The 144179-nt window shown below is 41.0% G+C and overlaps 2 protein-coding genes across 7 annotated transcripts; one reads left to right on the plus strand and one right to left on the minus strand.

The window, feature by feature from the left end:
* Nucleotides 1-3510: 3510 nt before the first annotated feature.
* On the minus strand, nucleotides 3511-43593 carry LOC126262529 (josephin-1). 6 transcript variants are annotated; one of them, XM_049959223.1, is made up of 6 exons: nucleotides 43241-43593; nucleotides 29041-29105; nucleotides 17863-17970; nucleotides 15888-16105; nucleotides 5992-6172; nucleotides 3511-4174 (listed from the first exon to the last, which is right to left on the minus strand). In XM_049959223.1, the coding sequence occupies exons 3-6, from the start codon at nucleotides 17968-17970 to the stop codon at nucleotides 3938-3940; spliced, it is 744 nt and encodes a 247-aa protein (XP_049815180.1). In that variant the 5' UTR covers nucleotides 29041-29105; nucleotides 43241-43593; the 3' UTR covers nucleotides 3511-3937. The 6 variants fall into 6 exon arrangements, with proteins under 6 accessions (XP_049815180.1, XP_049815188.1, XP_049815162.1 ...); XM_049959231.1 differs by lacking the exon at nucleotides 43241-43593 and adding an exon at nucleotides 43116-43230; XM_049959205.1 differs by lacking the exon at nucleotides 29041-29105.
* Nucleotides 43592-90821, plus strand: LOC126262519 (syntenin-1-like). Its single transcript, XM_049959193.1, has 7 exons — nucleotides 43592-43768; nucleotides 61159-61219; nucleotides 61527-61727; nucleotides 61827-61940; nucleotides 63669-63904; nucleotides 75028-75291; nucleotides 89450-90821. The coding sequence occupies exons 2-7, from the start codon at nucleotides 61169-61171 to the stop codon at nucleotides 89502-89504; spliced, it is 921 nt and encodes a 306-aa protein (XP_049815150.1). The 5' UTR covers nucleotides 43592-43768; nucleotides 61159-61168; the 3' UTR covers nucleotides 89505-90821.
* The last annotated feature ends 53358 nt before the right edge of the window (nucleotides 90822-144179 follow it).

Raw genomic sequence — 144179 nt, forward strand, 5'->3', positions numbered from 1 at the left:
GTTTTTTTTTCTCAATTGCTGAAATTTTAGTTCGCAGCTTTAAAAACTATGCACTTGTTATGATATACAGATCTCATATGAAAGGCACTAAAATGATTGAACTGCACTACTAGCAGCAAGTGTTAGAAATGGGGTTCACATTAGACGGCTCACTAAGACAGGTTTTACTGAGTAGCAGATGAAAATATTCTGTACATGTGAGCCTTGCAACCACTTGACATCATTAAAATTTCCTTTGCCAAAGGAAATTTAATTTTTCGATCCAAATTTGGTGGCATTTAAATAAGCAAAAGCAACCACTCATTTACAATTATGCCTTCAGCTTATGGTTGGGAACTAATAACTTTCTGGAATGCAGGCTGATAATGTTACGCATCAGTTTAAGGAGTTTTTTTGCACTAACCAGAATACAAGAAGAAATGTCCATGAACAAACTAAAGAAAAGTGGACTGGATCTTCACTGAATCACACTTTTAAGCTCATCTGGGGATGAGGAGTTTCCTTTGGTATGATTTACTTCCATACTTCCTCATGGGAACGCATTATTGCAACAGAACATTAGAAAGAAAAATACTAATTGATCAAAGGCACATTGCTATTATTTCTTCTGGAGGGATACAAAATGTTTAAATAATGGAACAATTGATACAGGCAGTCAAAAACTGCTCATTCTCGATATATGGATTCATGGGAAAAGGAGAAAGGAGAAAAAAGAGAACAATAGGAAAATATAGAGCATCAAAAAGAGATCTGCTGAAGAAATTAAACTTCTTACAATGGAAAAGTTAAAATTATTAGCAGAAACTGAAAGGGAAGAGAGACTTATTGAAGAAAAAATACAAGATCTTAAAAAGCAGTGTTATGTAAAACTTTCTTCCTTAGAGTTTTGTATATTTCAGACTTTGCAGAATTTTTTGTAATTTCAAAATAGAATTATAGTTTTTCTTTAAGCTGGGAAGATTGTATACACATAATATAGTTATATGTGTGTTAATGTGACTAGTATATTGCTCCATTGAATATTTGTTTGAGTAACAGTAAAATATAAGAAACTTCACTTTCCGTATCACCAAATGAATCAATTTATTAAATACTAGTTCACAACAAAACTTCCAGAAAGTGAGTAAATTCTGGATTTGCATTAAATTGTAGGTATTTTGCCAGTAATACATCATTAGTTAAACTTAAAATTTATATGTACATCATTATCTCACCGTTTGCACACAATGAATAAAAAAGTGATATTTTCAATTTTTATCACAATTTCTGATGTTCAAACCAGTTAATTTAATCTTATTTTAGGTATTGATTTAAAATGTGAGTGCTTCATATCTGGAACATTCCTTGTCTCATAAGTTATGCTTTATTCAGTGTACTGAAGTTCATTTCATCATTTGGTGGTACAACGAAATATCAGTCTGCCCAAGTATGTTAGGTATTTTCAGTTATGCATTAACATACAAAATCAGCAATCATTAAAAAGAAAAGAAAATGAAAATATCGAATATTTAAAGCAAGCTCAACATTCAGTTTCAATCCCTAAAAGGACTATTTGGGCAAAATATAATAAAATTCTGGAAAAGTTCTGGAGAAACAAAAAAAAAGAAAATTTTAAAGTGGCTACCCTGGTCTATTGTGATCAACCTCATCAGCTGATGACAAAATTATGCCTCATATGTTCCACATGGACTATACAACAGAACTAAGTATGGCCTTTTGGAAGCAGCTAGGAAGGCCTTGTCGATATAGACGATAGTCCATAATTGCTACTACAAGGTGAATTTGACACATAGGCATCCAGTACGAACAACAGTACAAACACTCCAATAGTCTGATGTAGACGGTGAGCAAAGGACCACCTGGAACGCACTCTGCATCGATAGCATCAGGCTCTTTGTACCAATCAATGGAGGATTATACAACACCAGATGATTGTTATACAAGACTGTGAAAGTGACCAGGTGCCAATGCATGTCCTAGGCAAGGATCAAGCAGTGATGTCAGACAGTCATGTTTTGGGCTGGTATCATGTATGAATGTCAGATGCCTCTCATCGCTACCGAGGCTAATTTGAGGGCTGTGAAGTATATGGATGGGATATTCTAACTTATTGTCAGCTCTCAAGGCAGCATTTCAGCAACTGGTCAGTCTTCCAAGACGAAAATGCATGCACGTGCGGATGCGCCGACGCACACAGGACGCACGCCATGCGCAGGCCTGCGCCCACACGCACCGCATGCTGTGGTGCATGGACACGGAGCCGTGGTGTGAACGCAACCCTAATACACTCGGCTTGAGAACACCATGACGCCAGGTTGTTATACAATTATACATCCATCAAGTGAATACCTTCCCCCAGCAAGCACTAATCAACTTAATGGAATGGCTTGTGGTAACTGCCGATATTAATTTGACTGAACATGCTTATGACTAGTTAAAAGCTGCATTGGTTGATATAGAAAACCATCTCACTCACTGGATAACCTCAAGAGGGCTGTCTTTGAAGAATAGGATGGAAGATCCAAGCACATTCAAGGCACGAGAGGGAGCAACATGGTATTAAATGTAACTCAGCAGCGGATTTTAATTTCACAGATCAGCACTTTCAAAAAGAATGCCTCTATTTAAGTTAGTGTGTGTTTTCGTTTCATAGTATTGTTAGTCTTTTAGTTCTGTAATGTTTATCCTTTTATTTCTTTTTTTCCTTGTATTTAAGCTCACACATGTTTGAAAGATACAGACAGAAAAAAAACCTTTTTTTGAGCAGTTCAATGAAAGGTCTACTAAAAATATGAGGAATATATTTGCAGTGATTTGTTCCAATAACAAGTTGATTTTGCTCAAAAAGCCTCGTAAAACCTGAGAAAATGAATGCAAATACAGAGTTAAAGTCAACAGTAGGAACTGTATTTGTGTATGCTGCCGAATGGGAGAAAGTTGCAAGATTATTAGTGTGAAGAAATGCCTGTGTTTGCATACTGCATTCAAATTACCTGTATTAATATTAGTTTTCTTGTTTTGATTAATAATTAATTGTTTTAATTATTTTTTGTTTTAATTTAATACAAGGAAGGTATCTATAATCTCACAAAATACGATAACCTCTATCATCACAGCTCTCCTGGTACATTACAACTGTGTGAGCACTAGGACAACTTTTAACATCTACCTTACCTAGCTAACATTCTATCGCGTGTACTATCACTGTGCGCCTGACAGACAAAACATAAAACTTCACATGTCAGCATGCTTCAACAATGCGCCATTTGAGTTTCTAGTTAAGGACACACATTCCATTAAATGAAATTCCAGACTGGTTTTAAAATCCACAACAGCAAGCGGCGAATAAGGTAATAGAAATTATCATCAAAAGACCTGCACCATCAGTTTCCTCTTGTAGTTTGGAACTTGGGTATTTAAACACAGAAAATGCAATTTAGTAATCTCATCAGTTTAATGATATAAATTACAAGATTACTAGAAGTGATTCAATAAATATCTCTTTACTGATTTATTAATTAAATTAATGGCACTTTTTCTGATAAACTATTTCAACTCATATAAAAATTTCTGCAGTCTCACTAAACAAACTATTCACAAACAAAACTTAGAAAAACAAAATAAATATAACTTTAACAAAATTCAACATGTTAATACTGTGATGCCCTGAAGTTTCAATATAAATCTGAGGCATGTTGTAACTGCTAAAACAAACTTAATACCATACCCCACATACTTTTAACCACCATTCTACAACACCCAGTAATAAAAAGATAAAACACATTTGACCAAATTGTACTATGTTCACTCAACCAGCACTTCCATGAGAAAAATTGTGTAATGTTACACTTCTGAACATGAGAACAACAGCAAATATATATTTATCTCTACTCTCAATGAACATCAATGAGACGTTAAGAACCAAACAGTCTTAATGCTATCTCAGTTGTGAAGAGTTAACAGTGTGCATTTCTGAAGTTCTCAACACACAGTTCGCACTTCCATCACTTGCTGATGTGCCAACACCATTTTCACAAATTGAACTGTTTGTCTGACTATTGTCATTGTTCACTTGCCAACTCTGATTTTGTTCCACTTCTGCAACAACCACCACAAAGAGTTCCTTTTCTTTACACTCCAGCTGTTGCTGCAAGTACAGCAATATTTCTGGTGCCTGTTACAAACACAAATGAGAACATCTTAAATAAGATTTGATTCAAAAGGTTGCAGAAAAGAACAAAGCAAAATACATGTTGAAGGAGGGGGAAAAAGTAGTAATTTTCAACTGAAAACAGGTGAGAAATAAAAACTGAAAACTACACCTCACAGTCACACTGATAAATTTGCTTATGCGTTCTTTGTACTATATACTCCAACAAAACAATATTGTGAAGGAAAAAAAATCTTTACCCTATAGGGTGTTTTAAGAAGAAGTGATCTATTGTGGCTGTACTGAAGCAACAGTATTGGCAATTATCTCAGTGCGTTTAGAAGAAATCAAATAAAATCTAAATCTTTAATAATGCACAAAAAGTTCTGGTTGAGAATAACGAATTATTTTAGGAATAAAGAAACAACTCACCAAAAGACAGAAGCACTGCACTATCGACAGATACAAGAACAAAATGTACAGAGCTTTGCGTTGCTAGCTTTCAGAATGAAATTCCCTTCTTGAGCTGAGGGGGGGAAAAAAAAAATTAAAAAAAAATAAAAAAAAATAAAAAAAATTAACACACCCACACCCACCCACCCACCCACACACACACACACACACACACACACACACACACACACACACACACACACACCTGCGCACCTGTCTCCCTGTATTGTGCTCATTTGACTGCCAGCTCTTTCATGGTCAGCGAGTGTACACACACTCACTCTCATGCATATGCCACTCACAGTGGGCCAAGGAAGAGCTGGCAGTCGAATGCGCACAATACAGGGAGACATGTGTGTGCATGTGAGTGAGCGTGTGTATATATGTGTGTTTGAGGCATGTTTCTCCTACAGCTTGAGAAAGGAAAATCTAAATCCAGAGAGACAAATCATGACTCTGACATCAGTATCTCAGCTACTGAAAATCCATAATGTTTTGTGGGTTAGAACTGTATGACTTGAGCTTCCATTTGGATAGTTTCCAGATTTGCTATTGAGTGTATTTCAATAAATTTCCAAAATACAGTAGTAAATACAGCTTACTCAAGGCCACTGGGGGGGGGGGATATATATCCAAAGAGATTGCTTGGTTGCATGATTAATGGTAGCCAATATAATGTAACTGGCGATAATTCTTTTCTAATCACGTCTTGCTGAAGGTTCTTACTGTTGGCTCTCCACTCCAAGTCCGGCTTATGAAACTTCAACTACAATAGGCTGGATAAATAAATTTTCATATAATATGTAAGTGTATTACAAAAAGATACATTGATCTTTCAGTGAGCAAGCAGCTAACAATTTTAAAACTCTTACTGAAAGAACCAAATCAACAACCTCAATGAAAGCAAAAAGTGTAAATTTATCTACCATACTCTTGTCATCAAATGACACTTGGCTATGAAATGTATTACTGGTATTAAACATCAGAAGACTAATAAAAACTGTAAATGAATTTAATGTCTTTAATACAGAAATGACCTCATATGGAAAGGGAGCTCTGACACAATTCATGAAAATTTGAAAGGCTGGGCAAAATTATCAGTGCATTACAGGAACAGAACAATAAATTCTTGTTCGCATTGTACTTAGAGGTCTCACTTTTGATAGTCAATATATAGCAGAATAATTAAGATTTAAACAAAAATATGACGCCATTTGGAATTCTCTGGTGGAAAAGAAGCATTGGTTGTGAAGAAGATGAATGGATACAAGCTTTTCTTTATGATACAACTGTAAAGTGAGCAGGGAAAAAACACATTGCAAATATTTACTGACTACAAAAAAGGAATGTAGGAGGCATGTAATAGGCAATTTCTATTTTCTTAATACCTTTCCAATAAGCTGAGGACACTCAAGTTTAGAATCCAAGTTGTAGTAGCTTCCTTGTATCTCTCTTATAGCCACCCAGTGACGGCGACGGAGTGGGAGTAACACAAATCCCAGTTTGTAGTCACTTGGCACATTTAGTATAAAACCAAGAATGTTATGAAGATTTAAACACTTAGGATCCCTGGGAAAAAAAAGAAAATTGTCACATATAATGATACTTCCCTAAATACACATTACACTATCCATACAAAAAAAAATGGCTCTGAGCACTATGGGACTTGACTGCTGAGGTCATCAGTCCCCTAGAACTTAGAACTCCTTAAACCTAACTAACCTAAGGACATCACACACATCCATGCCCGAGGCAGGATTCGAACCTGCGACCGTAGCGGTCGCGCGGTTCCAGACTGTAGTGCCTAGAATCGCTCGGCCACTATCCATACAGTTTTGCACATTTGTGATATGCAGATGACAGCAATAAATACTTATTTTTACTTGACATTATAGCGTATCACCATTAAACTTTATGAAAATGATAGTTCCTTCCTTTAACAACACTTTCAACAATAGTGATGTTCACTTTATTTCATTTTTAATCAAATTCCAGACAGATACATGAAAAGGGACTGAAATCAGACTTCGATGTTCTGGCGTAACGACAAGCGCTGGCACAAAGATCAAGAACGAAACACAAGAGAAGGTTGTGACATGACATCAACTAATAGTATGCTGACAAGGGCCGCACCACGACAGGAGCAGCCTGAATCCGAAGAGAATATAAGCACTGCTCCTGCCAGCCTCGGTCAGACAGTGGAAGAATGGATAGCAGATCTGTACTGGAAGACGCGCACTAGAAGAGCCGTGATTTGTGATCCATATGACCTTTTGTGATTAAAGTGCATGAAATTTTGTATATAGCAAGGGACATTAATTATTTGCATGTTATCAATTGCTTGCCACCCAAAAAGTTAGGTATTGTCAATCCACCTTATTGTAATAAAAACATTAATATGATCTGCTTGAATAGTTGCTGGACACCATATCAAACATGGCAATGTATGTAGGTGAAAGACTGCCACCTCTTTTTTAAAGGAATATGTATCGATTCCATACATGAATACAGAACATTTTATATGTATGTTTCTTTCATACCTGCTGGATGAAACAACTTAACCTTGTGAGCACTTCAGTTTATTTTTATCAATTTTTCCTCATTTCCCTAAGGCAAAAACAACAATGCTGAAAAGACTGAATACTATGAAACAATATATTTATAGTAGATGCCTAATGATGGACACTTCGTGCTGATTTCTCTTTTTCCCCTGCATTCACTTTCTTTGTACACACTCACTCGGTATAGGGTTTTCTATACATGTTTTCTTTAATGTTTTGGAGCATAGGTTGCAGTACCTGTAAATAATTGCTATTCCAACCTCCACGTTCAACAGACTGAATAATTCACTGGAGCTAAATGATACTTTATGCAATAGTATCACTTTCTACCTCCCCCCACCCTTTTCTTTCTTTTCTACTCAGAGATCCCTTAATGTATTAACTCTGAAAACAACTCATGCCAGTAAAAATTCTCTTTCAAACAGTTAGAAATGTTGACTTGTTTTAACTGGGCATACAGGGGGGGGGGCATTGCGAGACGGGCATGGGGGCGAGCCGGACAGGCATAGGGGGGGGGGTGCAAGACGGGAATGGGGAGGGGTTCAGAGAGGGCGGGAGAACAGAGGAGGGGAGAAGAGACGGAGGGAGGGAGGGAGGGAGGGTGAAGAGAGGGAGGGAGGGAGGAGAGAGGGAGGGAGGGAGGAGAGAGGGAGGTGGAACTGAAAAGGAGAGGTGGAGAGGGGAAGCAATGGAGCGAGAGATGGGGTGGGCGGGCCGAGAGGGGCAAGAGATGGGGTGGGCGGGCCGAGAGGGGCAAGAGATGGGGTGGGCGGGCCGAGAGGGGCAAGAGATGGGGTGGGCGGGCCGAGAGGGGCAAGAGATGGGGTGGGCGGGCCGAGAGGGGCAAGAGATGGGGTGGGCGGGCCGAGAGGGGCAAGAGATGGGGTGGGCGGGCCGAGAGGGGCAAGAGATGGGGTGGGCGGGCCGAGAGGGGCAAGAGATGGGGTGGGCGGGCCGAGAGGGGCAAGAGATGGGGTGGGCGGGCCGAGAGGGGCAAGAGATGGGGTGGGCGGGCCGAGAGGGGCAAGAGATGGGGTGGGCGGGCCGAGAGGGGCAAGAGATGGGGTGGGCGGGCCGAGAGGGGCAAGAGATGGGGTGGGCGGGCCGAGAGGGGCAAGAGATGGGGTGGGCGGGCCGAGAGGGGCAAGAGATGGGGTGGGCGGGCCGAGAGGGGCAAGAGATGGGGTGGGCGGGCCGAGAGGGGCAAGAGATGGGGTGGGCGGGCCGAGAGGGGCAAGAGATGGGGTGGGCGGGCCGAGAGGGGCAAGAGATGGGGTGGGCGGGCCGAGAGGGGCAAGAGATGGGGTGGGCGGGCCGAGAGGGGCAAGAGATGGGGTGGGCGGGCCGAGAGGGGCAAGAGATGGGGTGGGCGGGCCGAGAGGGGCAAGAGATGGGGTGGGCGGGCCGAGAGGGGCAAGAGATGGGGTGGGCGGGCCGAGAGGGGCAAGAGATGGGGTGGGCGGGCCGAGAGGGGCAAGAGATGGGGTGGGCGGGCCGAGAGGGGGAAGCGATGGGGGGGATATGGGAAGGCGGAGAGGGGGAAGCGATGGGGGGGATATGGGAAGGCGGAGAGGGGGAAGCGATGGGGGGGATATGGGAAGGCGGAGAGGGGGAAGCGATGGGGGGGATATGGGAAGGCGGAGAGGGGGAAGCGATGGGGGGGGATATGGGAAGGCGGAGAGGGGGAAGCGATGGGGGGGGATATGGGAAGGCGGAGAGGGGGAAGCGATGGGGGGGGATATGGGAAGGCGGAGAGGGGGAAGCGATGGGGGGGGATATGGGAAGGCGGAGAGGGGGAAGCGATGGGGGGGGATATGGGAAGGCGGAGAGGGGGAAGCGATGGGGGGGGATATGGGAAGGCGGAGAGGGGGAAGCGATGGGGGGGGATATGGGAAGGCGGAGAGGGGGAAGCGATGGGGGGGAGATGGGAAGGGAGAGGGGGGAAGCGATGGGGGGGGGTGATGGGAAGGGAGAGAGGGGGACGGGAGATAGGGGGAAGCGATGGGGGGGTGATGGGAAGGGGGAGAGGGGGAAGCGATGGGGGGGGTGATGGGAAGGGAGAGAGGGGGAAGCGATGGGGGGTGATGGGAAGGGAGAGAGGGGGAAGCGATGGGGGGTGATGGGAAGGGAGAGAGGGGGAAGCGATGGGGGGAGATGTGAAGGGAGAGAGGGGGAAGCGATGGGGGGGAGATGGGAAGGGAGACAGGGGGGAAGTGACTGGGGGGAGATGGGAAGGGAGACGGGGAAGCGATGGGGGGAGATGGGAAGGGAGACAGGGGGAAGTGATGGGGGGAGATGGGAAGGGAGACGGGGGAAGCGATGGGGGGGCCGGATTTGGGGAGGCAGAGAGTGGGAAGCGATGGGAAGGGAGATGGAATGGCAGAGAGAGGGAAGCAATGGGGGGGGGGGGCGGATTTGGGGAGGCAGAGAGTGGGAAGGGAGATGGAATGGCGGAGAGAGGGAAGCGATGGGGGAGAAAGATGAGATGCTGGAGGGGTGGAGGAGGTGGGGGGTTGGGAAGAGAGATGAGATGGCAGAGGGGAGGAGGGGGGAGAATAGCATATGGGCCTCATACCATGAGAGACTGTGAAAATATCCAGGCTTCAGTCCTGTGCAATAGTGAATATTCTGGTGATCACAAGCTTTAGATTCTCCTCTCCTTGTTAGGCAATTACTAATGATCAACATTTCTTCCGTCATTAAGATAAAAATTGGCTACTTCGATGCTGAATGGGCAGTAATCACAATGCATATTATTGAGCAGATTTTGTTGTTTCTCCCTCATCCTATCTTGTCATCCTTTGTGTTCTGACTGACTTCTTATACTTACTACATGTTATTTTGTTTTCTTATTCCAGTCCTTTCCTCCCTTGTTTAAAATTTTTCAGTCTTCCGGCTTTGTCAAATTAAAGTAAAAAGTAGTTTTTGATGATTACCTCCAATTTTCAATTTGAAATGTCACAAAGATCAGCAACACTTTATACAGGGTGTTAGAAAAAGGTACGGCTAAACTTTCAGGAAACATTCCTCACACACAAATAAAGAAAAGATGTTATGTGGACATGTGTCCGGAAACACTTAAGGGGAGCCGAAGGTGCCTATGCTGCTCATGTTAAAATCACTAAGTTTGAGGAACATTTATGAATAAACTACCAAATAGAAAATTTTGAATTTTTTTTCTACATGTAGAGTGGTTTAGTATTGCAGTTATGACAGAGGGATTTTGGAGTATCTTTTCTAGTTTCCTTCCAATTATTTTTTTTATTAATGATCCAAACTTTTTTACAAATAATTGCTTTATAATTAAACTGAAATGAAACTACTGAACATATTGCCAAATGGCTGTGTTACAATGTAAGTTTGACCACTAGGAGTGCTGTATAAAAATTTCATCTCTCTAGCTTGAGTGGATTTTGAGAAAATGTTCCTTATATTCGAAAAATTCTAATTTACGGGAAATGGCTATCAAAGTTTCTCAATACATTCCTGCACTATAGGATGGATTATCAGGGTTTTCTTCTTCATCCTCCAAAAGCTTCCTCTTCTGTCTTCTTTTCTGGCCTGTTGTTCCATCATACTTCATATGCCTTTCTCTTCTTTCTGCTCCTCTTATCCTTTCTCTGTCAATATTTCTTAGTGCTCGTACAGTGTTCACCCCAGCTGTAAATCCTAATGCCTTCAGAACTTCACACTTCACACTGTTCCCTTGGTTGTAGGTTGCTATTCCATCATAAATGCCAAAGTGCAGTGTTTTTATGCTTACAAACACCCTTTTAGGAATCACTTTCCAAATCAAATTGTTTACGCTCTCATTAGGATTCTGCGTCTTTCTGTGTAGACATTTGTGTAACGATTCTGGCTGTGCTAAGTCATGAAAAATTGGTTTTATTGCATTTATCACAGCTGCTGGCAAACCATGTTTGTGATCATAGTCCTTTTTTGCATTATATTTGCACCAGGAATCTTTTGGGCACAGGCTGTGTTGAGGGTATTCATTGGAAGAGGTAGTATGAAGGAACAATGCCCACACTGCTTTTCACATGTCACTAACATTACTAGTATTTTGCTTTATAGCATACCCATAGTATCTCTGTAGACGTTCAATCACCTCATCAGTAAGCCTGCCTCTCCCTCCTATTGTCTTTCCATCACTGAGCTTACTTGAACCCAAAGTTTGTTTGAGCCTTCGAAGCCGTGCACCCATACGCTTTTGCACATGCCCAATGCATTCCAACTTTTCAACTACAAATTCATTTCCATATGGTTTCAGTTCCTCTAAAGTCTTGAAACCTTTGGAGTCACCATTCCCAAGGTAGTAGTTGTACCTAACGTTGTATCTGGGAACTGAACGTTCAAAAATTTGTTTCACTCCATCCACTTCCATTGCTCCACTTGATCCACTAAAATTTGCCTCACAGGTTCCACTGTGCTCTCCTTTGATTTTATTTTTGCACCTACAATGTTTTGATAATATTGCAACATCTATCACTTTTGCACTATCACCACACAAGTAGCAGTTACAACCCCATTCAGGGATTTATGACCCCTCTTTTGCCAGGAACCATCTAATGCCACTACCAAATCCCTAGAACCACCGTTCATTTCTACAGATTCCTCCGCTGCTTCCTTCATGGTTTTCAAAGCCACATCTTCAACAGAGGATCCTACCAGTTCACAGTAGTACCCAAATTTGCTTGGAGACGATGGCAAGTTCATAATACCACAAAGCAGTTTACCAGCAGCAGACCCTTTTCCAACGGATCGAAGACCATACACAAGTCGAACATTCACATCAAACACTCTAGATCGTCCATTTTCACCAAAGAGACTGGCATTTGAATTGTAGAAAGTCACTTGATACTTGCAACACGCACAGATTATCTTCATCTCACAAGCTAAACCAAAGTGCTTTGTTATCTCTAGTCCCACTCCTACACTTGAACACATTTTGCACAGAACGCTTTCTTTCAGCACAGAAGATAATAATTCAATATTCAGTACTTCTTTAATATCATCACTGTCACTAACATATTCATGAAATCTGTCACTTCCACCAGTCAGCTTCTTGCTAGAAGATGTCACAGGGCTATGGCCGGCCATGTGTTGCTTAGCAGAAGAACGCACTGATTCAGTAATTGTAGTATCGCAACTTGGTATTAGTGTTAATTTTCTTTTCCCTACGTTCTTCCTCTTCTTATATACACGGTTTCTAAAACGTGGCATCGTAACCAGAACAACGCTTTACACAAGAAGTATAATACTACCAATAACAGGCGCAACACTGAACTAATTCGATACGGTAAACAGCAAAGAAACGATGTTCCGCACTCTAAGCGCTTCATTTGTCACAGTAAACAATGTAGCCAACCCTTGCACACTTGCTGTATGCGTAACATAAGGCGCTGTATGCGTAACAGGCCGAGAAAATCCCAAGCAGTTCGCCAGGAAGTCACGAGAGGGTGTTAGATGCATTCAGCGACCACCCATTTCCTCTGCAGGCGTGGGGGGAAATGGTAATAACTCCACTTCTAGGGCGAGTAGAACAATAATTCAAAGTTTACATTAAAGAGGAATGTTCCAATTAATTTTCGGTAGTCAAAAAAAAGATTGTAATTTTTTGGATTCGATTACCTCCGGCTCCCCTTAATTTCCATGTTAGAGCTCATTTTAGTTTCGTCAGTATGTACTGTACTTCCCATTTGATGTATGGATTAGCACGAGGCAATAGCCGTGGCGCGGTACGTTTGTATCGAGACAGATTTCCAGAACGAAGATGTCCCAACAGGAAGACGGTCAAAGCAATTGATCGGCGTCTTAGGGAGCACGGAACATTCCAGCCTATGACTCGCGACTGTTCAAGACCTAGAACGACGAGGACACCTGCAATGGACGAGGTAAAATTGTAAATTTTCACAACCAACATGTGTGGGCTGACGAGAATCCGCACGCAACTGTGCATCACGTCATCAACACAGATTTTCTGTGAACGTTTGGGCAGGCATTGTTGATGATGTCTTGATTGGGCCCCATGTTCTTCCACCTACGCTCAATGGAGCATGGTATCATGATTTCATACGGGATACTCTACCTGTGCTGCTAGAACATGTGCCTTTACAAGTATGACACAACATGTGGTTCATGCACGATGGAGCTCCTGCACATTTTAGTCGAAGTGTTCGTACGTTTCTCAACAACAGATTCGGTGTCCGATGGATTGGTAGAGACGGACCAATTCCATGGCCTCCACACTCTCATGACCTCAACCCTCTTGACTTTCATTTATGGGGGCATTTGAAAGCTCTTGTCTACGCAACCCCGGTACCAAATGTAGAGACTTCGTGCTCATATTGTGGACGGCTGTGATACAATACGCCATTCTCCAGGGCTGCATCAGCGCATCAGGGATTCCATGCAACGGAGGGTGGATGCATGTATCCTCGCTAACGGAGGACATTTTGAACATTTCCTCTAACAAAGTGTTTGAAGTCACGCTGGTACGTTCTGTTGCTGTGTGTTTCCATTCCATGATTAATGTGATTTGAAGAGAAGTAATAAAATGAGCTCTAAAAAGGAAAGTAAACGTTTCCGGACACATGTCCACATAACATATTTTCTTTCTTTGTGTGTGTGAGGAATGTTTCCTAAAAGTTTGGCCGTACCTTTTTGTAACACCCTGTATAATGTTGTCACCATGAGAAACTTAGTTATCATTTTCCTTTCCTCTTTCATCGGATAAAGGTACTTCTATTTCCAAAAGCAAATTTTTGTGTCTGTGTGATCATGGTACTGTTGCCATTTACCAACAAGAAAATCTGACTGATGAATTAATTCCCCCGACACAGTTTAAAGTGAGAATTACAAAGATATCCTTGCTTTTTAAAATGTCCTAATTTCTTCACTTCACTTCACTTCCTTTCCGTAAGGATATCTCACAGATCTCACAAGTAATTTGGGGATGCTAACTATCTTAGCTGGATGAGGTAGAGTACCAATTATACCTCTCAGAAGAGAGGATTATGGAAACTACAGAGAAAGTAAACAAGGATGGAAACACTGAGATCTGAATCTCTTCACTTCTGAGTAACTGTCCAAATTTTATCATTGCAAGCTAGTCCTACACTACCACTAACTATAACTGGTTGTTAGCATACTTTACATAAGCTGCCTGCAGTGGCTGCTTCTATCTACACAGACAGTGGCCAGTATTTTACATCTAGTTCTGGCAATAGACACATCCAAAAGTGAAAAATGTAATCTTAACTTTTGGAATTATTATTTTCTTCTTCAAGGGGGAAAGACAAATAGGCTGGATAATATTTGAAAGGAGGGGTGGATCACTCATACTCCAAGATGAGAAGGGCACCACCAGTTGCAAGGATGAAGGGGAACAATAAAAGGGACCCTGCCTTAGGGAGTAGAAGGTCAAACAAAGTATATTGGTAAGCACTAGCTTCCATCCAGAGATGATAAAAGGAAAGAGAAAGACAGATTGAAATTGAAATCCATCTCCATGCCCACACTCAATCCTCGAGTGTATAGCCTGACCATTTGTCAGAGAGTTTAATAAGGTTTGTTCCTAGTTTCTTATTTCTGTCTGGTGAGGGCACATTTAAAAACTTCACACCAAAATGTAGGAAACACACTAAAACCTAAACAAGCTTATAAAGTCTGCATGGGAGTATTCTAGTGTCCTGTACTGTGGTTGGGTGAATCACAGTCCAGATGAAAATGATCACTATTACTAGCAACAAATGCCACAGAATAGTGTGTGTAAGAATTCCAAGATATTTTTCAATATGAATGAATAGTTATATTATTTTAGTTGCATTACCACATAGAAGAACTTTCTAAGAGAAAACAGAGTTGAAGTATGCATCAAATTAATGCTTAAAGCTACTTTTAAGTATGAAACATGGTAAACTGAACTTTATTAGTTTGTCCACATATTGAAATAATTTCATATTGCTATCCAACAAACCCTCAAGGAATTTTGCACACCATGTTTCACTTAGTATGTGACTGCCAATGAATCTTTCTGGCATAAATAGGTCACTTATTTGTTTGAAATAGCACAACACAAATCTTTCTGAGGTTTAAGTCTTAAACTGCTTGCTCTGAACTAGTCACAGGACTGCTCACTATCACCTTGCTGTGTCTGGAACCATTGCATTTGGGCTCTAGACCAGTATGCTTGCGCCATCAGTGTAAACAAATCCCACCCCTTTAAGAGGAATGCTACTAATGTCATGACATTTTCGTTTTTGAAGTCATTTTCATGCTCCACACAATCAAAGGTGGTGTTAGCAGGACAACACACGTCAGCACAATAATATTTGTTGTCTCGTTCTCCAAGGACTTTATTTGTGAAGAATCTTTTCTGACAGCCAAACTGTGAAAAGCAATACTGTAAAAAATGTGTCAGTGTTCTACAGTAGCCAATTTTCTCAAAAGTCTCTCTCTTGAAAAAGTGAAGGTTGGAAATGCAGCAAAACCTAGTTGTCAAAAATCTAATGGAAATGTCAGAAAGTGAAGTATTTAGTTATAAGAAGGTCATCATAGTTTCTGAACACATACATACTAATGGCAAACAGTTTAGTAGTAAACTACCACTAATCTAGAGAAGAAAAGGAAAAAAAGAGTTATCCTCATAAAAAAAATGACTAACTATTGTACATTTCATTCTATTAATTGTAATTAATCATTATTCAGTTTAAATTACTTACTTCCTCTTGTCAAACCAGATTGCTTCACAGCCTTTCTTTTGAAGTGCTGCCATTATTACATTTATGTCATAATTCCCAAGTCCAAGGAATGACTTGTGAGGATTTATCCAGTCATTAGGAGACAAAGAGTAACAAATAGTGTCTAATTCAGCTTTGCTGAATGCATTGCATTCTTGGAAGAGATTGTTGAGGGCGTGTAAAGCACACATTTCTTTAACCTGGAATAAGGAATCATCTTTTCACAACAATAAGTTTAATATATTAGATGCATGCTATTTCTAAAAACTATACTAATTTAATGAAAAGGATAGTTGTTACTCACCATATAGCGGAGAGGCAGAGTCACAGATACACACAACAAAAAGGACTGTCTGAAAGTGAGCTTTCTGCCAACAAGGCCTTTTTTCGAAATTAGACAAAGGAGACACACACACACACACACACACACACACACACACACACACACACACACACACAGATATGGGAGGTCAATAGGTACCGTTTCAGATATATCTATGTTTAGTTTGAAAAAGTATGAAGTGGGGAGTGACTCACTTGCTTGTGAATACAGTTTCATTTAATAATATCTCTGGATCAACAAGGGGTTGTCATCTACTGTAAGCATATTCGCAAGATAAAATATGGCAGAAACAAGATTTTTTTTTCCTTTTTTAATTTGAAAATCCATGTATGTGTACCATTATATCAAGTAAAATAATCCTCAAATATTTTAAATACAATTCATTCATGAGATCCATCCTACAGTTTCTTTGCTGCAAGTGTGTTTTAGTAGCATAAGTGCAACTTCTCTTATTATTCACTAAATTTTGTTTATTACAATCTTGGGTTTTGTTCATTATAAAATAACATTCACTGCTGTCAGTCACATTTTGTCTTTATTTTCTGCATGAAATATTTTGGGAAATAATTCATATTATCAAGTGTGATTCTCATATATTATGAGATTTCTCAGGTGTGATGTTTGCGATGTGTGGGCTGCTGCATTATTATGTAACTATAGCATTTTTTCTTGTCATCTTAAGTAGAAATTTACATACTTCACAGTATACATTAAAACCAGAAACAGAGGTAAGCAAATGATCACAAAGGGCAAATGTTGGTAGATACATCAACTGTACGATGATACTAGCAACATACGAATAGTTTGTAAGTCAGTGGTGACGTTGCTGGGGCTGGAGTGGTGAATTTTGCACTTTCACTGCCAAGTTCAATATTCCTGTAAAACTGACAGAATCTTGGAAAGGCGTTTCCTGTAGGAATGTGTCTTATGATTTTTCCTGTGCTTTTATGTCATCTGTGTGAGCTCTGAATTTGTTGATTTTGCACTTATGACATTGGTGGGGATTTGCTTACTCCCTTCCTCTCTGCCTTGCTGAACAACATCAAACCTTGTGGAAAGAAGTACAGAAGTTTTTCGGTTTATTCAAGTAAGGTTTGATCTATACGTGTTTCATTGTGAAAGCATGAGTACTCTGAAATCTGATGTTTTTAATGTGTTTTCTAATAGTCTGTCGTTCCAGCAGTATGGTGTCAGACTCGTCAGAATGTTGACAATATTTTTTGTGTGGTACATAGTTCTGGTTTCAGCTAGCATGACACTGGGCATCACAGTAACACATTAAATGTGATGCCCACTCACCTTCTACAAGCAATACATTTTCACCCTGGTGGTTGGATCAACAATTGGTATCGCATCTTTGAAACCTCTATGAACAGATTCTTAAATACATGAGTTCCTAGACCTGGATTTTGACTTGTGATAAATCCTTCAATTAATGTATCTCAACTGAATGTGCACCACCTAGTTTTGCATATGAGTGAAACAAAGCCTATATGATAGGTCAGCTAGGTTTTCAAACGTCAATGAATCCTATCAGTAGTGCAATTGGAGGACAGGCTGCAGCCCATAATGGAACTACTGCATTAGCTGAAGGAGATTTCATGAAACACCTACCTGTTTCTCATGGTAAATACCACCATTCATAGCCACACCAATACGATTGTCTGTAGGATTCCAGCAGCTTTCAAAATCTAGTGTCTTCAAGCATAATACAGATTGCATCTGAAAAAATTATATCATCATGAGCATACACCAAGATTCTGTCCTGATATGTAACAGAACTAAATGATGCACTAATTTAAAAAGAAGAATGACAGTATTAGTAATTAATACCAACAGATTTAAGTAACTATTATAATGAACAGCATATTTAAATACACAAGTCCCCACAATTCATTGGTTGTGAAATGCCATTGAATGAACAATGAATACATTCTCCATCTACATAAATGAAAAGTTTAAATGGAACCAACAAGATGATTATCAAATATGAAAGAGAACTGTATTTTCTTTGTCTTTGTGCACCTGTTTGCACCAGGGGAAATGTGTCTTGCAGAAATTATTAACACACTCTCAGACATTAAAAATATATCCAATGCAAAGATGTGTGTCAATATTTCTAAAAGTTATGTAACTAAATATGTATTACTACTGAAGGGAATATGATCTTTTTACAAAAATAATACTGAAATCTTCTTACAAAGCAAAACTTATTATTATTAATCTTCATTATTATTATTTTCTTTTGTCAAGGTTGAAAATGCAGATTTTCTGTGTATAAATTAGTATGATAGTTTGGAAAAGTTTGGCAATAAACATAAGTAATGTTCATGCTATAGTAATGGAAATGCTAGGATAGAAATAATGAACAAAATTGAGTAGAGGTATACAATCAAGTGCAGATGAATGTGGTTGGGGATCTCTCTCTCTTTCTCTCTCTCTCTCTCTCTCTCTCTCTCTCTCTCTCTCTCTCTCTCTCTTTCAAAACAAATTTTAATTTACTATGAATACTCATATTTTACTGTGATTAATAATTAAAAACAGAAATATATTATTTTTATTGAAACTGATTCAATATTTGTTAACATTTCAATTTGCTTATAAATAAAGAATGCAAATAAATACACGGTGGGCATAAAGTCCGGGAACATTTTCAATTATTTATTGCACATGAACCGAACATTGTACAGATATCATACATATGTCATTTTGAAGAGAAACCCTGAGGGTCCACCCCCCCCCCCAACACACACACACACACACACACACACACACACACACACACACACACACACACACACACACATATATATATACCGCCACAGCGTAGTTTGTTAACTTGCCGATAGTCAGCGCTAGTCGCAAACATGGAGAGTTCAGGTGCAGAGTGAGCTTTCTGTGTTTTGAAGTTTGACAAAAACAAATGTGCTACAGCTGTTCAATGGATGTTTAGAACCAAGTACGGTCTATAAACTTTCAGAGTTTCTCTTCAAAATGCAGTATGTATGACATCTGTACAATGTTTAGTTTTTGTGCAATAAATAATTGAAATTGTTTCCGGGCTTTATGTACACCCTGTATAGAAGAAGCTGAACCTGTCAAAAATTGAATAAACAATCTCACAATTACAAGTCTACAATGCAGCTATGAATGGCCCTGTTAAAACACTCTGAATATTTTATACTTAAAACATACTTCGGAATCTTCAAAGCTGATTTATTAGAGTATTTTTGCACAGTGCATCATACTACTTTAGGACACTGATGTCTGGGCATTGCCTTTCAATTCCTATAAGTATAAACAAAATTGGTTTTAATGAGAATCAATGAAACTGAGCAGGATGCATCCCAATATCCAATCAAGACATTCAGGTTTTGTTCCTGTTAAATACTCATAAAATAAAAATCCAGACTGATTAGTTTATGAGGACAAATATCAATGGCTGCTCGTCAGTCAGCAATGTGAGAAGGCAACTGTATGTTACCCTCTAGACTAAATATATTATGAAGTAACCAAAGGCTGAATTAGTATTAAACAACAATATTGATGTATGGAATACTTTTGGTACAAAGTATTTCAAATACAAGCTTCTGAAAAGTCCAGAACAGAATGTCCCTACTACCACGTGATCAGCATGTAAGTGACTTGTGTTGTCACAGGCTTCGATATTTACCACCACTATGGCCAAAATTTAGCACTTAACTTGCATCATGAAACTCTCTGGGACCTTGGAGTCCAGTGTACCAAGGGTAGTGTAATCACAGTCCTTGCTGACATGTGTGAGACTCTGGGACAACAATATTCTGGACTCAGAGAAAAATATTAGCCATCCAAGAATCAAAAAACTCGTGCCTAGATCATGGGCACATGGTATGGTTGGTTTGTGAGATTGAAGGGACCAGACTGTGATGGTCATCGGTCCCTTTTTCCAGAAATGCAAACACACACACACACACACACACACACACACACACACACACAATAAAAACGACAACAGACGACACAGGACAAGAAAGACTCAGACAGAGATCAGACAAAACGAATTAAAATCACACAGAGTGTGACAGCGGTTGGCCGACCATAGAGACAAAAAAGCAAAAGCCAACCACCAAGAAACACACTAAAACTCAGTCTAAAATCATAGGCCAAAGGCCAGACTCAAAACAAAAAAACATAACAAACACTCAGATTAAGTGATAAAAAACCCCTGCCCGAATAAAACGCAAAACTAAGCCTGCCATGGCAGTGTCATTTGTTAAAAGGGCAGGGAGCGTGTCAGGCAGCGCAAACGTCTGCCTGCGCACAGCTAAAAAGGGACACTCCAATAAAATGTGGACCACAGATAAAACGGACCCGCAGAGGCATAGAGGTGGGTCCTCACGGCGCAATAAGTGGCCATGCATCATCCGTGTGTGCCCAATGCGCAGCCGGCAGAGGACAACAGACTACTTGCGAGACAACCGCAAGGAGGAGCGCCACACACCAGTAGCCTCCTTGATGGCCCGAAGTTTGTTTGGTGAAGGCAGGGTGCGCCATTCAGTGTCCCAAAGCTCAAAAACTTTGCGGCGTAAGACAGCTCGCAAATCAGTCTCCGGGAGGCCAAGGTCCAGAGATGGTTTACTGGTGGCCTGTTTGGCCAGGCGGTCAACAAGTTCATTGCCTGTTATCCCAACATGGCCAGGGTCCACACAAACATCACAGAGGGGCCGCAACGGGCAAGAGTATGGAGGAACTCCTGGATAGCCATCACCAGACGAGAGCGAGGGAAACACTGGTCGATAGCTTGTAAACCGCTACAGATAACGAAGGACTCACCTGAGCTGGAGCGGATATACTCTAGGGCACGAAAGATGGCGATCAGCTCGACAGTGAAAACGCTGCAGCCAGCCGGCAATGAATGTTGTTTGCAATGGTCCCCTAGAGTGGAGCATAACCGACACGACCAGCAACCATCGAACCGTCAGAGCCCTGATACGTGGCAAGGATGGAAAGAAAGCGACGGCAGAAGGCCTTCGGAGGGACTGAGTCCTTTGGGCCCTGTGCCAATTCGAGCCGAAGGCAAGCGCAGGGCACACATCACAGGGGTGTACGCAGAGGGGCCCGGAAAGTAGGTGGAAGAGGGAAAACCCCAAGAGAAGCTCTCTGACGCGGACCGCGATCGTACAACCTGACCGGGGCCGACGTTCTGGGAGATGGACGACCTACTGAGGGAACAGGAGATGATAATTAGGATGTCCGGGCAAGCTACAAACATGTGTAGCATAAGCGGCCAGTAAACGTTGGCGCCGTAACCGCAGTGGAGGGACACCTGCCTCCACAAGTATGCTGTCCACAAGGCTAGTCTGGAAAGCTCCAGTGGCAAGTCAGATCCCGCTGTGAAGGATTGGGTCCAGCACCCGCAACGCAGATGGGGATGCTGAACCATAAGCCAGGCTCCTATAATCCAGACGAGACTGGATTAATGCCTAGTAGAGCCGTAAGAGGGTAGATCGGTCAGTGCCGCAGCTGGTATGGCTCAAGCATCGCAGAGCATTAAGATGCCGCCAACACATCTGTTTAAGCTGCCGAATATGTGGGAGCCAAGTCAATCGGGCATCAAAAACACCCCGTGTTGCTGCCGAATGACCCTCCTCTCCTAAGAACACTCATTTAACATGCTGCTACTGTGCAACCACAACCGGAAGTTGCGCAATCCTTATCAGCAAGTTTGATTTTCCAGCAACACGAGCTAAGTAATATATAGGAACGCGCTCAGCCAGCGAAAAACTCTAAGTCCAACAACAAGAGTAAAGTTCGCTGGCAAGATAAAGCCACGGCTCAGGGTGAACTGTTCATCGCCGGCAGAAATGCATAACGCAGGCCTTGGCAGCCGAAAACTGGAAGCCATGCACTACAGCCCAAGACTGCGCCTTGCTGATAGCGCCCTGCAGCTGACGTTCAGCTGCTGCAATGCCAGTTGAGCTATAGTTGAGGCAGAAGTCGTCAGCATACAAGGAAGCTGAGACAGACGTTCCCACCACTGCAGTGAGCCCATTAATTGCAATTAAAAACAGTCAGACACTTAAGACAGATCCCTGTGGTACTCCATTCTCCTGAACTCTGGGGAACTATGGGAGGCTGTGACTTGCATGCGGAAGTTACGACACAACAGAAAATTTCGTATGAAAATCGGCAGCGAACCCTGAAGACCCCAACCATGAAGTGGAGAGAGGATGTGATGGTGCCATGTCATATCGTACGCCTTCCACATGTCAAAAAAGACAGCGATGAGGTGCTGACGGCGGGCAAAGGCCGTACGGATGGCTGAATCCAGGATCACCAGATTGTCGGCGGCAGAGTGGCCTTTACGGAACCCACCCTGAGAAGGAGCCAGAAGGCCCCGAGACTCGAGTACCGAACTCAATCGCTGGCTCAACATGCGTTCGAGCAACTTGCAAGAAACGTTGGTGAGGCTAATGGGGCGGTAGCTGTCCACCTCCAATGGGGTCTTGCCAGGTTTCAAAACGGGGATAACAATGCTTTCCCGCCGTTGCGACGGAAACTCACCCTCGAACCAGATACAGTTGTAAAGGTCGAGGAGGCGTCGCTGGCAGTCCACTGTAAGGTGTTTCAGCATCTGACAGTGGATGTGATCTGGCCCAGGAGCTGTATCAGGGCAAGCAGCTAGGGCACTGTGGAATTCCCACTCACTGAATGGAACATTGTAGTATTCAGGATGGCGGGTGTGAAATGAAAGGCTCCGACGTTCCAACCGCTCTTTAATGGAGCGGAAGGCCTGTTGGTAATTCAAAAAAGTGTAACTCAGAGCAAAATGCTCTGCCAAGCAGTTTGCAATTACATCAGAGTCAGTACAAACTGCTCCATGCAGTGAGAGCACAGGGACGCTGACACGGGTCCGATATCCATAGAGGCGCCTAATCTTGGCCCAAACCTGCGATGGAGAGATATGGAAGCCAATGGTGGAGGCATACCGTTCCCAGCATGCCTGCTTGTGTTGGCGAATGATGTGGCGGGCCCGCACATGGAGCCGTTTAAAGGCGATGAGGTTTTCTAATGAGGGATGTCGCTTGTGACGCTGGAGTGCCCGCCTGCAATCTTTGATCGCCTCGGCGATCGCAGGCGGCCACCAAGGCACAGACATGCGCCGAAGGGACCCAGAAGAATGGGGAATGGCACATTCTGTGGCAGTAATGATGCCAGTGGTGACGGAGTGAACCACCCATCAATGCCGGCATTAGAAAGAGGCTCAAATGAGACAACGGAGGAGAACAAGACCCAGTCAGCCTTATTCATAGCCCATCTGCAGGTGCACCCAGAAGAGTTACGCTGGGGCAGTGACAGAAAGATCGGAAAGTGGTCACTACCGCACAAGTCATCGTGCACCCTCCATTGGACAGACGGTAAGAGGCTAAGGCTGCAGATCGAAAGGTCGATTGCTGAGTACATGCCATGCGCCACACTGAAATGTGTGAAGGCACCATCATTTAAAAGGGAAAGGTCGAGCTGTGCCACTACATGCTCAATGATGGCTCCTCGGCCTGTTGCCACTGATCCACCCCACAGAGGGTTATGGGCAATGAAGTCGCCCAGTAACAGAAAAGAGGGCAGCAATTGGGCTATCAGCGCAGTCAGGACATGCTGTGGGACATCACAATCAGGTGGAAGGTACAGACTGCAGACAGTAACAGCCTGTGGCGTCCATACCCGAACAGCGACAGCCTCTAAAGGTGTTTGTAGAGGAACAGACTCGCTGTGAAGGGAGTGAAGGATGTAGATGCAGACACCATTCATAAACTGCCTGGTTCCTATAATAACCCTGATAGCCACGGAGGGCAGGGGTTCGCATTGCTGGAAACCAAGTTTCTTGAAGAGCAATGCAGAGGAAAGGGTGAAGGCTGAGAAGTTGTCTGAGGTCAGCAAGATGGTGGAAGGAACCGCTGCAGTTCCACTGGAGGATGATATTGTCTATGGCTGAGAAAGGCGTGAAGGGACTGGGGAGGCAGATTACGCCACTGGGTCACCTGCTGCCACTGACTGAGCAGCTGTGCAAGTGTTATCCATTGTGTCTGAGGGACTGGTGAGATCCAGGTCCTCAGCGGACGTCAGGATCTCCACCTCATCCTCAGACGTAGAGCTCGAAGGTTGCGGTGGGGTGGGTGCCACCGCAAATTCCTTGGCCTTGGAGGTCTTCCTCTTGGACTTCTCTCACTGCGTCTTGGGTTTCATCGGCTGGGAGGGCTTTACCGATTCAGTCTCTTGGACGGAGGAGGATCGCGAAGCCCTATGACCAGCTGCTTGTGGGCACTTATGCCACTGTCGGGCGTCATCCTTCCCGAATGGGGAAACCTGGGAATGGAGGGAGCCAAGGGACCCCTTGCGAGCAAGAGTATCCAAAGATGTTGGATGGTTCTCTGGCTTAGAAGCGGGGACGGACTTCCCCAATTGGTGGTGGTGGTGGTGGTGGGGGGGGGGGGGGTGTTGCTCCCGAGGTAGGTGGCGCAGGAGCAACAGGGGGGATAGTGCCCCTCGTGGGCAAGGGGGCATGTGGAGTTGTACGGCTCCGTGATTTGGCTGGAATATGCTGAACTGATGGGGCTAACACGGTTGTCGTTGCAACGGCATAGGAGGAAGTCATTCGCACAGGATGTAGTCGTTCATATTTCCTCTTAGCCTCAGTATAGGTCAGTCAGTCCAGGGTCTTATATTCCATGATTTTGCGCTCTTTCTGTAAGATCCTGCAGTCTGGCGAGCAAGGTGAATGATGCTCTCCGCAGTTGACACAGATGGGAGGCGGGGCACATGGAGTATTGGGATGTGATGGGCGTCCGCAATCTCGACAAGTGAGGCTGGAAGTACAGTGGGAAGACATATGGCCGAACTTCCAGCACTTAAAGCACCGCATCGGGGGAGGGATATAGGGCTTGACGTCACAACGGTAGACCATCACCTTGACCTTCTCCGGTACTTTATCACCCTCGAAGGCCAAGATGAAGGCACCGGTAGCAATCTGATTATCCTTTGGACCCCGATGAACGCGCTGGACGAAATGTACACCTCGGCGCTCTAAGTTGGCACGCAGCTCGTCATCAGACTGCAAAAGAAGGTCCCTACGGTAAATAATACCCTGGACTATATTTAAACTCTTATGGGGCGTGATCGTAACGGCAACATTCCACAACTTGTCACAAGCAAGTAACTGTTGTGACTGGGCAGAGGATGCCGTTTTTATCAGTACTGACCCAGAGCGCATTTTGGACAAGCCCTCCACCTCCCCAAACTTGTCCTCTAAATGCTCTACGAAAAACTGAGGCTTTGTGGACATGAAAGACTCCCAATCAGCTCCCGTACAAACTAGGAACCGGGGCGAATAACTGTTACTGCCATCCTGAGACTTACGCTCCTCCCACGGTGTGGCCAGGGAGGGGAACGTTTTCGGATCATACTTCTGTGCGTTAAATTGAGCGCGAGAACGCTTTGAGACTGCTGGTGGCTGGCCACCAGCGAGAGATGATGTACCACGCTTCATTGTGGGTCATCTGCCCTGATGCCACCAACTCCGACCAAGGGCCCTCCCCACGGGCGCCACCCAGCCTCAGCAAGAGCCACCTGGCAGGATGGCCATTGCTGGGAGTCCAGATACCCCGGGAGGATAGGCATCTACTCCTTGGCATACGTGGGGAGTTAACGGTGCAGGCATCAGCAGAGGGATCCCTGTGTTGTCAGGGGGCTACAACCAACAGGGTACAATGGCGGCCCCACCACAACAGACTGGCTGCCGTGCTGGATATTTGGTGACATGTAGTCCATGGTCGTCGTCAGTGCAGAAAGCGACACTGCACATGGCATGTGGAAAATGCACGCAGGAACGTATCCATGCCCAAGAGGTGGAGAGCGGGCAGGACTGCAATGCAACCAAGAATAAGCTGGCAAAAGGTCTCAACGCAAGATGGACACAATGCACCAAGTAAGACGCCCTTCCCCAATCGGCTCGCTCTTTGGAAGAATTTTGAGATATGGAGATCAAACCCGACAGGGGACCATCACATAAGGGCCAAAACTTTTGAGACTTCTTTTAGTCACCTCTTACGACAGGCAGGAATACCGCAGGCCTATTCTTACCCCTGAACCCGCAGGGGGGTGGGCACATGGTATGCCAACGCTTTTATACACACAGACTGCCTAAATAGACTAAGGGCTTACTTAAAAAAAAGAAAAAAACCTACTTTACATTTATGGCTGACAAATTGCGCAACTGTGGGATTCTAAGACTGATTAGTGGACTCAGAAAAAGGAGCTGAATAAGATCAAATGGGAATAGAGCAGGGGGTAAATTCAGGTTTAAGCTGTAGTGTCAACAAGTAAGGAGATACTGTATCATAACTTTTCCCAGCACTCATAAAGGAAGTTTTCAGATCCTGAAAGTGGTAAAACAAAGAAGAAATTACTGTTAATGAAATATATCTGAGTTTTGCTGATGACATTGTACTGTCCACACTAGTGCTCATAAACTTCAACAACTAAGAACTTTAGTAGAGCATGTCTGAAAGTAGGAATAAAAAGCAATTATAACACAATTAAAATATTGTGCTGTCAACACATCAATAAATATGAGGGGTGTTCAATAACTGATGCAACTCACTTCTTTTTCTTGGTCAATTTCAGTTGAAAAAAATGAGGAGTTTGTTAGGGCATATCTTGGAATATGTCCGCTTCAGACCATGTAGTTTCACGATAATAATTGATGGCCATAAAAGTAGCCTTCAAAATGGTGTCTGCAATGGAGATGTGTTCCACACCAAGAGCTGTCATTGAGTTTCTTTAGGTGGAAAACCAGAGTATCGCAGATTTTCATAGGTGCTTGCAGAATGTCTACTGAGACTGGGCAGTAAACAAAAGCACAGTGAGTCATTGGGCGAAGCATCTGCATCATTGCAACACGGTCACGCAAACCTGTCCTACCTACCACGTGCTGGCTGGCCAAACACAGCTGTGACTCCTGCAATGCTGGAACATATGGACACACTCGTCTGAGGTGACTGACAGATTACAAACGTCTCTTTATTCAGTGGGACGTCTCTGTTGGAGTGCAGACACACTCATCAACCGAGTGGGCTCCTCGTCTTCTGACTTCCATCGGCTTGGCCCAATGAAGGATACACTCCATGAGAAGCAGTACATGTATTATGGGCAGGTTACTGATGAAGCAAGATGTTGCCTCCAATGTCTACCAGTAGAGTAGTACCATGTGGCCTCGAAAAATAGGGTTTTGTAGCCAAAAGGATAGGGAATAACATGGAGTATTGGAATCCTGAATAAAACCAACCTGCTTTCAGGGTAAAAATTTGTTGCATTACTTATTGAATACTCCTTATAACAATAGTAGAAACTACAAACAAAGTCACAGTACTCGTTGATGAGTTTTTTTGTACATAGGACAACTGAAGGCAGCAACTGCATGGACAGAAAAAGAAAAATAGAAGAGTAAAAATGGCATGAAATGCTACTGGCATACTCAACAGTTATTTCCAAATCAAGGTTCAGAAGAGCTTTAAATAGAAAGTTTACAGTCAGTGTGTTTATAAATTTTGTCTTGCATTAATGAGACATGGACTTTTCACAGAAAAATCATTCAAAAACAGAGGAGTGGTTGGCAAACATGGGAAATATGTATGTTGGAAATTACTATGAGAGACAGGAAAACAGACTTTTACCTCTGTATTCTACAAATCACTTAAGTTTGTGGCATAGGGTACTTCCTAATGTGGCTTGTATTAAGGTTTCTTCCCCATTTCATTCACATATTAAGCGCAGGAAGAATTATTACTTAAGTGCCTTTGTGCACACTGTAATTGGCATGATCTTACCTTTGCGGCCTGTATGGGAGCAACATGCACAGTAGTTGTAATATATTCCTAGATTCATCAATTAATATTGTTTCTTGAAACCCTGTAAAAAGGTGTTCAAAGGATTGTTAGCACCTATTTTCAAGTGTCTTCAGTTCAGGTTTTCAGCACCACAGTAAATCTCTCCTGTAGATCAAGTAAATACATAATCATTTGTGCAATTCTTCTCTGTACATGCCTCAATACCCCTTTTCGTTCTCTATGATGAGGATTCCCTACACTTGAGTAATATTCTAGGGTGGCACGAGTGTTTCACGTGTGTCTCCTTTGTGGACTACTACATTTTTCTCAGTATCTTACCAGTAAAGCAAAATCTACCACCTACTTTACCTAACCTATGTTGTCTTTCCATTTCAAAACACTACATATTGTTACAGCAATATATTTGTTTGTGACTCACTGATATTGTAATCCAAGGATACTACATTCCTGCATGTCGTGAGTTCAAAATTTTACATTTCTGAACATTTATGGCAAGTTGCCAATCTTTGCACTATGGAAAATGGAATTAATTAACTGACTAACATACTACTAACTAATCGCGTCTGTGAAAAGATCTATGCGCGAAGCACATAACTATATCTCAGCAAAATATTTTTCTGTGGTCCCACAAAAAATCTAAAACTACGTAAAATTGCTAAGTGAGTCTAACCCTTCAATCCAGTCACTCATTGACTAGTCTGACGTGGCAGTTTTTAACTTCACATTTAACAAATCATTCATGCAGGAGAATAGTACAAACATACTATCGTTTGACCATCATACAGACTCTAGTAACGGGGGCCTTAGTAATAGCCACCCCTGGTATAGAAAACAACTGAAATAGTTGAAAGAAAATAAGTCACCAGGTCTCAATGGAATCCCAATTTGTTTTACAAAGAGTACTTACAATATTGGCCCCTTACTCAGCCTGCATTTGTCGTGATCTCTCACCCAGCGCAAAGTCCCAAGCAACTGGAAAAAAGTGCAAGTGACTCCTGTACATAAAAGTAAAAGAATGGACCCACAAAATTACAGACTAATATCCTTAACATCAGTCTACTGCAGAATTCTTGAACTTGTTCTCTGCTCAAACATAATAAATTTACTCGAGATAGAAAAGCTTCTGTCAATGGTACAACATGGTTTTAGAAAGCATAGTTTCTGCGAAGCCTAGATTGCCCTATTGTCACACGATATCACGCAAACTACTGGAAATTTCCATATCCCTGGATTTTTGAAAAGCATTTGGTATATGCCCCACTGTAGACTTTTGCCGAAGGTACAAGTATATGGAATACGTTCCCAGGTATATGAGTGACTGAAAGACGTCTTAAGTAAAAGAACCCAGTATGTTGTCCATGATGGTGAGTGTTCATCAGAGAGTGTATGTCTGGATCTGATGGGTGCCTAACAGTGACGTCATCGGCACCCTTACACTTATGAAAACAAACGAATGTGGAGATGAACTAAACGTGTTGTACAGGTACATGCATGCTCTCAAAATGACCACACAGTCACTCTGTATCACATGCACTCCCATATGCACTAAAACCTATTAGGAGGGAAGAGAGCTAATCAATAAATCAAAGCACAGAGAAAACAAAACACAGAAGAACTAAAAGAAAAGCACAGGGAAATGTGACTGGCTGATTACTTACAAAAAACTAGGGTGAGCCAGCCACCCTTTGACACATTAATAACATCTCCCTAAATCTTGTTAAAAATGTTGGACAAATCACAAAACTTTAAAACCCTAACTACATTTGTTTGACCATTACATAAAATAGGTGGCAGATCCACTGGCAAATCCGCCACAGTCCGCTGGTCGATAAATAAAATGCATTCCAATAATATGTGGCACACCGTGATCTGCCCGCCACAAGTACAACACAATGGAGGGTCCTCTCGCCAGAGTAAGAATCCATGTGTCATAGGGCTGTGGCCTATGCGAAAATGAGTAAGAAGGACCTCGTCTTGATGTGGCTGGAAGGAAGTACTCCATGGCCGAGTTGTGGGCTTGATGACTTGGAGCTTGTTATCGGTCATTGCCAGTCACTCGCCTTCCCATCAAGACATGACTTTGTACCTCAACAGCAATCCGATAGCATGAGGGGGATAGCACACCGAAATAGCAGAGGATCATGACACATCTCCTTGGCTGCTTGATTTGCCCTTTCATTTCTCACAATTCTAATGTGCCCAGGGGGTACAAACGTTGGAGAGAGTGAAGGGTACTCACAGAATCTTAGCAGACGAGAAGTCTAACACCGGGAGAACAACTCATCTGCTCCAGTGCTAGCAAGATCGCATATAATTCTGCGTCGAAGACTGTAAATTCTGGAAGCAATCTGACCTTGACGAAACAATCTGGGAAAATGACAGAGCAACCAAGAGTGTTCCCCTAATTAGACCCCATCTGTAAAAACAGCTACTTGGTCATGGTACTCAGATAAAATATCAGAGAATATCACATTAAAAATGGAAGCACACAATCTAAAATCACTCTGCACCTCTCGAGTAACCTCTCCGAAGACATCACGATTGGCGAATGATTCCAATCCAGGTAGCAAAGCGTTCTCACATCTGATGATAGCTAGTGTGAACCATCCACTTCCAGTATTCCCTGTGCCAGCTTCCAAACTGAAATTCACTCGATATCCTCGGAAAAATATGGGTCCATTCAATATAACAGTTAGTGCGGTTCCATTTGTACCAAGTTTATTTTCGAGGCTTATTATGTGTTTGTAGACAGGCATGCAGTGGCGGCGTTGACAATACATACGTCGACAAGGCATAGTGCTTCAGTGCTGTTGCAGATGGAGCTCACAGCGGAATGATTCCGCTGGCCTGCACTGCCCGCTTATATAGCAAGCGAACGACCTTGGTTACGTAAGCGCTCCGATAAGGGACTTAGACTCTGCAGGCACCAGCAGGCGAGCATTATCCCGGACGCGCATACTGTGTGTTCTAGGTATGCGCATACGCTGGTGCGCCAGCCTGGCGCCGAGCCAAGCGGGTTGCGTAACCAGCAGGCTAAGCGACGAGCGGGCAGTGCGGCACTATGCTTTGTTAATTTTTTCAATCTGTTGCATCCTTGAGCCCCCGGTTCAAGATGTACCCCTGGATCTGGGGCCATATTGGCTCCACACAGAGTGACTCCAGCACACGCTTATCATGGATCCCAAACAGCATCGTGGCTCGTGGATGGTTGGAAAACAGGTGTTCGAGAGGTGGACAAGCAACAGTACAGTGTGCGGGTGAAGTTGGAGTTGCAAGGAACTTACATGCCTGATGCACCATGAGGAGTTGGCGCCGAATGGTAAGTGGCGGCTCCCCCACCTCAGCACAGATGCTGATGCTAGGTATGGGACTGGTTCCGATAAGCACCCGTGGCCAGCCAAATCCTCTCATGATGGACAGCGTCAATGATCCACAAGTAATAGGGCCTCGTTGGCCCACACACCGTGCAACCATAGTCCAGCCGCGAACGCACAAAAGCCCAATAAAACTGAAGGGGATGCACCCTGTCCACTCCCCAAGACCTGTGGCTAAGGCACTTGATGATGTTCAGTGCCTGTAGGGTTCTGGATTTTCAGTTCTCTCAGGTGTAGTAACCATGGCAATTGGGAGGCCCAGAAACCACGCTATGTTCCTAAAATGTATGATGGTGTCCCCCATACTCAAGGCAGGCAAATTAAAAAGACAACGACAACGATTAAAATGAAAACACACACACACACACACACACACACACACACACACACACACACACACACACACACACACACACACTTATCTGCAGAAAACTGGAATCCCAACTTGGCAGCCCACTCTGCTAACCTTCGCACTGTAGGTTGCAACTGACAGCTCACTGTTGCAACACTGGAAGAGGAACAGAAAACATCAAAATCATCTACAAATAAGGAGCACAGTACAGGACTCCTTACCATAGATGTGGTACTGTTGATGGCTATGGCAGAGAAGGTAACACTTAAAACACTGCCCTGAGGAACACCATTCTCCTTGTCAAATCGATCAGACAGTGTGTCACCAACTCAGGTCCTAAAAATCTGCTGACACAGGAAAGACCACATGAAGATGGGGAGATGGCTATGAAAGCCCCATTGATGCAGTTGTGCGAGAATACAATCTCCTTGTAGTATTGTATGCCTTACTTGTATTGAAGATTAAGCCAATACAGTGTTGCTCACAGAGGAAAGCCTGCTGAATAGCTGCCACTAGGAGGGTCAGATTGTCGACAATGGATTGAAATCTTCGGAGTCCATACTGAGAGTGGCTAAGGATTTGTCTGGTCTCTAACACCCAGACCTAACCACGGTTAACCAATCACTCCAGGATCTTCCCTACACAGCTCGTTAAGGAGACACTGGGATATGTGCAGTCCTTTCCTGGTTTGAGGAGAGGGTTAAGAATTGCCTCCCTCCACGAGTTGGGGAAGTTGCCTGTATGCCATATTAGATTAAAACATTCGAGGAGGATTTCCTTCGATACTGCTGACAAATGTTGAAGCATGCAGTACCGGATTTGGATGTGACTGGGTGCAGTGTCACAAATCTCAGTCAGTGCCAATTCGAGCTCCCACATGGAGAAAGGGGAGTTGTAGGCTTCAGAACTGTTGGACCTGAAGTCCAACTTTTTCCCCTCTACAGTCGCACGATAGTGACGAAACACCGGATCCTGGCTTACATTGGCAGTAGTTTGTGCAAAATGTTCATCCAGTGCCTGAGCAATGTCTCTGGGTGGTGTTTGGAGGCACTACTGCTATCGGTAAACGGCTGCGTTTACCGGAAATCCTCTGGATGGCTTCCCATACTTTTCTAGAAGAAGTGGGGCGATTGATAAGAGTCCAGAAATACTTGCCATGACCTTTTCTTACTCTCCCAAATGACACATCGAGCCTTGGCCCTAGCGACTCTAAAGGCTCTACAGTTGTCTGCAGTCAGTTGGCATTTAAAATGTCTAAGATCTGCACGCCTTTCCCGGATTGCAGAAAGGCACTCATCTGTCCACTCAGGTACTCATAACCTCCTAAGATGATCTGAGGACTGTGAGATGGAGATGTCAGCAGCACGATGGATCACTAGTGTGATGTTGTCCACCCATCCTTGGATGCTGTCACAGTGTTCGAACACTGACCCAGTAGCAGTACAGAAATGTGTGCGAGTACCCGTGTTGAGGATGCACAGCTCGTGTGACCTCAATAGGCCCTCCAAAACCCGACACCGAGGGCAAGTATTGGTCGAGACCCACAGGACATGATGAGCATTGAAGTCTCCCAGGAGAAGGAATGGTCGCAGGAGTTGTGCAATAAGATTCGTGAGAGCCTCGGAGTGTAGTGCATCGTGTGGAGGTAAATACAGTGAGCAAATAGTGATCCTCCGACACACATGAACTTGAACTGCAACTGCTTGCAGGTCAGTAGCCAAGGGGAGGGCAGAGGAGTGTTAGTGACAAACACTGTGGCACCTCTCTTGGCCCTTTTGGTCATCCTTTCGGTATAGCGTATATCCCTGTAGCTCAGGGACATCTTTAAAATGTGTTTCTTGTAAACAAAAGCACAAGGGATGTGCCTGTGCTAGGAGTTTCAGTTCCTCCACATGAACCCTGAAACCATTCATGTTCCACTGTAGCATGGAAGCCATGTCATTGGTGTGGATTTAATTTACCCCTATCCTTGGCCCGGGGAGGTGAAGAACTTTAAGAGCAATGGTGAGTGGAGGGGCTGCCTGGATCCAAGGCATCTAACTCCATGATATTCTCATCAGTCAGATGGGAAAGAATGATGTTTGATGGCGCTTGGGACAGTTTTTGACCCGAACATTGTGAGCCTTCCCCTGCACCCTGTACCTTTGAGGATAAGGGGAAAGAGGGAACTGAGAGACACACTGCTTTTCTTGTACCTTCTGGATTCTTGCTGCAGAACTGTTGTTGGTCTTTCTTGGTGCAGCTGCCTGGATTACTTTGTTCTTACTCTTTTTCCCTTGATATGTACACGTGAAAGTACAAGTGCTTGTGGTGGATACAAGCACACTAGGCGTTGTCTGTGTAGAAGCATCCGCCTTGAGAATAGGTCTCTGTGCCATGGAAGAATATGAGGTGGCAAAGACAGGGGGTTTCATGGCCTTATATTCTTTTTTGGCTTCGGCATAGGTGATCCGCGAAAACAGGGCAGAGTCAGCTCCAGACTGGGTGGTTCCCAAAGCAATTGATGCAGATTGCCAGAGACAGGCAGTCGGTCTCAGCTTCATGAGCAGCTTTTCCACAGTTCCCACACATCAGTTCCAGTTCCAGTTCCAGTTCCAGTTCTCTCAGGTGTAGTAACCATGGCAATTGGGAGGCCCAGAAACCACACTATGTTTCTAAAATGTATGATGGTGTCCCTCATATTCAAGGCCGGCAAATTAAAAAGACAACGACAACGATTAAAATGAAAACACACACACACACACACACACACACACACACACACATCTGCAGAAAACTGGAATCCCAACTTGGCAGCCTACTCCGCTAACCTTCGCACTGTAGGTTGCAACTGACAGCTCACTGTTGCAACAACTCATTGGTTGCAACAACTCATGGTTGTATGGCAGAAACGCTGGCATTTATAGCACTGCATAGGATTAGAAATGTAAGGCCGAACATTAAGTCGAACGAACCCCGCCATAAAATGTTCAGGTAGTGTCGGAGAATTGAATGTGACAATGAAAGTGGCAGTCTTTTCAATTGCTCCATTATTCCTGCATGTTCATTGCTTCACATCGACTATTTCCTGGGGTGCCTGTTCTTGCTTCAGTTCTGCTAAGTCCATGTCCACGATATCTCGGGATGTGACAATGCTCTCACTGGAGTTGAGAGAGGTGTGCATCTCAATAATGATATCATAGTAATCCAGTTTCTGCAATTTGTTAAGAAGATCTACCTGCTTTGACCTGTTAGTTTCGACCAACATTAAGCCATTACACAATCGTTTTACAGATTTTAATGTTCCAGCAAGATCTTATTGATATAAAAGGGGGACATTTTTTCAAATGTCCCCTCCTTCCTCTTGATCACTACAAACACATTGTTATTCATGACTCCATGAGCCCTATTACTGCAGTCCAAATTATTCTTCCTATCAGGACGACTAGCCTCTCTCATTCTTTCGGATGAATGGGTGTGAATACTCTCAGGAGGTACACCCTTCCCGCTGGGAGGAGAAGATGATGATTTCGAGAGTTCCACCTCGGCCCCACGAGCAGCTAGGGAAATAAGAGTCTACTCAGACAGAGCCCCATAACCCTGAGTAAGCCCTATACAATTGAGGTGCAGCAGGTTCCTCAGAGGTTGCCTGCTAATGACTGTTCCACCTCAACAGCCATGCATCCCATCAGCACACAGCACACCTTGAGACTGAGGTTTTTTTTATAGAGGTTTATCCCGTCCTCACAATCCAGGTGGTCAAGCCAAGATCCCTGTTCCCTGAGACACACAATGTTCCACTGCCGCACAACACAGTGGTTGCTGAAGCATGCCCAGAGTTTACGGTGGCAGGGGATCGGCGGTGCTTACCAGTCCCCAGCTCAGGAACCCCAGGGTCACCAAGCCCGTACCCAGCAAATCAATGCTGTGCCCCTGAGGATATGTTCATCAGAGACAAGAGTATCTTCAGGAGTGCCTAGGGAAGTGTGATAGGACCAGTCTTATTCTCTGTATGCATAAATTATCTCATCAACAGGGTGGACAGCAATCTGCGATTGTTTGATGATGATGCTGTGGTGTACAGGAAGGTGTGAAAGTTGAGTGACTTTAGGAGGGTACAAGAAAAGTAGATAAAATTTGTAGTTGGTGTGGCGAATGGCAGCTAGCTCTAAAAGTGAAAATGCACGTTACTGCACATAAGTAGGAAAAACAAACCTATGTTCAAATACAGCATTAGAAATGTGCTGCTTGACAGTCACGATGATTAACTATCTAAGCATAATGTTGCGGAACAATATGAAATGGAATGAGCATGTGAGGATTGTGGTAGAGAAGGAGAATGGTCAGCTTCAGTTTACTGGAAAAATTTTAGGGAAGTGTGGTTCGTCTTTACAGGTGATCACATATAGAACACTAGTGCGACCTGTTCTTGAGTACTGCCCGAGTGTTTGGGATCCACATCAGGTAAGACTGAAGGAAGACATGAAAGCAATTCAGAGGCAGGCTGCTAGATTTGTTACTGGTAGGTTCAAACAACTTGCAAGTACTATGGGAATGCTTTGGGAACTCAAATGGAAATCCTTGAGGGAAGGCAATTCCATTTCAAGGATCACTATTGAGAAAATGTAGAGAACTAGTATCTGAAGCTGATTGCAGAATGATTCTAGTGCTGCCAACATATACAGACCACAAAGATAAAAGAAATTAGAGCTTGTATGGACGACTACAGTCAGTCATTTTTCCCTCACTCCATTTGCAGGAAAGGAAATGACTAGAAATGGTACAGGGTACCCTTTGTCATTCTCCATACAGTGCCTTGCGAAGTACGTATGTAGAAACAGATGTAAATTAATTAACTAATAACTAACTTATCAAGATCTGATTGAATACCTGAGCAGCCTTTTTCAGATTGTACATCATTATAGATAACTGCTTCATTTGTGAATAGTATCAGGTTACTACTAACACTGCCTGCCGAGTCATTAAGACACCACATGAAGAGCAATAATCCCAACACACTTCTCCAGGTCAAGCCTGTAATTGCTACTACATCTGTCAGATAACAACTAGCTGTGTCATCAATAACAGGAAATTCTCAATCCAATCACAAAGTTTGTTGTTTCATTAATATGCATTGGTGTGGGGCTGAATCAAGAGCTTTTCAGAATTTTAAGAAATACTGCCTCCATCTGACAGCCTTGATCCATCACTTTTAGGATATTATATGAGGAAAGCAAGAGATTGGTTTCACATGGCTGAAACTTGGTGGTTGGCACGGAGGTGGTCACTCTGTTCGAGACATCTCATTACATCTGACCACAGAGTATGTTATATGAGTCTACAACAGATTTCCACCAAACACATTGTACATTACTTCTTCCACACGTCTTGTAGATAGGAGGTGACATGTGCTTCCTTTCAACTACTGAGCCAAGTTCTTTGTTCAAGATCTCTGAAGTATATTCTCATTAGAAGAGTAGCTAACTCAGATGAAAATTCTGTATAGAATATAATAGGGATTCAATGGGTCCTGGGAGTTTGTTCAGTTTTAGTGATTTCAGCTCTTCCTTAATGCCACTGACATTAACTAATATCTATATCATTCATCCTTGCAATAGTACAAGAACTGGACAGTACTCCGGGAGTTTCCTTTGTAAAGGAACATTTGAAAACTGTGTGCAGATTTTCTGCTTTTTCTTTGTTACAGTCAATTCCAGCTCATGTATTTTCTACGAGTGTCAGGACACTAACTTTGCTGCCATTGATAACCTTTACACATCACCAGAATCTCTTACTGAGCGAGGTAGTGCAGTGGTTAGCAATCCGGATTCACATTCGGGAGGACGAAGGTTCAATCTTGCGTCCAGCAATCCTGATTTAGGTTTTCTGTGATTTCCCTAAATCGCTTCAGGCAAATGCCGGTGTGGTTCCTTTGAAAGGGCACGGCCGATTTCCTTCCCTAATCCTATGAGACCGATGACCTTGCAGTTTGGTCTCCTCCACAGATCTCCTCCTCCCCCCCCCCCCCCCCCCACGCCACAAATATCTTTGGGTTTTATGAAAGATGTTTTGATAAGATACTGCTACAGTTGGCACTGAAAGCTTCATGCAGTGCCCTTTTGACAGCCAAATACATTTTCCTTAACATCTCTCTATCTACAATCCTATGTTTTGTTTTACATCTCTTGTACACAATTCAATGTGTCTTTATGCCTTTTTTTATCCATCCAATGGTAGATCAATTATTCTTCTGAATAATAAAGCATCTACATTTTTCCATTCTTCATTGAGATATAACACAGTTACTTGTTTTAGTTTCCCTTTGTAGGCTGGTTATCACTGTTGCTACAGCTGTTCCGAGGTAAATGATACCGCTTCTTCTGAACTACTGGTTCTAAGTAGTTTGAGAGAAAACATTAAGAAGTGCTCCGCAAGAGGTCTTGTCACACTTACCTCTTACAAAACTGTAATTTAACAGTTCTGATAACAACATAGTTGAATGACATAATGGATTATAAATAAAATGAAATGGAAGTGGGTGGAAAGTATGGTAGATACACTAAGGAATTTCTTTGCTAGGTTTCAAGAAATAAGTAAAGAGCAAGAACACAACCTAAGAGCAGATGGGTAGATGACAGGAAGCATGAGTAAGCAACATTAACATGTATAAGTGAAATATCTGACAAACCTGATATTGCCCAGGTATTAATTTTACCAGTTTTCTATTAGAACAAGAAATGAACTGTGTTTGTAATGTAATACCCAAAAAATTTCATTTCCATGTATTCAAGAAAACATCATTCAAATTGTAAAATAGTTGTACAAAGAAATATAAATAATGTACAAATGTATAACTACAGCCGCTTTGCATGTCTACAATTCAATTTTGTAAACGTCTCTATGGCAGTGCCTTTTCATACCTTTAAACAAAGCTATTGTTTTCCCCTGCAGCTGTTTGTACTTCCCAGTTGAAAGCTGTCAAAAACGCCGACAGGCATCAGGGATTTCCTTAAGCTGAACTGACTGTACGTGTGTCTTAGTAGTACAGAATACATGTATTAAAACTTCCAAGTGTGATGTGACAGTTTTTCACACATCTAATAGTTTATGAGGTCTTATCTCCTGAACTACGATAGGTACGTTGTTTGGTTGGTTTGGGGTATAAAGGGCCCAAACTACAGGGTCATCAGTCCCTTTTTCCTGACACAAGCAAGGCTCAAGGTACAAAAACACCCAACACCACACCAAAAAAGAAAACGAATGGAATGAACAAAAATGGGGAAAACATACACTACAAGGAAAAGTAGGAGAAGGTATTAAAACCATAGAGCAGATGGTCTGGGCTGGCTGATCACAATAATAAAAGAGGACGAGCCAGCCACTCTGCAACACATTAAAATATCCACCCCAAAAAGACAAGGTGAGATGAACACAAGTAGGGAAAAGATGACCACCAAGACAAACAAATGCAAAGAAAGTGCAACAGAGTTAAAATGGAGAGAGGTTGATGACTTCGGAAAGAAGACTAAATGCCCACCCTTAGATGGTATGTGAAAAAAAACCATATTCAAACTGAATCTGCACTTGAGGCATTGTCAACCAACACTGAAGGTAGGGTGCAGGGAAGGTTAAAAGTCCGCCGCAGAGCGTCTAAAAGTGGGCAATCCAGTACGAAGTGGACGACAGTCATATGTGAGCCACAGTGACACTGAGGTGGGTCCTCATGAAGCAGGAGGTAGCCATGTGTTAGCCACGTATGGCCAGTGTGGAGACGGCAGAGAACCACAGAGTCCCTGCGAGAGGCCTGCATGGAAGTCTTCCACACATTCGTAGTCTCCTTAAGGGCACGCAGTTTGTTGTCTGTACTGAGATTATGCCATTCCGTCTCCCAAAGCTGAAAAACCTTGTAGCATAATAATTATCGCAGGTCAGTTACAGGGATGCCGATCTCCAGAAGAGGTTTCCATGTAGCCTGTTTGGCCAGCCTGTCGGCAAGTTCATTTCCTGGGATTCCGATGTGGCCTGGGTCCACACAAACACCACAGAACAACTGGACCATTCCTGGGCATAGATTGACTCCTGGATGGTTGCTGCCAAAGGATGGCGGGGGTAGCACTGGTTGGTAGCTTGTAGGCTGCTCAAGGAGTCAGTACAGAGGAGAAACGACTCACCAGGGCATGAGCGGATGCACTCAAGAGCACGAGAAATGGCCACCAGCTCTGCAGTGAAAACACTGCAGCCATCTGGCAAGGAGTGCTGTTCAATATGTCCTCCATGAACATACATGAAGCCAACGTGACCATCAGCCATCGAGCCATCAGTGTAAACCACTTCATGGTCCCGGTACATGTCAAGAAGTGACAGCGGGCAGCCGCGGGGTTAACTGAGTCCTTAGGACCATGTGAAAGGTCCAGGCGAAGCTTCGGCCCAGGTGTACACCATGGCTGTGTACGTGTATGGATCTCAAGTATAGGTGGTAAAGGGAAGGACTCCAGTCTGGAGAGAAGGGATTGCACACCAACCACAATCGTGAGCCCTGACCTGAGCCGCCGATGCAGGAGTTGAACTGCTGCAGGTGGGAAAAGGAGACAGTAATTCGCATGCTCAGGAGAACTACGAATGTGTGCAATGTAACTGGCGAGCAGTTGTGCATGTCAGATCTGCAGTGGAGGGACTCCGGCCTCCACCAGGACACTGGTCACCGGACTTGTTCTAAAAGCTCCCGTGGCTAGGCGAACGTGACAGTGGTGTACTGGGTCGAGGAAACACAATGCTGAGGGCGCCGCAGAATCGTAAACCAGACTCCAATAATCAAGGTGGGAATGAACAAGGGCTCTGTACAGCGGCAGCAGCGTACATCGATCTGCACCCCAGTTGGTGTTGCTCACGCAGCAGAGAGCATTGCAGTGCTGCCAGCACTCTCATGTAAGCTGATGAAGGTGAGGTAGCCAAGTCAATCGGGCATCGAAAACCAGTCCTAATAATCAAAACGTCCCCACTACAGTGAGTGGATTGTCATTAAGATAAAGTACAGGTTCCAGATGAACAGTACGACGCCAACAGAAGTGCACGACACATGACTTTGTGGCTGAAAACTGGAATATGTGGGCTCGAGCTCATGATTGTGCCTTGTGAATGGCTCCCTGTAGGCGCAGTTCGGCAGCACCAGTACTGGAGGAGCAATACGAAATGCAGAAGTCACCTGCATACAGAGCAGGGGAGATCAACGGCCCTACAGCTGCTACTAGGCCGTAGATGGGCACTAAAAATAGAGATACACTCAATACGGAACCCTACAGAATGCCATTCTCCTGAATAAGGGGGGGGGGGGGGTACTATGGGAGGAACCAACTTGGACACGGAAAGTACGGAGCAACAGGAAGTTTCGGATAAAAATTGGGAGCGGGCCCCACAGACCCCACTCATACAATGTGGCAAGGATATGATGTCGCCGGTTCATGTCGTATGCAAAGCAAAAGACAGCAACCAGATGTTGGCATCTGGAAAAGGCTGTTCAGATGGCAGACTTGAGGGACACAAGATTATCAGTGGTAGAGCGGCCTTGGCAGATGCCGCCCTGACATGGAGCTACAAAGACAAGACTAGATTACTTACACTCTGCACACACACACACACATCTAAGCAGTCATTCTACATGTGCTTCCATCACAAATCAAACAGGTGGGAACTCTTAACAGATGCTTCTGTTTGAAGAACCCTTCGCCACACACTTCACAGTGATTTGCAGATTATGAAATTATATGTAGAGTTAGTGTGACTAATTTAAATTTTATGAAGTCATTTCATTTCTGAGGAGTAGTAGACAAGATATACCCGAGTAGAAATAATGCAGGGAAGTATTGTTTGTACCTGGACTATCGTTTGGATTGGAAGATGTGGTTAATTATGAAACAAAAAGTTGAGGATGGGGCACACAACAATTACTTAGGCCTACAGCAGGCACTTCACCATGGGTTCTCAGCATAATTGGATAAGTTAGTAGTTGTTCTGAGAATGGGCAGAAAAAATGGTTCAAATGGCTCTGAGCACTATGGGACTCAACTGCTGTGGTCATCAGTCCCCTAGAACTTAGAACTACTTAAACCTAACTAACGTAAGGACAGCACACAACACCCAGCCATCACGAGGCAGAGAAAATCCCTGACCCCGCCGGGAATCGAACCCGGGAACCCGGGCGTGGGAAGCGAGAACGCTACCGCACGACCACGAGATGCGGGCAGAATGGGCAGATACTACAGCAAGATTGAAGCACATTATGTACCTGTCAGGCAACTGCAATGTCAAATACTATACTAACATAGCATCCATACTAAAAACATGGTATTTACAAACTAAATACACGTATAAAAATAGTTGAAGAACTCCAGGAAAGGAGGAAACGATGTTATTGCCGGACTGTACATTTGGCTCATTATTCGCATACAGCACTTTGCAGTCTGATAACAAACCTGTGCCACAGAAAATGTTTCCATGGAATCCTATAGTTCAGTTGTTTACATAAGCATGATGAGTTTTTTTATGATTATCATATTTGAATCACCTCACATAAATGACACTTGTGAATTCTACAAAACCTAGACGTGACTGTTCTTAAATACATAATTCAGTGGATCTTTTGACAGTCAGCTTCATCAGTTGTTAAACTTGCACCGGTACCTATAATAATGTGGTTATATAGAAATTCTTGCAGTTTGTTAACATATTTGACTGTGTTTAAGGTACACTACTGCTCGCTTCAGTTCCATTGTTATACTAATGGACATCTCGTGAATTCAGTACAAAAGAAAAATAAAAAAAATAAAAAAACACAGAAATGTTAATTTTGTTTGTGATTAGGACTAGGCCTAATTTATTCTGACAGGGATACAGTAGAACTTGCAATTAATGTACATTCCCGTCATGAAAGACTGATTTCGTTACTTTAGTGATATGGACTGCGATCTCGGAATATAATGACAAGATATGTCGTGTTACCAGTCCTTCCAAGTAATAGCGTGCATAAATAAACCAGTCACATTATACTCATAATTTACAGGTAGTAGTTTCACGTATCACGTAAGATTTGTTTGGACGTGACAAGCAATTGTCCCGTGGCAACTACTGATATGAGTTTACTGTGGCGAAAAACGTGACACTATGTAATTGCAAAACTTTATGAAAGTAGTGGCTGCTCTAGAACTCGTAAACACTTCCTTGCACCCCCAACAGGTAAAACGAAGTAAACAAATCAATCAGTTAAAACAAGAGACCACTAACTTCAATTCCAAAGCAGGCACTTCTACAGGAAAAATCGAGGAATGGATCTCCCTGCGTAGAGCGTCAACAGACAAACATGTTAATAACTTACAAGATGAATTACAACACTCTCAGAGGCGACTTACTTTAACTACCTCCATAACTTCGGTTTTTCAACATTGTCGCCAACACCTAAACCACTCGTTATATGAGTAGTGCGGAAATGTATCGTAGTAATCATAATGCTCTGTAATTATTAAACCAGCTAACACGACAGAGTGAAGAACTCTCCATAAATATGTAAATTGCCAAATTGCGCATGGCAGAATATCTGTATGAGAGTTCAGCGAACAGTTCACGATTGGTCACAGAGTATTAATAAAACTCTGCATGTTTCTATTTAGCCCATCACTTAAATTACGCGTGAATATTATGTTGTACAAGCAGCTATGTATTTCTCAGTATAAATTCTTGCTCTTTTTGTGATTCATAGTACATCCTTCCTTGTTATCATATGACGGTGCGTCACGCGTTTGGAGCTACTTCCTGCTGTTGGCAGCAAACAGCGAATATTGTGTTGAGTGCTGCTGAATAGCTGTCAAGAGCTCAACGAAGTTAAGCTTTAAGTAAACTGTCGTGGAAAGTACATTCTTACATCTCTAATTACGATTAAGGTAAGTTATGCTTATGAGTATTCATCCTTTATTGTTATTCAAGATCAGAAAAAGTTGTCGTTGTTCGTTACTTATCACTTTGTTGTTAATTGCACTCGCCTATAGAATACAATTTCTGAATTGACATCAGAGATTTGTGTTTATTTCTCGATAATGCAGGGAATAGCGAAAGTCGCGGTGTCACCACTCTTTCTTTGAATCTTGAGTGTAACTAGGACTTTTGTTCGTAGTAATATTAATTTATTGCGTATGTTACATAAGTGTATGGTCTACAGTTTTGGGTCATTCCAGATCAATGTACGTCAAGATTGAGTTTTATATCGTGGCTGTTGTTTACCGTTGTATCGTCTCGCCAATAAGTGCCTAGGCGTGACATGAGGAAATTAGTCTTTTAATTAGACTAATTAGCAAGAATGAGGAAGGTCATTGTCGAGTAGGAGGTACTCGAATAATTGTCGGAAAAGTCTCTTGAAATATTTGAAGTTGTTCTGGATACCAGCTTGTAGCTCCACCAGATTCTGTCGTGTTTTACGGACTTGCGATCAAGTGGTGGGACATTCCCTGGGAAATCACTACCCACTCGTATATAGAGATACAATAAGAGAGATTAGAAATGTTAATGGAAGCGATCCGGTTCAAAGTTCGCTAGAGAAAAAAAAAGCGTATCAATACATTGATCAGGCTATTATTGTTGCATTGTTGTAAAATCAGTCTCCCATTGATTGTGCGTTATGAATGTCTGTTGCTGGTTACAGACAGTTCTTATTTCTGATCTGATGTGTAGTAGTAGAGTGTACTTTTAATAGCACAGTGAAATTTGCAGAAAACTGTCACTAAGTTCAGCATCATCAGAGTAGAGCGCCTTCACACAGGAGTGCCCCATGGATCAGTTCTGGACCCCGTACCTCTTATTTGTGTTAACGACATACATCTTTGTACAGAATATTGTAAATTCGCTGTCTTTGCTCTTGACACGATGGTACATATTTATAATTCATTAGACAAACCTGAGCTGTAAGTTAATAAAGTTTTTACAGGGAAATTGTGAACATGTTTAACATAAATGCTCTTTCTGTTAAATATAGTAAAACAAGTTTGATTTAGTTTTATAGGTCTGTGACCTCTAAAGATGAAGGAAACAGGAAAAACTAGGAGCAGACATCTAGGATTGATATTTCAAAACTCCTGTGCTGAAATGTGGATAGCAATCTAAAACAGTCAAACCACATCCTGGAAAATATCAAATTAGCTTGTTGTGGTTATTTTCGTACAATTATGATGTATGAAATCATGTTTTGAAGAAATTAGCTACTGGTTAAAGAGGTGCTTTATGCACAGAAAAGAGGCATAAGAATTATGAGCAGAGTCCACTTCAAAGTCTTATGCAGAAGTCTTATTAAGGAACACAAAAGCCTTGCATTCACTGCACAATTTATATTCTTCATGATGTTTTTCACAAGGAAAAAAGGCTTATTTTAAATCAGATAGTGCACCTCATAATCACAATATTAGGAGAAAGGATTATACACTATGGGAATACAGACATGGGTATGGCACAGGATGAGGTCAGTTTCAGTGGATGTAAGAGTATTAATGCCCTTTCACCTCAAATTATTTAGTGGATGATGAGCTCTTTAGGGCCATTTTACACTAGTGTACAGTTCCGTGAGCCACAATGTCTGTAGTATAAACACATGGATACATTCCCAGATCCTTATTTGTGTACATGTTACTTTCTTAAGTGTAAACACATTTAAATACTTATATTTTTGTGTAATAGAACCTAGCTTGTAGTTATCCTAGTATAAAATAGTTTTACTATTTGCGTAATACCATACAATATAACCACAACAAACTTGTAAAACTGACATGTTCCACATTCTATGATATGTTCATAATATGGATCTTCAGAACATGAAATAAATAAAAGAAAACAAAACACTATGCATGGAAGCAGAACCACTTGCTGTCTGGTAGGTGTCATTGATCAGGCATTCTCCTATCCCTAAGACTTATTTCAGAGTACCCTAACTAAGAATGGAGCTAAATATGTCACTGTCCACAGTTGCATCGTCAATACACTAAATACAAAACAATTAGCAATGTTAAGTTTGTCATATTTGATTAGTTGTAAATTCTTTTGCTATGGATGGTGATGGAAAAATTGCCAGTTTATTGAAATCTCTTCCGTTTTTTAGCTTCGAGCAATCAAAATGAGTTGTTGGTGTTGTCTTTTTTGTGTTTTGGATGTTCCTTAATATTGATGCCCTACTTGGGCTGACAATTGAATTTTAAGAAAGTAGATGTAACTTATGTGTGCAATGAAATATATATTGTGCCAAATTGTTCATATATTGCACTCTCTCCTCCTGTTGGCCCTCCATGTTAATGTCTAGCTGTCCTGAGACATCTCATTACGACTATAAACAGTGTGTGTGTCATGTTGAGATGGACAGTGTTGCTAATTGGTTATAAATAGGTAACCATCATACGTAACATACTGATCGCATTTTATGAAATTTCTTACTGTTCCTATCAATCTGATGTAAGTGTAACCAAATAGGCCTACAAATAGAAAATATTTAGGCTCGTACACCAGGTAGAAACACTGCCCTTCCATGAGTACACAATCTGACAAACATTAATTTGCTCTGTGAAAGGAACATCTAAATGAATGAGATTAAGGCACTGTATCATTTAAGCCATCTTAGAGCTGCATTTCATTGAAGAGGAGGGGTTTGGCACTTGTTAATTCCTTACAAGCTAATGCTATAGGCAGTGCAGCATTTTTTCATGAATAGCTCCGAGGGAGGAAATTTGCACCGGATCATTTGATCAGAAAAGGATATGAGCTGCTGAATAATGTTAAAGTTGGGTGATTGTGCTGTCCACATCACATATTTCAATTCTCACAATTATTTTTAAAATGCTCCCTGAGGAAACTTAGAAAGTCTGGATTGGAACTTTGCCATTTTGGAAATTAGATTCCATTTTATGATTAATATCTGTAGCATTGGAGTTACACAGTTACTTACATGTTCATTCAATCTCTGAGCACAATGCAATCTTGAGTTTAGTAGAATGAACAGTGGATCATCACAACAGAAAAGCCATGTCATCAAAGAGCAACATACATGTTTAATGTTAGAAAGGAGGCTTCATGTTTTATATGTGTTAGCATTAAAATCATAGCTAACACTTGGTTCAAGAATCATGAAAGAAGGTTGTATACATGGAAGAAGCCTGGAGATACTGACAGGTTTCAGATAGAATCTAATGGTAAGACAGAGATTTAGGAACCAGGGGAAGATCAGTTTGGATTCCATAGAAATGTTGGGACACGTGAGGCGATACTGACCCTACGACTTATCTTAGAAGCTAGATTAAGGAAAGGCAAACCTACATTTCTAGCATTTGCAGACTTAGATAAAGCTTTTGACATTTCCAGGGGCAGATGTGGATTCGGACCACAATCTATTGGTTATGACTTGTAGATTAAAACTGAAGAAACTGCAAAAAAGTGGGAATTTAAGGAGATGGGACCTGGATAAACTGACTAAACCAGAGGTTGTACAGAGTTTCAGGGAGAGCATAAGGGAACAATTGACAGGAATGGGGGAAAGAAATACAGTAGAAGATGAATGGGTAGCTTTGAGGGATGAAGTAGTGAAGGCAGCAGAGGATCAAGTAGGTAAAATGACGAGGGCTAGTAGAAATCCTTGGGTGACAGAAGAAATACTGAATTTAATTGATGAAAGGAGAAAATATAAAAATGCTGTAAATGAAGCAGGCAAAAAGGAATACAAACATCTTAAAAATGAGATCGACAGGAAGTGCAAAATGGCTAATCAGGCATGGCTAGAGGACAAATGTAAGGATGTAGAGGCTTATCTCAGTAGGGGTAAGATAGATACAGCCTACAGGAAAATTAAAGAGACCTTCAGAGAAAAGAGAACCACATGTATGAATATCAAAAGCTCAGATGGAAACCCAGTTCTAAGCAAAGAAGGGAAAGCAGAAAGGTGGAAGTAGTATATAGAGGGTCTATACAAGGGCGATGTACTTGAGGACAATATTATGGAAATGGAAGAGGATGAAGATGAAATGGGAGATATAATACTGCGTGAAGAGTTTGACAGAGCACTGAAAGGCCTGAGTCGAAACAAGGCCCCGGGAGTAGACCACATTCCATTAGAACTACTGACAGCCTTGGGAGAGGCAGTCCTGACGAAACTCTACCATCTGGTGAGCAAGATGTATGGGACAGGCCAAATACCCTTAGACTTCAAGAAGAATATAATAATTCCAATCCCAAAGAAAGCTGGTGTTGACAAATGTGAAAATTACCGAACTATCAGTTTAATAAGTCACGACTGCAAAATACTAACGTGGATTCTTTACAGACGAATGGAAAAACTAGTAGAAGCCGACCTCGGGGAAGATCAGTTTGGATTCCATAGAAATGTTGGGACACGTGAGGCGATACTGACCCTACGACTTATCTTAGAACCTAGATTAAGGAAAGGCAAACCTACATTTCTAGCATTTGCAGACTTAGATAAAGCTTTTGACAATGTTGACTGGAATACGCTCTTTCAAATTCTGAAGGTGGCAGGGGTAAAATACAGGGAGCGAAAGGTTATTTACAATTTATACAGAAACCAGATGGCAGTTATAAGTGTCGAGGGACATGAAAGGGAGGCAGTGGTTGGGAAGGGAGTGAGACAGCGTTGTAGTCTCTCCCCGATGTTATTCAATCTGTATATTGAGCAAGCAGTGAAGGAAACAAAAGAAAAATTCGGAGTAGGTATTAAAATCAATGGAGAAGAAATAAAAACTTTGAGATTCGCCGATGACATTGTAATTCTGTCAGAGACAGCAAAGGACTTGGAAGAGCAGTTGAATGGAATGGATAGTGTCTTGAAAGGAGGGTATAAGGTGAACATCAACAAAAGCAAAACGAGGATAATGGAATGTAGTCGAATTAAATCGGGTGATGCTCAGGGAATTAGATTAGGAAATGAGACACTTAAAGTAGTAAAGGAATTTTGCTATTTGGGGAGAAAAATAACTGATGATGGTCGAAGTCGAGAGGATATAAAATGTAGACTGGCAATGGCAAGGAAAGCGTTTGTGAAGAAGAGAAATTTGTTAACATCGAGTATAGATTTAAGTGTCAGGAAGTCATTTCTGAAAGTATTTGTATGGAGTGTAGCCATGTATGGAAGTAAAACATGGACGATAAATAGTTTGGACAAGAAGAGAATAGAAGCTTTTGAAATGTGGTGCTACAGAAGAATGCTGAAGATTAGATGGGTAGATCACATAACTAATGAGGAGGTATTGAACAGAATTGGGGAGAAGAGGAGTTTGTGGCACAACTTTACCAGAAGACGGGATCGGTTGGTAGGACATGTTCTGAGGCATCAAGGGATCGCCAATTTAGTACTGGAGGGCAGCGTGGAGCGTAAAAATTGTAGAGGGAGACCAAGAGATGAATACACTAAGCAGATTCAGAAGGATGTAGGTTGCAGTAGGTACTGGGAGATGAAGCAGCTTGCACAGGATAGAGTAGCATGGAGAGTTGCATCAAACCAGTCTCAGGACTGAAGACCACAGCAACAACAGCAGCGTTAAAATAAATTTGCTCCAACTAATTGTGTTCTAACCATCTAAATTTCATCAAAGTCAATGATATGAATATAATATGTGGATGTGTGGTTGGATATGGGTGTGTGTGCGAGTGTATACCTGTCCTTTTTTCCCCCTAAGGTAAGTCTTTCCGCTCCTGGGATTGGAATGACTCCTTACCCTCTCCCTTAAAACCCACATCCTTTCATCTTTCCCTCTCCTTCCCTCTTTCCTGATGAAGCAACCGTAGGTTGCGAAAGCTACAATTTTGTGTGTATGATTGTGTTTGTTTGTGTGTCTATCGACCTGCCAGCGCTTTCGTATGGTAAGTCACATCATCTTTGTTTTTACATATATTTCATCGAAGTCAGGTAGATGAACATCACATAATATGTCTGACCTGTTTTGTATACGCGTATGTACTTCACTCTATACCATTCTGTAGACCCCTTCCTTCACTATATGGACAGTTTTAACACAGGAATAACTAATGTTAATTCATCGCAAAAATGCTCCAATATATGGGTGTTCCCTTCCTTTCTGTGAGTTTAAAATTAAGTGAAATGGTGCAGTACATAAGGCACTGGATTTACATTCTACAAAAAATGGAAGGAAGAAAGAGAGAAATAACAGTATTAATCATTAGAAATAATTGTTTTTAACATCCCATCAATGAGGATCATCAGAGACAGAGCACAAGTTCGGATTGGACACAGTAGGAAAGGAAATTGCCATATTTCACTGAAAGGAATCTACCAGAGTCTTAACAAATGACACCATGGGAAACCTAAATCTGGAAGAGAATTTGAACCCTCTTTCTCAAAAAAACCACAGAGCCACCTTGCTTCCCAACTCCAGAAGAGTTGAGTCAGGTTTAGTTTTTTCATAGATTCCAAAAGTTTAATATTCATTATGCTTGACACAAACAAAACACTGTCTCACACAAATCAAATATTCTCCACCAACACTCAACAGGTCACAACTCTTTTACCAGCCACCATGCTGCTTGTTTCTGTCAAAGCCACCTCATTCTACACAAGCATCCCCAATACCGGTGGCCTTGCCACCACTGGACACTATATTTCCCAACTCTTCACTCACACCATACCTGTAACAACCTTCCTGATCACCATGACTAACTATGTCCTCACCCACAATTACTTCTCCTTTCAAGACATCACCTACAACCAAATGTGCAGCACAGCTGGGGGCACCTGCATGGCATCATCCTTTCCAACCTTTTTCTGGGCCATCTAGAGTAACCCTATGTAGCCTCCCAGAATCCCAAACACCTCACCAAGTTCAGATTCATTGATGGCATTTTTATTGCAGCATTATAAAATACCTATCTTGCATATTACTCCTCTTATGCATTCACACTTTTTTGCCAATGCATCTACAGTTTTTTTTAAAACTGTATGACAAACTTTTTACCAAAGTGTCTGACAAACATTTTTACCAAAATGTCTGAGACTGTCATTTTCTACCAGGTCCTCTTAATTTGCAGAAATTGTCCTGGCAATTTTTATCCTTACCCAAAATCAGGTCCAGTTGAATGGAATGGATGTTCATTTCTAGTAATGTTGTACTGACTGACTTAATTTCTAGCCATTAATTGCCAGTGTGTAAGGAGAGATGTCATAGAGCAAATGTCTCAGAGAATTAGGAGAAGTGATGAATATACTTTAGAAAATCTTAATTCCTGGTTCCATCAAAATGGACTAAAACTGAATGTAACTAGGTAATGCAATTTGAAATTAAATCATCAGAATACAGAGTCGTAAAAGTAAATTTCAAAGCTCAGGAAATGTCAAGATCTTAAGTCTAAACTTGACAAAAATTTAAATTTGAAGTTACATTTAGACTGCTTAGAAAGTAAATTAAATAGCATAGCATTTGTAAAGTAAATTTTATCAGATGCCACAAACATGGACACCAGAAAAATAATTTATCTGACCTGTTACTTTGAATTGGATTTTTGCTACAATCTTCTGGAGGAATTCACAAATGTTGTGAGGCTCCTAGAATTGCAAAGAAAATAGTTACAAACATGTGCATTGCCAACAGGTATTTTGTTGTTAAAAAAGTCTTGGTTCACCAAAGAGATTACTTGCAGAAGTGCCCGTGTTGCATTGCATGCCGGTATTGGAAATACCTATGCAGGGTTAAATCTGACTTTGGCACAGAAAGGGGTAAATTATGCTGCCACAAAAGTCTTTGGTCACCTACCAAACAGCATCAAAAGCCTGACAGATAGCCAACCAACATTTAAAAATAAATTAAAAGAATTTCTAGATGACAACTCCTTCTACTCATTGGCTGAATTTTTAGATATAAATTAAGGGAGGGGAAAAAAACCAACTTAAACATTAGTGTCATGCAATATTTTGTGTAATGTAATATCTTGTGCAGACATCTTTTATTAACCTGACACGTTCCACATCATTACGAAGTGTCGTATTCATGATCTATGGAACAAGTATTAATCTAATCTAATCTACTTGTGTTATAAAAAGTGGTAGCAGAATTTGCTGAATCACAAGTCAGTGTTATGAAAAGGGAGATTTTTGCTACTCATCATTTAGTGGAGATGTTGAGTCACTGACAGACACTGTAAAAAGAATGCTAAATTTTCTGTTGTGCCTGTCTGCGACTCAGCGTTTCTGCTATATGGTGAGTAGCAGTCTCTCATTTTCATAATATTGCTATTATTCTGTAAAGGATTTTCCATAGTTTGAATCATAAGTCAGTTGTTGGTAGCCAGTTAGAATGCTCATTCATAATTTTCTGTGGATAGTAAATAAAGTTTACTGGTACTTTGTTCTATTAGGTTAGAATTTAACCACTTCATTGGAATTTTCGGTAAAATCTGAAATAAGACATACAAGTAGGTTACTGCAATGGTGATCATACATCTCGGGCTACGCTACACATCAGTCTATTACAGCAGCCATATTTTCATGTTGAGATTCTATGACTTTTGTCAGCTTACTAGCAAATTGTCACATTCTAACCTAGCCTAGATCTCGAGCTATGCTTCCGGTCAGTCTGTCAGTACATCCAGCTTCCTTCCATTCACATTCGCTGGCTTCCCTAACTTACAGCGAGACTGTCACATACCAACCTAACCTAGGACTTGGGCTTTGCTACAAGTCAGTCTGTCAAAACAACTAGATTTTTTTCTCATTTGTGTTAAAAACAAGTGTAATCAATTTGCATCGTATCCTGAAAGAGATCACTGGCTACCAAATACTATCATTGAATTGGCTATAACCAAAGTCAGAATTGCCACCATCAATACACAACACACGGTCTATGAACAACGAAAGTTTATTTTTATTTATCAGTAGTAAGTATTGTACAGCTGTATCACAGTAATGTGTATAAAATAGTATAACATTTTTGTATTTCTCTCAAAATTTTCTACTGTAAATCTCGACATGTCCCGTATATAACAAATCAAATGATTTCAAAATTGTACCAAATGAAATGAATAAATTGCATATCAGTCAGTTGTTTTGTGTCCAATTTTAGGGATATGTTTATTCATGAGACTCTGCTTTGGCTTCAAACCCGAGATTGTGTTTGAACAGACAAGGATTGTGACTCTCACTTCAAACTGCTGTGACCTTGTAATTAGGGGAGCTGTTGAAATTAAACTGTGTGACAGCAGTGTTGAGGCAATGATAAGTCTGTCATTTAAGTGCTTGTAACGTTTTTCATTGTTCTGTTTCCACAAGTTTTTATCAATATACAAATTATGAGATGATGATGATGATGATGATGATGATGATGTCATTAATACAGTCAAGTAGTCACACTTTGTTCAGTAGATGCTAATTAACATTAGATGTTCACTGTATACTTGACTAAGTTGCACGGTACTCCCCAGAAACAGCACACCTTCTGTGATACTGATGCCAACATATGCATCTACATTTATACTCTTCAAACCACCATAAGGTACATGGCCAACCCAATAAATTCACTAGGCCTATTTATTTACATTAGTGATCACCACCGCCGCCACGTTTATGTTAATCCTGGGAACTTTGTTATTATAGTGCACAGATCTGTACATATTCTGTTTCCTTTATTGTGAAGTAATAATAATATTCCTTGTTGTTTCGTTTGTGTGTTCAGTACTCATCACTTTCCAGCATGGTAGAATCATTTGTTGTTTTAGGTGATAGCCCAGTCTTAGATATTGTTATGATGATTTTCCTATTTTATGTTTCAAAATAGGGCGTAGAAGTTAGAATTTTTCAATCCACGATTAGTGTGCATTCTTTTATTTAATATTAAGCAGCTAGCTTGTGCAGTATACCTGTAACAATGCTTCTAATTGGCTAGCATGTTTTGTTCATGAAAGTCTAAGAATTTATCTATGGAATCAGCCCTCAGAAATTTTACAAACTCTTCTTTTAATGTTGAGGCTTTAACTCCGTAGAATAGAGTAGACAGGTAAAAGTCTAGATCGTGGCCAGTGGCATACTTACATGTTTCATGCAGCATTATTGCCAGCACTAGCCATGAGGTATAAAGGGAAGGAGCCTATGCCGCCATTGTGAAAGCAGCGGACAGACAATGTTTCAAAGGAATACTGTCATGTCCCCATGTCAATATATCACAATCTCAGAAATCTTAACACATTCAGAAAACATAAGCAAAGAAGAGTATTTTGACAACCAAGATTATTAATGTAATTTTGAGCTGTGCTGTAGGGTCCCATCCTACCCACGACCTCATTGTGACCTATTCGGAGGAAGCACATGTGACTAAAACTGTTGTAATGCAACCTGACCCAAGCCATGGGTTAAGCTACAGATCAGTATATCACCACAACCAGGTACTCACGACCAGGCTGTCATATTCCAACCTAACCACAACCTAGTAATTCATGATGCACTCAGAAAAAAATCAAATATTTGTAACAATGCAGATTATGAATATAATTTTTGATCATTTCACATGCGCTGCTTTTAAGTCCCAAGGCTATCACACATTCGTAATTGATGTCATATTCAGAAAAGGTCAAATATTTGTGACAACGGTGAAAAAGAGAATGGTGTCTCTTTCAGGCTGGATATCCATTGCTTCTTTCCTCACTTCTCATTGGCTACATGAATATATCATACTAGTGGCTACGCAAAACTGATGCGTTGTGACCTATGAGCAGTAGAGAAACACCACTATGACTGCTGCTGGCTTGGGTCTAGACTTCAGCCAAGTAGACCATACATGTGCTCTCTCTCTCTCTCTCTCTCTCTCTCTCTCTCTCTCTCTCTCTCTCTCTCTCTCTCTCTCTCTCTCTCTGTGTGCGGGCGGGCGTAGGCGTGGGCGTCGGCGTGTGCGTGCGTGTGTCAATTCGACACACTTCAGTTTCACCATTTCTCTGCCTTCCAAATGAATTGAGTGCAACAGTACACCAATGGATAACATCTTACTAAACGAAACTTACTAGGGGTGACCCAAGGAAGGGATTCTCCAAACTAACAAAAGGAAACTAACAGTCATAACAACACTTTGGTTCATTGCCAGTAAGACATCAAACAAAATGATGTACCTACTAATATCAGGCATATAAACATTTAAAAAGTGGACAATGGATAGCAAATACGAATTATTGTTTTGGCACAGGTGTGTGGACTCAATTAAACTACATTACATATACAGCCAGTGACTGCGAAAAGGCTAGCGATTTGCAGAAGTATCCCTGGAAAAGCAAGAATGAACACCAATTCTTTTGCTAAAGTGCTTGATGGGTGCAACTAGCTGGCTGTGAATGTAAAATTTGGGCATTGAAACTCTGATGAAAATTAAGTAGCTTTGCTTCCCACTCGCCTTGGTGGCCGCATTGACAGCTGCAGTAATAGCAGCTGGAATTTCTTAGTCCAGCTTGGCCTCTGTACTTTGCTCTAAGTTGGAGACACCTGTCTCTGCAGATATCTTCTAAGGCTGCTTAAAGTGAAGGGCATTGTCGACGGCGTGCCTGAAGCAAGTCTATTCTTCGATATCTCTGCCACAAGTGTCTCCTTCAATGTCCCTGCAACAAATTTTCTCTGACATTCCTCTATGACACTTAGCTGGTTCTACCAGCATCAGAATCTCACTGGGTAACTGCAACAGACATTGCACATTCTGATTAATAATAATTTTTATACACAATTTCATACTCTTGGAGATTTTGTCAGGGTTAAACGATAATGATGTGGCATGGGAAAGAAGGCAGAAAATATGTCCCACAGCATTACAGATTTCAAGCCATGACCAATCAAAAGCCTTGCGTGTAGGCATGCATTGGACATCTTGCTTTCTGCCAAAATAGTTATTGTGAGCGAGTCGCACTTACCCGGATTTTTCCTGCACAGCAGCTTCCACAGTCTGGAGTCTCACTCAAAATGTAACTCTGATCTGAATTTGCTTTTATCCTTAGTTAGGATTCACATACCGTACTTTCTTTCACTCCTGGCAATGATTTGTTCAGATGCCCAATGGGCTTGCTACTCTTTGGCGGGTTTGTGCTTGGCTACAACGGGACCCCAGACTGTGTAACAGCTTTTCCCTTCCATGCTGCTTGTCTGTCCTCTTGCTATTCTTTTTCCCCTTCCTTGGGGAACATGTCTGGGGTGTTTTTGGGAGTGTTTCAGCATTGTCTGTCACTGACATAACAACAGTCTCACCACTGTTTTTTGTTCCCTTTTCCTTTCTTTGTTTCCCTTCTCCTCTCTTTCCTCCACTTTGGCATTTGAGGTTCCTTTTTTCTTCTTCTCCCTTCCTGTGCACTCTTGAAGGCCGGCCCACACGTCTGACACGTAACAGATGACTGGGTAACGCATAATTCCCAGCCCCGGGTCAACAGGTAGTGTTCGCACGTATCTCCTGGTACAGGCCAGGCCCAGGGAGGGGTGATTGCCTTAGCTACAACCTTCCCAAATTGCCAATCGGTCCCTCTGTCAGGTGTTCAGGAGGTGTGACCCGAGGTGTGAACAATCACCTAAGGTGGGTGTGCCCCCTTGTGAAGAGAGCCTCCCAGTTGGACAGAGCGTGCCATCAGAGAGACTGGCAATTATGGGGATTTTCTTGCAATGAGCCAATCATCTTCACAATCAGCGTCTACGAAACATAAACAGAATGAGGCCAACAATTCAAAGACACTTCCAGCTGCACCATCCTTACTTCTGGTGTCACGTGCTGAAGACAGTCAGTCCTTCGCCACAGTAAATCCATTTCTTATTCAGAAAGGTGTTGATGCAGTTGCCGGCCCTGTGAAATCCTGCTCTCATGTATGGAATGGCACTTTGCTTTTGGAGACTACTTCTGATTCTCAAGCACAACAACTGCTTGCCACCTTGCTTCTCCATGGCAATCCTGTTCGTATCTGGGGCCATAGAACTCTGAATTCTTCCCATGGTGTTATTTACATTACGCTGCTCAACGGTCTGACTGGGGCCGAAATCCAGTCTTACCTCTCTGATCAGAGTGTCATTGCCATCCATCGGATGATGAGAAAGGTAGATCCCTCCTTAGTGCCCACCCGCACTCTTTTTCTTACCTTTGATACAGTGGTGCTTCCGTCCAAGATGAAAGCAGGCTATGAAATTATCACAGTCCGACATACATTCTGAACCCAATGTGCTGCTACCAGTGTCATCGATTCAACCACAGTAGAATCTCTTGTTGACACCCAGCCAAATGTGTAACCTCTGGTAGGGATGCACACGAGGGCAATTGTTCGCTGCCTCCTCCCCGCTGTATCAACTGCAATGGCGGCCACGCCGCCTCCTCTCGGGATTGTCCCGTGTATCTTGATGAGTGGGCTGTCGAGGAGATCTGGGTAAAGGAAAAAGTGCTTTACCCAGTCGCTCACAAGTTATTGGCTGGTCGCAAACCCTGCCGGAAAGGACAGAAGGAGTGCTCCCATGAAGACTTCATATGTCCCTTCAGCCAAAAACCACCTGAAGTCTTCCTCTAACAGGAAAGGCTCAAAGACGGTGTTGCCACGTAATACCTTGGTCTGGCCAGCCTCTGTGTTGCTGGTGCGCACCTCCAACCGTTTTTCTGCATTGGACTCCACAGACCGACAGCACAAGCAAGCCGATGCTTCTGTGGACCCCATGAAGCAGGATCCTCCTGCTTCTGTGCCCTTTAGCAGCTGCTGAGGTGACACCCCTTCATCTCTTCCTGATCATGACTCTCCTCCAATGGACCGTTCATGGCCTTCAATCCCACAAAGAGGATTTATGGTTGCTTTTAGCATCGCAGTGTTCTCTTGTACTCTGCCTTGAGCAAACAAAATTGCCACCTCACGACTGCTTTGAGCTTTCACATTTCTTCCCAGTTCATTTTGACCTTCCCCTTGAGGTCAGCATTCCATCTTATGGGGTCATCATGCTGCTGATACGGGATGACGTTCATAGTCAACCCATCTCCCAGACTACCCATCTTCAAGCTGTTGCAGTTCCCCATTTTCTTCCTCACCTGACTTCTTCCCTCTGTACCATTTGTGTCCTTCCGTCATTTGATGTTACCAGGGCAGACTTCCTTCATCTTATTGGGCAGCTACTTCCCCCCATTTCTGCTACTCGGTGACTTAAATGCGCATCATCCCCTTTGGGGTTCTCCCAGAACCTATCAGAGAGGTGCCTTCTTGGCTGATATTCTTAATTAACTCAACCTCTTCTGCCTTAACACTGGAGCACCCATATTCCTTTCTGACTCTTCACACACCTATTCCCATTTGGATCTATCCTTCTGCACTGCCAAGTTTGCCCATTGGGTCTGTTCTTTCTGACACATACTCGAACGACCATTTCCCATGTGCTATCCATTTGCTGACTCCTACCCCACCTGCATGCACACCCAAATCGCAGCTTACTAAGGCTGACTGGCGGCTTTACTCCCTCTTGACAACCTTCAAAGAACAGGATTTCCCCAGTTATGACGACCATGTGGAATACCTCACAAATGTTATCCTTATGCTGCAGAACATTCCATTCCTCGCACTTTGTCTTTATACCACACTTTGTCCCAGTTCCTTGGTAGACTGAGGCATGCCGTGATGCAGTTCGCGCACGGAGGCATGCTCTTTGCAGTTTTAACCATCATCCTATGACAGCAAATTGCATTCATTGTAAACAGATGCATGCGAAATGTCGTCATGTTCTTTGGGAAAGCAAAAAAGCTTGCTGGATTTCATTCACCAGTCCTTTTAACAGTTCCTCCCCTTCCTCTGTCGTGTGGACCAACTTCTGACAGCTGTCTGGGACCAAGACCCATTCGCCAATTTCCGGCCTGAAAGTAGCAGGTGATATTACCGTGGATGCTATTGCTATCTCCAACACTTTGGGCCACTAATTTGTGGAAAGTTCGAGCTCTTCCCACTATCACCCTGCCTTCCTCCATCAGAAGCGAGTGGAGGAGGCTCGGGTGATACCCTTTTCTCAGAATCGTGAGTGCTACAATGGCACCTTTACTATGAGGAAGCTAGATCATCCTAATCTTCCGCCCCAGGGCCAGACGCCATCAACATTCAGATGTTGCAGCACCTCTCTCTTGTGGGCAAGCACTTTCTGCTTATACAACCGCATCTGGGCAGAGGGCACATTTCCCGGATGTTGGTGTGAAGCCACCGTCATGCCCATACCTAAGCCCGGTAAGTACAAAAACCTTCCTTCTAGCTACCACCCCATCTCTCTCACCAGTTGCATTTGTGAGGTAATGGAACCTATGATTCGTGCCCAGCTGGTATGGTGGCTCGAGTCTTGCAATTTACTAACGACTACATAGTGTGGATTTCGAGTGCAGTGTTCTGCAGTTGACCATCTCATTACTTTGTCCATCTGTGCCATGAATGGTTTTCTATGGAAATCCCAGACTGTGGCTGTGTTTTTCAATTTGGAAAAGACCTACGACACCTTACATGGGACTTACACGTGGGGCTTCCATGGCCGCCTGCCCTTTCTCCTTCAGGAAATTTTAAAAGACACGAGCTTTCAATATGTGTATGGGTCCTGCCTTGTCGGACACCTTTATCCAGGATAACTATGTGCCTCAGGGTTCCATCCTGAGCGTCATCCTCTTTGCTATCGCCATTAACCCTATAATGGCCTGTCTCCTGCTGGGCATCTCCGGCTTCCTTTTTGTTGACGATTTTGCCATTTATTGCTGTTCTCCATGGACATGTCTCACTGAGCGGCATCTTCAGCGATGCCTTGATCGTCTTTACTCCTGCAGCATCAACAGTGGCATTCGTTTTTCCACTGCCAAATCCGTCTCTATGAATTTCTGGTGGCGCAAATGGTTCCTACGAGCATCTTTACATCTTGGGCCTGTTGCCCTTCCATTTGTTAAAACTATGAAGTTCCTGGGGCTCATGCTCAATAGGAAATTCTCTTGGTCCTCCCATGTGTCTTAACTGGCAGCCCACTGTACGCGGAAGTACCTTTTTGTACACTGATGGCTCTTGGACTGACCATGGTGTCTGGTGTGCCTTCGTCATTGGCACCCATGTCTTTAGATATTGGCTTCTGTCTCAGTGCTCAGTATTTACAGCCGAGCTCTTTGCCCTGTATCAGGCCACGGAGTACATTTGGCAACACAAACTTTTCAATTGTGTCCTCTGCTCAGACTCTCTCAGCACCCTTCAAATTCTATGTGCGCTGCACACTGTCCATCGCTTAGTGCAATGGGTCCAGGAAAACTGTCACTTGCTTACTCTTGGTGGAGCCACTGTGCCAGGAAACAAGGCTGCAGCCCTCGTACCTCAGCCCACTAGTTTATATATTCCCTCCAATGATCTCTGTGTTGCCGTCTGTCAGGAGGTGGTATCCCATTGGCATCACCATTGGTCCTCCCTTCAAGGGAAAGAGTTCAGGATTATTAAGCCTCTCCCAGCATCTAGGACAACTTCCTCTTGACCCTCCTGCCGGGAAGAAGTCATTTTAACTGGGTTGCGTATTGGGCACTGCCTTTTTAGCCATCTACGTTTGATAAGTGGCACTCCCCCACCACTTTGTACACATTGTGCCCAAGTTTTAACTGGCCGCCACTTCCTGATGGAATGTCCTTTTTTTACTGTTTATTGGCATCTTACCCATCATCTTTGCCTCTCCCGCTTGGGTTTGCCGGCTGAATTACCGGCCGTTTTAGCAAATGAAGCGCGGGCTGTTGACCACATTTTACTTTAACCGTCAAAGCAATATGGCAAAGGTGAAGGCGATTTAATTTTTGGTTTTGGACCTCTGTTTCTGTATGGTGCCTTTAGTAACCCTTTCTCCATATCCCTGTTTTTAGCTGTCTTCTCTTATGTCAATTGGGGTTGATGTTTAGTAATTTTTTTAACTCCTCTCTGTTTTTGTGTTCTATAGCTTTGACGTGGGCGCGTATGACACCAGTTGTTTTTGTGCCCTAAAACAAAACAAACAAACAATGATGTGTTAGTGTGAGGAATGCTACAATGCATTGTATTACAGAGTGCATGTTTAACTGTAGGTTCCCTTACGACTGCATTGAGAAATCAGTTCAGAATTTCAAGGAAGGCAAAGGCATACTGCCTACAATAGGTCTTTGCCTTGTAAAGCACAGTGGCATTCAAACCAACCTTCAGAGTGAGGACAGCTTTATCTTTTTTATGTCAGTATAAGGGTTCATTAGACCAGTGTAGTATGTGATGCCCATGATGTCTGACGGATATTTTTGCATTTTGTGAAACTAGTTCTATGATATAAGATTAATCAACATGACTCTCACTTTTCCAGGGTGCCCAAAATGTCTTTGTATCCATCACTTGAGGATATGAAAGTCGATCAGATGGCAAGGGTGAGTGACAGTGAAAATATGTTAATATTAGCAGTTTAGCTAGTACATACTTGTACAGATAGAAGTGTTAAATGTATTTTTGTTGCCGGCCGAAGTGGCCGTGCGGTTAAAGGCGCTGCAGTCTGGAACCGCAAGACCGCTACGGTCGCAGGTTCGAATCCTGCCTCGGGCATGGATGTTTGTGATGTCCTTAGGTTAGTTAGGTTTAACTAGTTCTAAGTTCTAGGGGACTAATGACCTCAGAAGTTGAGTCCCATAGTGCTCAGAGCCATTTTTTTGTATTTTTGCATCAAACGGCTTGTTTCAGGCCCAGTATCAAGCCGTAACAGAATACGCTCCACCGCCACCAGCTACCACTATGCCCTTGCCATACAGTGTGTCCCCATCTGCACCTGCTTCTTTCGGCACCACACTGTATCCAACATTAAATGAATTCATGGGATTGGAATTGTCACAAGAAGTAATTGCACAAAATATGCCTGAATATGCTGTTGCTGTACCTCCACCGGTAATTAAAATTTATCTTGTTGTGTTGACTGTAACACATGATATGTGACCACCCGGAATATTATGTGCTTATTCACCCCCCCCCCCTTTTTTTTTTAAGAGAGAAGTAGCTGTTCCATCTGCAACAGGAGGTCCTCTTTCTGGTATGATTGCGCCACTATCAGGTCAGTCGTTGGGTTTAAAAAGAGCACAGGTCACCCATGGAGTTAGGGAGGTATGTAACAACAATTTTTATCTTTTCTGATTGTAATATGTATGCTTGTGTACAACATGAGGCACACAATGTATAAATGATTGTTTTCTTCTTCAGTTGCCTTAAATCATTAACAGCTTTTTGAAGATTCTTGTCCCATATTGGATTGTCATTTAAATTTTGGATTGTAATTATTTGAGCTGCTAGTAAAGGATAGCATGTGAAGAAAAGAGAACTTTTATTGTGATTGTAATATGTTGGTGTCACTGAATCAGAGGAAGTGGTAATTATTCTGTTATTGCATTTATTTTAAGCTCCAGAACACACAGTTGTTGAACATTACCTCAGACCAACATATTGTCCTCAAATATATGTGTAAATGTTTGATATTGTCTGACTAATTTCGAGTTTAAATGGGAAACTGAACACATGAACAATCAAACAGAACTGTCCACCTCGAGGACACCTAGAATATGTTTGCTGAGTATGCTTTACATCTTGCATCAAGAAACTTGAGTGTCTGCTATACTTTGTAGTCCAATTTGGATTCTGCCACCAAGCACTGGTTAGTTTCCCTAAACACCAGAGACAGAATCTTGCTCTCTAACATATCCTCCTGTCTTGATACTCTCCTTAACTAAACCTTCATTAAACAATCCCCCTGGCAGAATTTCGTTATTTATTCAATTATTTATTTATTTTTGCATTCATTCTGTCGCTTCTCTCATCTTGGAACTAAAGCTAGCACAGTGCTTATTAGTGTTCCCTACTACCTCACTCTGGCATCTTACCCATCATCTTAGCCTTTCCTTGTTGTTCCCCAAAACCTAGAATCTGAGTGAATTCCCCTATAACACCCTCAACACCCAACCAAAACTTCTTTTTCCCCTGAAGAATGAACGTAATAGATTCCAAAAACTGGGATGGGTATTTCATACTTGGTTTCTGTTGATAGTACATATTAGAAATGATGCTTTCTGAAGGTGATTAGTGCCAGGCAGTCTATGTTCTTGTAATTTTTAATTGTATTTTAATAATTTTTTTCTGTTATTACGTGCAGCTATAAGCGGCATTGATTATATTTCAAGAATATAAAACTTCATTTTCTCAAACCAGACATAAAGCTTTGTTTTTCAGACTTTCAAGTTTAAGATGAATGTAGTTCTGTCCATTGTACACTGTATTAAAACATACAATGAGTGTCACCAGACACTATTAATTGCATCCTTTTAATATGAGACCTTTAAGTAAGATTCCTACTCACCAGATAGTGGAGATGCTGAGTCGCAGAAAGGCACAACAAAAATACTGCCAGAATGTTAGCTTTCGGCCAACAAGGCCTTTGTCAAAAATAGACTGCCCCCCACCCGCTCCCTCTCTCTCTCTCTCTCTCTCTCTCTCTCTCCCACACACACACACTCACTCACTCACTCACTCACTCACTCACTCACTTCGCTCACACATGACCACAGTCTCTGGCTGTGTGTGTGTGTGTCTATTTTTGACAAAGGCGTACTTGGCCGAAAGCTAATGTTCCAACAGTCTTTTTGTTCTGCCTTTCTGCAACTCAGCATCTCCACAATATGGTGAGTAGGAACTATTCTTTTCATTGTTACATTCCATCCTGGATTTTCCATTGTTTGATTAAATAGGATTCCAAAATGTAAAGTGCAATACTCAATCTCATTGTGTCTAGCTTTAATTTTATTTTGTGCAGCAGATTCTAGATTTTCTTTTTCTATCCTACAGCTTACATTGTGCAAGGATTCAGCAGGAAAAGTGGGAGTCCGTGTTAAGGCAATTGATAAAGGAGTTTTTGTGTGCCTAGTAACGAAAGGCTCTCCTGCAGCACTTGCTGGACTTAGATTTGGTGATCAGATTTTGCAGATAAATGGTACAATTGTTGCAGGATTTTCAATGGATCAAGTCCATGATCTGTTCCGCAAAAGCCCAGTTAATGGCATATCTGTTGTTGTAAGAGATAGGTAAGTGAGTAATGCGTTATTTTACAAAAAGTCTTCTTCTTTAATGTATACTGTCTTTTGACATGTATCAGCAGGACTGTCTCCACTTTAGTGTGTTCTGAGCATCTCCATTAATCCTTTTCCATTTTCATGTTGTGCAGCATTACAACTCATCTTCTTCTGCTCCTCTCTCTCCTGTACAAACTTATCCTCTTGCTGACAATTTCTTCCCAGTCTAGATTTCCTCAGTCTAATAATTTTCAATGGTTTTTGTTTCTCTCTTATTATTAGAAGTCCTTAATTTGTCATTGTCACTCCATTCAAGTTTTAGAATTTTTTGTGTAAGACCACATATCAAAACCATTCACATTTTTTCCTTTTTATTTTTTAGTTTGCTGCTATAGAATACTACACTCCAAGCAAAACATGGGATGGAATTTATCCCTTAATTCCCTCAGAATTCTGTTTGCTGCCGGCTGTTCTACACTTGTCCTCATTCCACACTCCTTTTTTCCCATTTTTATGATACTCTCCATCATAAATTGTATTTCTTGCTTTTAGCCAATATTGCTTGACCATCTGCATGCTTAATTATCTTTATCCTTCCACCTTTTACTGTCATGCCTCTGTCAATCCTATTTGCACACTATTTCTTACGGTTTCCTTTCCTTGTGATAAGTGTACAGAACTGTTGCACTTACAGCCACATTTGTACTATTTCTTTGCAATTCACAATTAAGTGTCTAGCAGAGGGTCCATTGCACAACCTGAAAGCTATTTCTCTACCATTCCCCTCTCGAATGGTGTGCGGGAAAAACAAACACTTAAATTTTTGCCTGTGTGCTCTGATTTCTCTTATTTTGTTATGATTATTATTTCTGTGTATGTAGGTGGCTGCCAACAAAATATTTTCGCATTTGGAGGAGAAAGTTGAAAATTGAAATTTCATGAGAAGACCATACCACAATGAAAAATGCCAATGTTTTAATGATTTACACCCCAATTCAAGTATAATATCTCTGGCACTCTCTCCCCTATTTTGCAATACAAAAAATGAGCTGCCCTTCTCAGAACTTTTTTGACTTGCCCTGTCAATCCTATCTGATGCGGATGCCGCCCCATGCAAGAGTATTCCATAAGAGATTGGATAATAGGGTGTATATGACCCGGGACAACTGGGAGATACAGGAAAGACCTGGGAATTTTTTCACCCGGGAGAAACGTGGTAATTTTTTAGAATTCTGGGAATTTTTCATTGTTTTAGTTTTAATTTAATTTTTTATAAATTTGACTGGTAAGAATCAATACTCTAACAATTTCTATTTCTGTATCCCGCTACTGCAGAATAATACTGCAGCAACAAAAGATGAACGAGAGAATAAAACTTAATTTGCAAAGTAAGTGCGCCACATAAATACACACAGAGCTCATACAAGCATCCGCCAACAGCAAAATGTGTGAAAGGCTTTAGGAAAACTATGCAATGCTCCTTAACAACAAATTACCTCCAATGAGTGTGATGTCACACAAGTGTTTACATTAGATTCATTTGAGCAGTTACAAGTGATTCATTTCAGCCGTTACGAGCGGGCTCATGCCCATGTGCAGTTGAGTCGCGTATGAGTAGTACCTTCTCCCGCCTGTGGCTACAGAAATGTCTCTGTTGGCTGTGTAAGCAGCAAACCAGGTATCTGAACTGGGTGGCAATTTCGTGGCGGGGAGGGGGGGGGGCGGAGCAAATTCATATACTTGAGGAAAAAAATAGTGCCTAGCATCTAGTGCATGTTGGTCTTTCGATTATTTAGATGGTTTCGAAATGCATCCCTATTGGTTTTTAAACACATTCCAAGTTGATTTCTGAATGAATTATAAATTGATATTGGAATGCGAGCATAGTGTACGTGATGTCTCTGCCAGGGAAATGCATCTAGAAACAAACTTTCCTGCAGACAAAAGGGGACGGGGCTATACAAGCGGAGCGGAATAAAGCCGAATGGGTGAATGCCAACTGCTGTTTGTTTATGTGATTATTGGGTATACGAATGATCAGTGTTGTTATAATTAATATTTAAGTCCATAGATTCAGACTACCAGAGTGTAAATAAATGACTAACAGGAATAACGGGTAAGAAAGATCATGTATTATCTTCCCGGTGTATGGAAGAAAATGAAATTTTGACAGAAAATTTTTGACCAGATCGCTATCTAGAAAGGGCAAGTTGTACAGTCCCTGGCTAGCAGCCACTTAAGTTCTATTCTGGGAGTAGCACGGAAAACGCGTAGTATGAACACATAATAACTTACAACTGGAGAATAATTGCTGGATAACTAAATCGGTGATTCTGTCAGGTTGGTTGGTTTGTGGGATTGAAGGGAGCAGACTGCGACAGTCATCAGTCCCATTCTGTCAGAGTTAGTAGAGTTAACGAGAGAATGAGTTTTGTCAGTGATAGGAATAGTTACATAATTAGTGATGAGAAGATGGTTTGTTAGAACAAGGAAGGAGAAGAAACGGGGACATCACACAAATTATGGAAGAATATGACGATTCCACATTTATACAAAAATTTCATACTACTACTTTTCAATCTCATGCTTGAGAAACTGGAGCATATGAATGAAATGTGAAACTATTTCCTAACATAAACCTTTTTGCTTGTAATAGGCCAAATAGGCATTTCATATTGGTACTTCGCGAATTAAATTCTGTCGTATTATAAAAATGACCATTATTACCAAAACATTCTCACTTATTTGGTGTGGGTTACAATTGCTGCAATATTAGAAAGGCCTATTTTCTTTTATCTAGTAGACAGTGACAAAATAGACATAATCAAATTGAGAAACCACACCGGTCTTGGGTACTATTTGTATTAACAGCTTTTACAGTATTAGACAACGACATTTCGATTTTTCATGTAGCAAAACGTTAGATGAATTTTGATGAGGTAATAGATTCTTTCGCAGCATGGAAAGCACGCCATGTAAAGCTATAGCAAGATCAGATAGAAAAAATGCTAGGAGCTAAGGACTGAATAAATGTGTTGCTTATCTCTTGTCTCTACTGGTTTTATGTATCAATACGAGAGAAGGAAAGTTGCTACTCACCATATAGCGGGGATGCTGAGTCGCAGTAAGCAAAATAAAAAGATTCACACAATCATAGCTTTCGGCCATTAAGGCCTTTGTCAGCAGTACACACACACACACACACACACACACACGTCTGCAGTCTCAGAGAGCTGCAACTACACTGCGAGCAGCAGCACCAGTGCATATTTAGAGGACTGCTCGTCACTGCAGGTGTGATGACCACAGGTGTCTAGGCTGTATGGAAGGGTCATCTTGGATGGAACGGGTGTCAGCTGTCAGCAACTCCCAAATTCAACCATGCAGGACTAGTTAAAGACCTTCTCTCCTTCTCCCGGTCCCTACGGTGGAAACACTTTTTCGCCACCAATCCTACCAATCAGACTCAACCAAAGACCAATATTGAACCTTGCCTAAATCAGTTCACCCCTCCATCCAACCATGAATCCACCCCCATTGCCTCCAAACCACCCCCTGTTAACTTTCCAGAATTTCTTATTCTTGAACCTTACCTCACCATGATTCCCCAAATCCCTCAACATGCATACTAACTTTACATCCCCAGAAAAAAACGCAGTCCACCATCTAAAAACTGATCCCGATCTTATAATCCTACCTACAGACAAAGGCTCCACCACCGTTGTTTGGAACAGCAAGGATTACGTGGCAGAAGGACTCCGTCAGCTGTCAGAAACTTCCACCTACAAACCATGCCACAGTCATCCCATTCCAGCAATCCAGCAGGATCTCCAGTCACTACTCAAATCCTTAGGCCCGTCCCAGAACCTCTCCCCAGAGTCCATCTCTCTACTTACCCCTACCACTCCCCTCACTCCCACCTTCTACTTGCTTTCTAAAGTCCATAAACCCAACCACCCAGGACACCCCATTGTGGCTGGTTACTGTGCCCCCACTGAGAGAATCTCTGTTCTTGTAGACCAACACCTTCGACCTATTACCCGGAACCTATCCTTCTATATAAAAGATACCAACCATTTCCTCGACTGACTCTCCACAGTTCCTTTCCCTTTAGCGCACGGTGCCCTGCTCGTCACTATTGATGCCACCTCCCTGTACACTAACATTCCTAATGCCCATGGCCTTGCTGCTATCGAACTCTACCTTTCCAGACGCCCTATGGATTCCAGACCAACAACCTCCTTCCTAGTCCCCATGACCAACTATATCCTCACCCACAATTACTTCTCCTTTGAAGGCATTACCTACAAACAAATCCTTGGTACAGCTGTGGGCACCTGCATGGCACCATCCAATGCTAACCTATTCATGGGCCATCTAGAGGAATCCTTCCTAAAAACCCAGGATCCTAAACCCCTCACCTGGTTCAGATTCATTGATGACATCTTTGCTATCTGGATTGAAGGTGAGGACACGTTATTCACATTCCTCCAGAACCTCAACAACTTCTCCATTTGCTTCACCTGGTCGTACTCAACCCATCAAGCCACCTTCCTAGATGTTGACTTCCACCTCAGAGAAGGCTACATAAATACCTCCAACCAAATCAAACCTACTAACCACCAGCAATACCTCCACTTCGACAGCTGCCACCCGTTCCATACCAAGAAGTCCCTTCCGTACAGCCTAGTCACCCATGGTCGTCGCATCTGCAGTGATGAGCAGTCCTTCTCTAAATATACCGAGGGTCTCACTGAAGCCTTCACTGACCGTAATTATCCTCCCACCCTTGTACAAAAACAAATCTCCCATGCCTTATCTTTCCAGTTTCCCACCACCTGTCAAAGTTCCACAGTCTGACCACAGAGGAGCATTCCCCTTGTAACTCAGTACCATCAGGGACTGGAGCAACTGAATTACATTCTCTGCCAGGGTTTCGATTACCTCTCGTCGTGCCCTAAAATGAGAAATATCCTACCCACTATCCTTCCCACCCCTCCTACTGTGGTATTCCACCGTCCACCGAACCTACACAATGTACTCGTCCATCCTTACACAACCCCTGCTCCCAATCCCTTACCTCATGGCTCATACCCCTGTAATAGACATAGATGCAAGACCTGTCCCATACATCCTCCTACCACCACCCACTCCAGTCCGGTCACTAACATCATCTATCCCATCAAAGGTAGGGCTACCTCTGAAACCAGCCATGTGATTTACAAGCTGAGCTACAACCACTATGCTGCATTTTATGTAGGCATGACAACCAACAAGCTCTCTGTCCGCATGAATGGCCACCGACAAACTGTGGCCAAAAAACAAGTGGACCACCCTGTTGCTGAACACGCTGCCAGACATGATACCCCTCATCTCAATGATTGCTTCACAGCCTGTGCCATATGGATCCTTCCCACCAACACCAGCTTTTCTGAAATGCGCAGCTGAGCACTTTCCCTGCAATATATCCTATGTTCCTGTAACCCTTCTGGCCTCAACCTTCGTTAGTCACTGTCCTCACCCATCCAGCACCCTCCCTGTTCCCATTCCATCACTACACAGCCGTCATTTCACCGCCACACCCAGTCTTTTAATTTCTTTTTATTTTTATTTCTCTCCTTTCTGCTACTTACCCCCTTCCCGCTCCACACCTTCTCTCCTGCCCTCCGTGTAAACTGCAACACTTCACTGTCCGTCACTCCCACCATACTATCCCTCCCCCTCCCCACCCCAGCCTCCACCTTACCCCCACCCGGTCGCCACTCCCATCATGCACTGGTGCTGCTGCTTGCAGTGTAGTTGCAGCTCTCTGAGACTGCAGACGTGGGTGCAAGTTGCACCTGTGTGTGTGTGTGTGTGTGTGTGTGTGTGTGTCCTTAATGGCCGAAAGCTATGATTGTGTGAATCTTTTTATAGTGCCTATTGTGACTCAGCATCTCCACTATATGCAGCAACTTTCCTTCTCTGGTATTGTTACATTCCATGCTGGATTTTCCATTGTCTGGTTTTATGTACCCTATGTTTAATTTTATGTCACACAAAACAGGCAGTTATTAGCTAATAGGCAATAGAGTGTCCAAATTTTCTGAAGGGTTCTTGCTCTTCTGGTTACAAATAACCCCATCCGGTATTAATTGCAAGGGATTTTTTAAAAAATAAGAGGGGCAGGATGTCAGACCGGCCAACTGGGAGCAGGAGAGACGCCACAGGGCGTTTTAATTTCCGCTATCCTGAATATAGTTTGATGGTATCCATTAGAAAATATACACATTAGAGTTCCACAGTGCGAAATACAGTGACGTGGTAGAAGAATGCTGTGTGAAGAGGCGTGGCACTGCACTTTGGCACACTTAAGACCAAATAACACTTCTTAACACATCCTCAGTTATATGTTTTATGCATCAGACTCTTCAGAAAGATATGTGCTACAAAATGAACATATTTTTGAAAAGTCTTTTTTTCTTCTTTTATAATTTTTGACCTCCTATCCTAAACGCTCTAGGGACGCGGGCGGAGGGGTCGGACGCCCTTCATCTAGTATTGCCCCGGTTGAAATAGATCAGGGACTGTTGCGCAGAGCGGTCTGAGTTATAGTGGGGGGGCGGGGGGTAGTCTCCACATAATCCGTGTTTACATTTAGTGATTTTTCTGTTCCCTCTTCGTTTACTGCTCATGTCAATTGAAAAAAAAAAGGTGATTTCTGTGACTGGGAGCTATTGAGATGAATTAAAATACATTCACATAATTACAGATGGCTAAAATATGTTATTAGTTTCAGATTTTATTTTATTTACACCTTTCTGACAATCAAGCATTAATCACCTTGCAGAACAATGAAGTTATTTTTGTCCCTTTGCTAAAGAAATTCGACTTTTATTTATCTTTTCTGCTGAGGCAGCCAGTTTATTTGAAATGAAGTGTTTAATTCCACACTATTGGCTAGTCTCAACTGTTCAGTGCATTTCAAGTGCACGTTTTCATCTTCTAGCGCATCCTCTGATGTCTTATTTCTTTTATGACATAACTTTAGACATTTTAATATTTTACACATAGGAACATATGGGCTTCCTACGTCATCGTAGCTGCGCAAGCGTGGTGGTGCCTATTATCTTGCGCTCTCTGGCAACTGCTGGAACAAATCTATTTCTAACAGATCGTGGGAAAATATTGCAAATTGTGGTTTGAAAAGCGTTATTTTTTAAGTAAATTTCCTTTTACGTGAGATGAACTATATGCGAGAATGTACGATGAATTTCTTAAATTGCAGAGCGTTTGACTCTCATTTAAAAGTCAACTCTTTGATGACAAGCCATTCAGAAGAATTTCGAACCCAGAAGATCAGAGATTTATGTCAGTATTAAATATTTTACTGGCACATTTGTGTGATGTATCTTCAAGTGTAAAACACGCAAAAAAGCTCAACATTATATGTGAAAGCTTAGCTTCTCTTGTAGCTTATTAATCTTAGAGACAAATATTATATATGAAAGCTTTGCTTTCTTGTAGCAACACTATGTATGTTAATTTAAACCATGGACTTTTCCTATTTGTATGTTTGTGCTACTCAACAGTTGCTATTGACTGACTACATCACTTGTCCTATGCTCTGACTATCTGGTGTTACCGGCTGGCGAGATATCGTGACATGAACTATGACTGGCTTTCAAAAGCGGATCGCAGTCTCGATTTCAATGCTCCGGAAAGTAACATGCGGATTTCCCCACCCCCACCCCCTCCCCACCTGTGTTGCGTTTTCTAAAGTGCCGGGAAATTATAAGCCGATGTATAAAACCATAACCATTCAAGTGATTGACAGATTTTGCAGTTCCGAGGGAAAGTATACTGTCACTTAACACGGAAAAAGTGTATTTTCGCCTGGGAGAAAGTATATTTTTAACCGGGAGACCTGGAAATTTTTTTTTTTTTTCCTTGTCCACGTATACACCCTGGATAAGCATAGCGTAGGCAGTCCCTTTAGTAGACCTATTGCATTTTCCAAGTGTTCTGACAATAAATCACAGTCTTTGGTTCTCTTTGTCCATAATATTATCTATGTTACCATTCCAAGTTAAGTTACTCGTAATTGCAATCCCTAAGTATTTAGTTGAATTCACGTCCTTCAGAATTGTGTGATCCATCTTGTAACAGAAATGTAGCGGATTTCTTTTAGTATTCATGTGGATAACTTCACAATTTTTGTTATTTAGAGACAGTTGCCTCTTTTCACACCATTCGGATAACTTGTCTAAATCATTGTGCAATTGGTTTTAATTATCCCGTAACTTTATAAGATGATAAATGACAGCATCACCTGCAAACAGTCAAAGAAGGCTGCTCAGATTATCTCCTAAATTGTTTATGTAGATCAGGAATGCAGAGGCCTATAACACTTCCTTGGGGAATGTCAGATATTACTTCTGTTTTACTCGGTGACTTTCCATCAGTTACTACTGTGACCTTTCTGATGGGAACTCGCAAATCCAGTCTCAGACTGAGACGATACATAGGCACACAATTTGATTATAAGTCGCTTGTCAGGAATGGTGTTACAAGTCTTCTGGAAATTTAAAAATGTGGAATCAATTTGACATACCCTGTTCGTAGCACTCATTTCTTCATGAGATTAAATAGCTAGTTGTGTTTCACAAGAATGATTTTTTTCTGAATTCACGTTGGCTATTTGCCAATAAATCGTTTTCATTAAGGTAATTCATAATGTTCGAACACAGTATATTGTGCAGTGGCGGGTAGGAATTATTCACTTCGGTTATTTAGTTTTTAAGTTGAAATGTAGTTATTGGTTGGTAGTCTTATGCAGTTTTTGGATACCACAGCCTTCTACAAGGGCTGAAAAACGTTTCTTGTGAACAGCCAGATAGTGATGGAGAAGGTGCTGTTCCTGAAGGTCCACTACTAAGCTCACTGAAACTGAGATAAAATGTTCTAACTCAGAATAATGCAAAGAAGTCTGGAACTTTGACAATAAATAAAAATGTGCTGCCGTTTAACTGATAAATATATTTGTGTCAGATCAGTATATTTGTGTCTAAATTTCACATGCACAAGTATCCATTTTGAATAATTTCTTGTCACCCAGAGCACTTGACACATTTTAGAGATGATTTCTGTGCTGTGTCATTAATTAAGCAAAGTTAATTGCTCACCTTAAAAGTAGAGAATAATCTCAGATGCCTGCCACGTGGTTTTCTATATTACAGCAGGTAGCACACAAAACAATACACAAAGAATGAAACTTGAGCTTTCCAAATAAATTATTAATTGAATTAAGTTTACTTTTACACGATTTCAGAAGCTAGAAGCACTATAGCATTTGACCGAAACACAAGAATGCAAGTCATCTTTAACAGAATTTGGGGCTTAAGTGGCATACAAAATCACAGCACAATCTGTAGGGGAACTTGGCATATTTCCGTGTGACTGAAAACAATAGAATAATCTCCCAGGTGCAGACACTTCGTTCTTTATATATGCTTGATGTGAACAGTGAAGGAAACATTTACTCCAAAATTCCTTCCACCATCAGCAGCAACACTCAGCCGGCACCCTTTATGTCTACACTATTATTTATTTCATTGTTAGTTGTTGAGGGCTAACTTCATTATATTGTATAAAATCCTTAACCAGATAACTCTCAAATTTTGAACCGAGGCTAGTTGTTGCCTCTGAACCATCTGTTTTTAATTTCTGTACCTTCGTAAAATTATCATATTATCTTCAAACTTGGTGCCACTTAAAAGTGAGCTTCCATGTGTTCAGTATAGTTGTAGTTTCCATTTTCTGCACTATATTTTGATGACCAACCCAGCCAACTTCATGTGCTGTGACTTCTGGTATTGTGTGTACTTGCTGACTGAATTCCAATCAGACTATGAGATGTTGCTGGTATCACACCCCCTAGTTACAGCAGAGTTCGATTCCCGACATCCATAGTGCCCTTTGATGGTCATTTGTTTCACAGACACTGTAAAATGCAAATTCCGTCAGCATTTTCCAACTCTGAGGATGGATGTGATGGTCGGTGAGGTTTTAATAAATTGAATGCCATACTCCAAGCTTAATTACTACATGTAATCAATATTGTGCTAGTATCTTGGCTTTGTAGCTTAATAATAAAGATCAGTTAATCAAATTCATTCTACAAAATTTAAGTACAAAGTAAAAGAAGTAGCTTCATGAATACTTCTACCATACATTTTTATTATAAACTGAACCTAATTGCAGAAGGAGAAGTATCTGTACTTAATATTATGCACTTTTAAAATTTAAAAAAAATGCAAACATTATCTGAAAAAGTTTTAAAACAGTATTTAAACATTTAATTTTATATAAGTGTATGGCACAGTCTCTTTGTTAGCTGCTCAAGGCATATGTTGTCTTAATGTTGGCCTAGCAATGAGGAAAATTAATACTTCACATGCCTTTTAGCTCTTGCTCGCTTCCACACAATATGTTTCAAAATCCTATTGCTGATAGTTGTCAGTGATTTGTGACATGAGTCTGTAATTTAGAGGATTATGGTTCAAATGGCTCTGAGCACTATGGGACTCAACATCTTGGGTCATAAGTCCCCTAGAACTTAGAACTACTTAAACCTAACTAACCTAAGGACATCACACACACCCATGCCCGAGGCAGGATTCGAACCTGCGACCGTAGCAGTCCCACGGTTCCGGACTGCAGCGCCAGAACCGCATGGCTACCGCGGCCGGCAGAGGATTATGCCTATTTCCTTTCTTGATCACTGGTGGTACCTGTGCGACTTTCCAGTATTTAGGTACAGATGTTTCAATGAGCAAGCGGTTGTATATGACTGCAAAGTATGAAGCTGTTGTATTAGATATTCTGAAAGGAACCTATCTTGTATACAATCTGGGCTGGTGGTCTTTCCTCTATTAAGTCATTTAATCTGCTTTGCTATACCGAGGATATCGGCACCTGTTACTCTTGTTGGCAGTTGTTCTTGATTCAAATTCTGGAATATTTACTTCATCTTTTTTGGTAAAAGAGTTTTGGAACATACACATTGTTATGTACAGTTACTTTATTAGTCTTCTGTCCTTCCAGTGTACTGTCTGCATAAAAAAAATAATGTATTGTAATAATATTGTTTACAGGCCATTTGAGCGAACAGTTACTTTGCACAAGGACAGTGTTGGTCGAATTGGATTTCAGTTTAAAAATGGAAAGATCATCGCCATTGTGAAAGATTCATCTGCTGCACGCAATGGACTGCTTATAGAACATTATCTACTGGAAGTCAATGGACAGAACGTTGTTGGGCTAAAAGATAAAGAAATAACTAACTTAATTGAAGAAGGTGGCCAAGTTGTTACTGTTACAATAATGCCAGCCTTTGTATATGAGCACATGGTGAAGAAGTGAGTATGTTAAAGAGTAACTTTTCTGCATTTACTATTTGTTGTTTTGATGTCATATTTACATTATTGTTATATCTAAAAACAAAGATGATGTGACTTAACAAACGAAAGTGCTGGCAGGTCGATAGACACACAAACATACACACAAAATTCAAGCTTTCGCAACCAACGGTTGCTTCGTCAGGAAAGAGGGAAGGAGAGGGAAAGACGAAAGGATGTGGGTTTTAAGGGAGAGGGTAAGAAGTCATTCCAATCCCGGGAGCAGAAAGACTTACCTTAGGGGGAAAAAAGGACGGGTATACACTTGCGCGCGCACGCGCGCACACACACACACACACATATCCATCCACACATATACAGACACAAGCAGACATATTCAAAGGCAAAGAGTTTGGGCTGAGATGTCAGTCGAGGCGGAAGTGCAGAGGCAAAGATGTTGTTGAATGACAGGTGAGGTATGAGTGGCGGCAACTTGAAATTAGTGGAGATTGAGGCCTGCTGGATAACGGGAAGTGAGAATATATTGAAGGGCAAGTTCCCATCTCCGGAGTTCGGATAGGTTGGTGTTAGTGGGAAGTATCCAGATAACCCAGACGGTGTAACACTGTGACAAGATGTGCTGGCCGTGCACCAAGGCATGTTTAGCCACAGGGTGATCCTCATTACCAACAAACACTGTCTGCCTGTGTCCATTCACGCGAATGGACAGTTTGTTGCTGGCCATTCCCACATAGAATGCGTCACAGTGTAGGCAGGTCAGTTGGTAAATCACGTGGGTGCTTTCACACGTGGCTCTGCCTTTGATCGTGTACACCTTCAGGGTTACAGAACTGGAGTAGGTGGTGGTGGGAGGGTGCATGGGACAGGTTTTACACCGGGGGCGGTTACAAGGGTAGGAGCCAGAGGGTATGGAATGTGGTTTGGGGATTTCATAGGGATGAACTAACAGGTTACGAAGGTTAGGTGGACGGCGGAAAGACACTCTTGGTGGAGTGGGGAGGATTTCATGAAGGATGGATCTCATTTCAGGGCAGGATTTGAGGAAGTCGTATCCCTGCTGGAGAGCCACATTCAGAGTCTGATCCAGTCCCGGAAAGTATCCTGTCACAAGTGGGGCACTTTTGTGGTTCTTCTGTGGGAGGTTCTGGGTTTGAGGGGATGAGGAAGTGGCTCTGGTTATTTGCTTCTGTACCAAGTTGGGAGGGTAGTTGAGGGTTGCGAAAGCTGTTATCAGGTTGTTGGTGTAATGGTTCAGGGATTCCGGACTGGAGCAGATTCGTTTGCCGCGAAGACCTAGGCTGTAGGGAAGGGACCGTTTGATGTGGAATGGGTGGCAGCTGTCATAATGGAGATACTGTTGCTTGTTGGTGGGTTTGATGTGGACGGACGTGTGAAGCTGGCCATTGGACAGATGGAGGCAAACGTCAAGGAAAGTGGCATGGGATTTGGAGTAGGACCAGGTGAATCTGATGGAACCAAAGGAGTTGAGGTTGGAGAGGAAATTCTGGAGTTCTTCTTTACTGTGAGTCCAGATCATGAAGATGTCATCAATAAATCTGTACCAAACTTTGGGTTGGCAGGCCTGGGTAACCAAGAAGGCTTCCTCTGAGCGACCCATGAATAGGTTGGCGTACGAGGGGGCCATCCTGGTACCCATGGCTGTTCCCTTTAATTGTTGGTATGTCTGGCCTTCAAAAGTGAAGAAGTTGTGGCTCAGGATGAAGCTGGCTAAGGTAATGAGGAAAGAGGTTTTAGGTAGGGTGGCAGGTGATCGGCGTGAAAGGAAGTGCTCCATCGCAGCGAGGCCCTGGACGTGCGGAATATTTGTGTATAAGGAAGTGGCATCAATGGTTACAAGGATGGTTTCCGGGGGTAACAGATTGGGTAAGGATTCCAGGCGTTCGAGAAAGTGGTTGGTGTCTTTGATGAAGGATGGGAGACTGCATGTAATGGGTTGAAGGTGTTGATCTACGTAGGCAGAGATACGTTCTGTGGGGGCTTGGTAACCAGCTACAATGGGGCAGCCGGGATGATTGGGTTTGTGAATTTTAGGAAGAAGATAGGGGTGCGGGGTGTCGTTGGGGTCAGGAGGTTGATGGAGTCAGGTGAAAGGTTTTGTAGGGGGCCTAAGGTTCTGAGGATTCCTTGAAGCTCCGCCTGGACATCAGGAATGGGATTACCTTGGCAAACTTTGTATATGGTGTTGTCTGAAAGCTGACGCAGTCCCTCAGCCACATACTCCCGACGATCAAGTACCACGGTCGTGGAACCCTTGTCCGCCGGAAGAATGACGATGGATCGGTCAGCCTTCAGATCACGGATAGCCTGGGCTTTAGCAGTGGTGATGTTGGGAGTAGGATTAAGGTTTTTTTAAGAAGGATTGAGAGGCAAGGCTGGAAGTCAGAAATTCCTGGAAGGTTTGGAGAGGGTGATTTTGAGGAAGAGGAGGTGGGTCCCGCTGTGACGGAGGACGGAACTGTTCCAGGCAGGGTTCAATTTGGATAGTGTCTTGGGGAGTTAGATCATTAGGAGTAGGATTAGGATCATTTTTCTTCGTGGCAAAGTGATATTTCCAGCAGAGAGTACAAGTGTAGGAAAGTAAGTCTTTGACGAGGGCTGTTTGGTTGAATCTGGGAGTGGGGCTGAAGGTGAGGCCTTGGGATAGGACAGAGGTTTCGGATTGGGAGAGAGCTTTGGAGGAAAGGTTAACTACTGAATTAGGGTGTTGTGGTTCCAGATTGTGTTGATTGGAATTTTGAGGTTTTGGAGGGAGTGGAGCTGGAAGTGGGAGGTTGAGTTGATGGGAGAGACTGGGTTTGTGTGCAATGAGAGGAGGTTGAGGTTTGCTGGAAAGGTTGTGAAGGGTGAGTGAGTTGCCTTTCCGGAGGTGGGAAACCAGGAGATTGGATAGTTTTTTGAGGTGTAGGGTGGCATGCTGTTCTAATTTGCAGTTGGCCTGTAGGAGGATGCTCTGAACAGCCGGTGTGGATGTGGGAGAGGAAAGATTGAGGACTTTTATTAAGGATAGGAGTTGACGAGTGTGTTCATTGGCTGAGTTGAAGTGTAGGTGAAGGATTAGGTGGGTGAGGGCAGTGGATTGTTCAGTTTGGAACTGGTATAGGGACTGATGGAATGAAGGGTTGCAGCCAGAGATGGGAACTTTAAGTGTGAGGCCTTTGGGGGTAATGCCAAATGTCAGACAAGCCTGAGGAAATAAAATATGGGAGCGTAATCTGGCTAGGGCGAAGGCATGTTTGCGAGGGAATGTAAATAAAACTTAATGGGGTCATTGTGGGGGTGTTTTGAGGGTGACATGGTATTAGAAGGTGGAAAGTGTAACATGAGGCTGAAATGAAAATGAAAATAAAAATATATGGGGAGAGATAAAGGTGAACTAGAAAGCAACTGGAGATCTGGTGTGAAAAAAGGCGAAAAAGTGTTGGTTAAAACTGGGATATGTTGATCCTGTGGTGAACTTGGGTTGGTAGACAATGATGTGCACAAAGGTTAGGTGGTTGTGTTGCCGCCAAAACACATTAAAGGTTGGAGAAATTCGGGAAAATTTCGAAAAAACTGCGTGTAAATGTATTAAAAGGAGTGGTTTTTTGGTGGCAGATTATGAAAATGAGGCCAACAATTGTCTGACGAAGAAATAATGACGTTAAAACCTGTGGGAAGCGGCTAAAAATTATCAGTGATGTGGGAAAAACGGAAATGGAAATAAAGCGAAAGTTATTAGAACTAGCCGAAATGGTTGTTTAATAGGTGAAAGGAACTGTTTGTGAACTAGAAACGGTGGATTTTATAGCAGCAGTAGTGTTGAAAGCGGAAAATTTTTTGTTATGGTTTGGAAGTGGGTTACGTATTATTGAGTATATATAGGCGGGATAAAATTCTATAGTAGATTACGGTAAAAAGGAGAAGGTGAATACAAAGTGAAACTACTGGCAAAAACAGAAAGAGAAAATAAGACAACAGAAAAGATTTCGAAATGCAACAGTGACAATAACAAACGTAATTGTTGGGAATGTTTCCCTCTATTATATTCATTACATTATTGTTATTATTATTCTTTTATAGTGATGTAGATAGAAACATATTTCCATTGTTATTAAATTGTAGTAGGTTCAAAGAACCATGCACTTAAGATGAGCTCCACGTGGAACTTGTTTCTCACCTCACACAACTTTGCTTATCCCTAGTTATTTAATTCACAGTCTCAACAGCTTGAAGTCTTTGCTCTTGAAGAGCAACAGGATCTAGTGGGACAAACAAAGTAGTTTTACTTCCTACCCATAGGTAAAAATAACATGGTTTAAGGCCTGTTGACCTAAAAGGCCACCATTGGTAAAAGTTATTTTGTTCTGTGCCCCTCCCAGTCAACCTCCTGTAAAGGTGGTGGTTTCATAATTTTATGCCTCAGTGTTAACCTTTTCACTTGTCCGTCCTCAGGAGCATGCTGCTTGTATGAGGCCCACTACATAAAACCTGTTTCCCAGACGCCCGGTTGCTTTGTGAATTAAATAGTCCGCTCCTACAGCATAATTATTTTATGAAATTCCTTGTTTGACAGTCTCTCTCTCTCTCTCTCTCTCTCTCTCTCTCTCTCTCTCTCTCTCTCTCTCTCTCCCCCCTCCCTCCCTCCCTCCCTCTCCCCCCCTAGCTTTCTGTCATTGAATACAACATAGTCAATAAAATTTTATTGACTGAATGAAATGTGCGTTTTTCACCCATGAAATTCTCATCGAAGAACAAAAATAGTTTAGAAAGGCAATTTTACAATATGAAGATTCACTTCCTCTCGTGTGTAGGAAAACTGATGTGTTTGCCCAGCACATTTTTGACAGGTTGATGTTTAATTTTTTCCGACTTCAATTTCCAGGCTCTCCTTGAACTTGGAAAATAACACATAAGAGGGTGTCCTCCTTTAGTTAGTTACTGTTGGGTCTTTGTCAACAAGAAAATTTAAAGAAACACAGTAAATTGTTGTTGTTGGGTTTTTTAAGGCATCTTCAGTGGGATCTAGAATGTTACAGTTTCGTTTTGATATGATTATTTGTAGATTATAAAACAGTTCATGCCTCGTTTTTCATATAAATAAGTGATTATCTACAGTTCTTCCCATTTTTAGTTGTCGTCTATGTTTCCTCTCTTCTGGTCACAAGCTGGAGGTCGCACTACCACTTCATTTATGAAAGATACATAGGCGTTAAGGTTTCAAACTTCTTTCTTCGCAACTTTCGTATTGTTAGCCCTGGTTGTTGTGGCACACTATTGGTCTTCTGTCACCAGTCAGAGGTATTTGATTGAAAACTGTGATTTAAAGACTTAATTACTGTTGAGTTCACTATGTTTACCATCCTGTTTGGTTTTTATATGGATATGTTGCCAACCTAATGGAAATAAAGAAAACATATGCTTAAAACTACTGTCCATTCATTTGTGTGTGTGTGTGTGTGTGTGTGTGTGTGTGTGTGTGTGTGTGTGTGAGAGAGAGAGAGAGAGAGAGAGAGAGAGAGAGAGAGAATATGCTTTGTATGCTTTTAGGGGGGGGGGGGAGTATTTAGTGCGAGCTGTAGAATGTTGAATATGAATGTTATACCTGTCAGAGAGTGTTTGAAAGTTTTGATGTTCAGCTGATTTGAGTTTTGGTTTAAATGTCTTGTGGTGGGGTTCATGGACAAATGAGTGGTAAGAGTTGTGTGGCATTAGCTTTCAACCCCCCTCTGACAACTATTACATTCATATTCAGCATTCTAAAACACACATTGAATGACTACTAACATCCCCCTCCTCTCCCTCCCTCCCTCCCCCCCCCCCACCCCACCCCCCCACACACACATACAGCTGTAAACATAACAGAAATGAATAGTAGTTTCTAGCTTATACTTCGGTAGGTTGGCAACATGTATGTAAACAAACCAAATGGGATGAGACCTATAATGAACTCACAGTAGTTATGTCATTAAATCACAATTTTTGATCAAATATCTACCACTAGTTACAAAGACTAATATTGCGCCATAACAACAAGGGCAAATAATATGAACATTTTGAAGAAAAAAAGTTCGTAACTTGAAAACATACATTTGTTTCATAAAAGAAGTTGTAGTGCAATGTCCAGCTTTTGACCAGACAAGAGGAAACACAGATACCAACGAAAAATGAGAAGAACTGTAAGTAATTACTTATTTACGTAAAAAAACAAGATGTGAACATTTTGTAATTTATAAATGACACATGTCAAAACTGTATAATTCAGATCCCACCGAAGACGCCTTAAAGTAAACAAAGTTATAATGCATCTGGGAGAAATGGTTTTTATTTACAAAACAAATATTTCTGTGCTTGCTGTGGAAGATGACCATGCAGACAAACTTGCTTAAGTCATTTTCTTTGACTAGTGTGAGAATCTTCTCTTCGTATTTTCTTTTGCAACTTATTTTTCATTGATTTTGCTTCTGCAGCACTTTACACAAGTTAATTACACAAAACGAGCTGTAAGCAGATTATAAATTGATAAGAACTACTTACTGCAGAGTTTCAAAGGAGGCATTAGGCCACTACAGCCCGAAACAGGGGAAGAGGTGTACAATAGAAGACAAATGGATAACTGAAAATTAAGTAGTGAAGGCAATAGAGAAACAACTAGGCAAAAAGACAAAGCTAGTAGAAAACCTTGGATGACAGGTGGAATATTTAATTTAATTGATAGAAAGGGAAAATATAAATATACACAAATGAATGAAAAATGAAACTGGCTGAAATTGCAACTAAGCAAAGCAGTGGAAGCATGCATGATTACTGGAAAAGTAGGTGGCACATTAGGGAAAATCAAACAAACCACTGGAGAAGAGAGAAGCCCCTGTATGAACATAAAGAGCTCAGATGGCAAGCCAGTGCTACGTAAAGAAGGGAAGACTGAAAGTTGGAAGGAATGTAGAGAAGGGTTACACAGTGGAAATGAATTTGAAGACAATATTGTGGAAAGGGAAGAGAAAGTAGGTAAATATGAGTTGGAGGAATGATAATGTGACAAAAATTTGGCATAGCAGCAAAAGACTTTCGTTGAACCAAGGCTCCTGGGCATTACCACAGAATTATTGAGATCCTTGGGAGAGCCAGCCATGGCAACATTTCTCTACCTGGTGTGCAAGGTATGAGACAGGCGAAATACCATTGGAATACAAAAAGACTGTAATTCCAATTTCAGGCCAGTGTTGACGGGTGTGAATACTACCGAACTATCAGTTTAATAAGTCTTGGTTGCAAAATACATACACGACTTATTTAAAGAAGAATGGAATATCTGATAGAAGACAACCACGAGGAAGATCAGTTTGGGTACCAGAGAAATGTAGGAATGTGCAAGGAAATATTGACTTACAGGATTGGCTGAAAAAAGGCAACTCAGTTTATAGCATTTGTAGATAGAGAAACTTTTGGCAGTGTTGGGTGGCATACATCTTGAAATTCTCAAGGTAGCAGGAATAAAACACAGTGAGCAAAACATTGTCTACAACTTCCACAGAAATCACACTGCAGTTAAGAGTAAAAGGACAAGAAAGGGAAGCAGTGTAACTGAGAAGAGTAAGATAGGGTTGTAGCCTCTCCCTAATGTTGAGTAAATTGAGCAAACAGTAAAGGAAACTGAGGAGATATTTATAAAAGGAATAGAAATGAGGTGTGCCAATGACTTCGTAATTGAAGTTGGAAGATCAGATAAACGGTGTGGATTGTGTCTTGAACGAGGTTATAAGATTACTGTCAACAAAAGTAAAAGAAGCAAATTAAGTTAGACACTGCTGAGGGAATTAAGTTAAAAAACGAAAAGTTAAAATTGTTACATAGGTTTTGCTATTTGGCTACAAAATAACTGTTATGGCCAACATAGAGAGGATATAAAATGCAGACAGGAAATAGCAAGAAAAATGTGTCTGAAAAAGAGAATTTGTTGACAGTGGATATAAATTTTAAGAGTTAGAAAGCCCTTTCTGATGGTATTTCACATTTTTGAAAGGTTTTCTCCCTTGCTCCCCCCCTCCTCCCCCTCCCCACATCCCCCTCCTTCCCCCTGTCCAATTCTTCCATACATGCTCAGTTTTTAGAAACATTCCTTTTTAAATGTAGATCACAGTATTAAGAAAGTGGAATAACTGTAACAACTTCAGACATTTGGAAAAGTCGCTGTACTATATGCTCAGTCTGTCTGCCGGCATTACGTAGAAACTGGGGGAAAATATATATATATATATATATATATATATAAAAAAGCGCTGGCAGGTCGATAGACACACAAACATGCACACAAAATTCTAGCTTTCGCAACAAACGGTTGCTTCGTCAGGAAAGAGGGAAGGAGAGGGAAAGATGAAAGGAAGTGGGTTTTAAGGGAGAGGGTAAGGAGTCATTCCAATCCCGGGAGCGGAAAGACTTACCTTAGGGGGAAAAAAGGACGGGTATACACTCCCGCGCACACACACACACATATCCAACCGCATATACACAGACACAAGCAGACATTTGTAAAGGCAAAGAGTTTGGGCAGAGATGTCAGTCGAGGCGGAAGTACAGAGGCAAAGGTGATGTTGAAAGACAGGTGAGGTACGAGCGGCGGCAAATAGAAATTGGAGATTAGCGGAGATTGAGGCCTGGCGGATAGCGAGAAGAGAGGATATGCTGAAGGGCAAGTTCCCACCTCCGGAGTTCTGACAGGTTGGTGTTAGTGGGAAGTATCCAGATAACTTGATGTGGACGGACGTGTGAAGCTGGCCATTGGACAGGTGGAGGTCAACATCAAGGAAAGTGGCATGGGATTTGGAGTAGGACCAGGTGAATCTGATGGAACCAAAGGAGTTGAGGTTGGAGAGGAAATTCTGGAGTTCTTCAACCTCTTAGTTCATCCCTATGAAATCCCCAAACCACCTTCCCTACCCTCTGGCTCCTACCCTTGTAACCGCCCCCGGTGTAAAACCTGTCCCATGCACCCTCCCACCACCACCTACTCCAGTCCTGTAACCCGGAAGGTGTACACGATCAAAGGCAGAGCCACGTGTGAAAGCACCCACGTGATCTACCAACTGACCTGCCTATACTGTGATGAATTCTATGTGGGAATGACCAGCAACAAACTGTCCATTCGCATGAATGGACACAGGCAGACAGTGTTTGTTGGTAATGAGGATCACCCTGTGGCTAAACATGCCTTGGTGCACGGCCAGCACATCTTGGCACAGTGTTACACCGTCCGGGTTATCTGGATACTTCCCACCAACACCAACCTATCCGAACTCCGGAGATGGGAACTTGCTCTTCAATATATCCTCTCTTCCCGTTACCCACCAGGCCTCAATCTCCGCTAATTTCAAGTTGCCGCCACTCATACCTCGCATTCAACATCATCTTTGCCTCTTCACTTCTTCCTCGACTGACATCTCTGCCCAAACTCTTTGTCTTTAAATATGTCTGCTTGTGAGATGTCTGCTTGTGAGATGTCTGCTTGTGTCTGTATATGTGTGGATGGATATGTGTGTGTGTGAGTGTGTATATCTGTCCTTTTTTCCCCCTAAGGTAAGTCTTTCCGCTCCCGGGATTGGAATGACTCCTTACCCTCTCCCTTAAAACCCACATCCTTTCGTCTTTCCCTCTCCTTCCCTCTTTCCTGATGAGGCAACAGTTTGTTGCGAAAGCTTGAATTTTGTGTGTATGTTTGTGTTCGTTTGTGTGTCTGTCGACCTGCCAGCACTTTCATTTGGTAAGTCACATCATCTTTGTTTTTAGATATATTTTTCCTACGTGGAATGTTTCCCTCTCTTATAACCATATATATATACACAGTTCCAAAGTATTTTCAGAACAGTAATTATAATGCACACAACTTCACTAAAGTTAAACAGTGTTATGTTGTAAAGAGAATTGTGACAGCTGTGTAAGTTGACTATTTTTAATTTAGAAATCTGGTGTTGTTTATTTCCGAATATGGTTTCAGATTTAAAATCAGTCTTCAGATCTGAAGATTAATCATTTAAAATTTTGTGATTCCAGACTGTTACATGATAACTCTTTTTAGCATACAAGTTGAAGTGCTGATATATCTAGTACAGTGAAAAATTGGATAAGTGAAATGTCTTTTTCAGTGACAGGCACCTTGTCTTGTAGTGTCTTCTTGTGCATCATTGCTAGTCTGAATTGATGCAGGTAAAACTCTAACAGGGTAACTGTTCTAAACTATTATTAGATGACAAAATAGTTCAAGGTCCAACAGCTGGATGTCAGTGTCCAGCGGGAGCAACATTTCAGCTAGCAACTATACTTAAATCATAAAGTGCGTTGGTGAACTGACTATGTGGGGCCTGGCCCAGCCATTTTATCTTTCCTATTCCCCCACCATCCCCTTCCCGACTCTTCCCGCCAACTGTTGTTCCCTGTGCAGGTGGCAGCTCTGCTGTTACACCAACTGCCCCCAAAGTCAGTTCATTGCATGGTATCACTTTCCTCTTCTCATTTAGACTAATTATGTGTTCCCAGGTCTTAATAAGGCTGTAATTGCTGTCCAAATTGATCAGCAGTTCCTTATTGAGATCTTGATAAATTCTTACTTCCTCCCCCTGTCCCCCTCCCTCCCTCCCTCCCTCCGTCCACCCCTCCCTCCCCCTCCATCCCTCCCTCCCGATTTAGACCCAAATGCCTGCCTGCCTGTCTGCCTCGCTCACTCACTGACCAGCTGCGCTAGGTTTTTCAGTTGAGTATCGATGGCATGAACAGCCCAGTCGAGCTGGTCCCACAGATTCTCTGTTGGGTATAAATCTGGGAAGTGTGGTCGGGAGTACAGTAAACTCATGCTGTTGCTCTTCAAACCATGCATGTACACAGTGAGCTGTGAGACGTGTTGCATTGTGCTGCTAGTAAATGTCATCATGCCGAGGAAAACTAACTGCGTGGGGGGGGGGGGGGGGGGGGGGACATTTTACCCAAGAATGTACAATACTTCTGTTGATTCATTGTGCCTTTCAGAATTGTGGGATCACCAAGGGATGCCACAAAAAACATTCCCCAGACCGTAACGCTCCCTCTTGGTTGCAGGAGGTTTGCCTTAATGTTTCGCACCATGCATGCTAACAGCCACCTGTTCGATGCAGTATAAAATGTGATTCATCTGAAAAGGCCACTTGTTGCCATTCAGTGGACATCCAGACTTCATCCTTTATGAATAGCAGTCAGCAAGCACGCATGAACAAGGCACCTGCTACAGAGGCCCATACACAGCAACATTTTCTGAACAGTCGTGTAGGAGACACAGTTGGTTGCCCCTTGGTTCATCTGGGTGGTCAGTTGTTTGAAAGTTGCAAATCTGTTCCCCTGTACACATCTCCACAGCCATTGTTCTCCCCTGTCATGAATGGCCCGTGGTAATGCTTCCACCCTTGACCGGAAAGCTTATCATCGTATCCTTTTGGACATCGGATGAATCTCTCCTTTTCTGCATTATGATGAGAACTGCACTGTTTTCCATGTCCCACGATGCACATTATATACCCTCCATTGCTAGTGCTGCCACATGTCATCTGTGAGTAACTATTATATGTCAACCTAAAAATAGGCGGTGGTCAAGTTAATGTGACTGGAACATGTAATTACAGGTTCCAAGGCCTTCGTAATGATATAGCCACTACCACGATTGATAAATGCTTCCCTTGCTCAGTCTAGATTGATTCTTTAATGACACAGTCCCAGAAGTAAGACAGTGGTGTCTGTTGAAGTAGTTCATCACAAAACCTGTCTTGCTCTTATGCGAACAAAACCTGTGAAACTGAACTCTGGCTGGGAGATGGCAGTCATACAGGAACTAATATATCATGGCCTTATCAATCAACAAAGGCAAAAAAAGTCCCATGACCACTCCCCCTTGCAAAGACCACTATTTTATCCCTCGGTTTTCCCTGTTTTTAGATTTGGACTACCCTTATATACCTTCTACTGTGGGTGTTTTAACATCCTCGTTTTATAGTTTGACTCCTCTGACTGGACCCATCCACTTTTAGCAGACACACTCTCTTCCGCATGTATCTTTGGAATCGTGGGACTGATGACCCCATAGTTTAGTCCAATAACCTCCCTCAATTAATCAGTCAGTCAATCAATGGCAAAAAACTGTCATCCTGTCTCACCAGGATTACATTGAGAAAATGCTTAGTGGGTTCTTAAAGAAGCCGGCTTGCCACCGAGGTTGTTCAGAAACTGCAACAGAAAACACCAGTTCCACTGAGACTTTATGGACTGCACAAAGTTCACAAAGATGGGCTGCCTAAGCCCCATTGTTAGAACTCTGGTGCCTTGAGATACTCACTTGCCGGAAGTATTTGCTTAGTCCTTATGTGGGAAGCATTCACGTCACACTCGCAACTCTGTGGGTTTGTGGGATGCTTTTAAGCTGAAGGATATCAGTATCCATGCGAGCTCAGATGTTGTCTCTCTCTTTTTCTGTAGACTGCCTTTACGACGATAATTAGAACTTATTGGCCAGAAATTTGATATAGAGGTGACCAACCTTTTTGGGCATGTATTGATGTCAACGTACTTTATTTTTGATGGTGGCTTTTGTGACCAGACAGGAGTAGTAGCAACGGGGAGTCGACTTTCACCATTTATCGCCAGCATGTATGTCGAACATTTTGAGGAAGAAGCCCTGGAATCAGCACACTGGAAATGTACAAGTTTCTTGCAGTAAGTACAGGGTGTCTTTGTCAGATGGCAAAATGGATGATACAACCTGAATGACTTTCTCATTCATCTCTGTTCCATACATCAGAACATCAGTTTTAGCATGGAAGTCAAAAGTAGATGTAGTGGTCCCCCTTCCGTAAGAAGACACACACATCAACATATACTTACATGAGGACAACTGCCACCACCCATTGCAGAGGAATGGTGTGCTCAAAACAATGGTACATAGGGCTTGCGCCCTCACTGACAATGAAAGTCTCAACCAAGAACTGAGTATGGTGTCCAGAAGAATGGCTGCAAGGTTTGGCAGATTCGGAGAGCCGTGTGTCCCATACCTGCTTTACAAGTTATGGAAACATAACAGGAATCTCTGGAGGATGTAGCCATTGCATTTATTCCTTTTTGTGATACACTACCTGGAAAGATATGATGAACTCTAGAAACACAAAGTGAATATGTTTTCCATCTATCAGCAAGCACATGGATACTGCTTTGTTGTGTCAAAAGACGACGTCTGGCTATGGAAAACTGGGTCCTTCAGATACCATGCCAATGCAGCAAGACATATATGTCAGATGGTGCGTGGCCTCGAAGATCGCTGTCAAGAACATCAGCAGTAGACCGACTGCAGAAGTCGTCACAGATCGGCAGTCATGGATTACAACCATACTAAGGTTCTGATACAGGCATCAAGTTTTAGGACTGTGTTATTAAAGAATTTATTGAGATTCGAGTGAGGGAAACACTGATAAGTCATGACAGTGGCTACATCCATATTAATATCTGTGAAGCTGCAGTTACTATGATTAAGAAGAAGATGAAGATACCCCACAAGGAACTGACTTTGGGGACAGGTGGAGGAACGGCAGAGGTGTTGGCAGAATGTATACCTGGGTACAAATCTGGAACGGAGCATTGTATTGGTGGGAGGAGTGGGAGAGGAGATGTTGTATGCTGAAGGACGGGGGAGGAGATAAAAGTGTTGCACTGGCCATTGGCCAGTACATCAACACACTTGATGGTGGCAACATGATTCCTGAAATATTATGCCCATTGGACACTGACATCCAGCCATTCACCTTTGAACTATTTTGTCATGAAATACTTTGGGAGAATCTGAAAAATCTTATTATTAAATGAATAATCACTCACAAATTTGTATATCAAATTTATTGTTCTTTGTGGATAATGTTCTGTGTATATTTTCCCTACAGCCTTTGGCTTATGCTGTACATCCTATTGGCACATTGTTCTACATATGGTTGTCTTGTATGGAGACAGCTAGTATAATATCATTTTAATCATTTTTGTGATGAAAAGTCATTTTGTTGTATCAGTGTTTCCTGTCTACATGATGTAGTGAAAGTATATTGAAGGCAGTGAGGTCTCTCATTTTCAATTGAACATTTTTGAGTTTCCTGTTTTTGTTTTCCAGGATGTCAACAAGTTTGCTGAAGGGCACAATGGACCATTCAATTCCAGATGTCTAAATACAGGTGACTGTTTTATATTGTATCTTTTGCCATTACCTCTGTAATATTGTGAAATTCCTTTAATGTATTTTTGTGTAATATATCAGTGATATCTCTGCATTAATGGGAACTTGTGTTATTGCATGAAAATATATGTATGCCAAGTTAGTTATCTGATTAAAATACATTTGTCCTCATTTGAACTGTTACATATCCTTACATGGATAGCTATTTTTGCTTTGGCAGTGTGTGTTGTCTTTTGTGTTGTTTATAATGTTTGCTTGTATGATGCAGTTTATAACATGTTGAAAGGAATTTGACTAAGTGTTAAAAGTTTATAAAGGAGTCGTTGAAATATTCAACATAATATATAAACTTGTTCTTAAATAGACATCCAAATATATTTGAAGCGATTGAAGAGATTCACACTTGTATTCTTATTGTAGCATTCAGTCTGTGATGGAATGTGCCCAAATTAAAAAGCTCTCTTTTATGCATTTTCGTATACAAAATAATTTTAAATTTACTTTGTTTCAGATAAGCTTTATTTATAAATGTATAACTCTTGCCAGTTCTGTTCTGCTTTCATTTTTCGAGAATATTGTCTAATAACTTAATCAAAATTTGAAGAGTCTTGTTGAGTTTTTTCCAATGATTTCTACTGAAATATAATTTTTTAAAAAGATGATCTGTACAGGCTAATTGCTACAGTAAATTTTAGTCTGTGGGAAGTATTGGTAATGTTAACCACATAGTTTATGAAAGGCCTGAGCAGATAAGTGAAATTGGTAAAGAAGGTAACAATACAATCGGGTTGCAGTGTAGATGTTTACATAATATATTGTTCCAGTAAGTGGGCATTGTTATAGTATATTAAAGACTGAATGTCACTGATCTGGCTTTAGTTAATTTCAGTGCAGAACACAGTATTTCTCTGCAGTCATTGCATTTATAATGGCCTTTTTTTTTAATTTATATATATTTTTTCCTGTTAGACATTCCATGGTCATGATGACATGGAACATTATTGTGTCATAAATAGCCAATTTTAAGTGCTGACTATGTGCCATTCTGACAATTTAATCAAAGATTCATCTTTACAGGGTACTCGTTAGTTTGCTTAGATATGACATCTGAAAATTTTGCCTTGTTCCAGTGGTATCATTAAATAAATCCTTCTGTTACTTTTTTAAAATTTAATTCGCAAAAAATTACATGAAATGAATGTACTTACTACATTATTTTGTAATACTATACTTTTATGTGATTGTTATGCATTTTGATGCCATATTGTAGCTGTATTTGGAAGCACATGTGTCTTTTGTATTGTGTACTACCCACTTTGTGATAACTTCTCAAAATAAATATAAGAAAAGCATTCTAGGTGTTTTATTTTACACACCATTGTCAACTTTGCCACAAAATATACACAGGAACTTTATTCACATTCCTGGTTATTCCAGTCCATCAAAAAAGTGTTCATATTTACTTATTGTAGAAGTGTCGTATTGACCCTTTCAGTTTAACATAAATAGTAATATTCTGATCCAACCATCATAACATCGTGGGACCGTCAAGTAAATAAAAATAAGTTAACAACAACCATCCTTTGTATAACAGTATACTTTAATTATTATAAACCTCTTCTATTTGGCGTCATATCTTCCAGTCCTGTAGCCACACCTCAAAATAGCTAGTTAAGTTATAACTATTTATCTAAAGTATAAAAACCAATCCATCTTTAATTACCAATTTATTTTATATTTCTACATAATTACATATGAACTTAATTGATCTATCTTATGAGGCCTATCTCCTGCAGTGGTTTGATGATAGCATACCAAATCATGCCTCATTAAAACTGCGAGTCATGCAGTGTGTCGTACACAGCGTGCGGGGCGTGATCAAGTTCGGTGACCTGATTGGGCAGTCGCATGAGGGCAGGTGTCATTGACTGTTGTCTATATTGCGAATTTTTTGGAGTAAATTAATTAAGACTTAGACTCAGTGATTAGATGTTGTTTTGATATTTACCTATGTTGCCTAGGTAGCTTACCTGCATTTAAAATTCATAGTTCATCATTTTTAGATGTATTCCATTTTTATTTTATATACTTGGTGGGCCCTGATGCAACGACACCTGCATCAAGACACTACTCTTGTCTTGAGCTTAAAGGGGCAGTACATACTATTTTTTACCTTTTAGAAGATTTCTTTGTTTTATTTTCTTTAATTTAAGCTTTGTTTCATGCTTTTTAAAGTTCATATTTTATTTGTGGACACTATATGATCGACAATCTAATAGTGTAATCAGATGAGACTGATTTTCCTGTGATCCATTTCTGCCATGAAGGAACACTTGAAACCAAGACAAGTCTTCTGCTCATCTTTCCTCATAATTTGTACAGCTGGATCATTTTTCTACACAGCTGATGAACTGGCAACTGAATACAACTACCGTTGTCAATAACAGTGGTTAATTCAAGAATGGGTTCGTCCATAACACGTAAAGTGAAAGAGGTTATCATTGTATATTATCATTGTCACTTATGCAATTCATGCTTTTCTTTTTTTTAATTCACACATATATTTATTGACTATGTTTTAGTATACAATTAGCTAATTTAGGCAACATAAATAATAAGCAGTGGTGATAATTCCAAATAAAGTCAGAAAAAAGTGTGCTGCCATTGCACTCTCTTGCAATAGGCTGCGTAAACTATTAGGGCAAAATCATTTAATTTAATATTGAATTGTAGACTTCAAAAAGAACTACAAAAAGATCTGTGAGAGCATATGTTTCTTTTACAGTTGAGTCACCATCACCCTTTTTCTGCTTTGTAGGTAGTGAAACTTGTGACTTCAAAAGACAGAAATCATCATTGTTCATAAACTATAAAAGATAAACATTTGTCCTTGTGGACTTTTATTTAGTACTAAGTAACTTGACGTAGCTCTTTGTGTATTATGTAGTGCATATAAAAAGAGCGTGGCTGCAGGAAACTTTGTTTAATTAATGTAGCTGATGAAATTTAAACAGCTGAACAGACTTTAAGGAACATAGCTAAGAACCATCCTGAATTTTTTTTAAAAGCAGTATAATCGGACCTTTTGTTTGAGAGCTACAATGCCACGGACAGATACACACATTAAACCTATAACACCTCTCTGTTTGCACTGAAGGTTAAAAGAGGGGATAGTTGGGGGTTCTAGATAACAAAACCAAGACACACACATGTTGCTCTTGGTTTTCAGTTCTTAAAAGAATGCTGCAGATGGAACTGCTGTAGAAGTTTAGCTCTGTAGGAGAGCTGGTTTTAATGAGTTAAGAAACATGATTTAGCATATATTTTTGTATGCCTTAAAGAGTTCGAAATTCTGAGAAAAATAGGGGTAAGCTATTAGTAGTGATGGGTAATATACAATATGTACAAGCACCAAGAAGTAATAATAAGTGGTTGACCAGGAACAAAGCGCTAAGCTTAAAAGGGGTATAAGACAGGGATGTAGTGTTTGTGCCTACTGTTCAATCTGTACATCAAAGAAGCAATGGTGGAAATAAAAGAAATATTCAGGAGTGGAATTAAAATTAAAGGTGAAAGTATATCGGGGATACGATTCGTAATGACATTGCTATCCTGAGTGAAAGTGAAGGAGAATTGCATGATCTGCTGAATGGAGTGAACAGTCTAATGAGTGTGGAATATGGACTGAGAGTAAATTGAAGAAAGGTGAAAGTAATGAGAAGTATCAGAAATGAGAACAGTGAGAAACTTAACTTCAGGATTGATGGTCACGAAGTATATGAATTTCAGGAATTCTGCTACCTCAGCAGCAAAATAACCAATGACAGATGGGGCAAGGAGGACATAAAAAGCAGACTAGCACTGGCAGAAAAAGGCATTCCTGGCTACTGGTAGCTTAGGCCTAAATTTGAGGAAGATATTCCTGAGAATGTACGTTTGGAGCACGCGCATTGTATGGTAGTAAAACATGGTCTGTGGGAAAATTGGAACAGAAGAGAATCGAAGCATTTGAGATGTGGTGCTCCTGATGAATGTTGAAAATTGGGTGGACCGATAAAGTAAGGGAAGAGGAGGTTCTGCACAGAATCAGAGAGGAAAGGAATAAACGGAAAACATTGACAAGGAGAATGGACAGGATGATAGGACATCTGTTAAAGACACCGGGGAATGACTTCCATGGTACTAGAGGGAGCTGTAGAGGACAAAAACTGTAGAGGAAGACAGAGATTGGAATACATCCAGTAAGTAATTTAGAACATAGGTTGCAACTGCTATTCTGAGATGATGTGATTGGCACAGGAGAGGAATTCGTGGTAGGCCACATCAAACCAGTCAGTAGACTGATGACAAAAAAAAAGTGCTTTTGGAATGTTCCAGTGATGAAAGTAGAAAAATCTAACTTGAAAAGTTCTGAAATATGAGATAGATTGATCAATTTTGATTTTTTGTGTTTTTTATGGTTCTGTATCTTAACTTGCAAAAATGGAACCTTTACAGAATAACTTTTTAGTCTGTCTGTTAAGATATCTTTTTTCTGATGAATGGCTAGAGATATCAAGTTGAAATTTATGTCAAATACTAAGGTCTTCATTCCCTTGGTGGTGTCAAAATACAGTTAAGCTTCTAAGTCAATGCAATCAAAAGCTATGGTAATTGATGACACGTATTTTGATAATTGCAAAATCACTCATCAAAACCTACAGGTGACTTTATGTATAAACATAATTAAGTTTGTACCAAATCCTGAAAGCACGGGCCCTACTCACACTTCTACGGTTTTTATATATTGTGCAACTGTTATTAGAATCAAATGTTCCTTTGTTACAATTGCATCTACTTTTGTTCGGGATTCTAATTTTGGTGTAGTAACAGAACTGCAACTGTGATACTCTATTCAATTTTCAAATGAGAAAATGCAGATTCTGTAATTACTGGGTTGAAAAGACAGACAGTTTGAAACGTAGAGTCTCTGCATGGGAGGAAAAAGTTAGTGAAAGCGAACTATTTTGCAATATGTTCTTGTTCTTTTAATTTTGAAACAAAAGTTTTCAGGCAGCTTTTTAACCACTCACTTTCAACAAAACATAAGTGCAACTTCGAAATTAAATGTGGACCACATCAGTTAAAGTTAGAACTTTCAGATCAGATGCAACCTTAAAGTTCGTTATGCGTGCCAACAATACAGTTGTTAAGTACAAAGGACACTGGCATTGCAGCTGAATTGATTTGCACGTTGATGTCATTGATTTCCAATTACTCTATGGATTCATCAAATGATATTGTAACTTTTTTAAGATGATGATCCTCGATAGTGTTCCTGAACAGTTTTCCCTTTTTTTCAAGAAAATGAAATAACTAATTGACTGGCACAGTATTTCTGTGAACATATATTAGAAGAAGCACGTTCATTACATTACACACAGAGTTTCGATGAGACTACTAATGTTAAAAAGCCCACCCAGTAGGCTGTGCGGTCTAACGCATGGCTTCCCGGGCGGGAAGGAGCGCCTGGTCCCCGGCATGAATCCGCCTGGTGGATTTGTGTTGAGGTTCGGTGAACCAGCCAGTCTGTGGATAGTTTTTAGGCGGTTTTCCATCTGCCTCGGCGAAAGCGGGCTGGTTCCCCTTACTCTGCCTCAGTTACACTATGTCGGCAATTGCTGCATAAACAAGTTCTCCACGTACACGTACACCACCATTACTCTACCACACAAACATAGGGGTTGCACTCGTCTGGTGTGAGACGTTCCCTGGGGTGCCGAACCACACAATAACCCTGGGTTCGGTGTGGGGCGGCGGAGGGGTGAAGTGGATTGTGGTAGTCGTCATGGGGTGTGGACCACTGCGGCTTCGGCGGGGATGGAGCATATCCGTCTTTTCTAGGTCCCCGGTTAACATACAATACAATACAATGTTAAAAAGGAATTACAAACATCCAATATATTTTGGTCACAGAGCAAGTGTTGCATAACAACACACCACCTAAGAACTTTCTTCATTGGCAAAGCAGATGGCGAAACAGTACTTTTGACATTACATGAAGCACTTGCTGAAGGTAACTTGTTCTGGGATGAGAATGTTAATAAAAATGTGTTAAGGCTTTACGCTTTTAGACTGATGTCCAGGAGACCCAAGTCAGGCAACATATAAACATTGGAGCTTGCAACAGTCATACGATGCATAATGCCTTTGTAAAGGCTTTGGAGTGTTTAGGTGAAGAAGGCTCCAAATTTCTGGTCAATATTTACCATTATTTTGATGGTTGGCTTTTTTGCTGGGAAGAATGTAACGAAATTCAGTCTAAGTTAAAGATTCCATATCACAAGTTTATGAGGCATGCAACCACAAGGTGGCTTACTTTAGAACTTTCAGCCAAAAGGATTTTGGAACAGTGGGATGCTATTCAGTATTACTGTCTTAAGCATGTACCTCAAAAAAATAATTCTGGTACTATTCAGTCCAAATCCTACAATGCCACTACGAATTCTTTCATAATAATAAAAAAAGAAGATCCCTTATATGGAAGCAGATCTTCCTTCCATATTTTCATCTACAGAACTATTGAGTAAGTCCACTTAACACTTTCAAAACCAAACCCCTTTGATTCTCAAGTTGCATACAGAAATAGGAAACATACTTTAAATCTTTTTGGCTCGTGTTTTGGAAGTTTCTGCTTTGAGAAAAATTGAGAGTACCGGTATTTATGAAGTTTGTCATTATGAACTCTTTACAATGGATAATCTGTTTCCCCTTTTTAGTGGGCAAGTAACTGAAGAACTTAGTAAACTGGCAGAATGTCACAAGTTGTGGTTTCTAAAGAATGTCCAAAAACATTACATCACAGCTTGGAAATGTGATGGAAAAGAATTGATTATCAAGTACCATACATTGCTGAAAAGTTTTAGATTTTTAGGCCCCAATGAAAGAATAAAGAGCAGAAGATTCAGTGACATCTCAAAAGTTGCAAAAATGATGCTGTTTGATGTCCAACAATATTGCTTATTAGATGAATGGGAGGTTCTACTGCTTGAAAAAGATGACCCAGCTTTACATAACAAAGTTTTTGACAATTGCTGGCAGCAGCACAGTTCAAAAAGAGACTTATCAGCCACAGAGTTAAAATACCCAACTATTTCAAAGCTCATTAAGGCTTCTCTTACATTGCCCCTTGGAAATGTGGACAAAGAGAGAAGACACTCCATTTCGACACAGATATTGGGAGAAGACAAAGCTTCAATGACCGAAAGGCTTTTAAACAATGCTTTGACTGTGAGGTGTCTTTGGGACATAACCCCATTGTCCATTGACTCGCAGCTCATTAGGTATGGCACAAGCACATTCAAATTATACTGCTTATAATTAAGAACGTGGAAGGAAAAAAAAACATGAATTAGAAGAAAAGCAAAAAGAGGAACGAAAGCATCTTGAAGAGGAGACGAAAAAAGTGGATAACATGAAAAAAAAAAATCAATTGACTGTGAAAGAGCTGCTCTGACAGAAAAGAAAAAAGAGCAGCTATTGAAGGAGGCACGATAAAAACTTCTCTCTCAAGCTAGCTAAACTGAAAAAAGCACTTGAAAAAAATGTTTAAAGGCAGCAAAGTTGGCCCAGGGCATGCTGGAAGGTGCACAAATCATGAAAGTAGAAGAAAGAGAGGTGGAAAACATTCAGAAAAATCTGAAGTAAACAAAATCCAGTGGGTTTACTTCAGATTTTGCTGTGGTTCTCAAGAAACAGTAATCCAAAAATATTTTGTTGGTCATTTTTCCAGTACTGTAGTGTAGAATGACTTTAGTTTTAAAAATGTGATCTAGATTTTATTTGTGAGTTACAAAAACCAGTACCAAATTACCAATGTACGTGTGTATATTAATAAATTTATATGAAGAGAAGATGGCAATGCCTCATCCAGGACCATAATAGAGAAATTTATTATGGTCTTAAACTGGCCTTTTTGCTAGGGGATTCTCAAAAATGAAAACAATGCATTTATGCCGTAACTGTTTATTGAAATAATTTGTCACCATATAATCACTTTTCTAAAATATTTTATCGCTTTTTTCAAGTGCCACCATTGCTCCTCACTCTGTGCACTGATGAGCAATATTAATAAATTGGTGTCAGAAATGTTTTGTAAGACACTTATTTTGTGAGTGAACTGTTTCTGTAACATTCTTTCAATGAATCTCCGCTTATCCTCATCTTTTCCAATCATTAATTTTAAGTAGTCATTCGACTTTAGGTGGTTCCACTCACAGCTGTGCACAGAGGCCTCACTTGCAGGTTACACTGCACTACAACAGTCTCGGATGAAGCGTGCCTGTGATGCCACCGTATGGGCCGACCAGTGCTGTCAGCAGGCACAGGGCTCAGCAGAGTTACGCGTAGAGGTGCAACCTGTGGGCCACAACTGCACTGAGAGAGCCCATGACATCACTGCACGGGCCGCGTGGCCGACCATGAGCCTCAATGGGCCGGCCAGTGCCATGAGCAAGCTCTGGTGTGCTGTGGCCTATGGGTCAGTGACAGCACTGAGTGCAGTTGCGAGATAGGCTGCGGTCATAGCGGTACCGATTTTGGTGAATTCCACTGACGACCAACATCGGCTGAAGGCAGTCGATCTTTTCAAATCATTACACCACTATGAGTGCAGTCACACTGTAGCCGATCTCATCGCCCGAATGTATAGACATTGGAAGACAATCGGTGAAATTAAAAAAAACAGTTTGTTTTCTTTGGTCATATTGACTGATGTTCTCACATATGAGCTGTGAGAAACTAGTTAATCCAAGAAAGAATGAGTTTGTGGCATCTTGAGGATAAAAATATCATAATTGGAATATAGTTTGGAGTCTGTCTATTGATATCACAGGTTTGAATATAATAGAGGGAAACATTCCACATAGGAAAAATATATCTAAAAACAAATATGATGTGACTTACCATACGAAAGTGCTGGCAGGTCGATAGACACACAAACAAACACAATCATACACACAAAATTGTAGCTTTCGCAACCAACGGTTGCTTCATCAGGAAAGAGGGAAGGAGAGGGAAAGACGAAAGGATGTGGGTTTTAAGGGAGAGGGTAAGGAGTCATTCCAATCCCGGGAGCGGAAAGACTTACCTTAGGGGGAAAAAAGGACAGGTATACACTCGCACACACACACCCATATCCAACCACACATACAAGATATGGGTGTGTGTGTGCGAGTGTATACCTGTCCTTTTTTCCCCCTAAGGTAAGTCTTTCCGCTCCCGGGATTGGAATGACTCCTTACCCTCTCCCTTAAAACCCACATCCTTCCGTCTTTCCCTCTCCTTCCCTCTTTCCTGATGATGAAGCAACCGTTGGTTGCGAAAGCTACAATTTTGTGTGTATGATTGTGTTTGTTTGTGTGTCTATCGACCTGCCAGCGCTTTCGTATGTATATCACAGGTTTATTAGAAACCACAAGTAGGCAAAATCGTATCACAAATTTTAGATGTGAATTATAACCTAAAAAAATAATTTGTTCAAAGTAGAAGGATGGCATATCTTATGCTTAACTGTAGTGGATCTTTTTTGAGTTGTGGTAGAGGTACATTAGCTGTCTACAAATTATTATTACTGCTTACTGACGTTTTTATGCCATGGGGAGTGAATCTGTTACATAAAATGGTTTGCAAATGTGGTGTTACGTGCGTCCACTTTTCAGTGCTTTAGGTGTTGGGAGTATCTTATTCTAAGCTTTGTTTATCTTTCACAGGTATGTTAAATGATAGTCATTAAAGATTAATTAATGTATGCCTGTTCAACTTAAAATAAATTCAGCAAAACATAGTGTTTGTAATCTTGCTTTTCAAGATCATCACTAATCGTCTTTGAGTATGTAAAGCTGAAGATTCATACGTGAAACACTTTTGGATAACAAAAGCTAATTTTGAGTACTTGTAGAGGCGTGATTCGAGCTCTGTTGAAAAATCCGATACATTAAAGATGCAGCTCTGGCACAAGCAAAGTCTTGACACTTCAGTATTTGATATCTGGCAATTACATCTCTTCAACATTCAAGCCTATACCACGTTCTGTAAAGTACAATTTCAAAGTTTTTGTTTGATATGTTGGATGCTATTTAAAATGTCCTAAAGACAAATTTAAAAGCTAATGTCTTCACTCTTGAACCCAAAATACTACAAAATGTTAAATTTACTCTATAACGAATTTTGAAGCTATGCTTTGTGCAAATGCACTAAAAAGACACTGTGGTAAGTTATAGATGATTTTCTTTATTAAAAGCTACACTCAATCTGAAATAATACTGCCACCAGAAACCTTGTTACTTCCTTTCTCAGATCCACTGAGCAAGCATTTAAGCAGCTCTTAAAAGAGCATTGAAGCTTCCGGTACTAGTATCTAATTATCTGAATACTGTGCCAACTTTGCATTAATTTCCACCATTTTTGGAATAAGGTGAGCTGCTGTGAAACCACAAATCTATCTTTCATTAATTATATAATTCTTCCTTAGTCTCACACAAATTTTATCCGTGTATCACATAGTAGTAACTGCACCTGCTTTCATCACATAACTTAACCATCATGTGCCCATAACGTCATTGGCAAAATCTGTCTACACAGAAGTCACACATCCTACCACTGTTGCATAATAAACTATACTGAGAACAATGCATTTGGGAGCAGTGGCAGCTGTAGTGTAGGAGTGCAAGAGCTTTGAACACCCTAACTTTTGACACCTTACAGGTTTATTGGTTATTTTTCTTTGAATGCTGCTAAACATAATGTAGATGCAGTAATGTGAAATATACAGCACTAAGTCTACTGTTCTGTGCTACATTGCTCCTCTAGACTTGATGAAACTTGGCATCAGGGTCGCGAGCATACCTCCATGTCCATTTTAAGGAGCTTCTGCACATGGGCAACTGGCATGACATAACTGCCTTATGGGCCAAATACATACAGATTTGATAAAGAATGTGCACAGTTTATGGTGAGCACTACTAACCCTTACCACTCAACTACAAGTTAACATCAATGCCACCAGGTGGTAGCACACTGTAGCAAACTTTTATCCACGTTCACTTGGCACTAGGCGGTAGCACACTTCACAGACATGCCAATTCACTCACTAAATAGTAAAATCAGATTGGTCATCAGTGTATGTTATAGTTATACTGATAGAAAAACCTGTTTTGAGAGGTTCTGAATGAGATGTAGTACATTAAGTTTTGGATTTTATCATATGGTAATCCATTTGATGTGTTGAGAACCATAAAGCACATTGTGAGACTGTAGCATTGATTCATGCTTCTAACATCTGTTGATCTTATGGTGGGTCAGGTCTATCTGAACTGTAGGCCCACATTGTACTATATCTGAACATTCACAAAAAGCTGTCTCACTTGTTTCTTTGATATTCATTTACATGTTGGGGGTAACTCCCCATGGGCTGAATGTATTTTCAGATGGCAGAAGAAAGCAATCAGGTGCATGGAAGGGTTAGCGCCCAAGGATGTCCTGCAGAAATTATTTTCAATCTCTTGTCATAATGACAGTGCCAAGCATGTACATATATAACTGTTTAATATATGCCAGAAAAAATCTGAAAAAATTGAACATGAGATGTGATGTGCATGCACACAGTACAAGAAACAGTCACCTGCTGGACTTGCCTTCCACAAGACTTGCTGTAGTCCATAATAACTATACTTAAGCATAAAATTTTTCAATAAGTTACCATGCTCAGCTCGTACAGTACCACTAAATAAATATAAGAATACATTGCAAACCTGGCTAAGAAATAACGAATTCTATACAACTGAAGAATTCTTAGAAACTAATCATCAAAATATATGTTTTACCTAAGTTATGAAGAAAATGTTTTGATATTATATAAGCTAGTTACTTACTGTGATTCTTTACTTATGTGTGTATTTAATTACTGTATAAAACATTGTTTTACATATTGTTGAAGAAAAGGTCTTTAGTTACTTTTCTCCCCTTTCTGTAACTATTTGAATATCGTACTGAAACTAAAACCGTCTGTAAACTTTGACGAAGCCAATTGTATGAAAAATACTGAAAGGCTAATAAAAATATTCTATTCTATCAATAATTACAGATTTCTGTAGTTGTATATATACGTTTGGATGTAGCTGTATTGCATTGATGTACTGGTGGATATTGTGTGGTATGACTCCAGTAGTTGATAGTATAATTGGTATAATGTCAACTTTATCCTGATGCCACATGTCTTTGACTTCCTCAGCCAGTTGGATGTATTTTTCAGTTTTTTCTCCTGTTTTCTTCTGTATATTTGTTGTATTGGGTATGGATATTTCGATTAGTTGTGTTAATTTCTTCTTTTTATTGGTGAGTATGATGTCAGGTTTGTTATGTGGTAGTGTTTTATCTGTTATAATGGTTCTGTTCCAGTATAATTTGTATTCATCATTCTCCAGTACATTTTGTGGTGCATACTTGTATGTGGGAACATGTTGTTTTATTAGTTTATGTTGTATGGCAAGTTGTTGATGTATTATTTTTGCTACATTGTCATGTCTTCTGGTGTATTGTGTAATTGCTAGTATTGTACATCCGCTTGTGATGTGATCTACTGTTTCTATTTGTTGTTTGCAAATTCTGCATTTATCTGTTGTGGTATTGGGATCTTTAATAATATGCTTGCTGTAATATCTGGTGTTTATTGTTTGATCCTGTATTGCAATCATGAATCCTTCCGCCTCACTGTATGTATTGCCTTTTCTTAGCCATGTGTTGGATGCGTCTTGATCGATGTGTGGCTGTGTTAGATGATACGGGTGCTTGCCATGTAGTGTTTTCTTTTTCCAATTTACTTTCTTTGTATCTGTTGATGTTATGTGATCTAAAGGGTTGTAAAAGTGGTTATGAAATTGCAATGGTGTATTCGATGTATTTATATGAGTGATTGCTTTGTGTATTTTGCTAGTTTCTGCTCGTTCTATAAAGAATTTTCTTAAATTGTCTACCTGTCCATAATGTAGGTTTTTTAAGTTGATAAATTCCCTTTGTCCTTCCTTTCTGCTTAATGTGAATCTTTCTGTTGCTGAATGTATGTGATGTATTCTATATTTGTGGCATTGTGATCATGTAAGTGTATTGAGTGCTTCTACTTCTGTGTTACTCCATTTCACTACTCCAAATGAATAGGTCAATATTGGTATAGCGTAAGTATTTATAGCTTTTGTCTTGTTTCTTGCTGTCAATTCTGTTTTCAGTATTTTTGTTTGTCTTTGTCTATATTTTTCTTTTAGTTCTTCTTTAATATTTGTATTATCTATTCCTATTTTTGCCTGTATCCTAAATATTTATAGGCATCTGTTTTTTCCATCGCTTCTATGCAGTCGCTGTGGTTATCCAATAAGTAATCTTCTTGTTTAGTGTGTTTTCCCTTGACCATGCTATTTTTCTTACATTTGTCTGTACCAAAAGCCATATTTATATCATTGCTGAATACTTCTGTTATCTTTAGTAATTGGTTGAGTTGTTGATTTGTTGCTGCCAGTAGTTTTAGATCATCCATGTATTGCAAATGTGTGATTTTGTGTGGGTATGTTCCAGTAATATTATATCCATAATTTGTATTATTTAGCATGTTGGATAGTGGGTTCAGAGCAAGGCAGAACCATAAATGACTTAATGAGTCTCCTTGGTATATTCCACACTTTATCTGTATTGGCTGTGATGTCATATTATTTGAATTTGTTTGGATATTAAGTGTGGTTTTCCAATTTTCCATTACTATGTTTAGGAACTGTATCAATTTAGGATCTACTTTGTATATTTCCAATATCTGTAGTAACCATGAGTGGGGTACACTATCAAAAGCTTTTTGGTAATCAATGTATGCGTAGTGTAGAGACCTTTGTTTAGTTTTAGCCTGGTATGTCACCTCTGCATCTATTATCAGTTGCTCTTTACATCCTCGTGCTCCTTTGCAGCAGCCTTTATGTTCTTCATTTATAATTTTGTTCTGTGTTGTATGTGTCATTAATTTCTGTGTAATGACTGAAGTTAATATTTTGTAGATTGTTGGTAGGCATGTTGTGGGGCGATATTTTGCTGGGTTTGCAGTGTCTGCTTGGTCTTTAGGTTTCAGATAAGTTATTCCTTGTGTAAGTGTATCAGCGACTGTGTATGGGTCTGCAATGTAACTGTTAAATAATTTAGTTAGATGTGAATGTGTTGAGGTGCACTTCTTTAGAGAGAAATTTGCTATTTTATGTTTTCCAGGGGCTTTCCAATTGTGCATAGAATTAATTGCTCGGGTGACTTCATGTTGCAAAATTATCACTTCAGGCATTTGTGGTATCATCTTGTATGTGTCTGTTTCTGCTTGTATCCACCGTGCATGCCTGTTACGTTGTACCGGGTTTCACCATATGTTGCTCCAGAAGTGTTCCATGTCAGTTATGTTTGGTGGATTGTCTATTTTAATGTGTGTGTTATCTACTGTCTGATAAAATTTCTTTTGGTTTGTATTGAATGTTTGGTTTTGTTTCCTTCTATTTTCACTTTTTTTGTATCTTCTAAGTCGTTTGGCCAATGCTTGTAATTTCTGCTTCTTTTCATCTAATTGCTGTATCGCTTCTTGTTGTGAGATTTTACCTAACCTTTTTCATTTTTTGTCTGATATTTCATTTCTTATAAATTGTGTTAGCTGTCTGATGTCTTTTCTCAGTTTCTCTATTCTGATCTGTAGCCTGTGTTGCCATGCTGGTTTTGTGGGTTTCTTCTGTGTGTTGGTTGGTTCTGATCTCTGCCTAGTGTGTATATTTAGTGTAGTGAGTGCTCCTGTATAAACCAGTAGTTGTAACTCTTCCATAGTTGTATTTTCATTTATTTTGTTGTGTATGATTGTGTTGATAGTTGTTATTGTTGTTTCAACTTGTTGGTTTTTTGGTGGTCTATGCAATAATGGTCTAATGTCTGTATTTGTGTCTTTGTATTCTATATATGTCAGCTGAAATTTTTCTTCTATATCTAACATGTGTGTCACTTCGTGTTCTGTTTGTGCTTGTTCTGGTGGCTGTCTTAATATTTCGTTTTCCTCTGATTGTTTAAATGATGCGTGGTGTTCTTTGTTTGTTTGCTCTGGGATGTTTGAGTCCATTACTGTATTTTCTTCTTCTTCTGATTGCACATTATTTTGTTCCAGTATTTGTTGTACTTGTTGTTTGATGTTTTCTAATTCTGACTGGGGTATCCTATTATTTTTTATTATTACACGGAACTGATCAGTTAGTCGTTGTTCTGTTAAAAAGTTTAATTCTGGGTATCTGATAATAAATGTTGTGTATACTTGTGACCTGTATCCAGTTGTGTTGGTTCCTAAGTTTGTTGCTTGGTAATAACAGAACATGAGGTGTCTGTTAACTTCATCTGACCATCTCATCCTCTGTCTTTGTTTTCCTTGTAGAGTGGTTGCAGGAAGCATATCCTGCGAAACACCTCTATTTGGATTTAAATCATTTTCCTTGTGGCTAGCAGTGCCGTTACCATTGTGGAAGGGCATAGGGTTCAAGCATCGTCCCAGACCATGACAGCGCTTGTCCAAGGCTTCATTAGTTCTGCCCTGAACCAACTAATCACACTAAAAGGGGGGTTAGCCCTATTAGTGGTCTGTTCTTTTCATCGCCTTTTACGACTGGCAGAACATACCGGAGGCCTATTCTTTTCCCGGGCCTCCACTGGGTTTATTATTATTTCTTTACTTTCTCAGACGTTAAGTCTGGTTGAGAATGGAAAGTGACGCGGACCTTGATCAAGCGTCACTTCCTATTAACTGTACGGTATGTGTTATATTGCATTTAGGAACTTTCGGGTAATTGAACATGTATCAATAATTACGGATTTCTGTAGTAGTATATATATGTTTGGATGTAGCTGTATTGCATTGATGTACTGGTGGATATTGTGTGGTATGACTCCTGTAGTTGATAGTATAATTGGTATGATGTCAACTTTATCCTGATGCCACATGTCTTTGACTTCCTCAGCCAGTTGGATGTATTTTTCAATTTTTTCTCCTGTTTTCTTTTGTATATTTGTTGTATTGGGTATGGATATTTCGATTAGTTGTGTTAATTTCTTCTTTTTATTGGTGAGTATGATGTCAGGTTTGTTATGTGGCGTTGTTTTATCTGTTATAATGGTTCTGTTCCAGTATAATTTGTATTCATCATTCTCCAGTACATTTTGTGGTGCATACTTGTATGTAGGAACTTGTTGTTTTAAAAGTTTATGTTGTAAGGCAAGCTGTTGATGTATTATTTTTGCGACATTGTCATGTCTTCTGGGGTATTCTGTATTTGCTAGTATTGTACATCCGCTCGTGATGTGATCTACTGTTTCTATTTGTTGTTTACAAAGTCTGCATTTATCTGTTGTGGTATTGGGATCTTTAATAATATGCTTGCTGTAATACCTGGTGTTTATTGTTTGATCCTGTATTGCAATCATGAATCCTTCTGTCTCACTGTATATATTGCCTTTTCTTAGCCATGTGTTGGATGCGTCTTGATCGATGTGTGGCTGTGTTAGATGATACGGGTGCTTGCCATGAAGTGTTTTCTTTTTCCAATTTACTTTCTTCGTATCTGTTGATGTTATGTGGTCTAAAGGGTTGTAGAGGTGGTTATGAAATTGTAGTGGTGTAGCCGATGTGTTTATATGAGTGATTGCTTTGTGTATTTTGCTAGTTTCTGCTCGTTCTATAAAGAATTTTCTTAAATTGTCTACCTGTCCATAATGTAGGTTTTTTATATCGAAAAATCCCCTTCCTCCTTCCTTTCTGCTTAATGTGAATCTTTCTGTTGCTGAATGTATGTGATGTATTCTATATTTGTGGCATTGTGAGCGTGTAAGTGTATTGAGTGCTTCTAGGTCTGTGTTACTCCATTTCACTACTCCAAATGAGTAGGTCAATATTGGTATGGCATAAGTATTTATAGCTTTTGTCTTGTTTCTTGCTGTCAATTCTGTTTTCAGTATTTTTGTTAGTCTTTGTCTATATTTTTCTTTTAGTTCTTCTTTAATATTTGTATTATCTATTCCTATTTTTTGTCTGTATCCTAGATATTTATAGGCATCCGTTTTTTCCATCGCTTCTATGCAGTCGCTGTGGTTATCCAATATGTAATCTTCTTGTTTAGTGTGTTTTCCCTTGACTATGCTATTTTTCTTACATTTGTCTGTTCCAAAAGCCATACTTATATCATTGCTGAATACTTCTGTTATCTTTAGTAATTGGTTGAGTTGTTGATTTGTTGCTGCCAGTAGTTTTAGATCATCCATGTATAGCAAATGTGTGATTTTGTGTGGGTATGTTCCAGTAATATTGTATCCATAATTTGTATTATTTAGCATGTTGGATAGTGGGTTCAGAGCAAGGCAGAACCAGAAAGGACTTAATGAGTCTCCTTGGTATATTCCACGCTTAATCTGTATTGGCTGTGATGTGATATTATTTGAATTTGTTTGGATATTAAGTGTGGTTTTCCAATTTTTCATTACTATATTTAGGAACTGTATCAATTTAGGATCTATTTTGTATATTTCCAATATTTGTAGTAACCATGAGTGGGGTACACTATCAAAAGCTTTTTGGTAATCAATGTATGCGTAGTGTAGAGACCTTTGTTTAGTTTTAGCTTGATATGTCACCTCTGCATCTATTATCAGTTGCTCTTTACATCCTCGTGCTCCTTTGCAACAGCCTTTTTGTTCTTCATTTATAATTTTGTTCTGTGTTGTATGTGTATGTATTATGCAGTCGTGACTGCATTGTATGTGTATGTATTATTATTATTATTCTTTACTTTCTCAGACGTTAAGTCTGGTTAAAAATGAAAAGTGACGCGGACCTTGATCAGGCGTCACTTCCTTTTAACTGTATGGTATGTGTTATATTGCATTTAGGAACTTTCGGGTAATTGAACATGTATCAATAATTACGGATTTCTGTAGTTGTATATATACGTCTGGATGTAGCTGTATTGCATTGATGTACTGGTGGATATTGTGTGGTATGACTCCTGTAGTTGATAGTATAATTGGTATGATGTCAACTTTATCCTGATACCACATGTCTTTGACTTCCTCAGCCAGTTGGATGTATTTTTCAATTTTTTCTCCTGTTTTCTTTTGTATATTTGTTGTATTGGGTATGGATATTTCGATTAGTTGTGTTAATTTCTTCTTTTTATTGGTGAGTATGATGTCAGGTTTGTTATGTGGCGTTGTTTTATCTGTTATAATGGTTCTGTTCCAGTATAATTTGTATTCATCATTCTCCAGTAAGTTTTGTGGTGCATACTTGTATGTAGGAACTTGTTGTTTTAAAAGTTTATGTTGTAAGGCAAGCTGTTGATGTATTATTTTTGCGACATTGTCATGTCTTCTGGGGTATTCTGTATTTGCTAGTATTGTACATCCGCTTGTGATGTGATCTACTGTTTCTATTTGTTGTTTACAAAGTCTGCATTTATCTGTTGTGGTATTGGGATCTTTAATAATATGCTTGCTGTAATACCTGGTGTTTATTGTTTGATCCTGTATTGCAATCATGAATCCTTCTGTCTCACTGTATATATTGCCTTTTCTTAGCCATGTGTTGGATGCGTCTTGATCGATGTGTGGCTGTGTTAGATGATACGGGTGCTTGCCATGAAGGGTTTTCTTTTTCCAATTTACTTTCTTCGTATCTGTTGATGTTATGTGGTCTAAAGGGTTGTAGAGGTGGTTATGAAATTGTAGTGGTGTAGCCGATGTATTTATATGAGTGATTGCTTTGTGTATTTTGCTAGTTTCTGCTCGTTCTATAAAGAATTTTCTTAAATTTCTACCTGTCCATAATGTAGGTTTTTTATATCGAAAAATCCCCTTCCTCCTTCCTTTCTGCTTAATGTGAATCTTTCTGTTGCTGAATGTATGTGATGTATTCTATATTTATGGCATTGTGATCGTGTAAGTGTATTGAGTGCTTCTAGGTCTGTGTTACTCCATTTCACTACTCCAAATGAGTAGGTCAATATTGGTATGGCATAAGTATTTATAGCTTTGGTCTTGTTTCTTGCTGTCAATTCTGTTTTCAGTATTTTTGTTAGTCTTTGTCTATATTTTTCTTTTAGTTCTTCTTTAATATTTGTATTATCTATTCCTATTTTTTGTCTGTATCCTAGATATTTATAGGCATCCGTTTTTTCCATCGCTTCTATGCAGTCGCTGTGGTTATCCAATATGTAATCTTCTTGTTTAGTGTGTTTTCCCTTGACTATGCTATTTTTCTTACATTTGTCTGTTCCAAACGCCATACTTATATCATTGCTGAATACTTCTGTTATCTTTAGTAATTGGTTGAGTTGTTGATTTGTTGCTGCCAGTAGTTTTAGATCATCCATGTATAGCAAATGTGTGATTTTGTGTGGGTATGTTCCAGTAATATTGTATCCATAATTTGTATTATTTAGCATGTTGGATAGTGGGTTCAGAGCAAGGCAGAACCAGAAAGGACTTAATGAGTCTCCTTGGTATATTCCACGCTTAATCTGTATTGGCTGTGATGTGATATTATCTGAATTTGTTTGGATATTAAGTGTGGTTTTCCAGTTTTTCATTACTATGTTTAGGAACTGTATCAATTTAGGATCTACTTTGTATATTTCCAATATTTGTAGTAACCATGAGTGGGGTACACTATCAAAAGCTTTTTGGTAATCAATGTATGCGTAGTGTAGAGACCTTTGTTTAGTTTTAGCTTGATATGTCACCTCTGCATCTATTATCAGTTGCTCTTTACATCCTCGTGCTCCTTTGCAGCAGCCTTTTTGTTCTTCATTTATAATTTTGTTCTGTGTTGTATGTGTCATTAATTTCTGTGTAATGACTGAAGTTAATATTTTGTAGATTGTTGGTAGGCATGTTATGGGGCGATATTTAGCTGGGTTTGCTGTGTCTGCTTGATCTTTAGGTTTCAGATAAGTTACTCCATGTGTAAGTGTATCAGGGAATATGTATGGGTCTGCAATGTAACTGTTAAATAATTTAGTTAGATGTGAATGTGTTGAGGTGAACTTCTTTAGCCAGAAATTTGCTATTTAATCATTTCCAGGGGCTTTCCAGTTGTGCGTAGAATTAATTGCTTGGGTGACTTCATGTTGCAAAATTATCACTTCAGGCATTTGTGGTATCATCTTGTATGTATCTGTTTCTGCTTGTATCCACCGTGCATGCCTGTTATGTTGTACCGGGTTTGACCATATGCTGCTCCAGAAGTGTTCCATGTCTCTTGTGTTTGGTGGATTGTCTATTTTTATGTGTGTGTTATCTATTGTTTGGTAAAATTTCTTTTGGTTTGTGTTGAATGTTTGGTTTTGTTTCCTTCTATTTTCACTTTTTTTGTATCTTCTAAGTCGTTTCGCCAAAGCTTGTAATTTTTGCTTCTTTTCATCTAATTGCTCTATTGCTTCTTGTTGTGAGATTTTACCTAACCTTTTTCGTTTTTTGTCTGATATTTCATTTCTTATAAATTGTGTTAACTGTCCGATGTCTTTTCTCAGTTTTTCTATTCTGATCTGTAGCCTGTGTTGCCATGCTGGTTTTGTGGGTTTCTTCTGTGTGTTGGTTGGTTCTGATATCTGCCTAGTGTGTATATTTAGTGTAGTGAGTGCTCCTACATAAACCAGTAGTTGTAACTCTTCCATAGTTGTGTATTCATTTATTTTGTTGTGTATGACTGTGTTGATAGTTTTTATTGTTGTTTCGACTTGTGGGCTATTTGGTGGTCTATGCAAGAATGGTCTAATGTCTGTATTTGTGTCTTTGTATTCTATATATGTCAACTGAAATTTTTCTTCTATATCTAACATGTGTGTCACTTCGTGTTCTATTTGTGCTTGTGCTGGTGGCTGTCTTAAAATTTCATTTTCTGCTGATTGTTTAATTGATGCGTGTTGTTCTTTGTTTGTTTGCTCTGGGATGTTTGAGTCCATTACTGTATTTTCTTCTTCTTCTGATTGCACATTATTTTGTTCCAGTATTTGTTGTACTTGTTGTTTGATGTTTTCTAATTCTGACTGGGGTATCCTGTTATTTTTTATTATTACACGAATCTGATCAGCTAGACGTTGTTCTGTTAAAAATTTTAATTCTGGGTATCTGGTAATAAATGTTGTGTATACTTGTGATCTGTATCCAGTTGTGTTGGTTCCTAGGTTTGTTGCTTGGTAATAACAGAACATGAGGTGTCGATTAACTTCATCTGACCATCTCATCCTCTGTCTTTGTTTTCCTTCTAGGGTGGTTGCAGGAAGCATATCCTGCAAAACACCTCTATTTGGATTTAAATCATTTACCAGTTGGCTAGCAGTGTCATTACCATTGTGGGCGGGCATAGGGTTCAAGCGCCGTCCCTGACCATGACGGTGCTTGTCCGAGGCTTCTTTAGTTCTGTCCTGAACCAAGTAATCACACTAAAAGGGGGGTTAGCCCTATTAGTGGTTTGTTCTTTTCGCCGCCTTTTACGACTGGCAGAACATACCGGAGGCCTATTCTTTTCCCGGGCCTCCACGGGGTTTATTATTATTATTGTTATTACCATTATTGTTATTATTATTATTATTATTATTATTACTGACAGCAGCTGAAGTTGTATAGATATGTTGATAAGCATAATTGTTATACAGCATATGCTATTAATTTCACACTCTGATATTTATCTGATTTTAAAGATTTGTGAATACTCAGAATGTATACCCATGAGCCGCCTCTGTTTGAGAGAGAGCCTTAATGCGGTGTATCATTGAAACTACATATTCTCTTAATATGCACACGCAAATATGGAACACATGAAGATTTGTTGGTTGGTTTGGGGGAGGGTACCAAACAGTGAGGTCATTGGTCCTGTCAGATTAGGGGAGGATGGGCAAGGAAGTTGGTCCGTACCCTTTCAAAGGAACCATCCTGGCATGTGCCCGACGTGATTTAGAGAAATCACGGAAAACCTAAATCAGGATGGCTGGACATGGGTTTGAACTGTCATCCTTCCGAATGTGAGTCCAATGTGCTGACCACTGCACCACCTCGCTCAGTAATGCATGAAGAACGGTGTTTTAGATTCAAAGGTAGCGGATCCTCCTCACGCTAATCTTTGGTGGGAAAAGGAAAATGTTGTCTCAAAGTTAAAGCATTTTCAACTTTTGTAGCATGGTGTTTCCCCCTTCATCTCATATTCATAAAACTTGTGTAATTCCAGTAATTGGTGACAGAGTGTATGGTACTCACCAAGTTCTTTTTGCGATAGATATAGGTTATTTACATGCATTAGGTATCTTTTTAATACCAAATGCCTCTCTGCAGGCAGCACTTGTCTCCAAGTACAGAGGCATCATTGTATCCATTCTGTCCTGTGAGGGTAAAATCTAACCTACACCATACATAGAGTAGGTTCTAACCTAAGCTAACTGCCTTGACCCTATCTAAAACCGACAAATGAGATCGGACGCACAGTGACCAAGCTGTCAGCTGATGCTATTGGGCTGCCTTTGGTGACAGCGTCTGACGACTGTTGTATACTGTGAATGCAGACAAGGTCTGCGAGCAGTGCAGCTTCTCTGTTCTATTTTTTCTGAACACATAAAATGAGTGCAGAAACAAAACTTGGTCTGCAGAGGAAGCAGAGCATCTCAAGAAAAATGGAAATAAAAGAAAAACTAATCCGTGGTCAGTACAGCCTCATATAAATCTTAAAAGTTCAGTTTGGATGGTACTTAAGCCTATAGTGGATGGCGATGGGAAAGACATTAATTTTCTTTGCTGTTCGCTGTGCAGTAAAATTTACGCTCATGCTAAAGGGTCAACTGGCACTTCACACATTTCTCGCCATCTGTGCATGTTTAATGAACAAGGGTCTTGTGTGGATGAGAAATGCCTTCCTATCCAGGAGATAATTATCAATAAATGCATAGCTAAGTGTGCACAAGACCTAAGTTCATACAGAATTATAGGAAGTGAAAGCTTTTTTAGATCTTGTTCAGACATTAGTTGACACTGGAGCGACTTACAGAAAAGTATCTGCGAAGGCTATTAAACCTCATACCACAATCATGTTGCGGCACATGATAGAAAGTGCTAAAAGCTTAAGACATACAATTATGCCTGAGGTAATTGCTCATATAATGAAAACTGAATGCTCAGCAACTGCAGACATGTAGCACGAGGAGAAACTATTATCTGACATTTACTGTATGTGTTTGTTGACTGGACTCTCAGGTCTCATGTTTTGTTTACAACCCAGTTTCTAGATTAACCAAAAACAAGGGGTAATGTTTGTTGAGAAGATTTATTTCTTTTGGCATCAATGACTGCTTTGAAAGATGTGCGCTTTACTACTGATCGAGGTGCCAACATTGTCACTGCACTGCACTATTATTTAGTATTGAATTGTTCCTGCCATATAATAAATAAGAGGTCTGTCCAAAGAATTCCAAAACTTAGTCCACACTTTTTTTTTTCTACGCTTATCTTTTACTTATTGTGAATGGTCCCCTTCAAAATACTCACCTCTATAATTGATACACTGCTCCCAGTGCCTTTTTGACTTCTGGAAGCAATCTTGGTATACCTCTAGCTGGATCATACGAAGTGCCACTTGCGAATTTTCTTTTATTTCTTCTATCATTGCAAATTTTCATCCTTTCAATGGGGTTTTCAACTGTGGTAATAAAAATAGTCTGCAGGGGCAGGACTGGAGAGTACGGAGGATGAAGCAGCCACAGTGATCTCGTTTTCTGGCAATTGTCATGCACCAACAGGGATAAACGTGCAGGAGTGATATTGTGATTCAAGAGCCGTGAATTGTTTCAACACATTCCAGGCCATTTCCTTCTCACATTTTTGTGCAGGCATCACAACATATCCATTGATTAAGAATTTGTCTCCGTGGCATGAGTTCATGATGAATTAATCCTTCAAAGTCAAATAAAAATATCAGCATAGCTGTGACATTTGACCTTACCTGGCGAACTAGTTTTTGGTCTTTGAGAAGTTTTCCTGACCCATTGTGGAGACTGAACCTTGGTTTCAAGATCACAACTGTAGATCTACGTCTTGTCACCAGTTATGATTCTCTTAAGGAACATCTCATTCTCATTTGCTTGATCCAAAAGCTCTTCACTGACTGCGAGGCAAAGGTCTTCCTGGTCTTGACTCATGAGCCGTGGGACAAACTTGGTGGCAACATGATGCATTCCAAGATGCTGTTTAAGGATTTCATGACATGATCCAACTGAAATGTCACAGTCTTCTGCAGTCACTCGGACTGGCATTCTTCGATTGGCATGCACAATTCGTTAACGTTCCTGACATGAGCGTCCTGAATGAGGGTCATCTTTAACTTCTATCCAGCCATTTTTAAACCATATGAATCATTCTTAAGCACTCATCGCTGTAGATTTCCTGCATCATATGGTGTGTTCGTGTACATGTTTTCTTGGATTTCGCGCAAAATTTAATGCAGATGCGTTGCTCCTCTAACTCTGCCATCTCAAAATTTGCATACTGTGTGACAACATTCTATTCAGTGCAGCACTGAACAATAACTAACAGACATACAACAGCGAATCTTCTGGCAGTTACAAAAACACAGGCGTGCGCAGGGTACCAACCACATTTCGCTCCAACACACTACTGGTGCAAAATTACGAATGTTCTGGAATTTTATGAACAGACCTTGTACAGTGCTACAAAATACTTTTAATGCAGAGTATATACGAGGTGTGGCTAGAAAAAAACTGGACTAGTACTGGTGAAACAATAAAACGAATGCAATAAGGCTGAAAGTCGCGTGGCCTGTCACGTGACTCTCGCTCCGCCTACTGCTCGAGTTTCATCTGCCTCTTGCACTCAGTCTGCCCATGGCGTCTGTTTTAAGTAGTTGACGTTTTGTCTGTGCGTCGGAAAATGTTGAGTGTACAGAAAGAACAGCGTGTTAACATCAAATTTTGTTTCAAACTAGGAAAATCTGCAAGTGAAACGTTTGTAATGTTACAACAAGTGTACGGCGATGATTGTTTATCGCGAACACAAATGTTTGAGTGGATTAAACGATTTAAAGATGGCCGCGAAGACACCAGTGATGACACTCGCACTGGCCGACCATTGTCAGCAAAAACTGATGCAAACATTGAAAAAATCGGTAAACTTGTTCGACAAGATCGCCGTTTAACAATCAGAGCAGTGTCTGAGTTAACAGGAGTTGACAAGGAAAGTGTTAGGCAGATTCTTCATGAAAGTTTCAACATGAACAAAGTGTGTTCAAAAATGGTTCCAAAGTGTCTCACAATTGAACAGAAGGAACGCTGAAGAATGATTTGTTCTGACATCCTGGAAAACATTGAAAGTGATCCCACCTTCTTACAAAATGTTATTACTTGCGATGAATTGTGGTTTTTTACTTACGATCCCGAAACTAAACGCCAATCGATGCATTGGAAAACTCCTGGTTCTCCACGACAAAAAAAAGCACGAATGTCAAAATCGAAATTCTAGGCAATGATGATTGTTTTTTTTTTGACATCAAAGGGATTGTGCACATTGATTGGGTACCAGAGGGACAAACAGTGAATCAGCATTACTACATTAGCGTCCAGGCTACCCTACGTGAGCGAGTACGGAGAAAACGGAACGATTTGTGGAGAAAAAAGTCATGGATCCTTCACCAAGACAATGCCCCAGCTCACAGTGCATTGTCAGTGAAGACGTTTTTGGCAAAACACAACATTCCCATCTTAGATCATCCACCCTACTCACCTGATTTGGCCCCCTGTGACTTTTTTCTTTTTCCTAAAGTCAAGTCAGCTTTGAAAGGAATTAGATTTGAGACTGTTGAAGCAGTAAAAGAAAAAGCGACGGAAGTAATGTATGGACTTTCCGAAAATGATCTGCAGCATTGCTATGAACAGTGGAAAATTCGTATGGAGCGGTGTAGAGACCGAGGAGGAGAGTACATTGAAGGAGATAACATGAAATTGTAAATAATTGTAAATAAATGTTTTTTCCAGCATCAGTCCGGTTTTTTTCTAGCCGCACCTCGTATGTGTTATTTGTCAACAAATTCATGGTCTTTTGACTGTGAAAGAACTCATCAGTCTCACAAAGAAAAGTGGTCTTCTTAATGCTATTGACAGGTCACTGGAACAGTCCAGCAATACTCGTTGGATACACAGTTGGTATTGTTAGAATCAGTAGAAAGTCATAACTGAGCTTTGTGTGGAAAGCTCTCAGAGAAGGGAGAAATAGCTCAAATTGAAGGAATTAACATCATGATGATGAACAAAATAATTTCTTTTCTCACGGTATGTATGCTATTGTATTACTGTAATTGTTAAGCACTACAGTTTATTTTATATTTTTAAAACACAAAGTTTTTGCAGCTCTTGAAGGAGGCTTCCAACAAATGAGAGCTAGAGAAATCACATCCACTGCACCTTCTGACACTCAACAGTATTTGAGTCAGGCACCTGAGGACAGAGAAGCCTCTAAAATAGAGTTTTTATGTGAATGCGTCAAATTATACTTGGAAAAAAGTTAATTGTCCAGATGTAGCAACTTCCCTTTTGCCACCATTTCATCATTTAAAAATGAGATCTGAAGATAAGAGGCACAAAGTCATGACAGAAGTAAAATGTACAATCTGTTTATTGTTATGTTAATAGCTCCTAAGTGGCCAGGTCCAAAGAGAAATGAATATATGTGAATACTTTTGTTTTCAATATACTTTCATATTCAGAGTTGGATCCACACTGTCACAGATTTGCAAATCTAGGTATTAAAGAACTTTTGTATTTCGCCATTCAGAGAAAAAACATTATGTTGAAAGAGGCACATGTGAGCCACAAAGAGATAATTCTTTCATCAAATTCCATAAAACTCCTCTGCCAGAGAAAGCAAAGAAGTTTACTTCGTGGGTAGATACACTCTGATAAGGAAGTTGGAGAGATATTAAAATCAAAGTTGCAAATTGGGAGAAAATTTGGCTTCTTATTGGTAAACGAGCAGGCAAAATTTTCTGACTCTTCAGAAGATCGCAGAAAAATATTGTGTATACCAGCATCTAGCTCAGCTTCTGAAACAAAATTTTAATTGTGTCACTTATACACCCAGACCATGTTGATGCTCTTCTTTTCATTGTCAGTATCTCTCCAAATAAAAAATAATGCTGAAACTCTTTTTGGACATTAAGTTTTGTTTTATGCCGTTTGTAGTGGTGGAAAATTTTTGTTCCTTGCACATTTTGTTGTGTATGTGTGATTTACATACACTGCTATTTAAATCAGTTTTGAATTTTTGAAATGAAATAAAGTTCAGTTTATTTCCAAATTATCATTGTGCAGCTTTATTTAAGCCTCAACATATCATTTTTAAAATTTAGTATTAAAAAAAAAATACCATTTTAGAGAAAACCTCCATATAAGTTCGTCTGTCTGAAAGGAACCGTGATCATCCAAATGCCCAAAAAGGGTTCGAAATGTTGTGTGATGCGGTTGATGTCTGTGATGGTACTTATTTTGATATAACCAAGCTGCCTCTTGACCATTTCCATGTGTTTGGCCATACACAAACACCATCTCAGCTTGTTCCTGACATGAATACTGGACCGTTCTGCTGCTTACAGTATGCTGCATCAATCACACAGCCCATAAAACACACAAGGGACACATGGCATGTGGTCAGATGAACTTCCATTTGTCATCACCATCTACCATTGCAATGATGCATTTCCAAACATCTTAACAAATTCAAGCAAGACATCTGCAATGAAAAAATCTTCCAGTAAGGGCAGGTGACAGTGTGCATGCTGCAAAGTAACACCTGGCATGTTGCGAGTCTCATGGGGATACTCACTAGTGCGGTACTTCCACTTAGTGTTGCCCTGGCAACCGAGAGTCACGAGCTGGAAGGTGGTCATGTTGGATATAGTGGACTGGGACAGAGAAGTCCGTGGTCTCAGAGTGCTGGGCAGAGGGCCGCTCTGCACTACTCTGGTTCCAGTGGATTACTCATTGGTATCATATGGTTTTCACTGTTTCCGGAATTTTATTGCCAGTAGCATGTTCAAACATTACTAAATGACTACATTACTAAATGTAAAAATATTATGAGAAGGAAAGTTGCTAATCACCATATAGTGGAGATACTGAGTCACAGATAAGCACAACAAAAAGACTTTCACAATTAAAGCTTTTGGCTATTGGCCTTTGTCAACACCACACACACACACACACACACACACACACACACACACACACATGACTGCAGTGTCAGGCAACTGGAACCATACTGTGAGCAGCAGCACTAGTGCATGATGGGAGTGGTGACTGGGTGCAGGTCCTTGGAGGAGGCTGTGACGGGAAGGGGGAGGGATAGTATGGTGCGGGTGGCAGTCATTGAAGTGCTGCAGCTTAGACAGAGGGCAGGGGAGAGGTGGGGAGGGACGGGGGGAGTAGTGGAATAGGAGAGAAATAAAAAGACTGGTAGTGGTGGTGGAATGACAGCTGTGTAGTGCTGGAATGGGAATAGGAAAGGGGCTGGATGAGGAGTGAAGACAGCGACTAACGAATGTTGAGGCCAGGACGGTTACGGGAATGAAGAATGTATTGCAGGGAAAGTTTCCACCTACACAATTCAGAAAAGCTGGGGTTGGTGGTAAGGATCCATATGGCACAGGCTGTGAAGCAGTCATTGAAATAAGGATATAATGTTTGGCAGTGTGTTCAGCAACAGGTGGTCCACTTGTTTCTTGGCCACAGTTTGTCAGTGGCCATTAATGCGGACAGACAGCTTGTTGATTGTCATGCCTACATAGAATGCAGCACAGTGGTTGCAGCTTAGCTTGTAGACTGCATGACTGGTTTCACAGGTAGCCCTGCCTTTGATGGGATAGATGATGTTAGTGAACATACTGGAGCAGGTGGTGGTGGGAGGATGTATGGGACAGGTCTTGCATGTAGGTCCATTACAGGGGCATGAGCCATGTGGTAAGTGATTGGGAGCAGTGTTGTGTAAGGATGGACGAGTGTGTTGTGTAGGTACAGTGGACAGCGGAATACCACTGTGGGAGGGGTGGGAAGGATAGTGAGCAGGACATTTCTCATTTCAGGGCATGATGATAGGTAATCAAAACCCTGACAGAGAATGTAATTCAGTTGTTCCAGTCCCGGGTGGTACTCAGTTATGAAGGGAATGCTCCTCTGTGGCTGGACGGTGGGGCTTTGGGAGGTGGTGGGAGACTGGAAAGATAAGGCATGGGAGATTTGTTTTTGTACAAGGTCGGGAGGATAATTATGGTCAATGAAGGCTTCAGTGAGACCCTCGGTATATTTCCAGAGGGACTGCTCATCACTGCATATGTGATGACCACGGGTGGCTAGGCTGTATGGAAGGGACTTCTTGGTATGGAACGGGTGGCAGCTGTCGAAGTGGCATTACTAAATGCCTTCTCTGAATACCACCTAGAACTGATGTTTGGAAGCTCAGTCATGACAGAAATATGTAACATCTAATGACAACAAATACATCTGACCTCTTTGAATATATCCACATTGGGATTATGGTATGTACCTATTAGAACAGTAAGTGATAGTGGATCCATGGTACACAGTCTCTGTAAAGAAATTTCTAAAGAAAAAGAGACTAGCGCAAAGAATAGGGCTGTAGATAGATGCTAAATGAAATGCATTTGGCTGTCAAAAGGGCTATATGTGAAGCCTTCAGTAGCTAGCACATCAGAATATTATCAAAAGAAGTCTGACAAAATCCAAAGAAATTGTGTTAATGTGTAACAGTTGTCAGTGGCATCAAAAGTAGTGCCAATACTCTCATGGATTACACAGTAACCACAAGTGAGGGTATGAGGGCAGGAAGGCAAATGCAAAAACAGTGAACTTGATTTTTAAATGTTCGTTTGTGAAGGAAGATGCACAAATGCTGCCCCAATTTAATTCTCATACCACCATGAAGATGAATGATATAGAGATTATTGTCAATGACAGTGAGACACAGTAGAAATTGTTATGGCTGACCGGGAAGTCCAATGTAATCCCTTTCAATACCTATATAGAATTTGCCACTGAGTTAACCCACTCTCCTAACTGTCATACCTTGCAGATACCTTGAAATAAAAAACTGTGCTGAGTGGTTGGAAGAAAGTGCATATCAGCTACTTTATAAGAAGAACGCTGTAGGTGATGCTCAAAACTACCAGACAATATCTTTTACATCCATTTGCTGATTAATGTTAGGATACATTCAGGGATCTAACATGATGTGTTATCTCGAACAAAATGACCTGTGCATTAATTCCCTCCTTATAGGTATAGTAATAGAAGGAGATTTCAATCTGCCAGAAATAAACTGGGAGGCACAGATTTTTCAGCATGGGTGGTAGTGAGAGATATCCCTGACAATAAACAGGGTGTGAATTTTTGATAAATCAAATGTAAAGGAAGAAACAAGTGACCATGATACTCTTGTAGCATCGCGGATTTCTGTAGTAGAAAGAAATCTAACAAGGGAACCTCCCCATCGCACCCTCCTCAGATTTAGTTATAAGTTGGCACAGTGGATAGGCCTTGAAAAACTGAACACAGATCAATCAAGAAAATAGGAAGAAGGTGTGTGGAACTATGAAAAAAATAAGCAAAATATACATACTCAGTAGTCCATGCGGAAGATAGGCAACATCACGGACAGTGTGCTCCCAGGAGCGCCGTGGTCCCGTGGTTAGCGTGAGTAGCTGTGGAGCGAGAGGTCCTTGGTTCTAGTCTTCCCTCCAGTAAAAACTTTAATTTTTTATTTTTAGACAATTATTATCTGTTCGTCCGTCCGTCCGATGCGAGGTAACTGCGCCGTAGTATGGGGACGCTACACCTAAACAAACATCGAAACACACGACGTCAGTCGACTACAGCGGACGGAAGAGAGAGTATTCCTGCTAACGAGGCTCCCTGGCTGGCAGTTGACTGTTCGCTACTTTGGACCGACAGATAGTAAATTTTTGGAAAATAAAAAAATTAAACTATTCACTCAAGGGAAGACTTGAACCAAGGATCTCTCGTTCCGCAGCTGCTCACGCTAACCACGGGACCACGGCGCTCCTGGGAGCACACTCTCCTTGATGTTGCCTATCTTCCACATGAAGTACTCAGTTTGTGTATTTTGCTTATTTTTTTCATAGTTCCACACAACTTCTTCCTGTTTTCTCGGTTGATCTGTGCCAACTTATAACTAAATCTGAGAGGGGTGTGATGGGGAGGTTCCCTTGTAAGAATATTTTTGTACTTAATGAGCATGACAAGGAAGCTACTGGTGATAATATGGACAATTTCATGTACACAGTGATGACAGATATAGTGGGAAAATATCAAAATTGGGAACTAATGGAAGTTGCTCTATACAGGGAAGACCATTTTACATGACGGGTTAGAATTCACATTGAGCATACATAAGAAATGGCTATTTTCTAATAGCAGTTTATTGTAGATCTTTGAAGCCAAGGAGTTTTCCACGTGATCGGAAGAACACCTATGTCATCCCAGGTTTTTGAGGATAGTCATGGGAGAGATGCACAAAATTACAGACCTAAAGCACTAACATGTTGCAAAGCTATGGGACATGAGATGGGCTCACATATGGTGACATTTTGGTAGATCAAACAGTTCTGTAAATGTAATTGTGGTTCATCATGGTTTTGGTTTATGAGGCCCAGAAGGGTGTAGAGGAAAGGAGTCCCAGTTGGTGTCAGTTCCTTGACTTGCAGAAAATGTTCAACACAGTTCCATATTGCCAACTAATCAATAGAAAAAACATGCTTAAAAATATCAAACCAAAAAAGTAACAGGATTGAATAGTTCTTGGTAATTCTTTTGGCATTGGCTCAAGCTGGACATGATACGCAGGCAAGTAGGCCGCCAATTATAAAATTCCAATGGCAGGTACCGTAATGTTGCTCCTCAGCTTCCCGTAATCCACAAGTTGCCTTACAATGGGCCACAATGCTTCACACCAACACATGGGGCAGCACTTTTCAGGCATATGTCACAAGCTGGGCTTCTTGTCACAACAATGCCAATCAGAGGAGTATACCTAGACCTGCAGCCCAGCTGAAGGTCACTTGCACTCTGGGCATGTCTCTCATCACCCGGCTTTAGGCCTGTCCTGTCCCACATTAGGACATTAGGCCTGTCAGACTGGACTTCTGACGGGAATACCATTGATGCTGTGCTGTGCTTCAGATTCAGTCCTGGCTTCAGCTCCAGGCTCACCAGTGATGCTGTCTCAGCACTAGCCTGCTGTCTCTTCAGTTGGCACTGGCTTCTAGATGCAGTCATGAGCCTGCTAGCACCTGCCACCATGATGCTCTTGGGCAATGAGCTCGTCCACTCCGGGGGAGTGGGGGGGGGGGGGGGGGGGCGCTCGTTCAGTGCATGCCAGAACCTAGCACTCCATCTTCTATGGATATCCTAGGTTTGACTTGGGCCATGCTGAATCTTGTTTGCTGCCTCCAGAACCGCTGACAGCACTTGCTGCTACCTGTTTCTGCAACAGAACTATGCAAGGCCATTCCAGTTGGCTGCTGCCAGCATTGCAGATGTTGCATTCCAATAAAGATAATATATATTGAGTGAGCATTAAGAAATGAGGTTTCGAGGCTGGATGAAGTCTTCATAGAAATCCATCAGCAAGCTGGGAAGAAAAAGATACTTAGCACAGTGTGTGAGGAATACCACATATTATATACTTCTTACAAGTATTGCAATGATCTGGCCTATTCCAGGTCACTATGTATCAGGATGGGTGAGAGAAATACTGAGGGAGAGGCAGAGTCACGCCAGGGCATGCAGCCAAATAGTGGTAGTATTGGCAGGTGTTTATTCAAGCAGCCTCATACAGCACTCTGGCACCTGATTGCAGAATGCCCCAATTACACTGATGACGTCCATTGTCCCGGGCCATGGGTGGCAGTTGCCATGGTGCTGTATGGGTCACCAGCAGGTGACAATTAGCATGGCCCACCCAGGCCCTCCTGAGATGTACCAGCTAGGACCCCAGGGCTACAGGGCTAAACTAGGAAGGTGGCTGATGACATCTCGGTGGCTAGGAGGCTGCACATGCTTTCCTCACTCAGATCATAGACAGCCTGCAGACCATTGGCCAATATCCCTCAGACTGGTCCAACACCAGCTCCCCACATTGGTGAAATTTCTCCAAGCCCCACAGCTGCCATACCACAGTGCTGGAACCCGATGCGTTTTCCTTGCTCACTCTGCCCCCAGTATGGGTCACTGGGCCTCGTTATATCTGCAATATGTAAGTTTCTCAGTAGGATACAAGTGCTCTGATCTACAAATTATTACTTCACTCATGGTCACACTGTGTTGCAGCACTTGTCTGGCTGGAATGTTTTGCCATAATGTCAACAATACTGCCCAGTGGCTTACTTGATTAGCACATCACCTTAGCTGCCTTCTAATGCCTTGCCATGGCTGGAATAAGATTTAGAACTCATGCACTGAAATTTTTTGGCACATAGTCTGCACTGAACGTTCTTGGGGCATATCCCGCCTACCCTCTTTTGGAAGTGTCATCTCAAATCATCCACAATTAATCTTCCCTTAAAATTACTCTTAACCAAGAGAACTTTGTACCATGCTGATGGCAATGTCCAGCTTCAGCCATTATCAGTCCCACATATGTTTCTCTTGTATTCTCTACTAAATGAGCTTACTTTTAAAGTGCCATTTCCAGGATCTTATTACAATAACCCTTAATGTAGTGATTACACTACTTAAATACAGTGGTTTTACTTCCAACAACTTGTAATGAGACACCGTTTTCTAACATTACTATTTTTTATAGAAATAACTGATACCATGTATACATTGATTCTTGTATAGGTGAACATTATATCAGCTGTTTAACTGAATGAACTTCATATGATTTTGTATACAATGTATTATACAGGGCTATTACAAATGATTGAAGTGATTTCATAAATTCACTGTAGCTCCATTCATTGACATATAGTCACGACACACTACAGATACATAGAAAAACTCATAAAGTTTTGTTCGTCTGAAGCCGCACTTCAGGTTTCTGCCGCCAGAGCACTCGAGAGCGCAGTGAGACAAAATGGCGACAGGAGCCGAGAAAGCGTATGTCGTGCTTGAAATGCACTCACATCAGTCAGTCATAACAGTGCAACGACACTTCAGGACGTAGTTCAACAAAGATCCACCAACTGCTAACTCCATTCAGCGATGGTATGCGCAGTTTAAAGCTTCTGGATGCCTCTGTAAGGGGAAATCAACGGGTCGGCCTGCAGTGAGGGAAGAGATGGTTGAACGCATGCGGGCAAGTTTCATGCGTAGCCCGCGGAAGTCGACGAATAAAGCAAGCAGGGAGCTAAACGTACCACAGCCGACGGTTTGGAAAATCTTACGAAAAAGGCTAAAGCAGAAGCCTTACCGTTTACAATTGCTACAAGCCCTGACACCTGATGACAAAGTCAAACGCTTTGAATTTTCGGCGCGGTTGCAACAGCTCATGGAAGAGGATGCGTTCAGTGCGAAACTTGTTTTCAGTGATGAAGCAACATTTTTTCTTAATGGTGAAGTGAACAGACACAATGTGCGAATCTGGGCGGTAGAGAATCCTCACGCATTCGTGCAGCAAATTTGCAATTCACCAAAAGTTAACGATTTTTGTGCAATCTCACGGTTTAAAGTTTACGGCCCCTTTTTCTTCTGCGAAAAAAACGTTACAGGACACGTGTATCTGGACATGCTGGAAAATTGGCTCATGCCACAACTGGAGACCGACAGCGCCGACTTCATCTTTCAACAGGATGGTGCTCCACCGCATTTCCATCATGATGTTCAGCATTTCTTAAACAGAAGATTGGAAAACCGATGGATCGGTCGTGGTGGAGATCATGATCAGCAATTCATGTCATGGCCTCCACGCTCTCCCGACTTAACCCCATGCAATTTCTTTCTGTGGGGTTATGTGAAAGATTCAGTGTTTAAACCTCCTCTACCAAGAAACGTGCCAGAACTGCGAGCTCGCATCAACGATGCTTTCAAACTCATTGATGGGGACATGCTGCGCCGAGTGTGGGAGGAACTTGATTATCGGCTTGATGTCTGCCGAATCACTAAAGGGGCACATATCGAACTTTTGTGAATGCCTAAAAAAACTTTTTGAGTTTTTGTATGTGTGTGCAAAGCATTGTGAAAATATCTCAAATAATAAAGTTATTGTAGAGCCGTGAAATCGCTTCAATCATTTGTAATAACCCTGTATTTCAGACTACAATGTATAAAAAGAAATTAATTTGGTAGTACTTTGTATGTACAGTTAAAATTACTCTTCTTTTAAAAATATTTGAAATTACAAAATTTCTGGTATACTTAAAAATTCCTTTTATTAATTGCACAATCTGATGATAATTATTAAATTTATTTCTGGATTCATTTGTAAAATAATGTTATATCTTGGTGGTGATTCTTCTTTTGACCAGAAAGTTTGTAAGCTCTCTTGTTTTGTAAACTCTTTGGAACATTGTGAGGACCACTAAATGTAGGAGTGGTGGGCATGCCTCAGATGGGAGTAGACGTTTTTCTAAGTTTGTCAACAACAATGTAATTTGTTGTGTGACAGAAGTGAAAATTGTAAAGTTGGTGTGATTTAGAAGAATGGGATTAAATAAAAAGATATTCATAGCAATAGGCAAATCTTCATCAGTTATTCAATTATTAGGAACCCACTAAGTCGAAATTTCTGCCACAAGAATGTACCCCTAGATAGAGTGACCAGATGTCCGGATTAATCCGGACAAGTCCTCCTTTTTAGCTCTTCGTCCGGGGTCCGGGCGGATTTTTACAGTGTCCGGCTTTTTCGCAAATTTGAACAGTTAAATTTACAATTTGTCTCGTTCTATTGCTCTTTTCTTAAAGTATCAATAATTGTTAAGGAATATATGTATGTTATGTCTATAAATAATAAACTCATTTATTAAAATTGGACGTATGTTTGATAGGGAATACTGCAGATGAGGATACCACCCGTCAGCTTTGGACAAGTCACGCAAAAGTAGCCAATCTGGAGTGGCGTTTAGGCAGTCGTCTTTGTTAAATCTTAAAACTATGCGTAAATATAAAAACAACTGATGCCACACCGCCACCAAAATCAATGTTTTTAATTTAAAATAAAAAAATATTGCTCTGGGAATCACCACCTGACCACCAGTAACAATTAACTACTAGTTTTACCGATAATTCCCGGCATTCACGTGACTTGTCCGAAGTTGACAGGTGGTATCCTCATCTGCAGTTGACCCGTTTGATGTGTCCTCTTTTTTTCTTCCTTTGTTCTCCTTTTTGAAGCTGTTTGTCCTCTTTTTTAAACAATTGCATCTGGTCACCCTACCCCTAGACACAAGACTTGGAGCCAACAACAACGAGATAATGAAGATAAGTGAAAAGTTTTTCTTTTGTGTATCGTGTGCCTCTCAAAGCTTTTGAAAATAGTGAGGAGACTAAGAGAATTTTAATAGTGATGTGTGGAAGGGTAATATTACAAACTGTTCCCTCAGACCATGCTGGCTAACCACTCGAGTGGCAACTGATGCGTCGGTGGATCCATAGACTGTGCACATCTACATTAATTACAGAAATAAAATATGTAAATACCTAGTAGAAACATGTCACAACTGGTAGGTGAAATGCTTATTCATGTACTCTTGTACTGATGATTTTCTTTAAAATTTTGAACATGTTGTAACATTTGCTCCACTGAAATTTTCCCCTGCTGACACGATAGATTTGTATAGTCAATACACAAGTTCAGAGCTGAGCATGGCATTAAGGTAAGTTAAATTTTGGGTTAATAATACCCTTAGTGACCCTTCAGGCCAATACAATGATTCTGCGTCAGTGCCATGACAGTCATACCAGTGAGTGTAGCTGGGAGTTCGAAATCCTTCCCAACCACCTCACAAGCCCTACCGCTTCCCTGCATCTCTAATTCCCTCAACCACACAGATTTGCTTTTTTCATAGCGACTAATCAACACAGTTTCTGGCAAGAAAATCAAGTACAGCCAGTGCATCCACATCATCTGGAAGTAGGACGATGTGGGCAAGATTCCCTTTAAGCAACTTGTCTCATTCAGTTTCACCAAAAACATATGTGCCTCACATGCCTACATATCAGTCTGTATCAGTCCATTTGGGCAGACAACAATACTACCTTGAGTGCACTTCTCCAAATCTGCTAACAACATAGCCACACAAGCTTCCCTACTATTTGAAATCAACAGCCCCTCCTCCATCCTTATATGTATCTATTTCCCTAGCACCCAGGATGTCCTCACGAAATCACCACCTGAGGAAAGGTACATCGTACCCTCCTCCTTTTGAAACAAATAACTATCAACAAGTAGAAAACAAGAAACAACACCAAAGAAACCAGAAAACTATCCTACTACAATTAAAGAAAAATACATGTGGCAATGACATGAAAACACTAAATCTATCCAGACGCAAACAATGTAAAATATATCCATAAACTAAAATATCAAGAATATATTTAACAACACCAAAACATTGCAAAGAATCAAATAATTAATTATGTTACCTCCAAGTAAAATGCATGTCATCTGCCTAGCACTAACTGCTAAATATTCCTTCTTTCTGCCTGCTGTACCTTTACATGCCAGGTCAGTTGCAGATAACTGTGGTGTCCCATCCATCATTCTGTTAACCTATTTTACCCCTACTGAATGAGCAATAGATATTTTGGTAGGAAACTGTATCCTTACTTTAACATGTGAGGCTATCTCCATGACCTGATAACATCCATGATATTTGGTCAAGATCTCCTTTGTCTTTCCCTTCAGTGTATAGGTATCATTGACCAATACTCACAGCCCTAAATGATAGTTTGGTAGTTTACCCATCTGCCTGTTCCTGGCATTCCAGAGCCTTTGTGTTTGCCTTTTATATATCTCTCCTTATTTCCCACATTCTTCTTGCAAACTTCTTTACTGATTCACAATCTGGTCCCAATTTAGGATTTTCATTAAAGGAGGATGTCATCTTCATCCTGTTCACCACATCAAATGGCGTTACATCTGTTCCCAAATGAGTTGTATGCATAAATCACACATAGAAGATTGATATCCCAATAATTGTGTCTAGCATTCACACAGAAGCTTAGCGTCTTCAATATGGTTTTATGGATAATCTCCATCCTATAGTTGGTTTAAGGGTGGAACAGGCATGTTCGTAACATCCAAAGATGTAACACATGGGATACCTGTTTCATAATTTCTGAAACAATGCTCATATTCTGATCCATGACTAAGGTATCAGACACTACAAACTTCAATATCCAACTGTTAACTAATGCCTTTGTCACAGTACTGGCCTATCGGTCTGGAATTGCTACCATTACTAGAAACCACAAAAGATGGTCAGTGATCATAAGCACATACCTATTCCCTGCAGGTGTTTTATTGTATGGTCCATAAATGTCAAGCCCAAGTATTTGAAATGGCTTTGACACCCCTGATAACCTCCGCAAAGGGATTATCTGATGTGAAATATCCACTTTTTACATGCATGGAACACAATCTATGACATACTGCTCCATGTTGTGCTCCACATTCTTACACCAAAACCATTCTGCAACATGCCTAACTGTTGCTTGTCACTCACCAAGAACTGACAACACATGGTCAAGAGCCTGTTGTAACACATCCTTTTGAAAAACTGCCGGGACCATGACACATGGTCCACATTTCATGACTGCACAAAAAATCTTCATGTATGATAAAATGCAGTTATGACTTAAAACACTCAGCCTGTGCTTGCTGCTTTTCCAACACACTCTTGCCCAAATTACTCGATATGGCCACTTTACCACATAATATGTCTGTATTCATGTATTTTCTACCTGGCTTATGGATGACCTCATAATAAAATTCACTAAGCATGAGAACCCAATATGTCAGATGACTAAGTGGGTCTTTTAGACTAAGCAACCGTTTCAATGATATATGATCAGTCACAACCATAAATCTTCTTCCATATAAGTAACACTGGAAATACATAATACCATATATGACTGCTAACATTTCCTTCTCAGTTGTCAAGTAGTTACTCTCTGATTTTCTCAATTTCCTCAGAGCATATTCTACTGGATGTTCCTGTTATTAACCATCTGACCCAAAATATAGCCAACTGCTTCGCTAGAAGCAACAAATGAGAGGATGAACTCTTTTTTCAAAATCAATATCTCCTTCAGTTTCTCAAATGCTAGCCGACACCCCTGTGCCCACTGAAACTTTATATTCTTTTTGATAAATTTTTTCAAAGGTTCGCCTATTTTTGCACAATTACTTACGTATCTGTTTGGTTGTTCGTGATGCCGGAAAATTTTAAATTGCTTGTGTAAAACAAGGATCAGTCTGCATACCACATTCACTAATTATATGTCTCAGATAGTTAACTGAAGTTTGAGCAAAATGGCACTTGTCCATGCTCAATGTAAAATGTGCTGACTGTAATACCCTAATCACATCCTCCAGCTTTCCCAGATGCTCTGGTATATCTGTTGAAGAAACAGTTATGTCATCTAAATACACAATATTGGTTTAAGGCTTTAACCATTAAAGTACCAAAGTATTTTTCATAACGCGCAGTAGCAAGAAGGGAGAGGAAGGGGGAGGGTTACTTTGTGCCCACCACAAAAAAATTCTGTTATTCAAATTTCTTTACTTTTTATTGATCTATATTAACAAAATATTGTATGAAGAGCTAATGATGTGTAATAAAGGTCCAGAAACTGCAAATTTCTTCCAGCACTCTACAAAAATGCATTTAGTATTTTTCACTTGTTTCATCATTTAAGTTTATTTAGTCTTATTTCTCTTGAGGACCCGCCAAGGTAGCCGAGAGCACTAATGCACTGCTTCCTGGACTTGGGTAGGCACGCCGGACCCGGATCGAATCCGCCCGGTGGATTAACGACGAGGGCTGGTATGTCGGCCAGCCTGGATGTGGTTGTTAGGTGGTTTTCCACATCCTGCTAGGTGAATACCGCGCTGGTCCCGAAGTTCCACCTCAATTACATGACTCACAGACATTTGCAAACGTTTGCACTCTTTCCTGACTTACACTAGATGCAGACAGCTGGGGTACACTGATTCCGTCTGGGGGAGGGGGGGGGGTATGGGGTGGTGGCAGGAAGGGCATCCGGCCACCCATTTCCATTAACCATGCCAAATCCATTGTAACAATGCTGACCCTGTGAAAGCTGTGGGACAAGGCGAAAGCGAAAGAAAGAAAGTCTTATTTTTCTTGAGCAATATCTCTTTACATTGATAGTAAAAGTTATTACAGAGTTATTGAAGAACACATTAAATACAGTCATATATATTACATAGTTTCTGGGATCACTTTCTTTGGAAACGTCTTCACACTTGGAACATATAACAGTTTTCTTGCTGTGTTTACTGCATGCGTATCTCTTACAGTTGTTATGGATCACTGTTGTTTTGTTCACTTTATTGTGCTTCACTGCTTTTGACTGCCTCTCATGACAGCACAAATGACATCTTCCCCTTTCTCCTTCAGCTTCCTTTGCAGTGAACGTCTGTTTGATATTCCTTGTGAGAATACCTCCCATGGCTGAAACCACATATTTCTGGAGCACTGTAATATTCTTGATTCTTTTTTCAGTGTATGGTTTCGTGGGCTGTAGTCTCAATTCTTGAAGTAAAGCCATCGCTATTACATTTTATCTTATTCCACTCTGGGAAGCTGAGCAGAAACAATGTACAACCATTTAACACTGCTACGTTCACATGAGTACAGAAAATAAATAGTGGCCAACTTCTTGTAGCCATCTTAGTTGAAAATTTCCTCACCATTTGATCACTGTGTCAACGCCACTTTTTGCCGCATTATAATACAAATTTATGACCGTTTTTTCTTAGTGTGAGTAGATGAACCAATTGCAGCATCATAGTGTTGAGTTGACAGCAACAGAAGTAGTAGTAGTAGTTGTTTTTTTATTGTTGGGGGGAGGGGGTCATGGGGGTTATAGGAAACAATTGTGACTGGGATATTTCCAGTACTAGAATCACTGAAAGCAAATTTACTGAAATATAATTCTCTTCTGGAGATGTCTTTCAGTTCTTGAGGTATATGCTTCCTATTAGCTTGTAATGTTCCCACAAAAGTTAGCTTGTGATTCCTCCACAAATCTTTCGCCAAATCAACTGAAGTTTAATATTTATCTTTGGTGACATTGCAACCTGAACTGCATATGGTGACAACCAGAACCATGGACCTTGCCATTGGTGGGGAGGCTTGCGTGCCTCAGCGATACAGATGGCCGTACCATAGGTGCAACCACAACGGAGGGGTATCTGTTGAGAGGCCAGACAAACGTGTGGTTCCTGAAGAGGGGCAGCAGCCTTTTCAGTAATTGGAGGGGCAACAGTCTGGATGATTGACTGATCTGGCCTTGCAACACTAACCAAAACGGCCTTGCTGTGCTGGTACTGCAAACGGCTGAAAGCAAGGGGAAACTACAGCCGTAATTTTTCCGAGGGCATGCAGCTTTACTGTATGGTTAAATGATGATGGCATCCTCTTGGGTAAAATATTCCGGAGGTAAAATAGTCCCCCATTCGGATCTCCGGGCGGGGACTACTCAGGAGGACGTCATTATCAGGAGAAAGAAAACTGGCATTCTATGGATCGGAGCGTGGAATGTCAGATCCCTTAATCGGGCAGGTAGGTTAGAAAATTTAAAAAGGGAAATGGATAGGTTGAAGTTAGATATAGTGGGAATTAGTGAAGTTCGGGGCAGGAGGAACAAGACTTTTGGTCAGGTGAATACAGGGTTATAAATACAAAATCAAATAGGGGTAATGCAGGAGTAGGTTTAATAATGAATAAAAAAAATAGGAGTGCGGGTAAGCTACTACCAACAGCATAGTGAATGCATTATTGTGGCCAAGATAGACATGAAGCCCATGCCTACTACAGTAGTACAAGTTTATATGCCAACTAGCTCTGCAGATGATGAAGAAATTGATGAAATGTATGATGAGATAAAAGAAATTATTCAGGTAGTGAAGGGAGACGAAAATTTAATAGTCATGGGTGACTGGAATTCGAGAGTAGGAAAAGGGAGAGAAGGGAACATAGTGGGTGAATATGGATTGGTTGAGAGAAATGAAAGAGGAAGCCGTCTGGTAGAATTTTTCACAGAGCATAACTTAATCATAGCTAACACTTAGTTCAAGAATCATAAAAGAAGGTTGTATATGTGGAAGAATCCTGGAGATACTAGAAAGTATAAGATAGATTATATAATGGTAAGACAGAGATTTAGGAACCAGGTTTTAAATTGTAAGACATTTCCAGGGGCAGATGTGGACTCTGACCACAATCTATTGGTTATGGAACTGTAGATGAAAACTGAAGAAACTGCAAAAAGGTGGGAATTTGAAGAGATGGGACCTGGATAAACTGAAAGAACCAGAGGTTGTATGGAGTTTCAGGGAGAGCATAAGGGAACAATTGACAGGAATGGGGAAAAGAAATACAGTAGAAGAAGAATGGGTAGCTCTGAGGGATGAAGTAGTGAAGGCAGCAGAGGATCAAGTAGGTAAAAAGACGAGTGCTGGTAGAAATCCTTGGGTAACAGAAGAAATATTGAATTTAATTGATGAAAGGAGAAAATATAAAAATGCAGTAAATGAAGTAGGCAAAAAGGAATACAAACGTCTCAAAAATGAGATCGACAGGAAGTGCAAAATGGCTAAGCAGGGATGGCTAGAGGACAAATGTAAGGATGTAGAGGCTTATCTCACTAGGGGTAAGATAGATACTGCCTACAGGAAAATTAAAGAGACCTTTGGAGAAAAGAGAGCCACTTGTATGAATATCAAGAGTTCAGATGGAAACCCAGTTCTAAGCAAAGAAGGGAAAGCAAAAAGATGGAAGGAGTATATAGAGGGTCTATACAAGGGTGATGTACTTGAGGACAATATTATGGAAATGGAAGAGGATGTAGATGAAGATGAAATGGGAGATACAATACTGTGTGAAGAGTTTGACAGAGCACTGAAAGACCTGAGTCGAAACAAGGCCCCGGGAGTAGACAACATTCCATTGGAACTACTGACGGCCTTGGGACAGCAAGATGTCTGAGACAGGTGAAACACCCTCAGACTTGAAGAAGAATATAATTATTCCAATCCCAAAGAAAGCAGGTGTTGACAGATGTGAAAATTACCGAACTATCAGTTTAATAAGTCACAGCTGCAAAATACTAACGCGAATTCTTTACAGACGAATGGAAAAACTGGAAGAAGCCGACCTCGGCGAAGATCAGTTTGGATTCCGCAGAAATGTTGGAACACGTGAGGCAATACTGACCCAATGACTTATCTTAGAAAATAGATTAAGGAAAGGCAAACCTACGTTTCTAGCATTTGTAGACTTAGAGAAAGCTTTTGACAATGTTGACTGGAATACTCTCTTTCAAATTCTAAAGGTGGCAGGGGTAAAATACAGGGAGCAAAAGGCTATTTACAATTTGTACAGAAACCAGATGTCAGTTATAAGAGTCGAGGGGCATGAAAGGGAAGCAGCGGTTGGGAAGGGAGTGAGACAGAGTTGTAGCCTCTCCCCGATGTTATTCAATCTCTATATTGAGCAAGCAGTAAAGGAAACAAAAGAAAAATTCGGAGTAGGTATTAAAGTCCATGGAGAAGAAATAAAAACGTTGAGGTTTGCTGATGACATTGTAATTCTGTCAGAGACAGCAAAGGACTTGGAAGAGCAGTTGAACGGAATGGACAGTGTCTTGAAAGGAGGATATAAGATGAACATCAACAAAAGCAAAACGGGGATAATGGAATGTAGTCAAATTAAGTCGGGTGATACTGAGGGAATAGATTAGGAAATGAGACAATTAAAGTAGTAAAGGAGTTTTGCTATTTGGGGAGCAAAATAACTGATGATGGTAAAAGTAGAGAGGATATAAAAGGTAGACTGGCAACAGCAAGGAAAATCGTTTCTGAAGAAGAGAAATTTGTTAACATCGAGTATAGATTTAAGTGTCAAGAAGTCGTTCCTGAAAGAATTTGTATGGAGTGTAGTCATGTATGGAAGTGAAACATGGACAATAAATAGTTTGGACAAGAAGAGAATAGAAGCTTTCGAAATGTGGTGCTACAGAAGAATGCTGAAGATTAGATGGGTAGATCACATAACTAATGAGGAGGTATTGAATAGAATTGGGGAGAAGAGGAGTTTGTGGCACAACTTGACAAGAAGAAGGGACCGGTTGGTAGGACATGTTCTGAGGCATCAAAGGATCACAAATTTAGCATTGGAGGGCAGCGTGGAGGGTAAAAATCATAGAGGGAGACCAAGAGATGAATACACTAAGCAGATTCAGAAGGATGTAGGTTGCAGTAAGTACTGGGAGATGAAGAAGCTTGCACAGGATAGAGTAGCATGGAGAGCAGCATCAAACCAGTCTCAGGACTGAAGATAACAACAACAACAACAACCAGGCGTTTCACTACAGCTGCAGCTGAATTTGATTGTTGTAGACTATCATTTTTCTTCCCTGCATACGGCTCCATGCTAAGAAAATATCTGGTTTTAGAGTCTGTGAGCTTTTGTATATGTATACTGCACTTTTCAGGTTTTTTCTTCATGAAGACCTGGAAGAGATACCTGCCACAGAACAATGACAACACTTACGTCCTTGTGACTTTGATTCCGAAGATGATGGAACCACTCCGTGGCATTCGCTTCAGAACTGTTCCAGAGATTCGACAGGTAACAAACCGCTCCATTCACACCATCAACAGAACAGACTCTGCTAATGGTATACTATATCTTCCACATTGCTTGCAATGGATTCTACACAACGCTGGTGACTACTTTGAAGGACAGGAACAGGTGCAAACATGTAACTCTTTTGTGTTGGTTGTGAATAAATAGTTGCCACTATTTAAGTTCCATACCTCGTAATAGTTCCATACCTAACAGTTATATACAACCACTCACTTAACGAAAGATCCATATCTACAGACTGGAAAGTTGCACTATTCACGCCAACACTCAAGAAAGAAAATAGAAGTAATCGACTTAATTGTAGACCCACATCACTGACATCAATTTAGAGCTGAATTTTTGAACATGGACTATGTTTGAACATTATGAACTATCTGGAAGAAAACTACTGACACGCACTCAGCACAGCACGGGATCAGAAAATATTGTTCTTTTGCAACACAACTAGCTCTTTATTCTCATTTAGTACTGGGTGCTATTGACAGGTGGTCTCAAACTAATTCAGTATTTCTAGATTTCCATAAGGGTTTTGATTCTGTTCCCCACAAGAGGATACTAATCAAACTGTGTCTATGGATTACCATCTGAACTGTTTGACTGGATTTCTGATTCCCTGTCAGAAAGGTCATAGTTTGTAGCAACTGACACAAAGTCATCGAGTAAAATGGGAGTGATATCTAGTGTTCCCCAAGGAAGCATTATAGCTCTCTGTTGTTCCTACTCTATACAAATGATTTAGGAGACAATGTGAGGAGTCCTCATAGAGTGTTTGCAGGTGATGGCATCATTTACAATCTAGCACAGTCATCAGAAGATCAAAACCAATTGCAAAATGATTTAAACAAGATATCTGTATGGTGCAAAATGTGGCAGTTAACTCTAAATAATGAAAAGTGTGAGGTCATCCACATGAGTTCTAAAATCAGTCAGCTAAATTTTGGTTACAAAATAAGAGCACACAAACATAAAAGCTGTCAATTAAATTAAATGCAGAGGGATAACAATCATCAACAATTTAAATTGGTATTATCACCGTTGCTTAGTTGTGAATTGCAGAGCAGTCATGTAGATGTTGAACAGACAGTTGTGTCTCCATGTCTGGAGCTATTAGTACATACTTCATTAACATCATTGTGATAATTTACAATGGTACAAAATTTCTCTTCAAAAACATCATCTTGAGTAATGGTTTATTCCTCTCTGTTAAGTCTAAATATCCTACGATTCATCAACAACCAGGGTGATGCTATGCTCCAAAACTGTCTCTGTATGTTTATCTTAAACACACCTACATCTCCCTGGAACTATCACCTTGATGTGGTGGGAGAGCTCAGTACCCAATGAACCAATCAACCGGGAAAGCTTGCTTGCCAGCTGTTAAGAAGTGAGGGGAAGCCAAGTATAGTCCACAATGCGGGAGAGCAGCGACAGGAGTGAGGCGGCTGTGACTGCGTCAGATGTCCAACGGCTCCAGGAGTGGAAAAAGGAAATACTCCTCAACAGTCAAGGAGGCGGAGGAGACACCAACTCTCTCTGCTGGGGTTTAATTAACAGAGAACAAAAAACTCTTGCTGGCCAACAGCTTCGGATGGATAAGCCAAAAAGAGAAGGGCATTCTTTTGCCCTGGCATCAGGAAACTGGCTCTGAAGGCGGATGAACTACAGAATGTGGTCAATGGCATAAGAATGAGGAAGCAGACTGGACACTCACCTCATTAAAGATCCAGAATGGATACGTCCTACTAATTACTATGGCTACGCTTGCAGCTAAATTTGCATCCAGCGTAAGCTACTCAATTGGATCTCTGGGAGGGGCCGTTACAAGCAGAAATAGGAATATTGAAATATCAAGATAAAATCAAAATTGGAACATGGAATATCAGGATGATGAGCCAGGGAGGAAAGATTCACAATGCAATAAAGGAGATGACAAGAATGAAAACAGATATATTGGGAATAAGTGAAATGCAATGGCCAGGAACTGGAAACATCAACGTAGATGATCACCAAGTTTACCACTCAGGTACAGACAATGAATTGCATCAACTTGGAATCATACTGAACAAAAGAATCGCAAGATGTGTTTACAGCGTTATCCCAGTCTCAGAATGTGTTATGTTAGTTCAAATCAAAGCTAGACCAGTTAACTTAACATTATTCAAGTCTACGCACCTACAGCAGACAAATGAGATAACATCGACCATATTCTGAACAAGCTAAAAAGAGAAGACCTGAGTATAGTCACGGGTGACTTTAACGCAAAACTTGGATAAGGAAAAACATCAAGCTCTGTTGGACCCTTTGGTCTAGGGGATAGGAACACCCGAGGAGATGACTTGGAAGTATCTGCAGAAACAAATCAACTAGTGGTGATGAATACATGGTTTAAACTTCCACCACGTAATTTATACACATGGAAATCACCATTGGACAAACCAGGACAAATTGTGAGGAATCAGACCGATTTCATGCTAGTGAACAAGAGATACAGAAATAGTTGCACAGATGTCAGAATGTATCCGGACCATATGCCACTCATAGGAAATTTCAAAATCAGAATGAAACAGGTTGTCTCCAAAATATCACGAAAATATGACCTGAGAAAGTTGAAAGATGCTACCTTAGAGCAGACAGTCAAGACAGCCCTAAACAACAAATGGAGAGACAGTGGGGATGACACTAATGAAAAACACACACACAGAAGAAGTACACGAAGTTAAAGAAGAGTATTTGAGACTGGACCTTAGGAAGAAGGAAACTTGGATGACAAGTAAGATTCTGGACCTCATGGAAGAATGGAGGAAGAAAAAAGGTAATTTGGTGGAATACAAAGCGATACAGAATACAATCAGAAAGAAAATCGGAGAAGCCAAAGAGAAGGAAAAACTGAATTATGTGCAGGAATTGAGCTTTATCAGAGTAGGTATGATGATTTTAACGTACATCAGAAGGTCAGAGATGCAACAAGAATATCTTAAATCAGACAGTGGGAAGCTAGTAGATGACAGTGGCAACCTCATAATCAATAAGGAAGGAAAAAAAGATAAGAGTGGGAGAAAAATCGAGAACAGTTATTCAAAGATAACCAGAGGAGGCAAGAACTAGAGATATTAGACACAGAGGGACCAGATATCCTAGTAAGTGAAGTGGAAGCGGCCGTACATCAAATGAAGGAAGGGAAAGCAGCTGGGCCAGATGGAATACAAGCAGAATTCCTCAAACTACTCAATAAAGAAAAAGTAAAAATGATCACAGAAATATTCAACCACATTTACTCATCGGGCAAAATCCCTCCAAAATGGCTTACATCAGAGTTCATTACTCTACCTAAGAAACCGAATGCCAAAGTATGTGGGGACTACCATACCATCAGTTTAATGAGCCAGCTGCTAAAACTGTTTCTTAAAGTGATCCTCAAGCGGATATACAAGATTTGTGAAGACCAAATAGCACCCAACCAGTTCGAGTTTCTACACGCAGTTGGCACAAGAGAAGCAGTATTTAGTGTACAAGTATTGTTCCAAAGATGTAGGGACATCAATTGTGATGTATTTGCTTGCCTCATTGGTTATCAGAAGGCATTTGATCGTGTGAAGCATGAACAAATGACAGAAGTACTAAAGGAAAGAGGAACTGATGGGAAAGATCTAAGAATAATAGCCAATTTATACTGGAACCAATCTGCAGACATGAGAATAGATCAAGACCAATCACAACAAGTGCGAATAAGACTTGGTGTCAGGCAGGGCTGTATAATATCACCGATACTCTTTAACCTGTATTCAGAACACACATTCAAAGAAGCCTTACTTGATGTGGAAGAAGGAATCTCAGCGAATGGGGACAAAATTTCTGAGACAAGCACGAAATACAGCTTGGACATCAACACAAACAAAACAAAATTTATGATCATCAGCAGGAAGAACATTCGAGGTGTGAATCTGTATATCAATGGCACCAGCACAGAATGAGTTTCACAGTACCCGTATCTGGGCACCATCATTAACGAAGCGTGGGACAACTCGCAGGAGATAAAGTGTCACATCAGAAAGGCGAGAAGTGTTTTCAACTCTATGAGCTCAGCCTTCAAGAGTCACGATCTTACCATGAACACAAAAACGCGGCTCCTCAGGTGCTGGGTGTACTCAGTTCTCTTATACAGTGTGGAAACATGGATCCTTACAAAGGCAACCACTGCCAGACTACAAGCCTTTGAACTCTGGCTGTACAGAAGAATGTTGTGGACTCAAAAAATGACAAACGTCAAGGTTCTATGCCGAGTTAACAAAAGCCCAGAGCTGATCAACATAATCAAGTGTTGCTTCAATGTATCCTACAAGGACAAATCGAGGGAAAGAGACCTCTGGGGCGAAGAAGAGGCTCTGAGCACTATGGGACTCAACTGCTGAGGTCATTAGTCGGCGAAGAAGAATTTCCTGGCTTGGCAACCTTAGATCTTGGTTTAATATTAGCTCTGAAGAACTGTTCTGCATTGCAACTGATAAAGACAGAATAGCCATGATGATTGCCAATGTCCGAAGAGGACAGGCATGCAAGACGAAAAAGAAGAAGATCTGTTAAGTGCTATTTTGCTTGTATAATTGTGGGCTATTTCTGTAAAGTCATTCCGAGGTGAGGCAGATATTAGTTGTTACAGGAAAAGCCAGTAATATTGAAAACAACTAAAGCTTAAATTTTTACTTAGCCACTATAACCTCCATCAACTGCATAATGGTGGCCTCACCTGCCACTACATGTAAGCTCAGTATAGGGCTTCTTCTCCTGTAGGCTCCTGTGGCGAGTCTGATGATTCCATGGTGTAATGACTCCAGCATTTTCAAGCACATTAGTGGATCCAAGTTGTAGACCACAAAACCACGTTCTAGACATTAGTACAGGAATGCAGTAAGAATATTACATGAAGTTGAGAAGCAAACAACTGACCAAAGACCTTTCTGGGACAGATGTTCTTACACTTACAAGCCAGCACATTTTTATAATAATATTTGTGCTGCGTAATATGAGGCAGTTAATAGTAAACTGTGAAATTCATAAACTAAATAATAGAAGTAAATTTGCAGACTATGAATACCAGCATGTATTTCATACGGCGAAAGATGATCCACTACAGCCAAGTTCCAGTTCAAACTAATGTGTGTTGTTACCTTGCAGCACACACAGAGAAAGCCATAATGTATAATGTCTGAGTCAGCTGCAACAACTTGCTGTTAATGTCATGGTGGTGACAAGGGAGAACAACAACCCTTACTGATGGAAAAACCAAAAAATTGTGCAAGTATAATGTTAAAAGCTGAGTACGTCTGTGGTGTGCAAATTACACTAAGACAGGCAAGATTCTGAGATAGTGGAATTAATGTATCTACCACAAAGAAAAAGCATTGAATTGCACATGATAAAAATCTCATGGTGATATGGATAGATACTTGCATGTAATTGGGCAGCAATTTCTGAGATATTATGAACAACAAAAGGAAATGCTAACTTGTGAAAACTTAGCAGCTTCTGTTGGATGGGACTGGGTTTCAAGTTCAGCAAAGCAATAGAAAAACATTCCTCTGTCTACGGAATTTGCTTTTAAAAGGTGCAAAAAGAAACAAGCTAAGCCAATCAGTTTTTAATTGTGATATATGTAGGGCGTCAGCAGACAGACACATAGTGTACGGCAGTGCTGCATTTATATCTTCAATTAAAATAACTTTATGATTGATGTTTTTGCAAATCAGTGATACAGGTTGGGCATCAGACAATGGCAGATGTTTCTTGGGTTCCATGTGCTCAATATGTTGCCTGTCTGCTGGCGTAAGCAGCAGAATCTTGCCAGACAAAGCATGCCATATAGAAACAAGGTACTATTTTGTGTATGCACAATGACTGATTGCTTGACCATATGGCATACTGTGTTTGACCTGGCAACTCCACTCACCACCACAGATATCTAGGACTTTTTTCCGAAAGCAGTCTTTTCATTGTGCCTGGCTGCAACTCAGTGCCTCCTCTACATGGTGAGCAGCAATCTATCCTTTTCATACGTTGTCGATCAAGAGTTATTTTAATCGACGTATAGGAATAATGGAGTGTGCACTTACTGTATCCTCTTCATTTCTCACCTTTAGAGAAGACAATGCCGGCACTCTGACCAGGTCTTCAGTTAGTGGGCAACAGCTGCCTACTGATTTGGTAACAACGAGTTTTTACTAAAGAAACAAACAAAATTGTGTTATGTGATGGGTGTGGCATAGGCATGCAGCAGCTGCATCAAGCCCACAATCACGGACTAAGGACTATTGTGCTCAGGAAGAGTTTTATATTCTAGTGCAAATATCTTTGATTGTCAGTAGACATAAGGCAGACAGTTGGAAATTCTCATAAATTAAAAAGAAAAAGAATGACTTTATAGTCATTCCTTCAGTAATTTATCTGAATATCTGGACTGAAGGAGGTAAATTCACTTAACGATAACAGGTTTGCCACAAGTTTCCCCAAGTGAAATTCACTGATTTACAGATAAGTTTTAGCATTTTTCCCTGACAAATTTTGAGATCTGAAGGGTGAGTAAAGAAGAGTATAAGGCGAGGAACAGTTGTGTAAACCAACAGTATAGGTGGTCGCCAATAAAATGTTGGTCCTACTATGTTCATTATCTTCATTTATTACACATTGTGTTATGTCTATTATTTTTGTGGTCTTGTGTGTCCACCTACTTAGCTGAGTGGTAACTTGTTTGCCTACCATGCAGCGGGCCCCGATTCGATTCCCGTCGGGTTGGAGATTTTCTCCTCACATGGACTGGGTGTTGTTTTGTCCTCATCATTAGTTCACGATCACCGACATGCAAGTCGGCCAATGTGGTGTCACGTGAAAGAAGACTTGCAAGCCGGTGGCCAAACTTCCCTGGATAGGGCATCCCGGCTATAAATGCCACACAATCATTTCACTTTACAGGCACTGTGTGATTTTTCTTTTGAGAAATTTTTACAATGTACGTGCGGTACGACAGTCGCAGTTCTTGAAATCCATCACCCATGGCTTCTGGCCTGCCGAGGAACACCAGAGTACTGGGTATATGACGAAAATCTGCCATACACAAACAGACACAGCCTCCAGGCAGATTGCTGCTACTAGATCTGATGGGCAGGGCCTGCAAATTAGTGGGAAATGAAAGACTTCAGATCGGTAGGCCCAATCCATCAGAGATACCCACAGAAATGGCCTGTGGTTTTGGCCCACTGTGGAAGTCCACTCATGTGGCCAGCTATTCACATATCACAGATACCATGTTGATGAAATGAGACTGCAATGATCAATCCAAGCAACAGATAACTTGCACAAATACTCTGAGAATCAATACTAATGAGGATAGGTAGCAACTCACCATGAAGATGATCGATGAACCACAGAGAGAGACGTAGAAAAGAATATCACACTCTCACAACTAAATTTTCTGCTGTAGTCTTTGCCAGAAAACTAGACCGCACACACTTTCACATAATCACTCAGACACAATTCATGCACACAATTGCCGTTGCTGCCCACTTCGTCAATAGTCTCTGAGAATCAGATCCAAACAAACCACTCAAGAAGCAGTGACAGTGCTGACTACAAGCTGAGGGGAATGGTAGCAAAGGGAGAAGCAGTAAGAATGAGGGAGCAGGGAAGCAGTACTCTGCTGCGCACAGTCAGTGACAATGCATGACATCTCAGTAAACAAACCATTTCATCTACTGACACAAAAGTGAGATTTTTCTAGCTTTCTTTTTTCCTTCAAATTTCACTGATATTTCCCTGATTTACCTGACATGTTTCAAATTTCCTGATTTTCTGAACTTGTGACAACTCTGGATAATGTTCATGTAAAAAAGGTTTTTATTTTGCCACTGTAGAGACAGATGAATTTCTATATAACCTAACAGAAATACTTAGCTTCAAAAATGTGATAACCATAGTTGTGTACAGGTAGAATAAGGAGAATGGTGTTTTCCCCCGAATAAAGTAATTCAATACAATTGCTGTAATTATCAATGCGGTTAGATTAGTACTTGACTTGACTGGCTGTTAGCATACTTTACAAAAGTAGCCTGCAGTGGCTGGTTCTGCCAGTTTTAACTTCATCCAGTTCCCTGAAGGTTATCAAGATGGGATTTATGAAACATGCTGTTGGGTTGTTTGGGGAAGGAGACCAGACAGCGACGTCATCGGTCTCATCGGATTAGGGAAGGATGGGGAAGGAAGTCAGCCGTGCCCTTTCAGAGGAACCATCCCGGCATTTGCCTGAAGTGATTTAGGGAAATCACGGAAAACCTAAATCAGGATGGCCGGACGCGGGATTGAACCGTTGTCCTCCCTGAAACATGCTGTGTTCAAATGAAAAAATAATTTTTGAATGCTCTTACTAATGACAAGGAGGCTTACGTTCTGAAACCATACTTGAATTAATATTTTACCTGGAAAAGAGAAATCTCATTAAAAGCATCTGCAAATTCAAACATGAAAGCAAAGAACTTTTACATCTGTCAATTACTTCAGTGTTAAATGTTTAAAAGATACAGGACTGTATTGTTTACTTAAATTCCTGCCTGAGCAATAACAGACAATTTCACACTTTTAGAGGTAAAATCTGTTTCACACTGCAGCAAAACATGCTAATACTGTACACTTTTAATGTGATGTACAACAAAAAATGTACAGATTTCGGCTTCAGCGGCTGCAGTCCTGTGTGTGAGGAGCATTTGTGTGTGTGTATGTCTGTGTCTGGGTATCTGTAATCTATTTTCGACAAAGGCCTTGTTGGCTGAAAGCTTATATTGTGACAGTTTTTTGTTATACCTATCTGCGACTCAGCATCTCCGATATACAGAGTGCTCATAAAGTAAGTATCCATTTTCATTTTCCAAATGTGCTACAGCAAAATAAATATTATATTTAGAAAGAGTTGCTAATACTGTTCAACATGTCCACCTTCATTGGCTACACACGTGGTTGCGTGGAACGCGCTGTAAACGTATGAGGGGTTATTAACATGCCTCTCATATTCGCCATTTCAGTTCATTCAAATGTGGCAACAGGATACCACCCTGTTGCAACTGTGGCTCCAAGAACAACTGCAGAATGTCCAGGTAGGTTGCTCCAGCAATTGTCTTTTCAGTAAACATCGTTCATGAGACCAAGCCACACAGTGACTTTGGGAGCCAAACACTGATTTTGGGAGAGTCCCTTTGCCACCCAGTGCATTCATGGGGTTCCTTCTCTGCCCAGATCCGGCAATTGTGTTTGTTGACAATGCAGCAGACACAAAATGTCACCTCATTGCTGAATATAACATGATTCATCAGGTCCTCCTTGGCTACAGCCTCCAACAGACCACGACACATGGCTGCCCGTGCCGCATGGTCTTCATCCTCTAGATGGTGAAGCACCTGGATATGATATGCCTCCTTCTTAAGGGTATAGTGAAGCACTTTCCACACTCTATTTTGGCATAGATAGTTCATGACTCAGCCGGTGGGTATGCTTTTGGACTTCTTTTGATAGCTTCCCTCACAAATTGTACAGATTGTGGGCTGACTGGTGGTCGCCCAGTGCGTCTCTATTCAGTTACAGATCCTGTACACCGGAATTTGTTGACAAGCTTCCGAATGGCAAGTCTTCTAGGGGCATACC

The sequence above is a fragment of the Schistocerca nitens genome, chromosome 1 (genome assembly GCF_023898315.1).
Source record: "Schistocerca nitens isolate TAMUIC-IGC-003100 chromosome 1, iqSchNite1.1, whole genome shotgun sequence".
NCBI lineage: Eukaryota > Metazoa > Arthropoda > Insecta > Orthoptera > Acrididae > Schistocerca > Schistocerca nitens.

What these genes read in the sequence shown, in the direction of transcription:
- LOC126262529 (XM_049959205.1), bottom strand. An exon ending in ATCTGGTTTGACAAGAGGAA is followed by an intron (nt 6,173 to 15,887) that starts GTAAGTAATTTA and finishes TTTTTTTCCCAG; the next exon opens with GGATCCTAAGTGTTTAAATC. An exon ending in GTCCTCAGCTTATTGGAAAG is followed by an intron (nt 4,175 to 5,991) that starts GTATTAAGAAAA and finishes TGTTTGTAACAG; the next exon opens with GCACCAGAAATATTGCTGTA.
- LOC126262519 (XM_049959193.1), top strand. Translation starts at nt 61,169, where the DNA reads ATGTCTTTGTATCCATCACTTGAGGATATGAAAGTCGATCAGATGGCA. An exon ending in CTGTTGCTGTACCTCCACCG is followed by an intron (nt 61,728 to 61,826) that starts GTAATTAAAATT and finishes TTTTTTTTTAAG; the next exon opens with AGAGAAGTAGCTGTTCCATC. An exon ending in TATGAGCACATGGTGAAGAA is followed by an intron (nt 75,292 to 89,449) that starts GTGAGTATGTTA and finishes TTTGTTTTCCAG; the next exon opens with GATGTCAACAAGTTTGCTGA.